Source organism: Capricornis sumatraensis, chromosome 16 (genome assembly GCF_032405125.1).
Source record: "Capricornis sumatraensis isolate serow.1 chromosome 16, serow.2, whole genome shotgun sequence".
In the NCBI taxonomy this organism is placed as follows: Eukaryota; Metazoa; Chordata; class Mammalia; order Artiodactyla; family Bovidae; genus Capricornis; species Capricornis sumatraensis.
The window spans coordinates 58,301,865-58,446,043 of NC_091084.1; the positions used below are offsets into that span (position 1 = coordinate 58,301,865).

General features: G+C 39.5%; 1 protein-coding gene across 1 annotated transcript; it reads left to right on the forward strand.

The window, feature by feature from the left end:
- Positions 1-48,105: 48,105 nt before the first annotated feature.
- On the forward strand, positions 48,106-112,665 carry BBOX1 (gamma-butyrobetaine hydroxylase 1). Its single transcript, XM_068988840.1, has 7 exons — positions 48,106-48,417; positions 49,994-50,108; positions 72,488-72,686; positions 92,574-92,679; positions 99,212-99,408; positions 109,683-109,849; positions 112,138-112,665. Exons 1-7 carry the CDS (start codon positions 48,199-48,201, stop codon positions 112,296-112,298), a joined length of 1,164 nt encoding a protein of 387 aa, XP_068844941.1. The 5' UTR covers positions 48,106-48,198; the 3' UTR covers positions 112,299-112,665.
- Positions 112,666-144,179: the final 31,514 nt, after the last annotated feature.

Here is a 144,179-nt window from a genome sequence, read left to right on the forward strand (position 1 = left end):
GAGCAAGCAGTCTTTGTCCCCTTAACACAACGGGATCGGAATGATGAACACCCACAGTCCACACTCATGCTCCTACCCTTACATGTTTAGCCTCTTCTTTCCTCCTCTCTCCCTCCTGGCTCCTGGTGAAAAGGAAAAAACTGCACTGACGCATGATCCACTCCACTTCCCGACAAAAAGATTATGAAGGAGGAAGAACCACATGTGCTGGGGGATAGAGCCTGACATGAAAGGAAAGGCATAGAGGCCAGGGATGCTGATCAGCATCCTCTAGTGCACAGGATGACCACCACTACAAAGAGTCCTCTGGCGCACAATGCTAGTAGTGCCAAGGTTGAGAAACCATGGTCTACCAATGTAAGACATAAGGGGGCAGGAGGACAAGAGAGACATGGTAGTTAGACTGAGGATCTTGAATATCAAATTAAAATTCTTCCCAGACGTAGCTGATATATTATAGAATTCAAAGCAAGAAGGAAAATACAAGTTTTTTTTTTAATATTTGTATTAGGAAGTTTTTTTTTTTTAATATTTGTATTAGGAAGGTTTGTCTAATGTATTAGAGCACAGTGATACTTAGAGAGTTTCAGGATGCCTGATGTGAATTCACATATTTTATATAGTATCATGGTTACAATGCTCCAGCATCTGGCTGAAGACTGAAAGCATCGATCAACAGGCTAATTTTATCTCCTTGGCTGGACTGGACACAAAGCCTGGACTTCTGGCCTTTCCATGGATGAGGGCTTCCTCTATACTCTGGCAAGACAATTAAAGGGAATGAGGGATGCTGATTTTTCTAAGTAATAGCTTGGTATGGTGTAGATGAAACATCTGGTTGATTGGCACTTTTATTTTTCACTTGGTGGTTTTGACATGGAGGACACATAATCATTGTTGGATGTTTACTAGTTATCATTGTAAACCTAACTGATGGCAGGGTAGAATCAACTTGTCCTAAAATAAAGAATTGTAGGTATAAGTCTTCAACTTGAAAGACCTTTACTTATAAGAAAGAGGAGCTCTAGAGTTGAAAACAGAGAAGGCAATGGCACCCCACTCCAGTGCTCTTGCCTGGAAAATCCCATGGACGGAGGAGTCTGGTAGGCTGCAGTCCATGGGGTCACTTAAGAGTCCGGCACGACTGAGCGACTTCACCTTCACTTTTCACTTTCATGCATTGGAGAAGGAAATGGCAACCCACTCCAGTATTCTTGCCTGGAGAATCCCAGGGTTGGAGGAGCCTAGTGAGCTGCTGTCTATGAATGGGGTTGCACAGAGCTGGATATGACTGAAGCGACTTAGCAGCAGCAGCGGCAGCAGCAGAGTTGAAAATGAAGAACTGATGCAGAATCTTCATTTATGTTGCCCTATGATTGCTCATATCCAAATATCCTCTTGAAGTTACCTTATACCCCTGGGAATTTTGTGTAATCCAACAAATCATTAGATTAAACATTAGATATCTGCCTGGAAAATGGGGCTCTTTTTTCTTCATACGCAAGTTACTGCCTGCTCACAAACTCAAGTGAACGCATCCACTCATGGCAACCCACTCCAGTTTTCTTGCCTGGAGAATCCCATGTACAGGATAGCCTGGTGGGCTACAGTCCATGGGGTCACAAAGAGTCAGACATGAAGGGTGACTCGTCGTGCACACTTTACTTCTTCCTTCATCAAAGGGTGGCATTTTACATTCCTCCCTTTGAATCTGGATGGCTGGGGAGCTTGCTTTGATCAATAGAATGTGGTGCAAGTGACCCTGTGCTAGTTCTGGGTCCACAGTTTAAAAGGCCAAGAGCAGCTTCCATCCTTGCACCCTGGAAGCCAGCAACTAAGGTTGGGTTAGACAGTTGCATGAAGGAGCCCACATGGAGAGAGACCAGGGAAGGTGAGAGACCATAAGGAACATGACAGGGCCATCTGAGCTCCCAGCTGAATACAGTTGTGTGAATTATCTCATCACAGAATGTGGAACAGAAAAATCATTCAGCTTAACCCAGTCAACCCAAAGAATTGTGAAAATTTTAAACTGTCATAATTTTTAAGCCAGTAAGCATGGAGCTCACTTGTTACACAGCAATAGCTAACTTAAACACATCTTATCAAAGATAGGCCTCTACCACATTCTTTTTCTATCACATTCCCCTGTTGTATTTTCTATTTTCTATAAAGCTCTTATCACTAAAATTATTCCTTTTATCTTTTTTGTTGTCTGTCTCCTCCAACAGGAGAAAACTGTGATAGCAGGGACCTTGTCTATGCTGTTTTCTGCTGTGGATTCTGTGCCTAAAACAATGCCTCACAGAGCAGAATGGTCAGTAAACACTGCAGATTAAGTCAATAGATAGACAGTTGCAACTATGATAGATAACAGAAGTAGATGTTGCTATAACAGTTTGTAATAAGACCTGGAGAGGAAAGTCAGGAATGAGAAGACTTATTTTAATAAAATCTTCACGTGGTTTGTCCAAAAGGAGAGTAGGGAGAGGGGCTGTTTTCTTTCTAGTTACTGTTCAATTAATCATTATCTTATAAGTGACATTATCACTTTAAACTTCCCATGGCGGCAGGGCATAAAAACTTTTTCAAAATATTTTTAGAGCAACCTTCTGAGGATCCAGCTATTAAATAAATAAGTAATCTCCTGAATTATAAAAAAAAGTTAATTTTACAAAACTGCTTTTAAAAAATATGTGGAATTTGCTCTACTACTCTGCTAGAATTCTAAATTAAAGGGAAAAATCTGCTTACTCAATTTGAGGAAATAGTTCTTTCTAAAAATGTGAAAGACTTTGAGGAGTGTTTTTTGTTTCCTAAGCACAGAGTCCATTTGGGAATCTTTATGGGAAAAACAAAAGAGATAGAGTTCTTAAGAATAGATTCAGTGGGGGAGAAACATGGAAAGATCCCTTTTCTTCTTCTTCTTGAAAAAAATGTTGCCTTGCTGGGAAAGAAGAAATCAGACGAGCTCTGGAGCTGCATGAACCAAAACTGAGAGTGCAGTAGACACAGTTTCAGGGCTGTGAGTGAGGTGGTGAAGGTAAACAGCTGAACTTTCCTTCAAAGCCAAAACATGAAGATAAGGAAAATCAGAAAGAGAAAAATAAAAAATGAAAACAGGAAACAATGGAGTTGGTGTCAATTTTACTACGCATGTAAAATGTATATAGAATGTGTGATAGAATTAAATAATTCTACTTTCTTCCTTATACACATTTTATAAATGTGAATTTTATACACACACATATATGCATGCCTGTGCTTAGTCACTCAGTTGTGTCCGACTCTGCAAACCCATGGGCTGTAGCCTGCCACGCTCCTCTATCCATGGGGATTCTCCAGGCAAGAATACTGGAAAGAGGTTGCAATGTCCTCCTCCAGGGGATCTTCCCAACCTAGGGATCAAACCCAGGTCTTCCTCTTTGCAAGCAGATTCTTTACCATCTGAGCTACTAGGAAGCTCATGAATACTGGAGTGGGTAGCCTATCCCTTCTCCAGAGGATCTTCCCAACCCTGGAATTGAACCAGGGTCTCCTGCATGGCAGGTGGATTCTTTACCAGCTGAGCCACCAGGAAAGCCCACAGGCATATCTGTATCTATATCTACATTTATATGTATACACCTTGAGTTTCTATTTTTAAATTTTTCTTTAAATCACTGTTTGATCTTTGTTTAAAGGTTGGTTTGGAGGATATCCCTGGTAGTCCAGTGACTAAGAATCCGCCTTGCAATGCAGGAGATGCAAGTTCCATCCCTGGTTGGGAAATTAGGTTCCCACAAATCAGAGGGTAACTAAAGCCCATGCACCACGACTGCTGAGCCCACACATGGTTTGTAGCCCATGTGCCACAGCTAGAGAGAAGCCCAAGCTGCAGCTAAGGCCCAATGCAACCAAACACTCTATTTCTTTTCCTTTCTGTTTTTCTTTTTCTTTCTTTAAAAAGAAAAAAAAAAGAAATAGAAATTTAGGACAATCTCTTCCTATTGCACATTCTTTCCCTGTAGAATTTATCAGGAAGTATCTTTGATCAGCAAAGTACTGGATGTGTTGTAGTCAGCTTTGGTGATTGGAATGTATAATGACACCAGTGTGTCTGCTTCCAGGATAAGAACACATCTGCCTGTGAGAATTGGATGTTTATACCATCTAATCAGAGCACTCCCTCCTCTGGCTTGTGTCTCTCTGCTTCTCTCTGCTGGGCAACATCTCTTGATACGTTCTTTTCTTAGATAAGGTATTGCCTTCAATCAGGTTTCAGTCCTGTCTTACCAGCCTGAAAGGCACTCTTTCTCCTTTATGTAGCTTTGTCTATCCCTGACAGATCAAACCTCAAGTGTTCATGTTATAGTTTAATCCTCATGTGGCCATATTATTTCATTTTCTGTGTGCTTTTTGAGGGCACTTCCTTGTTGCCCCATCTATCAGCAACAATAATGATCTAATCACCTCCAAATTTGATGGTCCCTTCCTGCTCCTCATTCTCTATGCAACATGAAAATGCCCACCTTGCTTGCACTAGGAAGCTCCTAGTCATCCCTTTTCTAACTAGTACCTAGTTTCTTTCAAGGAAATCACTTTCCTCCATTGTTTTTGAAGTTGGTGGAAGGGTAATTCCTGGCTTGCAAGTGCCCACCTCTAATTCTAGACCAGACTCTGGCTCAGTTAGGATTGCACTGTGACCAAATCTCAACAAATCAGATGCTTTGGGGACTTTAAGGAGCAATCATTCTTATCACAGGGGAAGATAGAGTGGCAGTATCTACTGTATCACCAGCACACAGTATGTTATTTCCAGCTGGGGATATTTGCTAAATGGTTCAACCATTCTGTGTTTTTAGACCTCTGGATTGATACATGTATTATATATGCATTTTATACAATATATATACACAGTATATAATGTTTAACATATTGTATTATATTATACTATATTATATAACATATTAGATTATATCTGATCTCTTTGCTACCTTTTTATTGCATTTGAGGATATTTTTAATAAAAATTTTGAGTTTGAGATCTTGGCTAGGTAATCTTTAGCACTAATAGTCAGGTTTCTCTGACATGACTCCATGGCCAGCTATGAGATTTATCAAAATCACAAACTTAAGCACATTGAATATTTCAACATTGTACTCAATTGTTCATATTTAACTACATCATTAGCTATGAGGCTTCCCCCGTGGCTCAGATGGTAAAGCACATGTCGGCAATGCAGGAGACCTGAGTTCGATCCCTGGGTTGGGAAGATCCCCTGGAGAAGGAAATGGCAGCCCACTCTGGTAGTCTTGCCTGGAAAATCCCATGGATGGAAGAGACTGGTAGGTGACAGTCCATGGGGTAGCAAAGAGTTGGACACGACTGAGCAACTCCACTTTCTTTCTTTCTTTAGCTATGAGATAAACCAACATAATGCTTAATACATGGAACAAATCAACAGATTCTTCATAGCAGAAAATAATAAAAGACTAACACTTTACCCATGTTTTCTCAAAATTTTTAATCTAGATTCTAAAATGCATAAACAAGGATCCATATAGTCAGAGCTGCTTTTATAAACTTTTTATATTTTGCTGTATATCATACACAAGTGAATATCTGGAAAAAAGGGCAAATGTTCAATGATAAGTGTACTTTTAAGTTATTCATGGTTGTATGAATTTTGTTTATATGGCTATTTGCTTATGTTGTTGTTGTTTAGTTGCTAAATCATGTCTGACTCTTCACAACCCCATGGACCATAGCCTGCCAGGCTCCTCTGTCCAGGGGATTTCCTAGGCAAGAATACTGGAGTGGGTTGCCATTGCCTTCTCTATATTTGCTTATATGGGTGTTGTAAATGGCAAGATAATACTCTATGTTCTGTGACCCTCTGAACCCTTTCACTAAATCCTTTTGCTTAAAGTAAACAGAGGAATTTTTATTGCTGCTACCAAGGAGCTTTCAGTCTCCTCCTATAAAATGAATACAGCAAAACAGTTTCTCTTCACATTCCCCAGAACACTGAGTTGTACATATTAGGTTCTCAATAAAGTTCGCATAATGGAACTATTGTATGTTCAACTGCAGTTGAATTGAACTGCATTGAATTGAATCAAGTCAAATCAAGTTGAAATGAACTGAATAGACCTTTTCTCTGACCCACAGCAACTATAAAACTAGAATATTTGACTACCATTCAGAAAACTGTGCTCACAAGATTATATTCTGGAATCTTGACAGATAAGATTTCAGCAACTCTTTATTTAAACTCTTCATAGATAAATTACGTGCTACACTGCATTGCTAGGATTTCTGGCAAGGATTTCCAAGTAAAATGTTATTCCAAAGAAACTGCCTGTGTTTGTAGGTGGTGTGTCATAGTGAAGTGGCTGTAACAGACTGCAGTGCAGGTCAGGGTTCTGGTTTTATTACAGACTCTGACTCAATGGCAACACTGATTTGCAGAATAAGATGGAGGAATGTATGCTGAAAACATTCAGTATGCTAAATGTATGCTGAATTACAGATAATAGCACAGATTGGTTTTTGTTGTCCTGAAGCTCAGGAAAAAAAGAAAAAAAAAGGTTTTCTCTCTCTGTTTCTGATTTTCTATAGTACCTCCCTTATTCTAGCATTAGATCAATGCTACTCGGCAGTTGTGCAAAAGTCTGTTAAATAAAAATGAGAGACTGAAGTTATGCTTGTGGAAAACACTTCTTTGTAAGACACTTATTGAATAAGATACTTTTTAAAATAATAAGGATTAGACTTTGTTTTTTTTTTTAAAAAAAAAAGGCAGTCCATATTTATGTGGCTCAAAAGCTTACCAAAATGGAACTACATGCTAACTTCGTCAAGTAGTATTTTTACTTTTTCCTGAGAATGAACCTCAAGAAAGAGAGAACTATCATTGGAAACTACCAGATCTTTCTGACCTCAGACATCTGAATTTCATCAGTGAGTCCACAGAACTCACTAAACACCACCCCACACATGTACTGGATACACATACACCATGCAGACCATACCATCTCAGCAGCTTTTCACTCTCAAACCAGTGTGTCCTTCCCCAACTTTGCAGAACACTCAAATGTATTCTTTCTTCAAAGTGACCCTTGAATATCCTGGATGAAATCTCAATGGAGGGAGATGAGACCCTCAGTGAACACATGATTCATCTTTCTTCACTGATTGTGATCCGGGAGAAAGGATTTGGTGGCAGTAATATATGGCCTGGTGCTGAAATGTCAACCTGAAAGAACTTAAAAAGCTATGATTTAGAGCAAAGCAAATCAAATAATATCGACACTAAGAAAAACTTAAGAAACAAAAAGTTTAGTCAACCTCACTAAAAATAAAATAAAAATTAGCCATGGTGAAGACAGAACCTTTTCCTGCTTAGTTATGATGGGGAGACTTTGTCTACGGGAAGAAATAATGAGGCCCCTTCTAAATCATGCAAGATGTTAACCCAGGTAGAATGTCAAACTCAAATCCCTAAAGTACAAATGATGTAATAGAAAGACCTTTGCAAATTGGTTATCCATATGGCCAAAAATAAAATTGGATTTCTGCCTGCCCCACAAGAATCAATTCCAGATGGATTAGAGAACTAAATGTCAAAAGTAAAGATTTTAGTGGGAAATACAAGTGAATTTCTTTCTGACCTCAAGGAAGAGAGAATTTCTTAAAACATAAAATGTGTTGTTATAACTGAAAAAAATGAATGAATTTTACTATATTAAAATTAAGACCACTTGTTAATCAGGAGACATTAAAGAAAGTGAAAATACATGTTGTGAACTGGAAAAAGATATTTTCAACATGTACAACCAATAAAAAGGAAATAAAAACATATAAAGAACTGTGGGAAATCATAAGGAAAGGGAAAACTGCACACTAATAAGTAGTTTAAGGCATAAGCATACATTTTGAGGCTAAGGAAACACATGTTGCCCTATACATACAGAGAAAGATTCAATATCATCAAATACCTGAAAAATGCAAATTACAATATAAAGATGCCATTTAGATCCATTTAATTGGCAAAATAATAATAAGAGTAATGATCTTTGACTAGTGCCAAATGTTGAGAATAATTTAGATAACAGGTTTGAGAGGTACATATTAACTCTTTAAGACCAATTCACTGCAGGCTTATCTCCCCAAAAAAGAGCTGGCTTCCTGCAAAGCTTCATAGAAACAAGCATTAGTCAGATACTCAAAGTGAAAGTGGAAGTGAAAGTCACTCAGTCATGTCTGACTCTTTGCAATCCCATGGACTATACAGTCCATGGAATTCTCCAGGCCGGAATACTGGAGTGGGTAGCCTTTCCCTTCTCCGGGGGATCTTCCCAACCCAAGGATTGAACCCAGGTCTCCCACATTGCAGGCAGATTATTTACCAGCTGAGCCACAAGGGAAGCCCAGTCAAATTCTTAGGGTGTCATCAATCCCATTTATGCCAGACTTAGAACCCAACACTCTGAAATGCCTGTGATAGACTCGTGCTTCTATAAACATGAATACTCATGCCAAGAGGCAAATTCTATCACACATCATATCATCATACAGCTGCAACTGATAGATTGGGACCCTTACCTCCTGATCCCTACAACGGAAAGGCTAATTGTACCCTCTACTAACTATCAAGATAGGGCTGAACTAAAAGTTTTGCTAAATTACTTTGCCATTTTATTCTGGAATCTGATCACATTGGCAGAGGAGCTGGAACATCCTTAAACATACAGATTAAAAGGCCACAACCTAAGAACCAGAGTCTTCTCCTCTTGCCTGACATTTGGTTATGCCAAATAACTGTAATCTATCCATAACGGGTGAGTAAAAGGTAGTTTTAAGCTATATTCTAGTTCTTATATTAAATAGTGAGTCCTCAAGTGTTTCTGTTATTATTGGAAATAAATGAATAATTATAAACAAATAAACAACAAAACAAATGCAACCATTCATGAGCCAGTGATGAGAGTGCTTCATAGCTAAAGACTATGATTAATCTCATCCTGTGCTCCCAGGTCCAAAGTAGATAGGAAAAATGGTTTTATAGCTTTACCTACCTTTTCTAAATTCTACTAAGAATTTGTAGCGGACCTAGTTTGTATCTATATTTCACACAAAGCAAGAGGATAAGATAGGATAAGTGAAGAGCCCAACACTAAATATCTAATAAAAGGTAAGATTTAAGGCTTAAGGCTACCTGATTATATATTAGTTTGATAAAGCTGCAATGATACTAACCCCCAAACTTTCAGTGGCTTAACACAATAGAAGCCTCCCATTCACACAGGTGTCCTAGGAGCATCATTTGAGTCAGTGGGGCAACTCTCCTTTATATGGTCATCAGTGGTCTAAATTTCTTCTGTCTTGTGGAACTATCATAACCTGTTAAATCTTCATCATCATGTACCAGAAAGAACACTGAAGAACACACTGGAGAAGTCATGTAAGCCAGCTTTAGGAAGATAGTCATTATTCCTAATCAAACTGCATTAGCAAAAATGAAGTCACATGGGCACAGCTAATTGTGAGGGGATGCTAGAAAATGTGGGAAGAGTGAATCTGGAGTGACAGCTGGTGACTTCCACCACAAGCTCCAGATCGCGTGCTCTTTCCAATCTTTCCAATGTAGTGTGTTGCTTCCCTTGAAGACGAATGCCAAGGATCAAAAATCATTTTGGAAAATCACATGATAGCAGGCCGTGAGCCAGAAGTTCTGTGATGCTGGAGCACATGTGCTCCCTGGTATTCATTCTTGTTGTTGCTGTTGTTCAGTCACTAAGCTGTATCTGACTCTTTGCAACTCCTTGGGCTGCAGCACACCAGGCTCCTCTGTCCTCCACTATCTCTTGGAGTTTGCTCACATTCATATCCATTGAGTCAGTGATGCTATGTAACTCTCTCTGCTGCTTCCTTCTTTTTCCTTCAATCCTTGCCAGCAGCAAGATCTTTCCCAACAAATCGGCTCTTCATTTTCCTGGAGTATTAAAGAAACAAGTCCCAAGCAAAGCTGTGTGAGGTTCTTCCTCTTCATGCTTGAATCTGTGGATGCGTATTAAACAACTGCATTATACATAGAGCTGGCCATTCTTCAACTGGTAACTATAGGGAAGAAATGGCCCTGACTATTGTATGGCACTGGGTGTGTGTGCATTGGCATGAATAGAAGGAAATAATGAAAAATGAAAACAATCATAATGCTGTAGACCAGTATATGTTGGTTGTCATCCAAGACCATCTTTCCTGGGCTTTGCTTCATAAAATATAACATATTATTTTTAATTTTGGCTAGCTAGCCCATTTGAGTCTAATATATTAAAGAATAATCAATATTATTTATAGGTCCTTCAAAATTGGGACTTGTAAAAAGAGAGGGTTTTTCAAACAAAATTAAAGGATCACATGTACACCCGTGGTGGATTCATGTCAATGTATGGCAAAACCAATACAGTATTGTAAAGTAAAATAAAGTAAAAATAAAAATTAAAAAAAAAGAAATATAAATATGTACACACACACACACACAAAAAAAAAAAAAAAAGTTTCTGCAGTGTATGACTAATAGCAGATATTAGAAGACCATAGAGGATATTCTCTAAGTTGCATCTATATGTAGTACCAATTCAATTAGCTATCTGCTTTCATGCTTTTATAAATAATAGTAGCCATTTAGTAAGCACATACAGTGTGCTAAGACCTTTATATACTTTATATCATTTAACTGCAATGATGCTATCAGGTTGTTACTATGATTCCCAATTTTCAGATGAAGACACTGAACTTGGCTTAGAATGTAGATTTCTCTGATTTCCAGTACACTTCTTCCCCATCATGATCAGCAGGCAGAAGTCCAGCTCAGAGTCAATAATGTTATTTACAAGGTGTCAAAAAAAATGATGATTCCCTTGTTTTGATTAGAGCATTTCTTCTGGGAAGGCTACCGCTGGTGTTATACTTGGTAAGTTTAAATGATATCCTTTCATCTTGCCTCTCAGAAAGGTTCCAACTAGCCACCCAATTCTGAACCCCCTGGACACAGGGTGCCAGACAACTGAACTGAGAATAGAAGGGATTAAAATATTCTCTTGGTTTAGTCCTTTTGGAAACAATACTTTTCCCTAGGATACCACCAACTTAGAATTTTAAGACTGCACATTTTTATCCAAGACATGATCTTTCCAGGGCACTCAAATTATACCCTGCAGGTGGAACAATTTCCCTAGTAGCAATTCTGCTCTTGACTGGAAATGTCAGTTTCACACATACTAAATAATACGAAATGGAATGGACTTTTCCACCATTTCCTTAGAATTGACTCTCAAGAGCCTATGCAGATGGCAACATGACAAGTACCCCACACTTTATTTTTTTATTTATTTTTTAATTATGGGAAAATTGCTTTATCGTGTTGTGTGAACAACTTCTCACCAGCTATCTATTTTGCACATGATGGTGCATATATGTCGACGCTTTTTTCTCCATTCATCCCACTCTCACATTTCCCCCACTATGTTCACAGGTCTGTTCTCTACACCTGTGTCTCCACTTCTTCCCTGCAAATCGGTCCATCAGTTCCAGTTTTCTGGATTCCATATGCTGTGCTGTGCTTAGTCGCTCAGTCATGTCCGACCCTTTGAGGCCCCCTGGACTGTAGCCTGCCAGGCTCCTCTGCTAAGCGTTAATATATGATATTTATTTTTCTTTCTGACTTACTTCACCTCTGTATAACAGGCTGTATACACCTCACTAGAACTGACTCATATTCATTCCTTTTTATGGCTGAATTGTATATATGTATAAAATTGTATATAGGTACCACATTTTCTTTAAAAAGAACAAAAAACAAAGGTGAGCCAAATTCTCTCCAAGGCTTATTTAGAAGCAGTAGATCTGGCTCTGCCAGATCCAAACCATGTCTCGGCTACCTGAGCCATCTTCCTCTATTCCCCGCCATCTCCATCCTAAATAAACAGACAAAGAGCTACAGGTATATGGGATTAGGGAGTCACTGACTCCCCAGCTCCAGCGTCTCATAAGGAAGAGAATGATGTCTCCTAACTTTACCCTGCAGCAAGTGAGGAGAGCACGTAGAGAACAATCTGAGAGCCTGACGGTTCCGTAGCAACAGAAAACTGTCGTCTCATCCCCTGGTTGGACCTTTGCTTACGCAATGCACATACTAAACTGCAAGGCAAAGGGACTGAGGAGAGATGGCAACCGGAGAAAGAGGTATCAGTGGTGAGATTTGGTAAAGGTGTGTGAAATTTTCCAGCTTAAGTGAACATGTCAAACGGTAATTGAACAGGAAATATCTTGCTGGTAACACACCCAAAAGGGTTGGGCATACAGTGAGATATCAAAAGCATCAAGAAGCTGTGAGATAAACCACCAGGAGCATAGGCTGAATGGGTTCCAAACAGCTAAGCTAGAAAGATTCTCATAATAAAAAGCTGGCAGTAAGGAAATCTCAAAGGAAATCTCTTGTGATCCCACAAGAGTCGGTATATGCATGCTTGCCTTACAAGGGTATCAGCAGCCAGTCAGTCTTAGCCAGTGACTCATTGACTCCCCTGAGATACGGAGAATTGCTGTGACCTGCTAAGGTACAGATGCTTGTACTATTCCATCTTTTTCCATAATAGAGAGAATAAGAAAGGGAAAATAGAGAATGAAGAGATACAACATGTGCTCCTGCTCTAAATCAAGCTGAAATCGGATGCAGAAGAGTAGAACAGAAGCAGTAAGTTGAATATGACATTGAAGTTTTAAATTTAACTAGACCAAACTGGACTTCTTTATACCTAAAATTTACTGGAAGCCTGGACAATTCATTTAAAATAGTTTGTATTATTATATTTCATTAAATTATTTGCAAATGGTCACTCCCTCCCCCTTGTCTGCCTTCATAGACTGGAAAAAAATGGCATGAACCCTGCATTCATGTTGGGCTCAACTATGGGACTTGCTTTGGCATATGGAATGTTGGCAAGAACACAAATAGCATTTAGGTGGATTGGCTGGCTCTCTTGCACTTCTGCTTTTTACCACAAGAAGAACAAGTCTCAGGTCCAAAGAGGATGAAGAACAAGTCACTGGTCCAAAGAGGGTGGGAGACCCATGGAGAAGACGTGAACCAGGCTTATAAACTTCAGCCAAGCCCTGTCTAGAACAGCTGGAGCCCAACCAATTGGCAAAATGTGAGAAATGAAAGGATAGATAGCAATTAATGTAGCCATTCCACCACGTTGTTAGCTATTACATTGTTTACCTTCTTAAAATTTTAAATTCAGAGAGTGCTGCAGTCAATATCTCTTTGCATATATCATCGTGAATAAGAAAATTATTTCTGTATGCTAGAAAATGAAAGGAAAATTTCCAAGCCAAAGGCATTGCACATTAACACTTTGTTATATACTGCCTAAATTCCTGGAAAAACTGTTAAAACTGTTCATATTGTCACTATTTACATTCCCACCCACTGGACCTAAGAGGGTCTGTTTCTCCATTTCTTCCTAAAGACAGGATTTAATCTTGTCCAATTTTATTGAGTTGAGCAGTAAAAAACAGAATCTCATGTTTCAGTATCAGTGGTTGAAAATAGTAAGACATTACTACATGTGCTCATAGGGAATGTTTACTACAATTCAAGTGAAAAAGCAAGTTGTAGAATTATGAACGTAATATAATCTCATTTCTTGTGTACATGTATGAACTTGTACATGCCTCATGTACATATGTGTACATGTATATTAACTGTATGTGCAGGCATACCTTTATGTAAGGCAAATAAACATTAAAAATCTGGAAATATATTATCCAAACTGTTACCATGATTCTCTCTGGCACATTTCTTTGGGGACAAGAGAGTAAAGAGAGAACTTTAGTCATGTACTTTATTTATGTAAGTCCATATTGTATAAAATTTTATGATCATGTAAAATTTTATAAGAAAAGAAAGTGATACAAATAAAAGCACTTCCTTAAATATGAAACAAAGATCTTCATTACCAGAATTATATAGCCATAATCTCTATTAATGATTTCTTTTATTTCCAAACTCACTGAGAAATCCATAAATTGGTATATTCATGTGATATGTCACAATTATTCTGTGGCTGGTATTTATCATTAACGTTAATTTAGTAACATATCAAATATGATAAGTTATAATAAAAAATATTTAAACATCATTTATTGATAAGGCAGACTTCCCTTATGGCTCAGCTGGTAAAGAATCCGCCTGCAATGTGGGAGACATGGGTCAGTGTGGGAGACCTGGGTTCGATTCCTGGGTTGTGAAGATCCCCTGGAGAAGGGAAAGGCAACCCATTTCAGTATTCCGGCCTGGAGAATTCCATGGACTGTATAGGAATTAATAATAATAATCCTTATAATAAGTAAGGAAGTATGAAATATTTTTAAAATCTCATACTATATATATTCATGACTGGGCTCATGAAAATAACCAAGTAACACTAATGTACTATAAAATAAATGAATTCCAGCTTTCCATTTGTATTTCTGTCTCAAAGCTCTGTGTTTATCAATTTTTTTAAAGCCATTAATGGGGCAACCCAACCCTTTTAAGTAATCTGTTAAGAGTAAAACAAAGTTTCCATTAAGATATTTTTATATTGCTAGTTTATCTGTCTAAAAGCATCTCAAAATTAAAATTCACTCCTACATTTGCGAATCAAGTACGCATGTCTGGATGAAGCATTTTTAGTGACTTTTGATACTCAAGATGACTTTCTCAGAAGTAGGAAAAAATGGAGTATTTTGAAAAATTGAAATTTGGCTAGACAAATAGTGAACCCACAAATCATTATTTCCCAAATGTTTTATATAAATGGTGTGTTAACTCTCTTTTCCCACTGCTCAAATCATGCAGTGAGTGAGAAGCCACCCTTTTTCTGCCAAAAAAGCCATCAGAGTCTTGTGAGCTAATTGGAAAAATGATCATGAAAGAAAAACAAAGAATGTTATAGAACCCTATAAAGCTGAGAACAAATAAAAAGTATTGTAAATGTTGTAGCCACGCGTTCTGGGAAACAAACTCACTCAGAAGGACAATGCAGATAGTGGAATGCAGTTTATTACATCGGCGGGCCCAAGGCAAAGTCTCCTCTTAGCCAAGGACCCGGACCAATTTTTGTGAAAACCTTATTATATACCCTAAGTGTACATGCCCAAACCCACCTCCCCAAATTTCCTGAAGCTAGACTGAACAAAGGAAAAGAAAGATACAATCAGAGTTAACCTGTGATTCATATGCCTTAAGCCTAGGTAGTTAACAGTGGACAATTATCAATAAGCCTGTGGTCATACCCCAATAAGCATAATAGAATTTATGATTCTATTCAGTTACACAGATAATTAGGGTATTCTTTTAGGCAACAGAGAGTCTAGGTACAGGCCCTGGGGCTCTTCCATCCAGGGGCCCTGGTTTTCCAGTTGGTATGTCATTTCCATAGATACTGGGCATATAGCTCAAAATCCACAGTCCAGCCCAAGTTGGAGTCCTACTTTCAAGATGGAGCCTGTTCTGTCTGTTTCCTCCTTCATTCCCCCCTCTTGATGCTCTTAACTCATAGTATAAGCGTCATTCATAGGGATATATTGCACCTTGACTCTCCAACTTCCAATTTGGGAGAACGACATCAACCTTTGGGTTACAAAGTTCATAATACATTGTAAAATAAAGGGTCCACAAAGCAGAACTATCAAGGCAACTGTAACAATGGTAAATATTGTTTTCCACCCATCACCCTTCACCCAAGATAGTAGCGAAGTCCAAAAAGAAGATTATCATCAGACATAACTTTTACCTGACCTTTCATGTCATCTAGGATGGCTGATATGTAGCCAGATAAATCAGGAATATATACACAACATTCAACTTTAATTATAGCACAGGTCCTTCTTTGTACCGAAACTATGATTAGTCTCAAGATGATACCAGCAAGTCCTTGTGGCAGCAGTTGATTGTAGAGCTTCATCTCTTTTTCTTCTTTAAGATGATCTGGGTTTTACGGGGATCAGTGGGGTCCTGTTGTGTAGTCCGCTCGGCGTCCTCCGGGTCTGCATGGTATGCTCTCTTCACCCTCATATGGTGAAAAGCTTCTACCCATCCCAAGAACGTACATACTACGATCAGCAGGTTATGGTAGTGTTGGTGAGGTTTCATTTCAGTGAAGTCCACCTCCGGGTGTTCAAAAGGCAGCGTGCCTTTTACCTGACTCCCTGGAGGTTTCTGTGCCAAGAGGCAGCATTGACCTGTGAGCAGGCAGTGCAGTTCTGAGATTTTGTCCTGCGTAGGGAAGAGAGGCAGGGAACCAAGAAATATTTTCAAATTAGCTCTTACAGTTTATCATGGCCTAGATGGGTCGCTTTGTGTGTTTGGCTTACCAGAGTGTGTGCCAGCTCCTCCAGTACCAATAATTTGCCACTTGGCAATTCCCACCATCCCTTTTCATTCTTGAAGGCCTCTTCTGCTTTGGCTAGTTGGTTTTGGGCTTCAGTGTATTCCGGAGAGTCTAGCAATGGCACCCCACTCCAGTACTCTTGCCTGGAAAATCCCATGGACGGAGGAGCCTAGTGGGTCTCTAGGATTCGGACACGACTGAGCGACTTCGCTTTCACTTTTCACTTTCATGCATTGGAGAAGGAAATGGAAACCCACTCCAGTGTTCTTGCCTGAAGAATCCCAGGGATGGAGGAGTCTAGTTGGCTGCCATCTCTGGGGTCGCACAGAGTCGGACACAACTAAAGCAACTTAGCAGCAGTAGCAGCAGCGTTAGCTCAGGTAGCTCCCCCAATATGAGAGATTTAATAGGAGCTTCACTTGTCACTCCCAAGCCCTGGCCTGCTTATTTAGCAGTCTTATCTGCCAGTCTATTCCCTGAGCCCAGGGGGTATCCTCTTTTTGACATCCTCAGCAGTGTATGACTGCAACCCTTTCTGGTTCCCAGGCAGCATCTAATAGGGTCTTAACTTCTTCCTTATTTTTAATATCTTTTTCACTAGCTGTCAAAGGCCTCTCTCCTTATACAGAGCCCTGTAGTGTGGCAAAAGTATACCTGGAGTCTGTGTAAATGTTTGTCTTCTTACCATATAGTTCGGCCTGTTGAGCGGACCAGTATGATGGCAGAGAGCTAGCCTCAACAATGGTTTCTTCCGTGACTACTGCATATCCCCACAAACACTGTCCTTGTTTCACCAGGTTGGTGCCATAGGTGTACAGGACCAAATCTGGGTCCAGGATTGGATGGTCTCTCAAGTCAGGTCTGCTGGCATATTTCCTTGCAATCATGTGAGGGCCCACCTTCTCCCACAAGAAAGAGAGTGGCCAGATTCAGAACCTGACAAGGCTCAGTAGTAACATGGGGGTTCTCACATAACAGTCCCTGGTATTGAGTAATCCGGGATGTTGACAGCCATTTATGGGGGTTCCCTCGAAGGAGAGTGTTGACCTCATGCAGGACTTTTACGAACAAATCTTGGCCCAAAGTCAGCTTGGTTGCCTCCTGGACCAGTAAGGCAACTGCAGCAACTGCCCGTAAGCATCCCAGCCACCCAGCGGCAACATTGCCCAGCTGATTAGAGATAAGTCACTGGTCTATCCCATGTCCCCATAGTCTGGGACTACACTCCCATAGCTACTTTGTCCTTTTCAGTCACATAAAGAGTAAACAGCTAAGCAAGGTCTGACAGGACCAAGGCGGGTGCTGATATAATTGTACCGGGTTTGAGTTCTATTACCAGTGGGACTTGTTTTGCTAACCTGGGGGGGGAGGGTGGGGAGAGTAGGGACGGGGATTGTCTTCGGCCCAGACCTCAGGGAATTGTTGAGTTAACTCTCTCTCTTGACTGTTTAATCCATCTGGTTTCCTTGCCGGGAGATAGTGCAACCTCCATTCATCTTGAGGGGTTACTGAGAGGAAGAGTAAATAGGTGGTTGAGCCCACTTGAACAGTGGGTCTTCCAGGGGGAGGAAACATCACTTGTGCTCCCAATTTAGACAGCAAGTCCTGACAAAGGTACTGGGCATTCAGGGATGTACAAAAATTCATAAATACATCTGGATAAGAAAGGAATGTGGGATTTTAGGAGTTAGTTTCAAGGGAACAAAAGACACTTAATATACTTCTCAAGTGCAAATTTGTCCACAATTGCACACATTGAACCAGGTTCTTTAAGACAGTTCAGTGTAGTATATATTTTCTTCCAGCCACACTCTAAATTCATCTTCCACAGTATATTTTCAGATTCTAGATCTGTTTTCCCACACATATGTTTAAGTCTTTTGTTAAGGTATCCAAAGAGTCTGCAGAGTACTTCATTTGTTAAACAACAAATCAGAAAACAGAACTATCGGTTACTTTGTCGAAGTATGCTGGCTTGCAGGAAAAGGTTTATGCAGGCATGCACTCACAAGACAATTGCTAGGCAAGTCCCCTTGGACCCCCTGGGTCTCCTAGAATTTAGCCAAAAAATAAGAAACATGTTCCATCTTTGAGATCACTTGCCTGGAGACTTCAAGAAACCTCCTAATTTCAAGGTAGATATGTCGTATTCAGATCCACATTACATAGTTAATCTGGGAACCACTGGAAAATCTTAGAGAGGTATATTTATCAGTTTATGTCCTCATATCCACAGGTACCATTTACTTAGTCCCATTTTCAGCTGTGTGTTCACCTGAACCACCATCAGTGTGTTACACATCTTTCGAAATGCAAAACATTTAATTACAAACAGCCATTTGTAATATGCCTGTTTGACCTAATTGCACCCAAGGTTATAGACAGTCTTGTGTCTTGTGTTCAACAGGTGCTTGAAGGAATGCAATGGTTTGCATAGCTAAAACCAAATCTGTAATACATCACTGAATCTTGGGGCCAGGATACAAATTAAGAATCCCAGGAAGTAGGGTTGTCCTTGGAAAGAAATATTTCTGTAAAACTCTGTCTCCCAAGACTCCTCAGTTTTTCCCTCTTGTTTCTGTTACTCTCATCCAAGAGCAGATGCTGCTCCTTGCCTCTCATCTTCTGCCCTAAATGATTCCTGCCCATCTGCTTAACCTCGCTCCTCGCATTCTCTAAATGATCAAGCGCATCTGCAGTGGCCTGTGTTTTCCTCAAGGGCACCACAATGACCCCTCTCTCAAACCATTTTGCTTTGCCCTTCTCCCTGCCTGAAATATTTTTTTATACTTTCTCCCATTCTTCTGTTCTCTCTGCCGGTAATGTTTTTCATCCTCCCCCAAAGGCTGGCTGTCTCATCATTCTTGTCTCAGCTTGAGCATTTCTGCATAATTTTTTTTTTAAATAAAAGCTTTCCCTGACCAGCACAACTGATATGTTTTCACACAAATTTCTCTCCACCCTATTTCCCTCTTTAGTAAATTTTTTACAGCACTTACCACTAACTGAAATCATCTCACTAATTTATTTCCTTCTTGTCTGTGTTCCACAATAATAGCTCCCTGAGGAGCATCTCAAAGTGTTTATAGCGGGCTCTTAAACATGTTTCTTGAATAAGGGAGTAAATGATTATTGCAGTTGCTTTTAGTCTCTTCATTGCTACAAAGTGAGGGAAGGGAGCTCTGATTTTGAAATCAGAACCGCATTTCAATTCCAGCCTTGCTAATTACCTGCTGAATAAACCTGGGCAAGTTACCAACCTTGTTTCTCTGAGCTCCAATTTCCTTACCTATAAAGTAAGAATAATAGTATCTACCTCATTGGGTTTTGTGAAGATGGAACAAAATTGAACAGAAAACAATGATTAAAGTGTCTGCTCCATAAGAAACGCTCAGTAAACATTAGTGACAAAGTAGTGCTTCTCTCAAAGGACATTTGCATTTGCAAAGGTCTCAGAAAGAGGCTAAATCTTAATGAAGAGATGCTTGCCTTGCAATCAATGGGATGCCTGTTACTGGAGTAGATTCTTTTGGCCAAAAAGAGATCATATTAAGAAAGAAAGTTAACTAGCACCCTGAATATCATAGTTTGAAGACAACCTTTCCTTTGGAGAAGGCAAGACCTCTTTTAAAGGATGAGCAAGAAGGGAGCTTAGATATTGGTGAGGAGAAAGTCCTACTCAGCAGCATTTCCTGGGTGGATTTATCTTAAGTATTGGCCCTGGAGACACAGAAAATGTCAGTCTCTCAGAGTTGATAACACCAAGGGATACTGCCTTGCAAGGTCCACACTGATGCGTGTAAACTAGAAGCTGCTGCTGCTGCTAAGTCACTTCAGTCATGTCCAACTCTGTGTGACCCCAGAGATGGCAGCCCACCAGGCCCCCCCATCCCTGGGATTCTCCAGGCAAGAACACTGGAGTGGGTTGCCATTTCCTTCTCCAATGCATGAAAGTGAAAAGGGAAAGTGAAGTTGCTCAGTCATGCCTGACCCTTAGCGACTCCATGGACTGCAGCCCACCAGGCTTCTCCGTCCATGGGATTTTCCAGCCAAGAGTACTGGAATGGGGTGCCATTGCCTTCTCCAAAACTGGAAGCTAATTTGTTGAATTAGAACAAGAACTCTTAAGTTTGAAATGGCAACTATTCATATTAGCCTAAGCTGTCCATTTTCTCTTTCTATGAAAAAAAAATGTGGAAGACAAATTTCAATATAAAAATGGCTTGATGGCCAAGGAGAACTATTTGTGGGTCTCAAATATTTTTGGATATATTCTATCCGACACTAAGGCATCCATCTTCACTGCCAAATCCTTATGTGGTCCTAGAGGGGTGTTGGCAGCTTTCTTCCTCTAATTCCTATGTTTCAATATTTCCTCACCTTCCAACTGACCCTTTCCTTAGATATCTTGATATCATTTATCCTGCAACTAGGGGCTTCCCTGGTAGCTCGGATGGTAAAGAATCTGCCTACAATGCAGGACACCCAGGTTCGATCCCTGGGTCAGAAATAACCCCTGGAGAAGGGAATAGCAACCCAGTGCAATATTCTTGCCTGGAGAATTCCATGGACAGAGCAGCCTGGTGGGTTACAGTCTATGGTGGCCACAAAGAGTCAGACACAACTGAGTGACTAACACACACACACACACACACATCCTACAACTGCTTGGGTCTTACTCATTCAGACAGGAGAGACCTGGAAGAACTGTTTCAGCCACTCAGTTCCATGCCAGTTTCCTAGAATGAATTTCCTATAATTACATTCTCAAAACATTTTATTGTTAAGGACTTATTATGCCTTAGTATATTTTATGTTTACTATCTGTGTCTGTGAGTTCACACATCTGAAAATTGTCAGTGACTGTAGGAGTAATAAGGATTTCCAGACATTCAGACAGTTCAAAAATACCTCCAGTTTCATCCTCCCAGTAACATGAATGGATTGCAGTTATCTGCCTCCTTGAAAGGATGTGTGATGATTGCCTTGCTTAACGAATGAAATGAGTGGGGGTGATTTGTGACACTTACAGATGGGAGTCTTTAACTTCCAGGCATAATTAGCAGTGTTTACTCTGTCACAGCATCTGGTGATGTGCGAGGCAGTAGGGACTTCGTCAGTCTAAATCCCCAAGTTCAGATTTGATTCTCAAGTTCATCGAGCAGATCCCACTGCCCACAAAAAATGGACATGTCATATGTGTAAGAAATGCCCCTCAGTTGCTTTAAGCCATTTAGCTTTAGCAGTTATTTATTTATGCACCATAATTCAACCAATCCTCACTAATACTGAAATGAAAATCTCTACAGTGGACATGTAGATGATATCACCTTAATGATACCTGGTTTTTCTTTCCTTTGAAAATATTCCAGATTCACCATCTATAAAATAAGATTTAAAATCAGAAGATGTCTAAGCTTCTTCCCAATTGCAATTATACTTGTACATTTACTGATGATTTTCCTGAGCCCTGTCTTTAGGTTCATGGGCATATGGATCAATCTGCATTTCTGTTCAGCCATTTGTTCAGAAGAGTTTTCAATACTTTGTGATCTGATCCTAGGTTACCCTTTTTGGAGATCTTTTGGAGAAAGAACTGTGGGTTTTTGATAGTACAAAGGAAGATTCTCAGACAAGAATTTTGCTATTGACAAGTGATTTCTTAGAGGTTTGAATGTATAGAAACAGAGCTCTCTCAACTTTTTCATAGAAATTGAGAGGTAAAACCATAAGTTATTCGTGACATTGTGAAAAGAAAACATGGCTAAAAAAAAGAAAATAAAGAAAAATTACACCTAAAAAAAAAAAGAAATAAAACATAGCTAATGGTGAAAAAAATATTGAAGGGAAAACAAATGGCTCATTGAGCACACCGGAGCAAAACTGAAACATTTGGGGAGGAAGAAAACACATTCATGAAAAGTAAAATATCTGCTAATTGGAATGACTGAGAAAAAGCAACGCTTTAACTAAGTATATCAATAACCAGTCAATGGACTATGCTCACCAGTAACAACTCTCTCAGCAGAAATGATTACTAATCATTAAACTTTATTCAATTAGCCAAGCAAATGAGAGGGAGAATGCCACTGCTGAATCTTTTACACTTTCTTATTTTTTGTGTTCATCTTTAATTCCTCACTGAGGATAACATATACAATGACTAAATCTTAGCTATTAATTCAAAGTCCTTTTTCTTTTCACTACCCCAGTTTACAAAATACAGCTGAGAGCGAAGTAAAAGCATAAAACAAGGACTTTCTTCCCTGAGGCTCAGATAACAGACTTGTAGCCAAATGGAATTTTACCAAACTTTCTAAAATGAGTAACATTGTGTGAGCACTGTTCCCTTGGGAACTGTATGAAAATGAGATGTCTTATCACAAAGGACTCTCCAAGAAAAATCCTCAAAGAAATGGGCAATTGTATTGATCTAGAGACACCTGCAGAAAATTACAAACACCTAAGAACAGCTTAAACTAAAAAGCTTGAATTTTTTGAAATATGATAATAAAAAGATATGAAAATTTATTGAAAGTATATTACTCATTCTTTCAATGCCATTTATTTATTGATTGTATCTAAGGTGCCAAGAACCATGTTCAATGTTTTCACATGAATTGTGTCATTTGGTCAAGAATTCTATAAAGTACAGATGAATTTATAGATAAATGGCTTATCTAAAGTCATGTAACCAAAAAGCCTCTTATCCAGGAGATGTTTATTAAGGTTTTCTGCATGCCAGCACTATTTTATGCACTAGGGTGCATCATAAATGTTTGAGGGGGAGGGTCCAAGAATGGGAGTACAAATTGAGAATCCTATACCATCTGGCTAAATATTTAAAATATAAAAGTTACCAACACAAGTTTGTATGCCCGATGCACAGTGAGGCCAAAAAAGCCCAAAGTCAGAGTCTGGAGCAGAGAAAGTTTTATTGTAGGACCATTCAAGAAGACCAGATGGTTTGTGCCTTATAAAATCCTAAACTTCTCAAAGGGTTTCAGCAAAGTGCTTTTAAAGGCAAAGTGAGAACAGAGGCACAGTTTGTTGTTGCAAACTTCTTGATGTCACAATCCTTTGTTCTTACAGCTGTTCATGTAGGTCAGGTCTGATGTTCCTATACAACTCCAACAAAACAAATGCTGTTTTCTGTTCTGCAACTTTTTTCTCTATATGAATGGACACTTAATTATCATAAACCCAAGAGTAGTCTATTTGGTATATTTCAGGTTATAAGCAACATTCTTTTACAAAAGGTGCAAAACCAGCATGACTAAGCTCAGGCCACAAAGCACAAGGGTTAAAGTCAAAGGAACACATCTAATATGAAATCAGATTTCTTCTTTCCTATTACATAAATAATATTGTGCTCGATCCAGCTGTTAACAGCTCAGGAGAGCCAATTGTATGCATTTCTTTCCAAATTCACTTTCAGTAATGTTGTATTGGCAATTTGAATTTGGCCATGATTGGATCATCTCAGTTCAGTTCAGTTCAGTTGCTCAGTCGTGTCCAACTCTTTGTGACCCCATGAACCACAGCATGCCAGGCCTCCCTGCCCATCAACAAATGCTGGAATACACCCAAACCCATGTCCACTGAGTTAGTGTTGCCATCTAACTATCTCATCCTCTGTCGTCCCCTTCTCCTCCTGCCCTTAATCTTTCCCAGCATATGGGTCTTTTCCAATGAGTCAGTTCTTCACATCAGGTGGCCAAAGTATTGGAGTTTCAGCTTTGGCATCAGTCCTTCCAGTGAATATTCAGGATTGATTTTCTTTTGGATGGACAGGTTGGATCTTCTTGCTGTCCAAGGGATTCTCAAGAGTCTTCTCCAACACCACAGTTCAAAAGCATCAATTCTTCAGCACTCAGCTTTCTTTATAGTCCAACTCTCACATCCATACATGACCACTGGAAAAACCATAGCCTTGACTAGACAGACCTTGGTTGGCAAAGTACTGTCTCTGCTTTTTAATATGCTGTCTAGGTTGATCATAACTTTCTTTCCAAGGAGTAAGCACCTTTTAATTTCATGGCTGCTGTCACCATACGCAGTGATTTTGGAGCCCCCCAAAATAAAGTCTGACACTGTTTCCACTGTTTCCCCATCGATTTCCCATGAAGTGATGGGACCGGATGCCATGATCTTCATTTTCTGAATGTTGAGCTTTAAGCCAACTTTTCCACTCTCCTCTTTTACTTTCATGAAGAGGCTCTTTAGTTCTTCTTCACTTTCTGCCATAAGGGTGGTGTCATCTGCATATCTGAGGTGATTGATATTTCTCCTGGCAATCTTGACTCCATCTTGTGCTTCCTCCAGCCTAGCGTTTCTCATAATGTACTCTATATATAAGTTAAATAAGCAGGGTGACAATATACAGCCTTGATGTACTCTTTTTCCTATTTGGAACCAGTCTGTTGTTCCATGTCTAGTTCTAACTGTTGCTTCCTAACCTGAATACAGGTTTCTTAAGAGGCAGGTCAGGCGGTCTGGTATTCCCATCTCTTTCAGAATTTTCTATAGTTTATTGTGATCCACACAGTCAAAGGCTTTGGCATAGTCAATAAAGCAGAAATAGATGTTTTTCTGGAACACCCTTGTGTTTTCAATGATCCAGCAGATGTTGGCAATTTGATCTCTGGTTCCTCTGCCTTTTCTAAATCCAGCTTGAACATCTGGAAGTTCACGGTTCACATCTTGCTGAAGCCTGGCTTGGAGAATTTTGAACATTACTTTACTAGCATGTGAGACGAGTGCAATTATGCAGTAGTTTGAGCATTCTTTGGCATTGCCTTTCTTTGGGATTGGAATGAAAACTGACCTTTTCTAGTCCTGTGGCCACTGCTGAGTTTTCCAAATTTGCTCACATATTGAGTGCAGCACTTTCACAGCGTCATCTTTCAGGATTTGAAATAGCTCAACTGGAATTCCATCACCTCCACTAGCTTTGTTCGTAGTGATGCTTCCTAAGGCCCACTTGACTTCACATTCCAGGATGTCTGGCTCTAGGTGAGTGATCACACTATCGTGATTATCTGGGTCATGAAGATCTTTTTTGTACAGTTCTTCTGCATATTCTTGCCACCTTTTTTAAATATCTTCTGCTTCTGTTAGTTCCCTACCATTGTAGTCCCTTTTTGAGCCCATCTTTGCATGAAATGTTCCATTAGTATCTCTAATTTTCTTGAAGAGATCTCTAGTCTTTTCCATTCTATTGTTTTCCTCTATTTCTTTGCATTGATCGCTGAGTAAGGCTTTCTTATCTCTCCTTGCTGTTCTTTGGAAATCTGCATTCAAATGCTTATATCTTTCCTTTTCTCCTTTGCTTTTTACTTCCCTTCTTTTCGCAGCTATTTGTAAGGCCTCCTCAGACAGCCATTTTGCTTTTTTGCTTTTCTTTTTCTTGGGGATGGTCTTGATTCCTGTCTCCTGTACAGTGTGACATACCTCCATCCATAGTTCATCAGGCACTCTATCAGATCTAGTCCCTTAAATCTATTTCTCACTCTCACTGTATAGTCACAAGGGATACGATTTAGGTCATACCTGAATGTTCTAGTGGTTTTCTCCACTTTCTTCAATTTCAGTCTGAATTTGGCAATAAGGAGTTCATGATCCAAGCCACAGTCAGCTCCTGGTCTTGTTTTTGCTGACTGTATAGAGCTTCTCTATCTTTGGCTGCAAAGAACATAATCAATCTGATTTCGGTGTTGACCATCTGGTAATGCCCATGTGTAGAGTCTTCTCTTGTGTTGTTGGAAGAGGGTGTTTGCTATGACCAGTACATTCTCTTGGCAGAACTCTATTAGCCTTTGCCCTGCTTCAAACAGTACTCCAAGGCCAAAGTTGCCTGTTACTCCAGGTGTTTGACTTCCTCCTTTTGCATTCCAGTCCCCTATAATGAAAAGGACATCTTTTGGGGGTGTTAGTTCTAGAAGGTCTTGTAGGTCTTCATAGAATTGTTCAACTTCAGCTCCTTCAGCATTATTGGTTGGGGCATAGGCTTGGATTACTGTGATATTGAATGGTTTGCCTTGGAAACAAACAGAGATCATTCTGTTGATTTTGAGATTGCATCCAAGTACTGCATTTCAGACTCTTTTGTTGACTATGATGGCTACTCCATTTCTTCTGAGGGGTTCCTGCCCACAGTAGTAGATATAATGGTCATCTGAGTTGAATTCACCCATTCCAGTCCATTTCAGTTTGCTGATTCCTAGAATGTTGACATTCACTCTTGCCATCCCCTGTTTGACCACTTCCAATTTGCCTTGATTTATGGACCTAACATTCCAGGTTCCTATGCAATATTGCTCTTTACAGCACCGAACCTTGCTTCTATCACCAGTCCCATCCATAACTGGGTGTTGTTTTGCTTTGGCTCCATCTCTTCATTCTTTCTGGAGTTATTTCTCCACTGATCTCCAGTAGCACATTGGGCACCTACCAACCTGGGAAGTTCATCTCTCACTGTCCTATCTTTTTGCCTTTTCATACTGTTCATGGGATTCTCAAGGCAAGAATACTGAAGTGGTTTGCCATTCCCTTCTCCAGTGGACCACATTCTGTCAGACCTCTCCACCATGGCCCATCCGTCTTGGGTGGCCCCACACGGCATGGCTGTTTCATTGAGTTAGACAAGGCTGTGATCCATGTGATCAGATTGGCTAGTTTTCTGTGATTGTGGTTTCAGTCTGTCTGCCCTCTAATGCCCTCTCTCAGTGCCTACCATCTTACATGGGTTCCTCTTACCTTGGACGTGGGGTATCTCTTCACAGTGCTCCAGCCAAGCGCAGCTGCTGCTCTTTACCTTGGATGTGGGGGAGCTCCTTTCGGCATCTGCCCCTGACCTTGGACATAGGGTAGCTCCTCTCGGCCACACTAAGCACAGCTGTCGTGGCCACCACACTTTTGCGAGCATCTACACCACGGTGAATAGAAAACACTATAGATTGGGTCATTGTAATTGTTGTTGTTTCCAGAGAGCCTCTTGTCAAACTTTGTCCAGCTCACCACTGCTTATGACAACCTAACAGCTTAATAAAGTATGTTCTATTCCCCAACCTTGAATAATAACCTTTAAAATAAGCTAGGAGGCCAAGTTTGAATTTAAAATTCCCAAATTCCTTTTCTTCTGCACCATATCTTGACTGGGAATGGAGAGCCAGTCTTGGACTCTAGCCTCCAGTATGCAGCTTGAGCCCATGGCTCCATCCAGTTCTCAATCATCTCAAGTTTTATCCTTCTCTGGGAGGAAGATCATGTGGACACACTCCAGAAAACACATGTAAGCTTCTCTATACACCACACACAGATGTATAGCTGCCTAGGACCAACACTCAGGCCTAGGGTTTTATACCAAGGGAATTGTACAACCTCAGTGGCCTTGGGGTAGAGAAGAGAACAGTTATAGATCCTAGTAGCAGACACAAGTCTTTGCAGATCTTAAATGTCAGGTTCTGGGATCATATGGCATCATTTAGAATGGAGATGGCACAGGCTCTGGGTGGATCTCTTGCTGCTGCTGCTGCTAAGTCGCTTCAGTCATGTCCGACTCTGTGCGACCCCATAGACGGCAGCCCACCAGGCTTCCCCGTCCCTGGGATTCTCCAGGCAAGAACACTGGAGTGGGTTGCCATTTCCTTCTCCAATGCATGAAAGTGAAAAGGGAAAATGAAGTCGCTCAGTCATGTCTGACTCTAGCGACCCCATGGACTGTAGCCTACCAGGCTCCTCCGTCCATGGAATTTTCCAGGCAAAAGTACTGGAGTGGTATACCTAGTTCCATATTAAATCACCTATGGGGAGTGGTACAAATGGAATGGGGCCAGAATTGTTGCTCAGTCAGTCAGTCATGTCTGACTCTTTGCGACAGCATGGACTGCAGCATGCCAGACTTCCCTGTCCTTCACCATCTCCTGGAGCTTGCTCAAACTCATGTCCATTGAGTTGGTGATGCCATCCAGCTATTTCATCCTCTGCTGACCCTATCTCCTCCTGCCTTCTATCTTTTCCAGCATCAGCATCTTTACCAATGAGTTGGCTCTTCACATCAGGTGGCTAAAGTATTGGAACGTCAACTTTAGCATCAGTCCTTCCAATGAATATTCAGGGGTGATTCCCTCAGGATTGACTGATTGATCTCCTTACTGTGTAAGGGACTCTCAAGAGTCATCTCCAACACCACGGTTCAAAAGCATCAGTTCTTTGGTGCTCACCCTTCTTTATGGTCTAACCCTCACTTCCATACATGACTACTGGAAAAACCATAGCTTTGACTAGACAGACATTTGTTGGCAAAGTAATGCCTCTGCTTTTTAGTATGCTACCTAGGTTTGTCATAGCTTCTTTTCCAAGGAGCAAGCATCTTTTAATTTCATGGCTATAGTCTCTGTCCACAGTGATTTTGGAGCCCAAGAAAATAAAGTCTGTTACCGTTTCCATTTTTTCCCCATCTATTTGCCATGAAGTGATGGAACTGGACACCGTGATCTTCATTTTTTTTTAATGTTGAGTTTTAAACCAGGTTTTTCACTCTGCTCTTTCACTTTCATCAAGAGGCTGTTTAGTTACTCTTCACTTTCTGCCATAAGGGTGGTGTCATCTGCATATTTGAGGTTATTGATATTTCTCCTGGCAATCTTAATTCCAGCTTGTGTTTCATCCATCCTGGAATCTCTCATGATGTACTCTGCATATAAGTTAAATAAACAGGGTGACAATATATGGCCTTGATGTACTCCTTTCGCAATTTGGAACCAGTCCATTGTTCCATGTCCAGTTCTAACTGCTGTTTCTTGACCTTAATACAGATTTCTCAGAAGGCAGGTCAGGTGATCTGGTATTCCCATCTCTTTAAGAATTTTCCACTGTTTGTTGTGACCCACACAGTCAAAAGCTTTAGCATAGTCAATGAAACAGAAGTAGATGCTTTTCTGGAATTCTCTTGCTTTTTCTATGATCCAGTGGATGTTGGCAATTTGAGCTCTGGTTCCTCTGCCTTTTCTGAATCCAGCTTGAACATCTGGAATTTGTTGGTTTACATACTGTTGACGCCTAGCTTAGAGGATTTGGGGCATTACCTTGCTAACATGGGAAAGAGCACAGTATAGAAGCCTTTACTGTTTGTTCTAAGACTGATACTAAATATAGAATTCCCAAAGCCCTGGTGGAACTTGTGTTTCACAAGAGAATATATAATAGTTTAAATATCAAATATTTAAAGCAAACTATTTTCAAGATCAAATTGGTTATATTATCACCACTCTCTAAGATTAATAGTGATATTTACCATCATAAGATTAAGAATGACTTATTTATTTGGAAATTACTTAGTTCTTGGAGAATAAGTGATTAAAAATTCAGAGCTGAGTTATTGATTTCAGCTTGCAAAATGATTACCAATATTTATTTTTCATCACAGCATTTGTTACGACGGCTGAGGACAGACTCAGAACAGCTTCCTACTTCATAAGAGTGTTCCTTCTACTTACCTGAGTGATTCCTTTTGTAGATTCTGGCTGGGCTTGCTCCTTGTTCACGGGTGTCTTGATCCTAGATAATGAAAGCACTTTTGTTATTTACCTGAGAATTAGAAACTTGTGGACACACAGAGCTGGTTGTTCAATGTTTACCAGCATACCACTGGGTTATACATATGTGTAGTAAATCATTGTGGACTAAAAATAAAATATTGTTAACAGCAATTACTTTTGGGAGAAAGAATTCAAAAGAAGGAGAAGGAAGGCTTTTTTTTTTATTATATTTCCATATTTTTCTAAGTAATATGAAGGCAATGGGATTATGAGCCATTTTGGTTTTCTCCTTTATAGAGAAGTATGTATATAACCTTTTTAATATCATTATATTTTGTTTTTTAAACCTTTATGAAATGACTAGAATTTAAATAAAAAGAATCAACTGTGTAGGAAGTATCCTGTACAGATCCTGATATTTTTTTCCTTAAACAAAATTGGAAATGATATAAGCAGCAGAATCTTCCCACAGGTACTAGATTTCACTGAAGCTAAATGGTCCTGCCACTTAACAAAATTTTCTTAAGCCCAAGTCACCGCCCCCACCTCCAGCATCACCAGATGCTAAAAATGAGACGAGCGTGTTGCCACAAAAATCTCCAGCCTCCAAAGGCTTCCTCCTTTGGAAACACCACCCATCTTTATATCTTTGAGTTAGATCTTGCTCAATCTCATCAAATCCGACAACATCATAGAAGTCTTTCATGTAACCCAGATCATCCTCCATTAGTGCAAGCTCACTGAAAGGAAAGAATCATTCATTATATTTCTGTTTAGAATAAAAACTGAGTTTCAATGTGTTTTTAATGTCTAACTCATTGACTTAAGTTCAATTATCTATACTTAACAGGGAATTAACCTTTAAAATAAAATAAACTTTTCTTCAGTCTAAAGCTTAAAAAACACATGGGCAAAATGAAAACATTTCTGGCTCTGGTACTGACGTCACCTCTTGCAAGTTTTGTGACCTTCGGTAGTTCATGAACCTCTTCAGCCTCATTTTTTCCATCTGAAACCCATAATACTAGGACTGTTTGCTACTTCCTGGAGAGTACACTGAGAGACGAAATACAAAAGCCAATTAAGGCTATGAAGGGTTAACACTGACAGGAGAGAGCCCTCAGGGAATCACTGGTATTTAGTTCACTCTTAAAGAGGCTTCTCACAGTCCAGAGTAGAATTTGTTACTCTGTTATTTGTTTTCAATGTAGGAATTAATTCTTTATGTGCAGGTTTTTAAACTTTAAGCATTAACATGTTTGTTTACTATTGTTTTCTTTCCTTTTACTCTTCTATTAGAACCCATGTTCATGCAGCGTATTTTTTTAAACTACATTCTGAGAGCTAAAACGGAATTCACGTAATTTATTCCAACAACTGTCAACTAAAGCACAAAATGTGAAATAAAATTTAGTGGAGTGTATTTCTATTATGTCTTCTAAATGTTTATTTTTTATATAAATTTATTTATTTTAATTGGAGGATAATTACAATATTGTATTGGTTTTGCCATACATTGAAATGAATCCACCACGGGTGTACATGTGTTCCGCATCCTAACCCCCCTCCCACCTCCCTCCCCATATCATCCCTCTGTGTCATCCCAGTGCACCAGCCCCGAGCATCCTGTAACATGCATCGAACCTGGACTGGCAATTCATTTCACATATGATAATATACATGTTTCAACACCATTCTCCCAAATCATCCCACCTTCGCCCTCTCCCACAGAGTCTGAAATACTATTCTATACATCTGTGTCTCTTTTGCTGTCTCACATACAGGGTTATTGTTACCATCTTTCTAAATTCTATATATATGCATTAGTATGCTGTATTAGTGTTTTCCTTTCTGGTTTACTTCACTCTGTATAATAGGCTCCAGTTTCATCCACCTCATTAGAACTGATTCAAATGTATTCTTTTTAATGGCTGAATAATACTCCATTATGTATATGTACCACAGCTTTCTTATCCATTCATCTGCTGTTGGACATTTAGGTTGCTTCCGTGTCCTGGCTATTATAAACAGTGCTGCGATGAACATTGGGGTACACGTGTCTCTTTCAATTCTGGTTTCCTCAGTGTGTATGCCCAGCAGTGGGATTGCTGGGTCATATGGCAGTTCTATTTCCAGTTTTTTAAGGAATTTCCACACTATTCTCCATAGCGGCTGTACCAGTTTGCATTCCCACCAACAGTGTAACAGGGTTCCCTTTTCTCCACACCCTCTCCAGCATTTATTGTTTGTAGACTTTTGGATAGCAGCCATTCTGACTGGGATGAAATGGTACCTCATTGTGGTATTGATTTGCATTTCTCTGATAATAAGTGGCATTGAGCATCTTTTTATGTGTTTGTTAGCCATTCATATGTCTTCTTTGGATAAATCTCTGTTTAGTTCTTTGGCTCTTTTTTTGATTGGGTCATTTATTTTTCTGGACTTGAGCTGCAGGAGTTGCTTGTATATTTTTGAGATTAATTCTTTGTCAGTTGCTTCATTTGCTATTATTTTCTCCCATTCTGAAGGCTGTCTTTTCACTGTGCTTATAGTTTCCTTTGCTGTGCAGAAGCTTTTAATTTTAATTAGGTCCCATTTGTTTATTTTGCTTTTATTTCCAATATTCTGGGAGGTGAGTCATAGAGGATCCTGCTGTGATTTATGTCAGAGAGTGTTTTGCCTATGTTTTCCTCTAGGAGTTTTATAGTTTCTGGTCTTACGTTTAGATCTTTAATCCATTTTGAGTTTATTTTTGTGTATGGTGTTAGAAAGTGTTCTAGTTTCATTTTTTACAAGTAGTTGACCAGTTTTCCCAGCACCACTTGTTAAAGAGATTGTCTTTAATCCATTGTTTATTTTTGCCTCCTTTGTCAAAGATAAGGTGTCCATAGGTGTGTGGGCTTTTATCTCTGGGCTTTCTATTTTGTTCCATTGATCTATATTTCTGTCTTTGTTCCAGTACCATACTGTCTTGATGACTGTGGCTTTGTAGTAGAGCCTGAAGTCAGGCAGATTGATTCCTCTAGTTCCATTCCTCTTTCTCAAGATTGCTTTGGCTATTCGAGGTTTTTTGTATTTCCATACAAATTGTGAAATTAATGTTCTAGCTCTCTGAAAAATACCGTTGGTAGCTTGATAGGGATTGCATTGAATCTATAAATTGCTTTGGGTAGTATACTCATTTTCACTATATTGATTCTTCAGATCCATGAGCATGGTATATTTCTCCATCTATTAGTGTCCTCTTTGATTTCTTTCACCAGTGTTTTCTAGTTTTCTGTATATAGGTCTTTTGTTTCTTTAGGTAGATATATTCCTAAGTATTTTATTCTTTTCATTGCAATGGTGAATGGAATTGTTTCCTTAATTTCTCTTTCTATTTTCTCATTATTAGTGTATAGGAATGCAAGGGATTTCTGTGTGTTGATTTTATATCCTGCAACTTTACTATATTCATTGATTAGCTCTAGTAATTTTCTGGTAGAGTCTTTAGGGTTTTCTATGTAGACAATCATGTCATCTGCAAACAGTGAGAGTTTTACTTCTTCTTTTCCTATTTGGATTCCTTTTATTTCTTTTTCTGCTCTGATTGCTGATTGCTGTGGCCAAAATTTCCAAAACTATGTTGAACAATAGTGGTGAGAGTGGGCACCCTTGTCTTGTTCCTGACTTTAGGGGAAATGCTTTCAATTTTTCACCATTGAGGATAATGTTTGCTGTGGGTTTGTCATGAATAGCTTTTATTATGTTGAGGTATGTTCCTTCTATTCCTGCTTTCTGAAGGGTTTTTATCATAAATGGATGTTGAATTTTGTCAAAGACTTTCTCTGCATCTATTGAGATAATCATATGGCTTTTATTTTTCAATTTGTTAATGTGGTGAATTACATTAATTGATTTGTGGATATTGAAGAATCCTTGCATCCCTGGGATAAAGACCACTTGGTCATGATCTTTTTAATGTGTTGTTGGATTCCCTTTGCTAGAATTTTGTTAAGAATTTTTGCATCTATGTTCATCAGTGATATTGGCCTGTAGTTTTCTTTTTTTGTGGCATCTTTGTCAGGTTTTAGTATTAGGGTGATGGTGGCCTCATAGAATGAGTTTGTAAGTTTACCTTCCTCTGCAATTTTCTGAAAGAGTTTGAGTAGAATAGGTGTTAGCTCTTCTCTAAATTTTTGGTAGAATTCAGCTGTGAAGCCATCTGGTGCTGGGATCTTTTTTGCTGGAAGATTTCTGATTACAGTTTCAATTTCCATGCTTGTGATGGGTCTGTTAAGATTTTTCTATTTCATCCTGGTTCAGTTTTGGAAAGTTGTACTTTTCTAAGAATTTGTCCATTTCTTTCAAGTTGTCCATTTTATTGGCATATAATTGCTGATAGTAGTCTCTTATGATCCTTTGTATTTCTGTGTTGTCTGTGGAGATCTCTCTATTTTCATTTCTAATTTTATCGATTTGATTTTTCTCCCTTTGTTTCTTGATGAGTCTGGCTAATAGTTTGTCGATTTTATTTATCCTCTCAAAGAACCAGCTTTTGGCTTTGTTGGTTTTTGCTATGGTCTCTTTTGTTTCTTTTGCATTTATTTCTGCCCTAATTTTTAAGATTTCTTTCCTTCTGCTAGCCCTAGGGTTCTTCATTTCTTCCTTTTCCAGTTGCTTTAGGTGTAGAGTTAGATTATTTATTTGACTTTTTGCTTGTTTCTTGAGGTATGCCTGTATTGCTATGAACCTTCCATTTAGCACTGCTTTTACAGTGTCCCACAGGTTTGGGGTTGTTGTGTGTTAATTTTCATTCATTTATGCATATTTTGATTTCTTTTTATATTTCTTCTGTGATTTGTTGGTTATTCAGCAGCATGTTGTTCAGCCTCCATATGTTGGAATTTTTAATAGTTTTTCTCCTGTAATTGAAATCTAATCTTACTGCATTGTGGTCAGAAAATATGCCTGGAATGATTTCAATTTTTTTTAATTTATCAAGGCTACATTTATGGCCCAGGATATGATCTATCCTGGAGAAGGTTCCATGTGCACTTGAGAAAAAGGTGAAATTCATTTTTTGGAGGTGAAATGTCCTATAGATATCAATTAGGTCTAACTGCTCTATTGTATCATTTAAAGTTTGTGTTTCCTTGTTAATTTTCTGTTTAGTTGATCTGTCCATAGGTGTGAGTGGAGTATTAAAGTCTCCTACTATTACTGTGTTATTGTTAATTTCCCCTTTCATAGTTGTTAGCATTTGTCTTACATATTGCGATGCTCCTATGTTGCATGCATATGTATTTATAATTGTTATATCTTCTTCTTGGATTGATCCTTTGATCATTATGTAGTGTCCTTCTTTGTCTCTTTTTACAGTCTTTGTTTTAAAGTTTATTTTATCTGATATGAGTATTGCTACTCCTGCTTTCTTTTGGTCTCTTTTTGTGTGGAATATCTTTTTCCAGCCCTTCACTTTCAGTCTGTATGTGTCCCTTGTTTTGAGGTGGGTCTCTTGTAGACAACATATATAGGGGTCTTATTTTTGTATCCATTCAGCCAGTCTCTGCCTTTTGGTTGGGGCATTCAACCCATTTACATTTAAGGTAATTATTGATAAGTATGATCCCATTGCCATTTACTTTACTGTTTTGGGTTTGAGTTTATACACCCTTTCTGTGTTTGCTGTCTAGAGAAGATCCTTTAGCATTTGTTGGAGAGCTGGTTTGGTGGTGCTGAATTCTTTCAGCTTTTACTTGTCTGTAAAGCTTTTGATTTCTCCTCATATTTGAATGAGATCCTTGCTGGGTACAGTAATCTGGGCTGTAGGTTTTTTTTTTTTTTTTCATCACTTTAAGTATGTCCTGCCATTCCCTCCTGGCCTTGAACAGTTTCTATTGAAAGATCTGCTCTTATCTTTATGGGAATCCCCTTGGGTGTTATTTGTTGTTTTTCCCTTGCTGCTTTTAATATTTATTCTTTGTCTTTGATCTTTGTTAATTTGATTAATACGTGTTTTGGGGTGTTTTGCCTTGGGTTTATCCTATTTGGGACTCTCTGGGTTTCTTGGACTTGGGTGATTATTTCCTTCCCCATTTTAGAGAAGTTTTCAACTATTATCTCCTCAAGTATTTTCTCATAGTCTTTCTTTTTGACTTCTTCTTCTGGGACTCCTATGATTTGAAGGTTGGGGCGTTTAACATTGTCCCAGAGGTCTCTGAGATTGTCCTCATTTCTTTTAATTTGTTTTCCTTTTTTCCTCTCTGTTTCATTTATTTCAACCATTCTATCTTCTACCTCACTTATCCTATCTTCTGCCTCTGTTATTCTACTGTTGGTTCCCTCCAGAGTGTTTTTTATCTCATTTATTGCATTATTCATTATATATTGACTCTTTTTTATTTCTCCTAGGTCCTTGTTCAACCTTCCTTGGATCTTCTCAATCCTTGTCTCCAGGCTATTTATCTGTAACTCCATTTTATTTTCAAGATTTTGGATCATTTTCACTATCATTATTCAGAATTCTTTATCAGATAGATTCCCTATCTCTTCCTCTTTTGTTTGGTTTGGTGGGCATTTATCCTGTTCCTTTACCTGCTGGGTATTTCTCTGCATCTTTATCTTGTTTAAATTGCTGTGTTTGGGGTGGCCTTTCTGTATTCTGGCAGCTCTCTTTATTTTGGAGGTTCCTCACTGTGTTTGGGGTTGGACAGGTGGCTTGTCAAGGTTTCCTGGTTAGGGAAGCTTGTGTTGGTGTTCTGGTGGGTGGAGCTGGATTTCTTGTCTCTGGAGTGCAATGAACTGTCCAGTAATGAGTTATGAGATGTCAATGGGTTTTGAGTGACTTTGGGCAGCCTGTATATTGAAACTCAGGGCTATGTTCCTGTGTTGCTGGAGAATTTGCATGATATGTCTTGCTCTGGAATTTGTTGGCCCTTGAGTGGTGCTTGGTTTCAGTGTAGGTATGGAGATGTTTGATGAGCTCCTGTTGATTAATGTTCCCTGGAGTCAGGAGTTCTCTGGTGTTCTCAGGATTTGACTTAAGCCTCCTGCCTCTGGTTTTTAGTCTTATTCTTACAGTAGCCTCAAGACTTCTCCATCTGTCACTTCCAAGGTGGTTCCCTCTGTTTTAGCTTCTTCTGTTTGCTGATCTCTTCAGTGTCTAATTTCCGCCCTGACACAAGGGGGCAATGGTGGACACATTTTTAGGCTTACTTGTTCAGTCGTGCTGTGGGGAGGAAGGAACACTGCAAACAAATAACACTGGCATGTGCTCACAGTGTCTCAGCCACATTGGATTTGCCCCCACTCACAGCATGTGTGCTTTCCCTGTCTACACTGCTTAGGCTCTAGGTTGCTCTGCCAGGAACTGTCAGAGGCCAGCCCTGGGTTGTATGCACTTCCCAAGTCTAAGCTGCACAGATTCAGGTACTTGGGTACTCCAAAAAGGCACAGACTTGGTTGGGCCTGCGTTTTGTGCCCTTCCCAAGTCTGAGCAGCTCAGGTGATCAGGTGTTTGGCAAGCACAGTCGCTGTGACTTATCGCCTCCCCTGTCCCTCCCACTCAGTTTTCTGGGTGTACAACTGGTGCACCTTCTCAGGCAGATGTTGACAGTTCCAGAATTCCAAGAAGTCTTGGTTAGCAAGGAAGCCTGCTTGCAGTTTGGTATGTGATGCCTCTCTGGGGCTGCGATTGCCTCCTTCCAGCTCTGGCTGCCCTTGACTGCCTGTCTCCGGCAAGACATGACCCAGTCTGCAGCCGGCTAGCTCTAGTCAGTCCTTTGTTCTATAAGAGGGCCTGGTGGTCTCTTCAGTTCAGTTCAGTTCAGTCGTTCAGTCATGTCCAACTCCTTTAGACCCCATGAATCACAGCACGCAAGGTCTCGCTGTCCATCACCAACTCCCAGAGTTCACTCAAACTCATGTCCATTGAGTTGGTGATGTCATCTAGCCATCTCATCCTCTGCCCTCCCCTTCTCCTCCTGCCCCCAATCCCTCCCAACATCAGGATCTTTTCAAATGAGTCAACTCTTCACAGGAGGTGGCCAAAGTATTGGAGTTTCAGCTTCAGCATCATTCCTTCCAATGAACACACAGGACTGATCTCCTTCAGAATGGACTGGTTGGATCTCCTTGTAGTCCAAGGGACTCTCAAGAGTCTTCTCCAACACCACAGTTCAAAAGCATCAATTCTTTGGCAATCAGCTTTCTTCACAGTCCAACTCTCACATCCATACATGACCACTGAAAAAACCATAGCCTTGACTAGACAGATCTTTGTTGGCAAAGTAATATCTCTGCTTTTCAATATGCTATCTAGGTTGGTCATAACTTTCCTTCCAAGGAGTAAGTGTCTTTTAATTTCATGTCTGAAGTCACTATCTGCAGTGATTTTGGTGCCCCCAGAAATAAAGTCTGACACTGTTTCCACTGTTTCCCCATCTATTTGCCATGAAGTGATAGGACCAGATGCCATGATCTTAGTTTTCTGAATGTTGAGCTTTAAGCCAACCTTTTCACTCTCCTCTTTCACTTTCATCAAGAGGTTTTTTAGTTCCTCTTCACTTTCTGCCATAAAGGTGATCATCTGCACATCTGAGGTAATTGATATTTCTCCCGGCAATCTTGAGTCCAGCTTGTGCTTCTTCCAGCCCAGCATTTCTCATGATGTACTCTGCATAGAAGTTACATAAGCAGGGTGACAATATACAGCCTTGATGTACTCCTTTTCCTATTTGGAACCAGTCTGTTGTTCCATGTCCAGTTCTAACTGTTGCTTCCTTACCTGCATACAGGTTTCTCAAGAGGCAGGTCAGGTGGTCTGGTATTCCCATCTCTTTCAGAATTTTCCACAGTTTATTGTGATCCACACAGTCAAAGGCTTTGGCATAGTCAATAAAGCAGAAATAGATGTTTTTCTGAAACTCTCTTTCTTTCATGTAGCTATAGTCAGTCCTTTGTTCTGTGAGCAAGCCTGGCCATGTCTTAGGTTAGGGCTTTTCGAAGGGTTGCTATCCCACAGCCTGGTTTGCTATCTCAAGTTAGTTCCCTAAGATTACCCTTGAGGCATTCAGGCCTGGTCCTTACTCTAAGCAATGCAGCCCGTGCCTCTCTGCCCAGCCCCTGCTTGCTAGTGGCAGATGCGGGCATCTGTGCTGCTTCTTCGGTGGGGAGTTACCGCTGGGCACGTAATCTGTGGGTTTTAATTATTTATTTATTTTTCCTCCCAATTATGTTGCACTCTGAGGTTCCAAGGCTCACCACAGACTTACCAGTGAGTGTACTTCTTGGTGTTTGGAAACTTCTCTCTTTTTTAAGACTCCCTTCCCAGGATGGATCTCCGTCCCTACCTCTTTTGTCTCTCTTTTTATCTTTTATATTTTTTTCCTACCTCCTTTTGAAGATAATGGGCTGCTTTTCTGGGTGCCTGATGTCCTCTGCCAGCATTCAGAAGTTGTTTTGTAGAATTTACTCAGCGTTCAAATGTTCTTTTGATGAATTTGTGTGGGAGAAAGTGGTCTCCCCGCCCTATTCCTCTGCCATCTTAGGACCGCCTCCTAAATGTTTAAAGTATAATTAACTAATTGCTTCTGGCATGCTTATCACCTCAGTCACCGTGGGTTTAAAGTGCTGGCAACATTGATGAATGCCCCCCATGTCCACACACCCTACTCCCATACATGGGAAACAAAACCTGCCTTATTTTCACTGGATGCTAGATGTCAGTCATTTGATCTGGAGATCTGGGAGAGCAAAGGAAGGGACCACAAATGACATGGTTTAAACTTTACTGTGAAAGAGTCCACAGAGCATCATTAATGGAAGGGACGCTGCAGTTCTGGAAGGAAGAGTTGTCCCGAGCAAAAACCCAATGAGGAGACCACAGACAGTGGCTCTGCATTCTCTCTCCCTCTCTGTGTCTCTAGTTAGCTCTGTATTTCCTGCCTCTCTCTGAGTCTCTCAGGTGTGGATGTCCTTTGGGCAAGAATCAACAAGCTGTGGGCTGAGGCTGTTTGGGTGCCTTCCTGGGAAGGGTGGTGTTTGCTGGGAGGAGGGCAGAGGGCATGTGTCTCTTTCCTGGACTTTACTTGCCACCTGCAGACTTGCTTTTAATGGAATCTGGGCCCCTGTTAAGAACTAGAACTTGAGACTTGCCCACTAGCCCTCCCTTTGCACTGTTCAGACCTATCTGAATGCCCAGCAGCCAGGCTCTGGGTCCCTGGCAGGCTGCCTACCCTGGCCTTTCCTTTTTGTTGCCCTAAGGGCTGTGTGTTGAGAGTCAAGTCACTGGGCAACCAGGTGCCTTCAGAAAAGCCCCACACTCTCTGGCCACTGCAGTTCACATCAGCCAAAGCTGCAGAGGAAGGAGGGCATCAGGCTCAGGGAGACCCATTCCAACCTTCCTACCAGCCCCCCAAAATTAGTCAGGCTCCCTCCAAAGAGACTCATAAGGAAGATTCCTTGGACACAGAGATACCATCTCCTCTGCTCAGGTGAGGAGCTGGTAGCCCCTCCCTATTAAACATACATCTCAAAAATTTTTTCTCTAAGTGAGTGTTGCAACAATAAAGCTGTTGCGTGAACAGGTGGGACAAGAGTAAAGGAGCTCCTGCACTTGCTGCTGTCAGCTCAGGGGCAGAAGATAAAACGGGTGAGAACCTGAGAACTGCCCTCCATGTATCAGAAAGATTCTAACAAAGGCAATGTAAGTTGCACTGAGTCCTGGGGTTTCGTGGCTTCGGGAACTAGTAGGAGTTAAAGGATTTTCTCTTTCTAACTGCTTCTCCTCTAGGCCATAAAACCTCTTTAGTTTTTTTTTTTTTTTTTTCCACCTCCAATCTCCCCTCAGGAGTTGCTACACCTTCAGATTGGGACATCCATCCTTCCTCATTTGCAAGTCTCAGCTATGTTTGGGGGCAGGGCAGCAGTGGGAGCTGCCAGGAGCAGAAAGAAAGGCTTACAAGTCAGAGCACTACAGGGACACTGGAGGCAGATCCAACTGGGTGGTGACAGGCACTGAAGGTTCCCTGTGCAAAGGACATTGAATAGTAAAGCCTATGTTTTCCTGCCTTGGTAAGTTTTGCATGGTTTGGGGCCTAATGCACATCTGAAAACAGGTACGGTTGAGTTCAACTTTTTCTTATTTGGAAGAGCTTGTGGATCCAGGTCTATGGATTAGGGGTCGGGGGAGGGGCTATCCAATTGGAAATCCAGTCACATGAGTCTCACAGCCATGTGGGCTGAGATGAGGATGGTCCATCAGGCATTTGCAATAGGCTTGATTTTGGAATTCAGTGGGTTTGATTGCTTCTTGGCAGCTTCCCTTCCCAATTATGTTTGGCTTAGTCTAGTAGTCAAATTACTTTGCAGTCCCTAAGCAGATCCAGAAAGCATTCAGAGGGGACAGAAGGGATACTGTCTAAAAAGTAGACTGGGTGATGGGGGGAGGGAGGGTTCTGGCTGGAATCTGAAAATGTTCACTGACCAATCCACAGTCCAGCCCAAAGGAAATGACTGCATATTATATGATGGCCCTTTGTTAAGCTCCCAAACTGAATGTAACATGTTTTTTTAGAATACTGGTCAATTAAGGCTATTGTATTCCTCTTCAATTATTTTCTTCCTGAATATAGCTCAAGGGGAAGTATGATGGAAATTTTGAAATGCTTTTCTTTGCAATCAAAGGATTTCTCATAATGAATACATATTCTGATTCAAAGATTTAGAGACTTTCTTAAAATCTAGATCCAGTACTGTATAGACCAGTACTCTGCTTTACCTTGATAAACAAATGCATTGATAATTTGTTTCAATCTGAATGTAATAATGCCACCAGACTGAAGCTAGATTTTTCCTTTTTCTAGTTTAGGAAGAAAGTATTTGCATAAAAGGTGATACTTTAAACAAGTGAGCAGGCAGAAGGGTAAACATACTCAAGAGAACGGACCGGTTTTACTAAGGGTTTCATAGAATTCATTATTCCCCTGAGAGTACACTCATGAATTATTAAGTAACTCAGCCACTTATTAAATCAAGTTAGCAAAAAAAGCAATAACTTCTAAAAGTTCAAACGACTTAGGTAGCAAAAGTAATGAGTAGAGTATGTATATACTCAAACCATATTAAGGTTCATGTACTACAAATGTGGTCTGGTCAACCTCTACCTCACCAAGTGGAAATGAATTGAGTTTTATGACTTAAAGGTTGATATATAAAAGAATAATAATATTTTAAGCCTTTATGGTGTAATGTCTGGAAAACTTCTTCCTGTCCTCTCCTTTCAATGATGAAATGTCGGATGGTGAGGTCAACAAACAACCAACAATCTTGAGAGTTAGCTGCTATTTTAAAAGTACGTTTTTGCTAAATTGAAGTTATTGCCTGGAAAATTATTTGACCATAGATTCTCCATGAGGTAGTCAAGTGTAGTAGCCATGATTTCTGTTTCCTCTGCCTTCAAGTCAGTTTCTTTACCTCTTAAATCTCCAATCATCTGTAAAAGGGAATGATGGCAGGGATCTCACAATGTTTTCCAGAGGATTACATAAGGTTTATTCAATTGAAAGCATCGGTAGAGCAGCTACCACATAAAAAGTGCTGAATACATGGTTTAGTACATACATCTCATATACTTACCTATGCAATTTGCTTGTTTCTTGCATTTTTATTTTATTTTATTTTTTGATCCTAAACCTAAAAACAGGAGGTCAAACACAGAAAATCCTGTTCTATCACAGCAGGCCTGAGGAAGAGGAAAAAGACATTAACAGATTCTGATATTTGATAACATGAGTCCTCTCTATCTAGTCTTCCATTACACAAAAACAGTTGAAAAATGAGTTTTTATTTTGAAGGGTGAGTAATGTAGTAGATCAATCAGCCTTCTCTGGTGAATATTATTAACCTCCATCAATTTTAATTTTATATATAGTAACTATGCAGTGTATTTGTTAATTTCTTGAGAATCCTTTCTAAAACCTATTATTCAAATTAGTTGCAATTAGCATTTGACGAGTTTTTGCTCTCCCTTGGATTAGAACTAGAAGATGTTCACTTTTATATGTGTACAGTAGATTGGCCAATCCAGGTTTGGGGCAACCTCTCCCACCAGGCAGCAGTGCAGGCTTGGACAAATTACACCCAGCATTTCTGAGCTTCCATTTTCCTTGCTATCAGATGAAGACGCTCAACCCGATGATAGCATAGATTTTTCTTTCAGACTTCAGTTCTAAGTTTATTTTATTCCCAAGACCAACACATAAAATAACTTTCAGAGCTATTTTCTTGATTTTCCAAGCAGCTGGGAAATTTTGAGTTTGTAAAACTTTAAAGAAGGTAAAAACTACACCTATGACTAAAGTAAGATAATCTCTAAAACAATTATTGAGCAAAACAGGAGTCCCAAACAAAGGTCCATAACTCTGAAGGGGGAAAATATGGTGAGTTAGCAAGGAAAATGACAATGCATACAGAAACACCAAGTAATGGGATGAAATGAAAAGAAATCTATCCCATTAGATAACAAGCCCCCCTGACATCAATCTGAAGTCTGTTTCTCAGGATGTGAATATGACTTCCTCCCACCAAATTCAAGTGATATTTCATGAATTAAATCATAATTGTGAATAATAAATACCAAAATAGGTATAAAATAAACATTTTCATTTTATAGGACCATTTTAATTCAGCAAAAATGTCTCACTGAGAAATATATACATTTATAAATATATATATATTTATATTTTTATATATTTATATATATTTAGAAATATATATATATATATTTAGAGAGAGAGAGGAGAGCTTGCCATGGCACTGAGCTCTAAGGTCCCTGGAAGGAGAGTGTGAGTTCTTAGGCGTTCAGTCATGTCTGACTCTTTGCAACCTCAGGGACAGTAGCCTGCCTGTATCCTCTGTCCATGGAATTTTCCAGGCAAGAATACTAGAATGGGTTGCCATTTCCTTCTCTAGGTTATCCTCCTGACCCAGGGATCCAACCTGGGTCTCCCTCATTGTGGGCAGATTCTTTACCATCTAAGCCTCCAGAGACACCTATATATATACATATAACTGTGAGCATCAAATGTTTTGGTTTTTATTTTTTCTTCAGAGAAACACAACAGCTTATCAAATAACTAAATGGTCATTATGCTTCAACACAGCTCAGGGTTTTTTTTAAATATTTATTTATTTATTTATTTATTGAAGGATAATTGCTTTACAGAATTGTGTTGGTTTCTGCCAAACATTAACGTGAATCAGCCATAAGAACACAGCTCAGTTTTAACAAGTCAAATTGAAAATAGATTTTAACAAGCCACACACACATACAAGCCTATACATTACAGGAGAAAATTTGTTTTCAAGTAAAATGCCCATTGATTTTTTTTTTTTCTGTTTTCCATTTCATCCCATTTATCCCAATAAAGCTTTAAATAAATCAAGAAAAGTTAAAGAGGGAAACTCTTCTCCCATCCCTTCCCTCCTTTTGTTTGGATTACCATTCACATTTGTCATAAAGTTCGGAAAGGGATTGTGAAGCATAGAAATAACCTGTCAAATTCCTTCATAGATACCCAAACAATTTAATTTTAGCAACACCCAGGTCTTTCCAGTTCTGCCACTCTCTCACAGCTGCCTCAGGCAGCCTCCATCAGCCACCCTCTTGATGTGGCCTCCTCTCTCAGGATAACCTTCCCAGAACATCCATTTGACCAAGAGGAGTGGGGTGGGGAAGAGTCTGCGTACACGTCTGTTTTCAGTTGCTCAGCTGTGTCCAGCTCTTTGCAACATGCTGGACTGTAGGCCACCAGGCTCCTCTGCCCATGGAATTTTACAGGCAAGAATACTGGAGTGGGATGTCATTTCCTACTCCAGGAGATCTTTCCAACCCAGGGGTCGAACCTGAGTCTCTTGTGTCTCCTGCGTTGGCAGGCAGACTCTACCACTAGTGCCGACTGTCAAACCCTGTGTCCCTAATACTTGAAAATGCACTTTCCCTCTCCAGTTCAAACTTGCTAGGTAGAAAAAGGAAAAAAAAAAAGATAAAGAAAAAAAGAGGGAGAGAAAGCAAAACTGTCAGGTTATAATGGAACAAGTGTTTGTTGGTACAGCCATATCTGTAGGTGTGATCACTTCAATAGTTAGTGGGACTTGGCACAGAGCCATGGGTGAGTACAGAACAGTGTTTATTATGGGAGAAGATGCACCCTTCAAACAATGTGTCTATTAAGAATTAATGTGTGAAATTTCAAGTTTGATGAACATCCTTTCAAACAAAACATTTTCAAGCTCATTGGTGGTGGTTTAGTTGCTCAGTCGTGTCCAACTCTTTGCAATCCCATGGATTACAGCCTGCCAGTCTCCTCTGTCCATGAGATTCTCCAGGCAAAAATACTGGAGTGGGTTGCTATTTCCTCCCCCAGGGGATCTTCCCAACTCAGGAATCAAACCCAGGTCTCCTGCATTGCAGGCAGATCTTTACCAAATGAACTACAGGGAAGCCCTTCAAGCTTATTAATCAGCACTTTCTTGACAATGAGTTAAATTTCAAATATATACCACTACACATGAAAGTTTGATGATTAAAAATTACTAAGAAGGATTTTTCCCCTTAACTGTCTTACTTCTTAGGAGATCTCAAGATGACATCACCTGTATTTTGGTATTTCCCAGCCTCTTTCTCCTGCTGCTTACCTGGGTAATTGCTGTAGATATTTCACTGGACAGTGATGATTCCAGTTAATCTGGGATAATATAACCAGATCCTTAAATCATACTGGAAATTTAAGGAGAAAAAGAATAAATGTAGTCAATTTTTCTCTAGCTCAGAGGTTGGCAAATGTATATATATATATATATATTTTTTAAGGGAAAATAGTATATTTTCAGCTTTATATACTTTCCCTGTTTCATGTTTGTGTTTTATTTTTTCATACCTTTAGAGAATATAAAAAGTATTCTTTCCTCATGGACTGTATAAAAACATCTGACCCACAGGCAGCTGCCTGTCCTTGATCAATTTATGTAAGTTATGATTTTACTGCAGTAAGTACAATCTTACTTAAATACAGAAAAAAGTCTTCTTTTTCCTCCTCATGTGTCAAGCTGAAGTTTTCATTCCAATATTAAATGTCTTCTATGAGCCTGTTGCACTAGAGGATACAAAGATCACTTGGAAGTTCCAGACTTAAAAATAAAGAAGATAATTGTGAAAGTAAAAAAAAAAATAATAAGGAAGGCTGGGCATAAGTGACATTGATAGTTATCTGAGAGGCCTCAGGATGGCCTGTTTAAAGAAGATATCTATATGAGCAAGTCTTAAAGGTTGTGAGCAACGCTGCTGAATGCATGTTGATTCCATCTTATTTTCCATCTTCACTAATTAAACATTGATTTCTGCAGAGCAAGCATGTAACTAGTAAACAGTTGTATTTCCCATCTTCCCTTGTAGCTAAAGTTAGATTGTGATATAATTCTGGCCAATGAAATATATCTGGAAGTTGCTAGATGGGGAAGAGTTGAAAATAAGGTAGACTTAAGTGCCACGTGATGTTTTTCCTTTTTCCTCCCTGGAATGTAGACGTGGTATTGGTGATGGAGCAGCCATTTTGAAACGTGATGCAACAAGCAGAAGAATAAAATCTCTGAGAGCCTGGGTTCCCCATGATTCTGTGAAATCACATTTCCAGTAATGGACAGTCATGTAGGGACTTCTTTTTATACAAGAAAAACAAACTCTTTACTTATTTAAGCTTCTATTTGCCAGATCACCAGAATACAGATAGCCTGGCTCATGAAAAGAAAAGTTTGTGAAAAGTCATCTGTTGAGGTCCTTTAATGGACCGGAACCTGGTGGTCCAGAGTCAAAGATAAAACAGTAAAAGAGAGAGAGAAAGAGGCTGATATTCCTTGGTTTACACAGAAAACCAATAAAGCCCTTTGACACAAGCCTTGCATCGCTCACGAAGGCACCTGGCGCCCTTTCGAGGGGGGTGAAGGCACAGTGCGCCTTCTCAGGAGGGTCTTAGAAGCCTGGGCAGGAGAAGGAACATGACGGGTCTCTGTGCTCCAAAGAATTAGCCTGAGAGAGAGAGAGAGAAAGCAAGACACGGGGACCAAAGCTCTAATGGAGCAAAGGTGTTTTAATCAACATGGTGTGGGCATTTATACTGTGTTGCTGCTGCTGCTGCTAAGTCGCATCAGTCGTGTCCGACTCTGTACGACCCCATAGACAGCAGCCCACCAGGCTCCCCTGTCCCTGGGATTCTCCAGGCAAGAACACTGGAGTGGGTTGCCATTTCCTCCTCCAATGCATGAAGGTGAAAAGTGAAAGTGAAGTCGCTCAGTCGTGTCCGACTCTTAGCGACCCCAGGGACTGCAGCCTACCAGGCTCCTCCGTCCTTGGGGGTTCTCCAGGCAAGAGTACTGGAGTGGGTTGCCATTGAGGTAGTTATTCTCAGCAAGGATAAAGATTAAAATTCCAGACGTACAAAACATAGGTGATCCATGTTAAAGAGAGAGAGAGTTGTAAACAATCACTTTTACCATATGGTTCATAAGAAGGAAGAGGGTATTTATCACTGTATTGAAAAACTAAAGAAGGAAATGCCTGGATTCCTCAGCCCCAGGAGAGGCTTGCCTCTCCTTTTAATTCCTCAATATTCAGGAATTAATAAGGAACAGAGGATTCCTGACAGATCCAAAACAGCACACAGGAAGCCTCCTGTTAAATGCTTCCTGACAGTCATCCCTAGCAATGGGGGCAGAATGAGTCTAGGAGCTGAGATTTGAAAGTTCCTGATTTGGCTGGATCCAGCGAATTTGGGCATCAGTTAAAATAACACAGGTGTGACAGTTGCACTTTCAATTTGTGGGGTATTTTTCTCCATTAAAAAAAAATTCCAGAGCTTTTATGCAAGCTTAAAAGTGACTGTGTCGTTGGGTCTGAACTTATTTTTTTTAAGTGCTATAAGAAAACAAGGAATTCTTTCTGTCTGGATCATGACAGAGCATTTATCTTGTTTACTTTTAGTTACTGTGTTTCTGTTTACAGCTCATGAAATACTCTCATCAGAACAAAGGTCCCAGCACTGATAAGTGAAACCACAAACCCAAGCAAATAGCAGAAGCCAGAGTCCATTTGAATTGTTAGAAGTCAAGTTCAGGCCTGACCCTCCCGAGAGTCCTTTTAACACTGATTTGTCATAGCAGGCAGCTGACAAGGTTTACCCCCAAGGACCAGAAACATGGGCTGCGTCATCGAAAAGGCAGAAGTGCTGGATGGAGCTCACTTGATGCGAATCATCTGGCAGGATGGTACAGACTCTGTCTACCCAGCTGTGTGGCTCCGGGACAACTGTCAGTGTCCCGACTGCTACCTTGATTCGGCAAAAGCACGGAAACTTCTTATCGAAGCTCTTGATGTGTACGTTGGGATCAAAGATTTGATGTTTGACAGGAAAAAGGTAACTATCTCCAAATTATCTCTCCCTGCTCTCTCAACTTAAATAAAAGGTCTAGACTCAAATAATTCAAATAATGAATTATATTGTATTTAATGTATGTATATATTAAATATCAGAGTCAGGAATGTGCTCAATTAGTCATGTCTTGGCAACCCCATGGACTATAGCCCACCAGGCTTCTCTGTCCATGGAATTTTCCAGGCAAGAATACTGGAGTAGGTTGCCATTTCCTACCCCAGGGTGGAGAAGGCAATGGCAATCCACTCCAATACTATTGCCTGGAAAATCCCATGGACAGAGGAGCTTGGTAGGCTACAGTCCATGGGGTCGCAAAGGGTCAGACACGACTGAGCGACTTCACTACTACTACTACTCCTCCAGGGTATCTTCCCAACCCAGGGATCAAATCTGCATTCCTTGTGTCTCCTGCATTGGCAGGTATATTCTTTAACACTGAGCCATGTATAAAACAACAAGATTGCATAGTGCTTGGTGCCAAGTCAGCATGCTCACTAAGTGAAAGCTTCTGCTATTATTATTACCATTTTTATTACTACTGCTATTATCTTTAATAAAATATACAAAGTTGCTCGTTATTCCTTCAGTGAGGGGCAGCCTTGAAGGTACAATCAAACTATTTCTCTAATATAAGGAGTGCTCCTTACCTCAGTTTACTCATCTAGAAATGAAGGATACTAACAAGATTTGTTCCTAGAGATGATGTGAAGATTGAATGAGATAATATAGGTAAAATGTTAGCATGTGGCTGGCATACAGTGAGCACTCAAAAACTTGCATTGATTAATATTTTTAGTCAAATTCGTGAGTAGACAGACGTACAAGACTTCGTATGGGATTCTTGACAGCTCAGCTCTCAGAACCACAAAGCAGACATAGCTCTAGCCTGTTTCTCTTCCAAATTTGCTAGGATGGTTATCAGAAAAGGAAGTATGACCAGCAAGGTCATCCACCCCCACCTGTCTTCATCTTGAATCAAGGACTTTACTGCCAGAGTTCACTGCTTGCTAGCTGTGGGATTTTAACCCTGTTATTTCCTCTTACTTGCCTCACCTGAAAATGTGAATATTAGTTATAGCTTCTCCCACAAGTTGTATGAGGACTAAGTGAGTTATGTTTATAGTGCTCCTTGTAGAGTATGCCCTCAAAATGGTGCCATTCCTCCTATTATTATTTACCTCATTATCATCATTACTATCTCTGATATTATTGGCAGGAATCTTAATTGATCTCTGACCTCAAGTCATCACAGAAAGTTCAGGGACCACGGGTTTTAAGACTATAAAGCAAGAACTTCAGATCTAGCCAGGTTTTGTTTCTTGTGTATTTAAGGGGCTTCAGACCTCAGCTGTATCTCCTTGGCGTTCAGTTTCTTCCTTTGCCAAAAGTTTATTCTATGCTTTTGAGTATATCAGTTAAAAAACAGAAGGAGAAAAAGCAAGAGCTAATTTGATTCTCTGATATCCTTAAATAACTTTCAGAAACAGCAATAACAGAGAACCAAAGTACATAGAAGCACAATATATGTTTATGTGATATTTGCTTTCTGTGTTATAAGGTTCATATCATGTGGCCAAATGACCATCACAGTGAATATGGAGCTGATTGGCTGAAGAAAAGATGCTTTTCACAGCAGGCCAGAGAAAGACTCCAGAAAGAATTGTTTTTGCCAGGTAACCTTGCTTCGGTTTTCAGATTTTAACCTTTAAACCTCATATGGTAAAAAATTTGCTCAGAAGCAAATTAAAGCCCTTGTACCCTGGTTAAAATATTATTGTAATTTATGTGGAATGTTTAATGATTTACCACACAGATCATGCAAGTAGAGATGGAAAGAAATATAGAGCAGTTCTAGACATTCTAGAACTTGGAATTTTCCACCTCAAAAGAGAAGAAATTTAGCAAATTTGTATCCTTGTCATCTAACATGAAAACCTTCACTCCACAGACACTCCGTAAGTGTCCCTGCAAAGAAGCAGGATGAATCAAAGGCACACTTGTTCCTTAACAGTTTTATCTGAGGCCAGAAAAACACAAGATCAACAAGGCAGATATTTCTAAACTGGCATCCACACATAAAATTATGTGATCCGTGAACCTCATGAAATAGTATACCCAGCACTGAATGTGCATGTGAGTGTGTGTGTCAGGCTTGTGCACAGCAAATTGTTTGGGGAGAGTTTGTATGCATCTCAAGGGAATCTGTGACCGCAGAAATATTCAGAAAATCTCCACTAGACAGATTCAGTCAAAAAGGAAGACTTCATTAAAAAAAAAAAAAAAAGCCTTCCTTTCAGTCTTTTTTCTTTTTTATTGAAATATAGTTGATTTACAATATGTGTTAATTTCTGCTGTACAGCAAAGTGATTCAGTTATACATATAAATACACTTTTATTATATTCTTTTCCATTATTGTTTATCACAGGATGTTGATATAGTTCCCTGTGCTGTACAGCAGGCCCTTTTGCTTATCCATTCTACATATAATAGTTTGAATTTGTTAACCGCAAACTCCTACTCCATCTTTCCTCCAATCCCCTCTCCCTTTTAGCAACTATGAATCTGTTCTCTATGAAGAAGGTTTTAATCTTGACCTGAAATACAAAATTAGTACTTAATAAGATAGAAAGTTATTTTTTAAATATGACTTTTCAGAGATATACAATAATACAACTCAATCAGAAGTGCTGGGGAGAAGTGGGAAGTAGTAATACTTTGTGTATGCTCAGGCATGCCCATCTCTGCAATCCCATGGGCTGTAGCCCACCAGGCTCCTCTGTCCCTGTGATTATCCCAGCAAGAATACTGGAGTGGGTTGCCATTTCTTGCTCCAGGGGATCTTCTTGAGCCAGGGATTGAACCCTTGTCTCCTGAGGCTCCTGCATTGGCAGGTGGATTCTTTACCACTGAGTCACCTGGGAAGCCATTACAACTTTATTCTCTGTGTATTTTGAAGATTTGTGTCATAAGATGATGTGGTCAAAGGCAATTTTGAGAACATGCTGATTCTTATGTATTTACTAGAATCTTGACTTGCACAAATACACTAACAAGGTAAGCTTCCTTGAACATTCTTTTCCACTGTTAACCAGATATATTGGACCACTGTCCCTTTGAGCAACTGATCGGCCTTATTGGATTTTGCAACACATCTCTTCTTGGGATTCTGTGTCATATACCACGACACAGATTTTTACCTTACTCTTTCAAATCTGAAATTCTCAAACTTGTATGGTGACTCTGCATGGTTTTCAGTGCTAGACTTACAACAGTGTCTTAGGTATGGAGATATTACTAATTTGCCCACTAGAACCCTACAGCTTCACCTTGACCCATGGTTATCGATAGGGTGTGATGTGGTCCCCTTCCTGTTCAAGGATAGGTCTCCATCCCTTAATCTTACCCTTCTGACAACTGACAAAGTTTTGCTCTAGTGCTTTCTGTCTAAACCATCAGAAACCCATTTTCCTCTTTATCTAGTCAAGCTGACTGGTGGAATCCAGATGGATATCCAAGGAAAGATGCTTTTCCTGCCTTCCCCCAGCAAGTTCACGGCTAGATTCTTCAAAGAGTCTCCAATTACATAACTGAATGGAAACTGTCTGGGTCAAATAGTAATATCACAAGTGTATTATTTTTTATTATTTATTTTAGATTTCTTCTGGTACTCAAAATATTTTTCCTTAACTCTGCCTTAATTTTGTAATCCCATTGGATTTTACTTTCATTTCCTTCAAGTTCTTTTGATGATCTCAGGGAATAAAAGCCAACTTTCTATTATTACAGCTTAAGCTTTTAAGCATTGTAAAAGTATACGGCCACCCCTTCCATTAATATTTCTTGACAAGCACAGTTTTATAGCTTGCATTTCTCAGTACTATCAGGCAGTAGCAGGACGGAAATGATACTACTTTTCAGTTCAACAGTGGAAAAAACAGGTCACACGGACAGGCTGCAATCAGAAATAATATAAGGAGAACTGGCTGTTATTTAGACAATGGAAACTATTTTAATGGTTTAAAACAAGATCAGATTTTTAAAATATATTCTCAAGCTGTGTGGTTGGTAGGTAAAAGAAGAAATTAGTGGATCATTTTGGAAATATTAATTCTGTGTCTTTTTGCCTGTAGAAGTTGGCACCTTATTTCCCTGCCATTGCGTATTTTCAAACATTCATACTCAGAACAAGTAAACAGACTCAGTTACATTTGCAAAAGAGCTTTGCTTCCAGTCCTCAGTGGCAGTGTTTCATCTGTTGCTCTTTCCTTAGAGTGAAGAAAGATTTTTAAAATCTGGTGTCAAGATGCAGATTACTTTTCCTTGATTTTCCCTTGGCATTAGATGTTGCACTCAGAAATGGAAAGACCATCCACCAGAAAAAGCTCTTGTCATGGGACAGTCACAGCTGGGAAACATGGATAACAATCATTCTCTCATACATTTCTATTCAATTGCACCTATCTTGTGCTGAAAACTGTAAGGAAATACCAAGTTTTAAAAAGACATATTGCAGGACAGCAATAAAGTCTTTCTTTGGCCACCCGATGTGAAGAGCTGACTCATTAGAACAGACCCTGATGCTGGGAAACACTGAAGGCAGGAAGACAAGGTAATGACAGAGGATGAGACAGTTGGATGGCATCACCAACTCAATGGACATGAGTTTGAGTAATCTCTGGGAAATGGTGAAGGACTGGGAAGCCTGGGGTGCTGCAGTCCATGGGGTCATAAAAGAGTCGAACACAACTGAGAAACTGAACAACAGTAGAGACGCAGACTTAGAGAATGGACTTTTGGACTCAGTGGGGAAGTAGAGAGTGGGATGAACTGCAAGAATAGCATTGACATATATACACTGCTGCTGCTGCTGCTAAGTCGCTTCAGTTGTGACCGACTCTGTGCAACCCCATAGACAGCAGCCCACCAGGCTCCCCCGTCCCTGGGATTCTCCAGGCAAGAACACTGGAGTGGGTTGCCATTTCCTTCTCCAATGCATGAAAGTGAAAAGTGAAAGGGAAGTCGTAAAATAGATAGCTAGTGGGAAGCTGCTGTATAGCCCAGGGAGCTCAACTAGGTGCTCTGTGATGACCTAGAGGGTTGGGAGGGAGGCCCAAGAGGGAGAGGGTATATATATATATATACTTATAGCTGATTCACATTGTTGTACAGGAGAAACTAGTTCAATATTTTAAAGCAATCATATTCCAATTAAAAATTTTTTTAGAAAAACATGGATTCTGCCCTAGAGGATATATCCCACCTAGGAGGGGACATCAGCCATGGAAACAAATAAGCATAGTACATTATTTTTAGTACATGAAGACGTGCATAGAAGATTTATTAGAATGCAGAAGGACTCTGAAGAGATGAGAAAATGTGACTCAAATAAGACCTAATACTTGAACTGGGTTTTGAAGAATCCATTTGTTAGACAAAGATAGAAAGTAAGTAAATTATCAACAGAGAAAAGAGCAAAGAAGTATAATAGAGCAGGGTAGGTTTAGGAAACCACAATTAGTTTAATATGGATAAAGTTACAATTGTTAGGCAACTAAGAAGGAAGTGGCTTAAGTGCCCTAGTAAGAGGCTGAATCCTAAACCCTAAGGCAAGGAAATTTGCTTAGCACCAAGGTCAAGTATTTTTCCTTCTGTTAGTTTTTCAGGCTGATTCTCTTCTTATAAGGCCAGAGAAATGATTGTTTATAAATTTAAGAAGATGGCTTTATCTATTTTTTTAGGATGCATTTTACATTTTCATTTTTTAGGATGCATTTACATTTAGGATGATTTTTACCAAACACATATAATTTCTCAAGTGCCTGTGAGATTGTGAATGTCTCCTTAGCTTCCTTTTGTTCTTAATGCATTTTACCCTTCCCTCTTCCAGTGTACCCCTTTGGTTTTTGGTTTGTATTTATCTTATTAAAGAGGGTGAAGAGATCAGATCTGTGATGTAGAAAAATCTTGGTCATGGTCATCTGGGCTGGATGGATTGGTGTGGGGAATGCTCAGGAGCAGGGTAACCATAGCATGATGTAGAAATCATCCTGTAAGAAATATTAAGAACTTAAACTAGGGAAGTAGCAGAGAACACAGAGGTAGTATTTGTACTCAAGAAAAATAGATATTAACCTGGAAGACAGGAGGTTCTGGCCCTCTAATCTTTACCCATTTAAAACGAAGCCTAGCATGTGTGAATGTTTCCAAATAGATGGATGTAACTGAAGATATTAATAAAACATTGGAAATATGAAGAATTTTTCTGAAATTGCTTTTTAGCTTTCATGAGAAATTGGCATAATTATACAGTCATTTTTGGTGACTAACTTTAAGATGCAAAATTCCCAAAATAAAACTGATAGGACTAAAATAGAAAAGAATCAATGCACAATGTGATCTTTTGTATATGAACCTAAATATCTGTTCTTTTTATTAACATGCGGTGGCAGAATGAATGCTTATTTTCCTAGCTATCTCCTTGAATTGGTGCTGAAATGTTTGTGTATTACTCTCTGACATCAGTAATATTTGTTATCGCAAATTGAGATTTAAAAGGTGTTAATTTGAAGAAAATCTTTATGCCATAGAAGCAATCTGCTCAGTTTTGTCAGCAATCCAGAAACTAAGTACACAGTACAGTCAGAAAAGAATATTTCTCTTCATTTCCATATGCCCCTCTTCTATCAGAGCAAGCCTTCACCTATGTACTTCATCAGATTACAACCCTTCAGTCCATAGCTGTGACTCCCTTCTTTGTTTCAAAAGGAATATGCCACAGAAGGAACTGAAAAACTCTCAAGTAGCTATAAGGGCTCTCTAAGATCTCTGTGGTGATTTTGCATATGGTTAAAAAAATAAAAATACACAGAGCTCCCCTTTCTAATAGAGGGCCATATGTGTCCTTGAAGATGAAGATTTTCATTACAGTGCAAAAAATAGAATTGGTTTGGTACACAGCCTATTTTTATAGAAATTTGCCCAAAAAGCAAAAGTTATTATCTTTTTTAAAAAATGAGCAAGTAATGTACACAACAAATATGCCCAATTCCCACATAATAGTTCACCCATATCCCTAAACGTTGCCCCATCCTTCATCCATTCTTAAACCCTCAGATGTGGGAATTAGCAGGGCAAGTCGGGGATGGAGTGAAGGTATCTGTTTCACTTATTACTTGGTGATTATAAAAAGGACTGGGAGGTTTTTTTTCCCAAGCTATCTTGGAATGTTCCAACTGTATGAACTACCAGTCAGAATGGCTTCAGAAGAGCTCTGTTAAAACAATGCATCAGAGCAATCAAGCCACTATGTCACATTGCCAAATATATTGCCTTCCCAAGAAAGACCTAGGAAAAGTCACTCAGGCCCACACTCTGATGCACAGATGGGAGAATGGCCCAAAGTCTTCGTATGTTTAGAAAGAAACTCTCTATTTTTCCCGTCATATGTGAAATGAACCTATCAAGTTTCAGAGAAATGTGTTTGGGGCTTTGATGAAATGAATACAGGTATCTTAAATCCTTGTAAGTTTACAAATGCATATTTTGCTGCCCTTTTTCTCTGTGCCTTAGTGATTTCTTTCAATATGTCGTGTTCTTTTCTGAATCACATATTATTTATTATCACACTCAGTTTCTGCATTGCACTTGATAAACGAGGGCATAATATCTGAAGGGTTTAACATCCTTGTGGACTGTAAGTCAGTGAGTCCAAGATGGGAGATTCGCAGTCTGAGAAGCATCCTGCAGTGTTGTGTAGCCAACAGAAGCCCCCAGGCTGGAGGTTGTTTCCACAGGCATCTGCCTAGTTTGGGGTTCTACTTGTAAACTCTAGGTCAGATCTTTTTTCTTTTATGTTTTTTTCATCTCCATTCATACTTCCAGCTAGAAAACACATAATCATATACTCAGAGATATGTATTAAAGTATTAAAGATAAAGTCTGTTTTGAAGCTGGACACATTACAGAAATACAGGGTGGGGGAAGTCCTGTGCACTACATCTATTACTTTTTTAAAATTGTTAGGTAAGAAACATTAATTATATATTTTTTAATCATTTTTATTATTTAACAACTTTATAAATTAAACTATCATATCAGCATCCAATGTTAGTGTAAAATAGGACTTTGAAAAGCTCGTGTCTTCAAAAAGTTGATATCTTTAAAAGCCTTGAAAAAGTTTAAGGATATTTTTAAGAATCTAAAGTAAATCTATTTTGAGGAAGAATTATTATAGTCTATTCCCTTTTCATAATTTTTCAGTATACCTACCACATCAAAAGTTAAGGAAAATATACTAATTTCTTTATTCTCGGAAAAGTAATTATCTAGAGTTACACTAAAGTAAATTTATTTCTTTTATTTCCCTTCTCTTTCAAATAAGGAAAAAGTAAAGTGGGCTTTCTCCAATGAGTGAAAAGTTTCCATTTCTCACAAATAAGACTTACTTTTTCTTGCAGCATGGGAATAAGTTTTGTAACATTGGCAATTGGATGGCAAATTTAGAATTTATAAATTAAGAAAATTCCAAAGTGTGGCAATTTCAAGAAGTAAAGTTGGATTGCTTTGTATGCTGGCTTCACTTTTACCAAACCTACCTATAGGCACATAAGTTATAAATTTAATGTCATTTCTGTTAGTGCATACACATTAGGAGATTCACCAACTGAAAAGAAAAAAAAATGGACAACTGATTCTGATTAAAAAACTATCACTTCTCACTTCTGGTTCTACTTTGTTCTTCAAGATGGCAGAACATAGGGCAACAAACCTAGTTTGGAGTAGTAGATATCGTCCTCATACTTAAATTTCTTAGATTCCAGTTCCGAACTTTCAATATGTCCATGGAAAAAAATTAGTTTTAATTTCTTCTTAAATTTTTCTATCCCCATAAGGAAAAAAAAAGATTTTTGTAAAGACTTTTGATGTTGCTGTTTACCCATTCTGTTGATTTGCCTACTTTTTACCTGAGCAAATTAGATAAATAGTTTTTAGTCTCTATTCCATTCAATGATTTCTCTAACTTTAACCTTTTGCTCAGAATTCTGTATTTTTCCCAATCTGTAACTTTGCTTTGAATCAAAAGAACAGTATAACACTGATTTAAAAGTACTCTAGAACCTAAGTCTTGCTAGATCTGTGACCTTGAGCAATTTTCGTAACCTTTCTTGTTCCCAAATCTTTATCTGCACAATGGAGATGGGACCTGCTTACAGCCTTGAATAGCACCACACTGAGTGAAAAACGATGTCTCACTTTATGTATGACCTCACTTCATCTTCAGAAGGTTCCCTTGAAAGCAGTTGTAAATATTGATAACTATAGAGAACAGCCTTGAGAGGCTTCTTGACCTTCTTAAACAGTATATCAGTTTACAGGAAAAGAAAAAAAAAAAAAAAAACAATCCTATTTTTTTTCATCAGCTATCAAGCTTCCATGCTCATTGCCTGTTTGCCCAGAGAAGACTGACAATCAAAAGGCTATAGGTGAAAAAGATTGTATAAGTTGTCCGTCAAAGCCTTTTGTTATCTCATACTTGAGTTACTGGAATAACATGGCCTCTGTCTTCACCCCCAGCTTGCACAACCCTGCAGGGTTATCCTCTGGATGCCCATAATTATCTTCCCTCCCCCAGCCCTGGTGATTCTCTGCAGCACAATACAGTCCAAAGTCTTCCCTGGGACTTTCTAATTCATCCCGCAATCTAGAGCCCCATCCACAAGCATGTGGAGTCTTACTTTTGTCCAAATTCTGCTTGTTTCCCCAATCACTTACTCTATTCTTCTGCCTGGCTGAACTTCACCTCTCCATCCTGCAAGATCCAGCTCACATCCAGTGGACCCTTTTACCAACAGTTCCACCCTAGATTTATAATTATCCCTGGGACAAACTGGCTCAGTGATAACGAACCCACCAGCCAATGCAGAAGATGTGGGTTCATTCCTTGGGTTGGGAAGATCCCCTGAAGAAAGAAATGCCAACCTACTCTACTATTCTTGCCTGGAGAATCCCAAAGACAGAGGAGCCTGGTGGGCTACCATCCTAGGGGTCACAGAAGAGTCAGATAAGACTTAGCCACTAAACAACAACAACAAAGTCAAACTACAAAATATGGACCAGAAAGCAAGCAAGTCCAGAAAATGGACATAAATTCACTGGTAACACTAAAATGCAAGGCTGTGGTATAACAATGGAAGCTATACATTTTTCCAAAAGAATTTTGTTAGAATTTGTTAGGAGAGGAAGTAGAAGAGGGTGGTGTGCCAAGAACATGCTTCCCCTGTAAAACAGCAGTGTTACAAAAGGACAATAGCTTTGGAATCAGCAAAGGGGCTTTGACTTTCTGCTCTGTGAACCTGATGTGTCATAAATTATCTGACTCTCACTTTTTCCAAATGTAAAAGAGGCAATGCCTCTCAGCTGTGGGATGTGAAGAATAAGTGTAAAAAAGTAAGTGCTGTGCTTAGCTCAGTGCCTGGCACACTGTGGCTACTCAAATCCTATTACGTCCTTTCCCTCCCCTTATCCTTCTACATAAAAAGACATGGACATAGCAGAGGTGTAATAAAGAAAATCAGAGCAAGGATAAAAGGAGAGAGAGACAGCATCATGATCATGCCTTATGCATGAGTTCCACTTGCTGCTGCTGCTGCTGCTGATGCTGCTGCTAAGTTGCTTCAGTTGTGTCTGACTCTGTGCGACCCCATAGACAGCAGCCCACCAGGCTCCCCCATCCCTGGGATTCTCCAGGCAAGAACACTGGAGTGGGTTGCCATTTCCTTCTCCAATGCATAAAAGTGAAAAGTGAAAGCGAATTTGCTCAGTCGTGTCTGACTCTTAGAGATCCCATGGACTGCAGCCTACCAGGCTCCTCCATCCATGGGATTTTCCAGGCAAGAGTACTGGAGTGGGGTGCCATTGAGTTCCCCTTACTTGAAGAATAATCATATTATAATCCTGATTAAACCCTTGAGAGTGACTCAGAAGTGAATTATTGCCATGAAAAGGATTTTACTCATTCAGACATTGATTTTAAGTCTGGGCTAATTTTTTTCTACCTGACAGATAGTTTTCTTTAAGTAAAACTAAGAAAGCAGTGAAAGACTGGTCAACTTTGACCCTAATTCCAATCAGGTCTGTAAAAATGTTTGCTGAAGCTAGGATGATCAGCAAACTTGGGGAAAAGTGATGTGTTAACTACTGGTTAGTTAAGTATCATTAGAGATGAAGACACCAACACTCAGCAGATACATTTCATGTACAAACCTCAATACTTGGATGAAAAAAAAATTCCAGACCCAAATTAGATACAGTCTCATGACCATATGAAAACAGATAATAAAGAAGATAGGGGGAAGGTATCTGAAGAGAACCACGTATTCATAAAGGAGGAAGCAGAGTGTTTAAGCTCTAACTTCAAAAGGGCATGTTGGAAGGGTCTGGGCTTCCCTAGTGGCACCAGTGGTAAAGAACCTGCCTGCCAATGAAGAAGACATAAAAGATATGGGTTCAATCCCTGGGTCAAGAAGATGCCCTGGAACAGAAAATGGGAACCCACTCCAGAATTCATGCCTGGAAAATTCCATGGACAGAGAAGCCTGGTGGATTACAGTCTATAGGGTTGCAAAGACTGAGCACACATGCACACAGGAATGGAAGTATCTAGCCCAAAATAAATTGATCAATCATAATCATGATGGACAACCAAAAGGGGGATTCATAAAGTGATTTACTTGGAGAAATAAGAAAAAAGGAGGAAGATCAGAGGAAAGGTGAATTCTCTGATGGGAGTAGATGGTCTTAGATAATCCTGCTTCACAAACAGTCTTTCCTGACAGATGGCAACTCCATCTGTCAGGCAGTGGGGTCAACCACTACTATTTGATATAGTTTTGTAAGTCCTAGGCACAGTGTCAGAGAAGAAAAAGAAATAAAAGAAACCCAGATTGGAAAAGAAGAAGAAAAATTCTCACTGTTTGCAGATGACATGATCCTCTACCTAGAAAACCCTAAAGACACCACCAGAAATTTACTAGAGCTAATCAATGAACATAGTAAAGTTGTAGGATATAAAATTAATGCACAGAAACCTCTTGCATTCCTATATGCTAACAGTGAGAAAACAGAAAGATAAATTAAGGAAAAATCTCATTCACCATTGCAATGAAAAGAATAAAATACTCAGGAATAAATTTACTTAAAGAAACAAAAGACCTATATATATAAAACTATAAAACACCGATGAAAGAAAGATGACACAAACAGATGGAGAAATATACCATGTTTGTGGATTGGAAGAATCAATATAGTGAAAATGAGTATACTACCCAATGTAATCTGTAGTGAAAGTGAAGTTGCTCAGTCGTGTCCAACCCTTAGAGACCCCATGGACTGCAGCCTACCAGGCTCCTGTGTCCATGGGATTCTCCAGGCAAGAGTACTGGAGTGGGTTGCCATTGCCTTCTACATAATTCAGTGCAATTCCTATCAAGCTACCAGTGGTATTTTTCACAGAACTAGAACTAATAATTTCATAATTTGTATGGAAACACACAAAAAAAGAAACCTCAAATAGCTAAAGAAATCTTCAGAAAGAAGAATGGAACTGGAGGAATCAATCTGCCTGACTTCAGAATATACTACAAAGCTACAATCATCAAGACAGTATGGTACCAGCACAAGGACAAAAATATAGATCAATGGAACAAAATAGAAAGCCCAGAGATAAATACACACACCTATGGACATCTTATCTTTGACATTTGAGGCAAAAATATACAATGGAGAAAACACAATTTCTTTAACAAGTGGTGCTGGGAAAACTGGTCAACCACCTGTAAAAGAATGAAACAAGAACACTTTATAACACCATACACAAAAATAAACTCAAAATGGATTAAAGATCTAAATGTAAGACCAGAAACTATAAAACTCTTAGAGGAAAACAGAGGCAGAACACTCTCTGATGTAAATCACAGCAAGATCCTCTATGACCCACCTTTTATTTAATGGAAATAAAACCAAAAATAAACAAATGGGACCCAATTAAACTTAAAAGCTTTTGCACAAGGAAGAAACCTATAAGCCAGTTGAAAAGGCAGCCTTCAAAATGGGAGAAAATAATGGCAAATGAAACAACTGACAAAGAATCAATCTCCAAAATATACAAGCAGCTCCTGTAGCTTAATACCAGAAAAATAAATAACCCAATCAAAAAGTGAGTCAAAGAACTAAACAGACATTTCTCCAAAGAAGAGATACAAATGGCTAAAAAACACCTGAAAAGATGCTCAACATCACTCATTATCAGAGAAATGCAAATTAAAACCACAATGAGGTACCATCTTACATCAGTCAGAATGGCAGCCATCAAAAAGTCTACAAATGATAAATGCTGGAGAGGGTGTGGAGAAAAGGGAACCCTCTTACGCTATTGGTGGAAATGTAAACTAGCACACTGTTCTATGGAGAACAGTGTGGAGACTCCTTAAAAACTGTAAATAGAACTGCCATATGATGTAGCAATCCCACTGCTGGGCATACACACTGAGGAAACCAGAATTAAAAGAGTCACACGTACCCCAGTGTTCATTGCAGCACTGTTTACAATAGCCAGGGCATGGAAGCAACCTGGATGTCCATCAGCTGATGAATGGATAAGAACGTTGTGGTACATATACACAATGCAGTATTACCAGCTGTAAAACAGAATGCATTTGAGTCAGTTCTAATGAGGTGGATAAAACTGGAGCCTATTATACAGAGTGAAGTAACTCCTTGAAAGAGAAACACCAATACAGTATATCAATGCAAATATGTGGAATTTAGAAAGATGGTAATGACAACCCTATATGCAAGAAAGCAAAAGAGACACAGATGTAAAGAACAGACTTTTGGACTATGTGGGAGAAGGTCGGGGTGGGATGATTTGAGAGAATAGCATTGAAATATGTATATTACCGTATGTAAAACAGATGACCAGTGCAAGTTCAATGAACAAAGCAGTGCACTCAAAGTCAGTGCTCTGCTCTGGGGCAGCCCAGAGGGATGGGGGAGGGAGGGAGGCGGAAGGGGCATTCAGAACGGGGGGATCCATGTACACCCATGGCTGATTCATGTTGATGTATGGCAAAAATCACCACAATATTGTAAAGTAATTAGCTTCCAATTAAAATAAATTAATAAAAATCTAGACTTTTCATTATCTCTTATACCATGCACCCAAGGTGCCAAGAAAATCTCCTAGCTCTATTGCCAAAACAAACCAGAATCCATCAACATCTCACTATCTCCTACACCAACGCTCTGTCTGAATTACCAACATATATACGCTCTTTCTCCCTTCTTTCCCCCTACTCCTTTGCCAACCTTCCTTCTTCATATTTTTAAGCATTGCTAGGCACTAAGCTCAGTGCTTAATATGTATTGCTGTGTTTATCCTAGTAACAACTTTACAAAGGCAACATTATTATAACCTTTTTACACATGAGGAAAATGAGGTTGATAAAACTAAGTAGTCCAAAACAAAAGAACTGAAGAAGTGATGGAGCCAAGATTTTACTGAAGAGCATCTGCTTTATTAAATTCCTTTGTCATCCTCCTCCTCTTCTATGTGCTTCTAGCAATTTGTGCCAGCTTCTCTTTCCATGCTGGGCTTCCCTGGTGGCTCAATGGTAAAGAATCCACCTACAATGCAGAGACGCGATTTCAATCCCTGGGTGAGAAAGATCCCCTGGAAGAGAGCATGGCAACCCACTCCAGTATTCTTGACTGGAGAATCCCACGGACAGAGGAGCCTGATGGGCTACAGTCCATAAGGTCGCAAAGAGTCAGACACGACTAAAGCAACTAAGCACTCACACGTGCTCTTTCTGTGCCATTGCCATTATTGCACCCAAGGGTCAATGTCTGTGTATTTGACTGTCTACCCCACTAGGAAATTGCAATCAAGAGAAAAAACTAATATTAATAACAGGTACCATTTTTCAAATATCTTCCATGCATTATAAAATTGTACCAGGAACTGTTCTCCATGCTGGGGATACAGTGATGAACAAAACAGAAAAAGATTCTGTCCTTAAGGAATTTGCATTTTGGTAGAGAATGAGATCACAAAATTTACAAACTTATTTATACTACATCAAGAGACAATAAGGACACAGATACAGGCAGGGTGTTCGATGTGGTGATGGGGGTGAATGGAAGTCTCTTCTGAGTCCTTCTAATTTTTACTGAAACAGGAAGCAAAGCTGTCAGCTAAGCTTGAGTAGAAGGAGGAAGTGTGGGAAGACTGAGGATAGAGAACAGGATAAACAGTCAGCTAGGGGAGTATGGGATAGAGTTAACTATAGATTAAGAAGTATGCAATAAAGTCCGTCATCACGGCATGTTTTCGTCCAGCCACATTCCGCTGCTCTGGTTCAAGTGCAGTTAGGTGCACGATGTCAAGTTCTTTCAAGACACCATCTCATTTAAATTTCCCCACAATTCAGCAGATTATTTCCACCCTGTATTTTCAGTAAAGAAATTAAACTGAGAGAATATATCACTTTCTGAAGGTCACGCAGACAGAAAGTGTCAGAATTCCGACTCGAATCCAGATCTGTCGCCCTCAAACCTTTGACACAAAGTCCCTATCAAACTGGACCTGCATCTCATTTCTACTTAAGTAACTTAGTACATTCTCAGTGAACTAGCTTCGGAAATGAGGACTTGGCTGAGGGGCAATTCTTAGATGTTTTGGCTGACTGAAAAGTTTTAAGCTGAGTCAACAGACTTGAGACTGCCAAAACAAGGTTAATTAGATTTAGGCTGTATGAATAAAAATGTAGTAGCGATCCCACTGTGTAGGTATAGCCAGAGGACACCTGTAGTAGTGTATCTGATCTGAGACACCCAGGCTGTTATAGAGCATCAGCAAACTTGAAACCATCAACAAGAGGAGAGCAGAGAGGATGGTAGGGAGCCATATGGGGCTTGGGAGCCATAAAACGTGAAAAATATGGGTGAGAAAGGGGCTATTTATTTAGGCTTGGAAAGAAAAACTCCGTTCAGTAACTGTCTTTATACCTTCTCCAAGACTGCCATATTCTGTGTGATTCTGGAGCACTGAGTTAGCGCCTCAAAGAAGGTGACAGAGGTAGACGTGACTCTGTGTAAGGAAGAAGACTGTGTCATTTGGAGCCGACTAGAACCAGAGTAGGTTGCTCCATAGGGAGATGTGTGCTGTGCAATGAAAAGCCGTCAAGAGGGTGTTCTACAACCTTTTCAAGGACGTCAAAGGGGATACTTCAAATAATGACAGAGGGTAAAATTGAATTTTCGGTTTGCACTGCCAACTCAAAGGAAGTCTGAGATAATAATCTTCCTTCTTGACATCCTTCAGTGCTTGTTATCCTTCAACAAGTTTTTTCTGAATGTCTGGAGTTCAGTTCTTCTTGTAGTATCCCAGCTCTGACTTAACATCAGCTGTGTGATGTTGCTTCACTTACCTAAGATACTGATGCCTGTCTCATCTATAAAATGGGAACCGTACTAGAACCTCTATTATGGGGTTGTTTAAGGACTACATGCGTCACTCCAGGTAAAGTGCTTAGAAAGTGCCTAGTAAGTGCGTTAGCTTCTGTTTTTGTAAATGTTTTTTACACTGTCCTTTAGTGCTTTTTCATAATTTCCTGTGTTTTTGTTTTCTCCAACTGTATGGTCACTCTTGTCATAGGGTTGATGCTGCTGCTGCTGCTAAGTCACTTCAGTCGTGTCTCACTCTGTTCAACCCCATAGACGGCAGCCCACCAGGCTCCCCCGTCCCTGGGATTCTCTAGGCAAGAACACTGGAGTGGGTTGCCATTTCCTTCTCCAATGCATGAAAGTGAAAAGTGAAAATGAAGTCGCTCAGTAGTGTTCAACTCCTAGCAACCCCATGGACTGCAGCCTATAAGGCCCTTCTGTCCATGGGATTTTCCAGGCAAGAGTACTGCAGTGGGGTGCCATTGCCTTCTCCGGTCATAGGGCTAAACATATATAATATATCAGGTACCTAATAGTCCAAAACAAAAATGAATTTCCCTTCTTTCAAGCAACTTATAAACTTATTTATACATTCTTAAGGAGACTTTTCAAGTTTGGTGAGATTATCACCTACAGGAAAGGTTTTATGGATTTCTCTATCTTTTAAAATGCTAAAGGGTGCTCAGATACTGTCTTCTTTTGGGTTGCTTCCAATTTCCATTCATCATTAGGAAATAAGCAAATATTTTATTTAGGATACAGAACATAGTAGTTTTCTGAAAATCTATTGAATGCCAGCCCTGCGCTGTATACCAGGAGGAGAAAGAGTTAGGGGCAACAGCTAGGAGGAAATAAAGATAAATGACAGGATCCCTATCGTTTGCAAGGACCTTGCACTCTAGTGAGAGACATAGAGATGAGGACCCACCTAACCCACCCTCGCTTACTTTTATACTTCATCTGCGACACCCACATCTGTCTAGTGCATCCTAGCCTCAGTGACTTTGAGTTCCTCCAATAAGCTAAGAGATCACCCCTCTTCCTATTGTCTTTCCTATTTGGACACTTTCTCTGCCCTTTGCATGACTGACTTCTCTCACCCCTCAGGATGCAGCTTAAATAGCATCTTTTCAGTTAGACCTTTCTTATCTGCCATGTCTAAATAGGGTCTCCATCCCACTTCCAATGATTTTTTGTCAATATACCCTATTTGTTATGCTCATAGCACTTGCTACAATGTTTAGTTTTATGTATTTATTTCTTTGCTTCCTTATTTATTCACCTTTTCCCTCCCAAGGGCAGCTATCACATCTATTTTTATTCACTAACACGTTCTCTTTCACATAGCCAAGGCTTTCAACAAACACGTACAGAGTAAATGAAAGATCCTTTCAGCACAGTGTAGTGAGCACTGGGACTGAGGTGTGTATGGTGCTAGGCACCACAGAAGACAGCCATCCTAGCCCAGTCTTGCAGATCCCAAAGGAGGGCATCGCAGAGGCTGTCACAGCCGCGTCAGTGCTCCTCAGCGCTCTTCTCATACATGCCAACAGCTTCCTATCCCAAGCCTGCCATGCTCCTGGAGGGTCCTCTCACCTAAGGGAGCCTGCTTGGCCAACACACAGGGAAGGCCAGGAGACCCAGGAATGAATCCCCAGGAACAGCTCTCAACCAGTAAGTGGTGGGTGTTGGTAGCCTGTGCATCTCAGCTTCCTTGGCTCTGGGTAGGATAACTCTGAATCTGAAGTATAGTCTACAGCATTGCCATGAGGCCCAGCAGTGCTGAGTCCCGGCTGCAAAACCTTAACTTGTTCACCTGAAACTATCACAACACTGTTATTTGGCTATACTCCAATATAAAATAAAAAGTTTTTTAAAAAACCCATCCAGAGGTCTGCTTCTGTTTACTTCCCCACCTCCTATTGGTGCCTCCTTAGTAAATTGTTGTTTATTTGCTCAGCCATGTCTGGCTGTTTGCAACCCCAGGGATTGAAGAACGCCAGGCTTCTCTATCCTTCACCATCTCCCAGAGGTTGCTTAAACTCATGTCCATTGAGTTCATGATGCCATCCAACCATCTCATCCTCTGTTGCCCCTTTTCCTCTAGCCCTCAATTTTTCCCAGCATCAGGGTCTTTTCTAATGAGTCAGCTCTTTGCATCAAGTGGCCAAAGTATGGGAGCTTCAGCATCAGTCCTTCCAATGAATATTCAAGACTGATTTCCTTTAGGATTGACTGGTTTGATCTCCTTGCTGCCCAAGAGACTCTCAAGAATCTTCTCCAACACCACAGTTCAAAAGCATCAGTTCTTTGGCACTTCATGGTCCAACTCTCACCTTAGTAAGTTGCTTGCATTCAAATCTTCATCCTAGGGTCAGCTTCTGGAAGATTTCAATCTAAAAGGTGACAAATGACCAAGATCTTGAAAGGCAGGTTGAGTCACTAGACAAGAGACAAGGATGCCCTTTCCAACAAGGGCAGCAAGTCCTTGGTGCAGAAAAGAGAATTAAAGCCCTATTTCCACTCAGGGCCCTTTCCCCTCCTGGGGGTCAGATTTGGTTTATGGTTGAAGCCCTGCAAGATATCTACAGGAAAAGATAGTAAGCCATCAGCTGATCCTTAGCACATGAGATGAGCTGTTTCAGACAGTTGTTTCAGACACAGTTCTGTACAGGTCAACAGAAGGTCCTAAATTCATAAAATAACACACTGTAACCCTGCACACTGCATTCATGAATCTTCAACTGAAGAGCTTCTTTGTGTCTTTTTCTTTTTTGAAAAACAAGTCAGGATTCAGGAATGTGAGGTTTAACACTGAAAAGCAAGCCTTATACAAATGGTTCCTTGAAAGCCAGCATGTAGCCTATGCATAAATTTTATGATGTGTGAAGCACATGTTCAAGGAAGTATTTATTAGTAAGGCCATAATTTAAATTAGAAAGGGTGGTTCATGCCTTAAATATTCCGTCATTTTCCACACTGTTTATGTATCCAGACCCAAGTGTGAAATTTAAGTTTGCTTTCCATGTATTCACCTGACAAATGATTTCTTCTAGGCCAATGTGTTTTCATATGGTCCCCGGTGGTGAGGTTTTGTGGTTGGGGGAGATTGGGAAAATGCTTCTAAATTACCTTTTCAGCATCAGAGTTTCTGTTCAGATATCATCGGACCTACACATAGATCATAGAATGATCTTATTGGTTGGATTTATTAAGATGAAGTTTATTTCTCCTGGAAAACTATTTTATATTGAGGATGTTATATGAATTTGGAAACTGGTTAGTCACAATGCTGTCCCTGAAAATTACACTTGCCATTACCGAGTCTATCATTGGCTCATATCAGGACACAGATTCTATGATGGGCTGTGGCCCTTGGTCACTGATTTTTGCAAAGTGGCTGCCTAGGCCCACCAAAATAGAAGCTATAGTTGGAAACTATAAACTTTGTAGAACTTGAAAAGTACTGTGACCAACCACTGAGAGTAAAATCCTATGAATGTGAAATTATTTATAGTACAGATTGATGCTTATATTAACAGCCTTGCTTTATCTTTAGTCTTTATGTGAACATGGTTAACTTTCCACATGTAAAGAGTAACATATTTATTGAAAGAATATAATTCATTTTCTATGAGTTAGATAAGAATATTGTATATTGTGTGTGTATGTCCATGTGTGTTTGACAGCATGTGTGTGTTACTCTATAACAGGAAAATGACTCATGTAGAAACAAAAATTCATTATAATAGGCTATAAGTATATTTCAATGTATATAGTGTGTACCCCAAGCAGTCCTTCTTGAATTCACAAAGTTTTCAAAATACAAAAGTTTTTTAAACATTTACATCTTGTGAAAGTGTTTTTTCCATCTCTATTTATTACATTTCTTTGCTACACAGTCACCAAAACTCTCTGGAAAGTGATAATGGCCTTAAGTAAAACCACTGGCATGGATCACTGACTTATATTGGCATAAATTTTTTAAAAAGAAGCTAGCTGATTTTTAAGCCTTGGTTCATTTCAGAAAAGCAGTGAATAGCAATGCTGTTGTAGAGTTGTGCCATGAAACCTAGTTGTAAAGTTTTTTCTGCATTGAAAGTCCTGACTGGGAGCCAAGGTTTATCTTTAAACACTCATGCTTGAACATGTCCAGACGAAGTGTTTCTAATTGTAACTTGCCCTGCTTTACTTTTCATCCAAAAAGTAGATTTTCCGTGTAAAGGATAGAGTAAGCTGTGAACATTCAGACATAGGACTTAAAAATACATGTGACAACAGTATTTCAAGGCATCAAATGTTTATTTTCTGTGTAGTTGCTAAAATTACAGACTTTGGAATTAGTCACCTGAATTTGCTTAACTAGTCTGCAAATCGTTAGTTGCGAGACTCAGCTCTCTGTTCCCTTCTCTGTAGGATGGGAACACTAAAACCATCATAGCATTCTTATAAACCTTATGATGTATATTTATTATGGATTTTCAAAAAATAATGCATGGAGAGCACCTTGGACTGCAGCTAACTCTAGAAAGTATTCAGCAAATATCAATTGTTATATTATGTATTTTCTTAGTTTGCAATGCACTATTGACTATCCCAGACTCCTTGCATAAACTCATTGCATAGTTAACATATGACCTTGAAGGCAAATATTAGTATGGTTATTTTATAAATTAAGAGATGGAAGATCAGAGAAAAGACAAAGAAACAAGCTGGTAAGAGGCAATATGATGACTCAAGCTCAAGTCTCTTTCGCTCCATGTCCTTTATTCTATTCATGTGCTATTTCATATAGTATCAGTTACATGTGGCTATTTAAATTAAAGTTTGTGTGTGTGTGCTCAGTTGTGTCTGACTCTTTGCTAGTCCATGGACTGTAGCCCACCAGTCTCCTCTGTCCATAGAATTTTCCAGGCAAGAATACTGGAGTGAGTTGAGATTTCCTACTCTAGGAGATCTTCCCAACCCAGGCACCAGACCCGTGTCCTTTGTGCCTCCTGCATTGGCAGGCGGATACTTTACCACTGTGCCACCTAGGAAGCCCAAATCAAAGTTTAAGTCAGTTTAAATTAAATAAAGATAAAATCTCAGTCCCTCAGTTCCACTATCCATATGCCAGGTCTCAATATCCACATATTGTTAGCAGCTACAGTACTGGATGGTACAGATAGAAAATAGTCCCAGCATCTCAGAAAGTTCTGCTTGACAATGCTGCAGTCTGGACCTTACTATCTCTCCAGGCTGGTTTTCTCTCAATAGGACATGAGATTTTTCTTTTAAATATTATAACAAGGCTCATCAATAAATTACTTAACCCTTTGTAATAAAGACATCACACACTGCTGTAGATGACCATGTAGACCACAGCTAATCCATCTAGCAGTCTATACAGGAATAAAAATTTTGCTCTTAGCCAGATTATTACAGTGCCCAAGATCTGAGAACCCCTCAGCCATAGTTTAGATGATCTTTCTATCCAATAATAAGGACCCATAGTGATGGGATACCCTAAAGCCAATATGAAAATCTCATCTACCTCTAATACTCTATGGACTTACAGTTTTCATTTGGAGCTCAATAAGCTTAAAGTTGTTTTCAATATTTTTTAAGATTCTAGATGTAGTACACTTAGGTGTAAGGTTTGGAAAGAGGAGATAGTGATTTATCATTTTTGTCTTTAACACTGATATTTTGCCCAGGAAATTTTTCCCTTTATGGGAAGCCAAATGACTTTTCTATCTAGGTAGCCAATAAGCAGTACTTATGACATGTATCACCTTCTTTTCACAGACCTTTATGATGGGTATCAAATATTACAATCTGGAGACTGTAAATGCAAAGGGCAAATAGGAGTGGCAAAGCAAAAAACCATAAAATCCAATATTCAAAAGTCAAGCAGATCTCCTCTTTGAATAGAAGCTCTTTCATATAAATCCAACTCTTGTTAGAGAGCAGAGTGGTACAGCTCAAGCATGCTGGGCCCATAAAAACCAGCTCTGTTTGATTTTAGTAGAAATACCTGAGACATAAGGGAGAGACATGGGGAACTTCACGTGTTTAAAAGAATCACTGGCATCATAGAGGAACATTAATAAGGGATCAGAAGATCTGTTATCTCCACAGTATTTTGAATGTACTTCAACTATAAGTTCAGTCGCTCAGTCGTGTCCAACTCTTTGAGACCCTATGAATTGCAGCATGGCAGGCCTCCCTGTCCATCACCAACTCCCGGAGTTCACTCAGACTCACGTCTATTGAGTCAGTGATGCCATCCAGCCATCTCATCCTCTGTCGTCCCCTTCTCCTCCTGCCCCCAATCCCTCCCAGCATCAGAGTCTTCAAATATAGCATCCAACAAATTGTGTTATTTTGTTTGGTTTGTCACCTATGAGTCTGTCTAATCCATACTGTTGCAGGTGGCTTATCTTCACTATTTTACTGCTTTTATGTATTTTTTAATCAATTTTTATTATATTTGCTTTACAACATATTGTGTTTTAATGGTCAGCGTCCACGTCCAAGTCTTCCATAAGCCACAAGTTCCTAAAGACTTCCTGCCTATCACAATGTCTCTCAATATAGTACAATATTAGGCTTATTGAGGGCTTCCCCGGTGGCTAAGTCGGTAAAGAATCCGCCCGCAATGCAGGAGACCCAGGTTCAATCCCTGGGTCAGGAAGATCCCTTTGAGAAGGAAATGGCAACCTACTCTAGTATTCTTGCCATAAGAAATCCCATGGACAGAAGAGCTTGGGGTAGCAGAGTCAAATACAACTTAGCAGCTAAACCACTACCACCAAACACCACCATCAGGCTTATTGAGAAAACAAACCAACAAAAAATTATTGGGTAGCTAATCGAATCAAGAAAGACCAATAATGTGTTTTACACCCTCCACCACCAAAAAAATTATGATTATATTCCGAGTCATTCTAATCTCATTATTACCACTTTAGCCAGCCTGCTCTGGAAAAACAACATGGCCCATCTTTTCCTTCCCATGGACAGCTTTTGCTGACTCCCATGAACAAGTTGGCCACAGAGAAAGCTTCTTATCAGTTGAAATAAGAGAAAGGAAGGGCAGTTCCTACCATGGCAAACACCGCCCCCCTTTTCCCAACCCCCAGGGATAGGCATGGGCTGTTCTAACACGTCATTCTCATTTTCTATCTATTTGGAATTGAGTAATTTAACTTGGCTGTTAAAAATGCACAGTATTTCAAGGCTATTTCTAAGCAATGTCCAGACAGAGAAGCCCTAAGGACATATGTATCAAGAACATCCACAGGCTAAACATTCTCTTGACAAAGTGCTATGATGAATACCAGTCATGGGTCTTGCACAGTGGCAGGCAGAAAGCCTGAGTACACTGGCCTGGCTCCAAGGAATAAGAGCTGGTAATTTGGGTATTTCTAATATGATTGAACTTTAGTCTGTTCCATGATAGCTCAAAGGTCAGCTTCAATGAACTAGTTCCTTCTCTGAAGTTCTCATTGTATGTTAAAAACAGTGTTTTTAACACTGTTTCTCCCTTTTCATAATTCACAGAGTGTCAATACTGGGGCTCAGAGTTCCAGCTGCCTACTCTGGATTTTGAAGATGTTTTAAAAGATGATGAGCACGCATACAGGTGGCTCTCCAGCCTCAAGAAGGTCGGCATCGTGCGACTCACAGGAGCAGCTGACAAACGAGGAGAAGTTTTAAAACTCGGGAAAAGGATTGGTTTCCTTTATCTCACATTTTATGGGTGAGTTACCAAATAGTTGGTATTCTGCCATGACAGAGAGAGTTGGATATATTTCTCAGGCAGGGGACTCTTTTGATTGATGATATAAAAATGTCTACACTGTTTTGAACAGGAAGTAAAATGAGAATCTAAAAAGTGGGATTTCTCTGAGCATGACTGGAATGACATCAGACACCAAAGATAGGGTAGTTAAAGGGGGAGGATTCTTTTGCTAAGGCCACCACAACAGAATATCACAAATTGGGTGGCTTAAACAGCTGAAGTTTATTTCCTCCCAGTTCTGAAAGCTGAAGTCCAAGATCAAGGTCTTGGCAGCTATGGGCTTCCCAGGTGATGCAATGGTAAAAAGGCTACCTCCAGTGTAGGAGATGCAGGAGATCTGGGTTTGATCCTTGGGTTGGGAAGATCCCCTGGAGGAGGAAATGGCAACCCACTCCAGTATTCTTGCCTGGGAAATCCCATGGACAGAGGAGCCTGGTGGGCTACACTCCACAGGGTCACGAAGAGTCAGACACAACTGAGTGGCTGAGCACGCACGTGCACTGGCAGGTGTGGTTCTTGGTGAACGCTCTCCTCCTGACTTGCGGTTGGCCGCTTTCTCACTGTAGCTTCATATGGCCTTTCCTCTGGGTATCTGTTCTCTTGTTATCTCTTCCTTTATAAGAACATTAGTCCTATTGGACTAGGGCTCCACCTTTGAGATTTCATTTAACCTGGAGTTCCCTGTCAGTCCAGTGATTAGGACTCCATGCTCTCACTTTAGAGGGCCTGACTCAATCCCTGGTCAAAAAAAAATTATATATATATATATTTCTTTTCACCTTAATCACCTCCTTAAAGGCTCTTACTCCAAATATAGTCACATTGAAGGTTAGCATTTCATCATATGAATTTGAGGAGGACACTATTCAGTCCATAACACGTGAGCTAAAAGACTATTTCTACAACGTTTTAAAAATATTTAGCTTTACAAAAGTGAAAGTTGATTAAGTTTTACCTCACGAAAGTTGGTGCAAAATTAAGCTGGGCCCTGAGGACGTGAAACCAGCCAGCAGATGTGTTAGATAAAACTAAGGAGCAGAAAATTAAGTCTATACACTTTAGCAAGTAACAGGAAATATTATAATTGATTTTAACTTTGGAACAAAAGGCCGTTTGCATAAGAATTGCCTGGAAGGTAACATTAATTATGGATGATAAAACACTAACAACGGGAAACGCTTATCTGGAAATGGGGGCATTCATTAGGGTAAGCCTGTCATTTGAGATGAATACATTATTCCTGGGCTCAGAGTAGAGGGCACTAAAAGCGAAAAGGACCTTCAAAAGGCAAAGGTCACAGGCTGGTAGCACACAGGCAGTATTCAGACGTGTTTTGTTTGGCCCACATAACGTTGAAAGAAAATGAAGTTAGTCATCTCCCATCAAAAACTGGGAGAGTTTACATTAAATATGGGTCTGACTTTTCTTGAAAAATCAAATATAGCAACAACTGAGCTTAACCCCCTGCTTGCCAACAACCTGCAGGATATATATATATATATATATATATATATATATATATATATATATATATATATATATATACACACAAGGCTGAATCCTGAAGCGAGCACATTCTCACACTCCAGTTTTACACATTCTGTCCCCACTCCTGCCTCAGACCTGCAAGGCCCTGCCAGTCTTTGACTTTGCCCTAAGTCGGCTAATTGAGAGCAAGACCTCATCTGCAGGTAATCAGAAGTTCAAAAATCTCCAATCAGACTTCTCTGGTGGTACAGGGATGAGAATCTGCCTGCCAATGCAGGGGACACATTTTTTGATCCCTGGCCCGGGAAGATCCCACACACCATGGAGTAACTTAGCCCACGTGCCACAACTACTGAGCCTGCACTCTAGAACCCGGGAACTGAAACTGTGGAGCCATGTGCCTCATCTGCTGAAGTCTGTGTGTCCTAGGGCCTGTGCTCCACAACAGGAGAAGAAACTGCTGTGAGAAACTCACGCATCACAACAAAGAGTAGCCCCCGCTCACTGTAACTACAGAAAAACACGTGAACAGCAGTGAAAACCCAGAGCAGCCAAAAATAAAGCAAATGTAAAAGTTTAAAAAACATTCAGTCCCCCGTGATTTGAACATGTTTATTCATGTCAGAGGACTATCACGTTTAAGCTTGAATTACCTAGCCTCCATTCCCACCCCAGGAAGTTACTTTTACTATCAGCAAATTTGTTGTACAAAATTTTTATCTGCTCTACATCTGCAAGAATTGAAGCTGCCTTTAGAGATAACTAACCAGGCATTGGGAAAGACTCTGATGCTGGGAGGGATTTGGGGCAGGAGGAGAAGGGGAAGACAGAGGATGAGATGGCTGGATGGCATCACCGACTCGATGGACATGAGTTTGGGTGAACTCTGGGAGTTGGTGATGGACAGGGAGGCCTGGTGTGCTGCGATTCATGGGGTCACAAACAGTCGGACATGACTGAGTGACTGAACTGAACTGAACCAGGCCTGACCCTGCTTCGCTTCTGAGATCAGATGAGATCGGGTGCATTCAGATGGTAAAGAGTCTGCCTGCAGTGTGAAAGACCTAAGTTCTATCCCTGGGTTGGGAAGATCCCCTAGAGAAGGAAATATTCTTGCCTGGAATTGCACTCCAGTATTCTTACCTGGAAAATCCCATGGATGGCAGAGCCTGGCAGGCTACAGTCCATTGGGTCGCAAAGAGTCAGACACAACAGAGTGATTTCACTTTAGAGATAACAGCAGTTAAAACAGACAAAGGAGAAAGAGTCTTGAAATTATTAACAGCTTCGACTGTATTATTTGTTCTTTATTTTTCACAACTTTTTGAAATAGATGTTATCTCTGAGTTCCTTTTGGAAGCTGGGGCCCAGAGAATTAAACTATACCCCCAAGGTCCTACAGATAGTAAGTAAGGAGCCAAAGCTAGAATCTGGGTCTGTTCAAGCCCTGGGCTTCCTAATCTACCTCACTAGCAATAACAATACGAAGGAAGAACATGGAATAGATGCTTTCAGGCACTGGAGGTAAACAGACCACTTCAAAACCCATCTTTTCTATGTTGTTTTACTTCATTTTTACTGGCTGACACCAGACTTTTGCATTGATGCCAACACATTTCATAATTTCATTACTGTGGCCAAATTTGGGGGCTCTGTTACGCTTGTCTAACTCCCTCCGCCATCCATCACACTAAGGGTCAGATTCTTGGTCCTGATTTACGGCTTGGGTTTTGTTTTGTTTGTCAAAGTCTTAATAACTCAGCCACTGATCTCATATTGAGCAATTTACTGGAATAAATACTAAAGGTTTGTTGTCCAAACAAATCAGACTTCCTACTACTATTCCACTTCCTTTGTCCAGGATCTTTGCATCTGACCAAATTGTGTGTGTGCAAGGTCATGTCCAACTCCACGCGAGTCCCCTGTGGACTGTAGACTGCCAGGCTTCTCTGTCCATGGAATTCTCCAGGCAAGAATATTGGAGTGGGTTGCTGTGCCCTCCTCCAGGGGATATTCCCAACCTAGGGATCGAACCTGCATCTATTATATCCCCTGCATTGGCAGGCAGGTTTTTTACCAGTAGTGCCACCTGGGATGCCCTGACCAAATAGGTTGCCTACTAAATGTCACCTTCAGCAGATTTCTTCCCTAAGTCTCTCCAACTATACCATGCTCCAGGACATGCCTTTCTTTCTACTTTACTTCTTCTTCCACTAATGATAACCAAAATCTCTATTTTGGTTTTTTTTTTTTTTTTTGGTAATTTCTAATCCCCAACTTCAAGAACTTACAGAAAACAGTTTTGCTGTTGCTGCTATTGTTGTCGTAGCTTAGATTTTGTTTGCTTATTTGCTTTGGGAGGGGGGTTGTCAACAGAATGAGAAAACTAATGTTTTCCCCAAAGTTATTTGCCTTTTCTATATTGAAGTTAGGGTAACATGAGATTTTTAAAAAGAAGAGATATTTAGGACAATGTTTCTCAACCTAGGCTGCACAGTGGAATAGCCAATTTAAAAAAAAAAAAAAATCTGAGTCCCATCTCCAGAGGATTTTTTTTTTTTTAAACAAGACTTGATTTGGCCTGGGTAGCAGGAATTTTAAAACTCAGCAGGTGATACTCATTTGCATCAAAGGTCTTAAGCCTCTGGTTGAAAGGAAGGGTAGTTCAAGAGAAGGCAGGTCTCAGTTGATATAGAGCTTGGGTTCTTTACAACCTCTGAATTCTCACAATTATGTAACTAAACAGAGCTTGTCATGTTCCTCTTGGTACTGTGCTAATGCCTGGACATGACTTAACTTTATAACATAATCAGTAGCTGCCTCATACAGGGTCTCTCCCTTTCATATCTTTATTTCTCTACTGGCCTTACTCTTGTTTGAAAAATAACTGGTTGGTGAGCGAATGGAAAGAATGAATGAAGGCAATAAATAATGGAGACGAGGCACTGCCGAGAGTATGAGAGGGACAGAGAAAGGAAAACGGGGAAAGTTAAAGGGAAACTTTGCTTTCCGGGTAGATTTTTCAAGGAGCCTCGTTTCTACTCTTACTCACATGCCAAAAATAATAATAGCTTGCTACTTCACACTTGCTTGCCTTGGGAAACTAATACCCACCTAGTACTTTTCCTTTCAAATAGGGTTACTAGTTCAGAAAATTTGAATTGTATGGGTCTAAACTGAGAATTATAGTATCTGATTTGGGGTTCTGACTGTCATCTCTATTCTTATATGATTGGCTGGATAAATAAAAACAGTAGATTCCAGAACTTTGTGTAGTCTTAGTATATAGCAGAAAGGAATAAATATTTAATGAATAAATTCTCACTAGGTTTAAAAGGACTGTAAAGCAGTAGATGAATGCAATAATTATTAGAGGATTTCATAATTATAAAATCATGTTCACCTGAATCAAAATGGCACCAGCTTTGAGGGTAAAGCTTACATCATGTTCCACGTGTGTATTTTCTCAGATACTTGTCATTTTTTTTAACTGTGCATCACCTAGACAATATTTTTTCATGCAACCGTGTGAAATGTTCAGTAACCTTACTTCCTTAATGATGAAATCTTTCCTGGGAGAAACGAATAAGATTTGGTAAAGATATGTCAGTTTTGTCAGATATATATACAAGTGGAACAGTATGTAAAAAGATAACATTTTCAGGAGGATTTAAACCTTTGACTTGGGGCAACATAGTTTTTACAAAGTTAAGGTCAGAAACCTCATCCCATGTCCCTGACCCCCACCCCAAAGGAATAAAAATAGCTTTCTGGATCTTTTCTGTATTGAAGAAATTACATGAATTTTATGATATAATTTAACCCAATGGGAAATAGTCATGGTAAATTACATTCCACTGCCACTGTCAAGTTAGAATAAAGCATTCAAGGAAGCATCCCATAGAGTAAATCTGAAAATAAGTATAATCAATGAATGTCTTGGTTGGTGGTATTGTCCTACACATCCATGAGGCAATTGAATATTTTGCCACGTGCAAAACACCACACCAGCATTTTGTTCTGAGCCAGATTTGGGTTTCTACTTATGCAAAATTATCTTTGATGATTCTTGTATGTGGTGCTGGTGGTTTAGTCTCTCAGTCGTGCCCGACTCTTGCAATCTCACGGACTGACTGTAGCCTTGCCAGCCTCCTCTGTCCATGGGATCCCCAGGCAAGAATACTGGAGTGGGTTGACATTTCCTCCAGTTCTTGTATGTGGATGAATGTAAATAGTTGAGTTGACTTCATCTAGATAATGCAGAACAATAAGTGAAAGTCGCTCAGTCGTGTCTGACTCTTTGTGACCCCATGGCCTATAGAGTCCATAAAATTCTCCAGGCCAGAGTACCGGAGTGGTAGCCTTTCCCTTCTCCAGGGGATCTTCCCAACCCAGGGACTGAACCCAGGTCTCCCACATTGCAGGCGAATTCTTTACCAGCTGTGCCACAAGGGAAGCGCATAGAACAATACATATCCCATAAAACCAAGGAACTATCAAGGAGTCCTCGACTTTTGGCATTACAAATGAGGGAACAAGACAGGCAATATATGCCAACAGTAGTTAAAAGGTAGCACAGAACTAACGGATGGTGCTCTCCTGGTCTTCTGAAAGCATGGTAATGATGGGGTGATATTCAGCTATTAATACACCAACTGGAGAGAAGGAAGCCAGGGCTCCTCAAAGTTGCACAGGCTACCAGTGTATAAATAAGTATGATATTAATACATACGTATTTAATTACAACTGTATAATTCCGTACAGCTCCTTCTCCCCACCACAAGCTAACTCAACATATATGCAAACCATTTTATCCACCAAAGAAGCTGGCAAGGGAACAGCTACAGCCATAGTTCTTTTCTCACTTTGCTAGGATTGCTTTCTCCCCTTCATGCTTCACCTTCTTTCTGGCATGCACCTCCCTCACTTTTCTATCTCCCTGTCTTAATCCTGTCTACAAACAACCTGTTCCAAGTCCTCCTCCATTTGGGGCTCCTTTTCGGTCTTCCGTGCCCTTCTTGCTTGGCCTGCTCATCTTTCTCTTCCTCTATTATAACCACCACTCACACTGCATCTCCCCTTCCTCTAGCAGCCTCTGCGACTCCAGGGGAGAGAACCCTTTTCCCAGCCTCAGCTCTACCAGCCCCTCACTCTCGATCCGGGGCATTAGAAGAAAACAAAATACTAATAAGTACTTTACTCCACTTGCTAGGAGCCAATTTTGCATTCTGAATGGCTTCTCCAGAAAATAAAGTTGAAAAGTCTCCTCTCTCCCATATATTCATAGCATCTAGTTAGGCATTTTTCTGTTTCCTGTAAGAGATTCCATTTTTATGGATAATGCATATAGTGTGGAAAAAAGTGAACTATTCTATTGTAAGATATCACTACTGTTTGTTGGACTGTGGTAATATTTGCTGGTCATTGTCTTTTAAAACTGTAAAATATATGACAGCACTGAGAAGTTCAGATGGTCTTCCCTAAAAAGGCAAAAACATAACCTGAGAGTTCCTTCTCTAATTAGTTGGACAACTAATGTGTGTGTGTGTGACAGAGATGGAATAGGGGAGGAGGATTCAACATCGTATTTTTTAAAGTGTTTACTATTAGCCTCATGTATTAACTAGTTATCTTGCTGTTACTACTAACCAGGACAACCTTTGACAATAAGTTTATCTCATTGCCATTGCTACTGTCATATTGTACTTCTTGCAAGTAGGAATGGTGGCCTTTCTTTAGAACTAGCTTGGTGCCTCACACACATTTATCTCTCAGGAAATGTTAATGAAAGGGAATATAAGCTATGATGTTAAGGAATTCCATTTTATTGAGACACCAAAAATTCTTTTTAGCCTTATCGACATTTATCACTCCTCAGTTAGAAAATTAGCCTCATGAACAACTCACTAGAAAGTCAAGCAGAAGAGAACACAAATTTCAACCTTAGCTAGCAAGATTCCTTTCTAGATCAGAGCCCAAAAGTTCAGTTCTTTCTTCTTTCCAAGAATGTTTTATTTTCTAGCACAAACAAGATGCAATAACACATGCAACAAGGATTAGACTAATAAGAATAATAATACATTTTTCTGGAACAGTAACATCAGGAGTAAAATAAAGATGGTAAGAAAGAAATTTAAAAAAAAAAGAAATTGATGGATTATGGTGGTAGCCAAATTTTATCTTGTGGAGACAAGCATGAAAGTGATATAAATATTGAATAAAACTTATAAGGTCACAAACTGTAGTGGAAAAATATGAATATTTTGAAACACTTCATCTCAAAAAGTTCAGGAAAGAATTAAGGACTAAACACCCCAGACCATCTGCATTGCTTTACTGCCCCGAGAGCTGCCCACAGGACCAATAAGGAAACAGAGCTGAATCATGGCTTCACCACTGCCTATTTGTAGGTGAGAAGTTGGTCTAAACTTCTCATGTAATTTCCCAGAGTTCTATCATTCTCTTCTAGTGAGGACTTGTTTCTCTTTTCTAAGGGAGTGTTTTAATACCTATCAGGCTCTTTGAGGCCTTTGGATGAAAAGTTGCTAGAAAAAATATAAAATGCTACTATTACTGCTGATATTTGCATCTGCATGAGTGTGTTGCATGCAGGCTTCATCAGATGAATCAAAAAATATCAAACAGCAAATGTTTCTGTTGGGCTGTTTGTCAAATACACCAGCCAGGCCAGTTAAGAATTAGCAATACTGAAACGGCCTCTGGGGAAAACAAGTATATCTCCCATCCAGCATCCACTGGATTTCTGCTACCATTTCTGTAAGCCAGCCCAGCAGCATTTCACACATTAACTTGTTTTAGAGATTGAGGATGTATGAGTGAAAATATGATTATTCTTTGGCATTTGGCCCCTTAGAAATTACTCCTACCATTAGTACTCCCTCCAAATCTGACTTTGAAACAGCTACTTGCTTGATGTACATGTTACTAGAAAACATTTCTAAAGTGTGGGGCCTGAGCAGGGAAAGGAAAAACAAGTTTACCCATTCTGCTGAAGTTTCTAGCCAAGCAATTGCTTCAGAAAACCACACAGCCCTTCTTGAATAAAAACGGCTTCTGAGTTAGAAAAGACCAACCTAGAAGCAATTCAGACTTGAGAAGAAAACAAAGAAAACTTGTCTGAGTTCTGAATTGAGTTGTAACTTCATCTTACTTTGTGAAAAATTTGCACTGAGATTTCTTAGTGAGTTGTTTTAAATTTAGCACAGTATTTGAGGATGGGAGGGAGGGTATTTAAAATGTGTACTCTTCTGAGTATTAGGGTTTCCTAAGCAGGATAGTATGCTAAGTTGTTTCAGCCATTGTGAATCCCAGTTTACGTTATCAGCCAAAGGCCAGTCCCTGGAGTTCCTTCTGTAATATTAGGTTTTGCAGTATGCCAACAAAACCACTTGAGTATGAGGTCATCTCATGAATGAAAGGAAAAATAATTTCTCTGTCTCATGCTCCTTTAGAAATCACTTGAGGAAATTTATAAGCTACCCTAATAAAGCAGTTGCTTCTCCACAAGCCCTCTGATCCCCGTTACCTCCTTGGTAATACCCTATGATGTCAAGAACGGCGGCTGCTGTTACTGGGATGTGAGAAAATAATTTTCCATTAAGCACTTTTTATGTGCTAAATATTGAACTCCATGCTTTATATCATAATCTTGAATCTTGACAATTCTGATAAGTATCATTATCCCCATTTTAAAGGTAAAGAAACTGAAGCAGAACAATCAGTTGCTAACTCAGGTTTACTTGACTCAGCAGTCTGCAATCTTGCCTGTACACCGTGTTGCTATGGGTGGTTTGTTGTTATTAACATTTTCTCATAGTTCCTAGTGCCATAATAATCATTGACTATCAAATGTGGCTTCTACTCATATTGCAGAGGCAGGAAAGTAATTTGACAGGCCTGTGTGGAAAGTCCTCAAACTAAACCATAATGACAGCATCAGAATATTCATTCCTTCCCTTCTTCTCTATTAAGCTCAAATTATAGCCAACTGTTTATGCAAAGGGAAAATGACAATTGACAAAGAATCAGATAACTTGTTACAAGAAAAGATGTTGTTTATATTTTAATCTTTCATATTATTAATTAAACTATCATCCAGTTCTTGCTCTGGTGAAATAAATTAAGCAGTTTTCCATCCCCCCAACACCCCAAAAAAACATGAAATATGCTTAATGTGGAATTCTCATAGATTTTTTTTTTTTGCAATGGATTGCATTCTAGGTTTTTCATAATGAAGGCCTTTTGAACTTTGAAGCAAGTTGCTGTAAATGTTTATGTTTTTAAAGGTAGTTGTCGTCTTCCTATCATTTATGTGTGTTCAGTCCTCAGTCATGTCCGATTCTTCATGACCCCATGGACTGCAGCCTGCCAGGCTCCTCTGTCCATGGGCTTTTTTTCAGGCAAGAATACGGGAGTGGGTTGCCATTTCCTCCTCCAGAGGATCTTCCCGACCCAGGAATCAAACCCTCATCTCATTCATTGGCAGGCAGATTCTTTACCAGTAAGCCACCTGGGAAGCCCATCTTCAACTTGATTGTTGAGAGTATTATTAATCTTTAAAAATAGATTATAAAAAAATACTTCTCATGGTAGAATATAATATGGATAGAGAAAAATCACATAAAACAAATGTATAGTTTAAGGAATTACTAAGGCTGCTGCCGCTGCTGCTGCTAAGTCGCTTCAGTCGTGTCCGACTCTGTGCAACCCCATAGACGGCAGCCCGCCAGGCTCCCCCATCCCTGGGATTCTCCAGGCGAGAATACTGGAGTGGGTTGCCATTTCCTTCTCCAATGCATGAAAGTAAAAAGTGAAAGTGAAGTCGCTCAGTCATGTCCGACTCTTAGCGACCCCATGGACTGCAGCCTACCAGGCTCCTCTGTCCATGGGATTTTCCAGGCAAGAATACTGGAGTGGGGTGCCATTGCCTTCTCCGCTTAAATACCCTCCAGGTCGAGACAGCCACTCTACAACCCACCCACAAGTCCTAACCAATCACAAACCTTCCTTTTCTCCCCCCATGTAATAGCTCCCTTGAATTTTAAGGTATTCACTACCATATTCACTCACATATTTTTCTGGTTTAAAGTATGATCACCCCAGTGTGACTCTCTTATCACTAAAGTTTGGTTTCCCAACTTTTTAGTTTTCTGATACTTTTTTCCTTACCTAACAATTGATTCCTTTTGTAAATATAAGTTTGTTCATCAGCACCAGTGCTACATCAATGTATTTCTATTCACTTTAGTTGCCTGAAACCCATTCTCTTGTAAATTTCTCTGGAAGAACTCATGGGAACAATATTCTCTGAATTCTTGCATGTTGAAAGCAGCTTAAGAACTTTATACTTGAAAATCAGCTTGGCTAAATATAAAATTCTTGGCTTATAGCATCTCTAATATGTCAATATGATTTTATCAGTAATTTCTTTTCCTTATAAGTAATTTGTTATTTCTACCTAGATCCCCTCAGAAGATTTTTTTTTTTCAAGATTACTGATTTTACAGACTATGTCTTGGTGTGGGTCGCTCTGAGGCAACTTTTTCAGTGTTTGACGATCTTTCAATGCAAAGTGTCAAATATAACTTTTTTAATTTTAAGAATTTTTTAAATTGTAGTTTTTAGAACTTGCTGTTTTGGGTTTCTTCTTTTGAGGACATCTATTATGTATATATTAAATCTTCTTTGTCTATCCTCTTAATTTGTTACTTTCTCTCCAGTACTTCTTATCTCTTCCCTCTTTTTGACATTTAAATTCTTCTCCTCTAGCTATCTAAAGGCATTATTTGTTGTGCTTATTTGATCTTGCATTTCTTCTAATTTAACCTTCCTTTTTAAAATTTTTTTAAATTTTTTTTTCTTTTCTGTGTATATCACCCCATTTTTAGTTTCTAATTCTTATGTAAGTTATTCTTTCATGTAGTGTATCAGAGTTTTCTGGATTCATTAGAAGTAACTATATATAGAAAACAAATTTAGAAATAGGGATAATTATAATATTTTATGCTCATTGTTTGGGGTCGTATCCTTCTGGTGCATATTGTCTGTGGGTGTGCTATTTTGATTTATTCTTGCCCTTTAAAAAATAAATATGAAACTAAAACTTAATCATTTCTATGTTGCTCATTTTTATAAAAAATTTGTTTTCTTAACTGTTAAAAGGGTATATGATTCAGAAACATTTTGTAATTTATGGTTTTATGTCAGATATCACAGTGATGTCTGATAATATTCTTTTTCTCCTTCTCCCAGTCCTTCTCCTTTGCTTTCATCCAGATCTTTTTCCTTTGTCCCTGTAATATTTAGTTTAGGATCTTTTTCTAGGAAGGGAGCTTTATCATTGAAGAGAGTTTGGTAAGTTTTTAGAGTTTATGGGGCCCACACTATTCCAACTCCTTACCATAGACCTCTTGTATTCAACCATACTGAAATGTGAAAAACCTCTGCCAGATTTAATTGTCATTCTCAAATTGCCCCACTGCACTTGCCAGCGAATATGTTTGTGATTTGGGAATTTTCCAGATCCATCAGATATCTAGAACCTTCTTTCTGCTTCCTCCTACACAATTGCTGATACCATGTATTATGGCTTTGGAGGGTCCATCTCTATACCCTAATAGAATGAGATTTTTTTTTTTGTAAGACTTTGCAGGGCTATAAGAGAATCAGAAATGTGAAGGGAAGCCAAGAACAGCCATGGAGCAAATCCTCTTGGTCCAGCCCATTTGACATCCTCTCTCTCATCCTCTGATAGATCGTATTCTCTCCCTCCACTGGGCCTTCTCATAAGCTATTTTTTTCTGGCTGTGATGACCCTTATCAGTTCAGTTCAGTTCAGTTGCTCAGTCATGTCCGACTCTGCAACCCCATAGACTGCAGCACGCCAGGCCTCCCTGTCCACCACCAACTCTCAGAGTTTACTCAAACTCATCTCCATTGAGTCAGTGATGCATCCAACCATCTCATCCTCTGTCATCCCCTTCTCCTCTTGCCTTCAGTCTTTCCCAGCATCAGGGTCTTTTCAAATGAGTCAGCTCTTCACATCAGGTGGCCAAAGTATTGGAGTTTCAGCTTCAACATCAGTCCTTCCCATGAACATTCAGGACTGATTTACTTTAGGATGGACTGGTTGGATCTCCTTGCAGTCCAAGGGACTCTCAAGAGTCTTCTCCAACACCACAGTTCAAAAGCATCAATTCTTTGGTGCTCAGATTTCTTTAGAGTCCAACTCTCACATCCATACATGACTACTGGAAAAACCATAGCCTTGATGAGATGGGCTTTTGTTGGCAAAGTAATGTCTCTGCTTTTTACTATGCTGTCTAGGTTGGTCATAACTTTCCTTCCAAGGAGTATACATCTTTCAATTTCATGGCTGCAATCACCATCTGCAGTGATTTTGGAGCTCCAAAAAATAAAGTCTAACACTGTTTCCACTGTTTATCCATCTATTTGCTATGAAGTAGTGGGGCTGGATGCCATGATCTTTGTTTTTTGAATGTTGAGCTTTAAGCCAACTTTTTCACTCTCCTCTTTCACTTTCATCAAGAGGCTCTTTAGTTCCTCTTCACTTTCTGCCATAAAGGTGGTATCATCTGCATATCTGAGGTTATTGATATTTCTCCTGGCAGTGTTGATTCCAGCTTGTGCTTCTTCCAGCTCAGCATTTCTCATGATGTACTCTGCATATAAGTTAAATAAGCAGGGTGACAATATACAGCCTTGACATACTCCTTTTCCTATTTGGAACCAGTCTGTTGTTCCATGTCCAGTTCGAAATGTTGCTCCCTGACCTGCATACAGGTTTCTCAAGAGGCGGGTCAGGTGGTCTGGTATGCTCATCTCTTTCTTATTTTCCACAGTTTATTGTGATCCACACAGTCAAAGGCTTTGGCATAGCCAATAAAGCAGAAATAGATGTTTTCCTGGAACTCTCTTGCTTTTTTGATGATCCAGTGGATGTTGGCAATTTGATCTCTGGTTCCTCTGCCTTTTCTAAAACCAGCTTGAACATCAGGGAGTTCACGGTTCACATATTGCTGAAGCCTGGCTTGGAGAAATTTGAGCATTACTTTACTAGCGTATGAGATGAGTGCAATTGTGCGGTAGTTTGAGCATTCCTTTGCATTGCCTTTCTTTGGGATTGGAATGAAAACTGACCTTTTCCAGTCCTGTGGCCACTGATGAGTTTTCCAGATTTGCTGGCATATTGAGTGCAGCACTTTCACAGCATCATCTTTCAGGATTTGAAATAGCTCAACTGGAATTCCATCACCTCCACTAGCTTTGTTCATAGATGACCCTTATGCTTCTAGGTAAATCCTACCCAATCTTCATGTCTCTACTTGATGGTCATTTCTTTACTTTCATAACATCTTGTAAGTTAACTTTGGAAGATAAATCACACTAACTTGTCTTCCCCATAGACTATCAGTTTCATGAGGTGCAAGTACCATGTCTATTCAATTCTACATCCTCAGTTCCTGGCCACTAGTATGTGCCTAATAAATAGTACTGGAAACATAAGTAACTAGAGGTCTAAAGAGTGACTGCATCCAGGAAGTCACATGTGGAAATTTCACAAATATAGTTAGAAATAATAGGCAGTAGGATATTCCTTTGGATGGTTAACTATACAACATTTTAGTTTATTTTAGTTAGAAGAGCATTTTCCATGTTAAAATTTAAAAGCAAAAATAATACATGACCATTATATTTTTGACTCAATGGGATATATAATGATGTTTCAAAAAGGGCATTCTTTCGTAACCTGACCAGAAGAACTTGCAGTATCAGAGGTTGTGGCTGCTAGGGACAATAAATCTAGGTGGCAGGTTTAGAACATCCTTTCATATAAGTACTACTTCAAAAAAGAAAAAGATTACAAATGAATTCAGCTAGATTTTCCAAGTATGAGCCACTAACCAAAAGAGTATAAATTCATCACCAAGAGTATAAAGAAAAAAAAATCTATCAAAAGCAAAATGTCAGCATTCCATACACATTGAAGGATTCAAATTCATCACAAAACACTATTAATATTATTAAATACCACAGTATCTATGAATGGTCATTTAAATTAGGGTAACTCTAGTAAATTAGCACTCAAACCAATTCCATGAAATACTGTCTTAAAATCATGATTTTAGTGTACAAAAGCTTTTAACAAACTCTTGAATAGATGAAAAATATAAGGGAAAGTTCTAATTATTAATAAGTGTTTAGATGACATGAACAACTCAGTGAAAATACATAGGTTTATTTAATGTAGCCTTTGGCAAAAACTTACCCAGTGGCTCAGATGGTAAAGTGTCTGTCTACAATGCGGGAGACCTGGGTTCCATCCCTGGTTCGGGAAGATCCCCTGGAGAAGGAAATGGCAATCCACTCTAGTACTACTGCCTGGAAAATCCCATGGACAGAGGAGCTTGGTAGGCTACAGTCCATGGGGTCGCAAAGAGTCAGACAAGACTGAGTGACTTCACTTTCACTTTGGCAAAAACAGTATTATTCGTTCAGTGACAATTACCTGCCCCAGGGCAATGCCAAGCAAGTCTGTACCACTGGAGCTAGATGCTACACTGAGCCTGCTTCCCCAGCTTTAGAACAGTCTGGTCCTCCACTTCTGTTACATCATACCTTCTGGTAATCTCCTTTAGTTGTTGCCTTGCTTAGATCCAAAGAATATGTCACTAATGAGAGGTGCATTTGTAAGTACACCCTAATCTCACTAAGGCCCGCGAGTGGGCTTTTAAAAAATGCTTTTTACATAGGCCAATGGATCATGTTTGCATTTATTTCTGCTGTGTTTTATTGGAGATTTGGATTTGAAAAGGATAAGTGAAAGCTTAGAGTCATAGACAATCAGCAGCAGCCTTCCTGGCATGATTCATTTCTATAAGGAGGTTGAAAGGTAGATCAAATGACATTTCTAAGATTTTTCCAGACTTATGCTATAACTATTAAGAGAATGTTTTATGCTTGGAACTGGCAAACTCCTTTCCTGGGATTTATCATTATGTGTGAGTGTAGACTTTTAGGCTATGCATCCCATACCGTGCCTAAGACACTTAAGGGCTAAAAAATGTTTATTATCCCCTGCCAGTTAGCTCAGAGGGCTGGAGAAGTGCTCTGAAGAGGCCAAGTCACAAGCCTCATCTCTGTGGAAGCCAGTTAGTGTCAAAGAAAAGATCTGTTCCCTGGCTGAAGTTCACACCTTGAATCTCAGCCAGCTCTGGCCACAGAAAAACTCGGTTCCTCTACCCTTGATCATAGGAGCAATCAAGAAAGAGAAGTGGAGAAAATCTGAATAAAGTCATTTCCTCCTGTCAGTGTCAACAGCATCATCTTCTTAGATGACCTTATGTCTTCTCAAACTTGACACAATTACTTTTTTTGTATCCTTAAATCCCTTACTACATGTTGGTTATTCTTGGAGTGCTCATGTTGACAATAGCCTGAATCTGTATTATATATAGGCCATGGAATGACATAAACTTCATAGAGAACATGTATTTCTTGGCTATAGTCATGACGATATGATGGATTGCCTGACTCATACTTGAAATGAGCAGCAGCAGGCTATATATACCCTTTTCTCCTTTCACTAGGTCTCTTTCCAGTTCATGGCCACATGTAGATGGCTCTTTAATCTTTAATGAAAGATACACCAGGCTTTCCGCCCTAAATTTAAATGAGAAGAAAAAAAAAAAAAAGACCAAAATAGCTAATTTCATCCTCAATCTCAGAGAATGGGGAAGAAGCCCAACCTTTTCATTTCACATTTCTTTGCCTCAAATACCTCTCTCAGAAATTCACATTCTCCTTCCTTTATTTAATTCAGGCCTCTGTGAAAAATTTCAGCTCTTTCTAGAGTACTTCCCAAAGCATCATTTCTACCATGACGTTCTTCTGGCCCCATTCTTTGTCTCCTTAACTTGCTTTATTTTCTTTATAGCACTTATCTCTACCTGATATTAGATTTGGTAATTACTTGTTTGTCCTTTTTGTTCCCAACTATATTTCTAATGCTAAAACAATACCTGGAATCGAAAAGATTTGCTCAATAAATAGTTATTGAAAATGATTTGATGACTATAAACATAATGGCTTCCCTGGAAGCTCGGCTGGTAAAGAACCCACCTGCAATGCAGGAGACCTGGGTTCAGTCCCTGGGTTGGGAATATCCCCTGGAAAAGGGAACAGTTACTCACTCCAGTATTCTGGCCTGGAGAATTCCATGGACAGTATAGTCCATGGGGTAGCAAAGAGTCGGACAAGATTAATCAACTTCACTCACTCACTCATGAACATAATATAATAGGTGGACATTGTAACAACAATAAAATGGCATGTGTATATAGTGACCAACTTTGGTTTATTTTGAGACACAGCTTCCTTCAAATTACCCATTGTTTCCATCTTCCAAGGAAAAGTTGCTCAACATCATTAGCCATAAGGATATTACAAAGCAAAACCATGAGCTACCACTTCACACCCTAAGATAGTTATAATAATTTAACAAAAAAAAAAAAAACAGAAAACAAGTACAGTGAGGATGTGGAGACACTGGAACCATCACGCATTGCTGGTGACAATGTAAAATGGTTCAGCTGCTGTGGAAAACAATTTGGTGGTAGAACTGTACAAAAAAGATCTTCACCACCCAGATAATCACAATAGTGTGATCACTCACCTAGAGCCAGACATCCTGGAATGTGAAGTCAAGTGGGCCTTAGAAACCATCACCACAAACAAAGCTAGAGGAGATGATGGAATTCCAGTTGAGCTATTTCAAATCCTGAAAGATGATGCTGTGAAAGTGCTGCACTCAATATGCCAGCAAATTTGGAAAACTCAACAGTGGCCACAGAACTGGAAAAGGTCAGTTTTCATTTCAATCCAAAAGAAAGGCAATGCCAAAGAATGCTCAAACTACTGCACAATTGCACTCATATTACATGCCAGTAAAGCAATGCTTAAAATTCTCCAAGACAGGCTTCAGAAGTAAATAAACCATTAACTTGCAGATGTTCAAGCTGGTTTTAGAAAAGGCAGAGGAACCACAGATTAAATTGCCAACATCTGATGGATCATGGAAAAAGCAAGAAAGTTCCAGGAAAATATCTATTTCTGCTTTATTGACTATGCCAAAGCCTTTGACTGTGTGGATCACAATAAACTGTGGAAAATTCTGAAAGAGATGAGCATACCAGACCATCTGACCTGCCTCTTGAGAAACCTGTATGCAGGTCAGGAAGCAACAGTTAGAACTGGACATGGAACAACAGGCTGATTCCAAATAGGAAAAGGAGTATGTCAAGGCTGTGTATTGTCACCCTGCTGATTTAATTTATATGCAGAGTACATCATGAGAAACGTCAGGTGTAGGAAGCACAAGCTGGAATCAAGATTGCCAGGAAATATATCAATAACCTCAGATATGCAGATGACACTACCCTTATGGCAGAGTGAAGAGGAACTAAAAAGCCTCTTGATGAGAGTGAAAGAAGAGAGTGAAAAAGTTGGCTTAAAGCTCAATATTCAGAAAACTAAGATCATGGCATCTGGTCCCATCACTTCATGGAAAATAGGTGGGGAAACATTGGAAAATAGTGTTAGACTTTATTTTTGGGCTCCAAAATCACTGCAGATGGTGATTGCAGCCATGAAATTGAAAGACGTTTACTCCTTGGAAGGAAAGTTATGACCAACCTAGATAGCATAGTAAAAAGCAGAGACATTACTTTGCCAACAAAAGCCCATCTCATCAAGGCTATGGTTTTTCCAGTGGTCATGTATGGATGTGAGAGTTGGACTGTAAAGAAAGCTGAGCGCCGAAAAATTGATGCTTTTGAACTGTGGTGTTGGAGAAGACTCTTGAGAGTCCCTTGGACTGCAAGGAGATCCAACCAGTCCATCCTAAAGTAAATCAGTCCTGAATGTTCATGGGAAGGACTGATGTTGAAGCTGAAACCAATGCTTTGGCCACCTGATGCGAAGAGTTGACTCATTTGAAAAGACCCTGATTCTGAGAAGGATTGGGGACAGGAGGAGAAGGGGATGACAGAGGATGAGATGGCTGGATGGCATCACCAACTCGATGGACATGAGTTTGGGTAAATTCCGGGAGCTGGTGATGGAAAGGGAGGCCTGGCGCGCTGTGGTTCATGGGGTGGCAAAGGGTTGAACATGACTGAGCGACTGAACTGAACTAAACAGAAACTTAAAGATAGAAGTATGATATAACCCCATAATTCTACTCCTTCATATCACCCCTCCACAAATTGAGAATAGTTATTCAAATAAACACATGTACATGAAAATCCACATATTCATACCAGGACTATTCACAGTAACCAAAGAGTAGAAACACCACAAATGTCAATCAAATAATGAATGAATAAACACATTGTGATATAACCGTTCAACAGAACATTATTCAAGCATAAAAAAGAATGAAGTGCTGTTACCTGCTACAACATAGATGAATCTCAAAAATATTATGTTAAGTGAAAGAAGCCAGGCGGATGAGTCACATGTATGATTCTATTTCTATTAAATATACAAAAGTACTTAAATCCATAGAGATAGAAAGCAGGTGGGCATTTCCCAGAGACTAAGAGGACAAAGTGGAAAGAAACTGCCTAATGGGTGGTAGGTTTTAGTTTGGAGTGATGGAATTGTTTTGAAACTATATAAACAGAGGCATTTGTTACCAGCATTGTCAATGTTCTAATGCCACTGAATGTCAATGAAGTTTTCATTTTAAAATGGCCATTTCATATTCTGTAAGTTTTGCCTCAATAATTCATTTTTTAAAAGCATTAAGCTATTAAAAAATGTAACCTACAATCCCATATGCGTGTGTGCATGCCCAGTCACTCAGTCATGTCCAGCTCTTTGTGACCCCATGGACTGTAGCCCGCCAGGCTCCTCTGTCCTTGGAATTTTCCAGACAAGAATACTGGAGAAGGTTGTCATTTCCTCCTCCAGGGGCTCTTCCTGGCCCAAGGATCAAACCTGTGTCTCCTGTGTCTCCTGCATTTGGCAGGAGGATTCTTTACCACTGAGCCACGTGGGAAGCCCACAATCTCATATAGACCTCTTTATAAACTCTGTACTCTTTTTTTGGAGAGGAGAGGTGAAGTGAGAAGCTGATTCTGAGAAGGCTACTTTGGACAAAGAAAGGTCAGACTCTTTTCCTGGCTCATAGTCATTATGGTAATTATTTCATAAGATGAAGTTTCCATTTCTCCCAGGTCTCAAGTTCATTCTAACACATTTCCTCTGGCTTAGTGACAGACTGTTTAAACATATGTTTCTTGTATTTTACAGACATACTTGGCAAGTGCAAGACAAAATCGATGCAAACAATGTGGCTTACACAACTGGGAAGCTAAGCTTTCACACTGATTATCCAGCCCTCCATCATCCACCTGGGGTAAGGTGAGCCTCAACATGTTTTCCACAAGGCAGGCCAAGGACCAGTATTCTCCTGTATTTTGAGCCTAAAAAATTGTATGTTTCACTAGCTAATTTGTCTTAATGTAGATTTCTCCAAACACAATCCAAACTCACAAAAATCTCTGTACCTAAATCTTGAACAGCCTCACATTCACAAGGGATAGAAGATTTCCATGTATATATATATATTTTTTAACACTTCATTTCTCCCTGGAAATAACTACTGGCACTTACTGCTTTGCCAAGACATTTTACCAAAGCAGTATATCTTGAGGTCTTTTTGAACGTTTAACATTCCTTGGAGCGTTGAAAGAGAAAATAAAACCAGGAAACACAATGTGGAGTTTTTCCCACAAAGTCACATGGCCACCATTCCTATCAGTTACCTATTGCAGTAAACAACAATAACAACAACAAATGAACAAACAAAACCACTCCATAACTTCCCAGCTTAAAAGCACAGCCACTGACTTATGGTTTTACAATTTCGGCTATATTCAGCTATGTAGTTCTGCTGCTGCTGAGTCTGCAAGGGACTGGATGACCCAGGTGGTGGCTGAGATGACTTGTCCCTGCCCCATCTGATCTATCATCTCCCCACACACCAACACCCCCACCCGAGCCCCACCTGGCCCAGGCTTATGCCTGCTACATAGCAGGTAGCAGGGTCTCCAGAGAGCATGCTGAAACATACAAGGTCTCTTGAGACCCAGGCTAGCAATCAGCACAGTGTTATCTCTGCCATGTTTTCATACTTTTTTGGTCAAAGGTTTTAGCCCAGACTCAAGGGGTGAGGAAGTAGAGGCCACCTTTTGTGGGAGAAGCTGCAAATACTTACCACAAAGAGGTGTGAATGCAAGAAGCAGAATAACTTTGGTTGTTTCGGGAAACCGTCTACTCTCCCATCTATCCGATTCTTCATCAAGGACGGAGATGTTCACCACGGAGCACAAATCCTCCAGATTTTCTGGAAGCCTCCCCATCTACTACCTTGTTACAACATTACCATTTTACTAAACAGCTGCATTTTCACAAAAGCATCATTTTGCTAAACCAAGAAATAAATGGTCAGAAAACTATCTTTGAAAAGAGATTTTGTTCCTATTTTTAGAGCTAAATGCAACTAAATGAAATAACCCCACAGAAATTTGTATCTTCAAACATAAATGAAAGTGGAAATTTGGGGTAATTCTCTAGCTAACAAAGGTGAAATGGGGGAAAATCAAAATCCATCTGTGTTTTTCATCATATTAACTGGACACACTTCTCCATGCCTTTGTTACCCATTGTCATCATCAGTATTAACTAAGCTAGTCTAGTATTTTAGTTCACCTGTTTCAAATTACTTTGTTGATTGTAAAATACCACATGATTTCTTTGAACTAAATGCAACAGTGAAATGACCCTCAATAGTCACCTTTTCAGGAAGGGGTTGAGAGGAAGACACACAATGTGATTTGTTTTAAATGTGGCCCAGAAATTTTCTAAAACCCTGGGGGTTAAAAGCCAAACTAATCATCTCAGTTCATTTGCCAAAGACAAGTTGGAGAAGTCAAAGGGAATAAAGTTCTTAAAATAACTAGACTAGAAAACTAGATTCTATTTGAAATTTTAAATTACCTGATTTTTTATGAATTTATGTTTTGTTTCAGGGTTAAAATTGAAAGCCTACAGAAAAGTGATCAAATGACTTCATAAACATTCCTGAAGTATGAAGTTTGACATTTTCATAGTATTTTATATTACACTTTCTATATTTTATATTCTTTCAAAGCATTTTTACTTATATTGCTTTATTTGATGCCTCTTAGCATTCCTTCAAGGTAAATAGAAGCAATCATGTCTTTTTATGTTAAATGAAGGTGCCCAGCATGGTTAAATACTTTTCAAGTTAATAGGGAACTTGAACTTGAAACAGGGCCTCCATCAAAATTTTTTAACACATCATTGGGATCATGAGTTGGACTTTCTAATTACCATAATTTCTGTAACATGCTGACTATTTATAGACATTGTCATACATTACAAGCACATGAAATACAGGAATTGAACCTTTTACTTCCATGTTATTTCAAAACTTAGCCCAGTACCTTAGATGTAATAGAGACTTATTAAATATGCTAAAAAGAAGTTTAAAATGCTACAAAGTTGTATCAGTCTCTACCAGCAAGTGAAAGGTCCAAATCTAAATAAATTGATAAATTTTTAAATAAAAAAATGATTCCTGAAATGTCTGCTGCTGCTGCTGCTAAGTCACTTCAGTCGTGTCCGACTCTGTGCGACCCCATAGACAGTAGCCAACCAGGCTCCCCCGTCCCTGGGATTCTCCAGGCAAGAACACTGGAGTGGGTTGCCATTTCCTTCTCCAATGCATGAAAGTGAAAAGTGAAAGTGAAGTCACTCACTTGGGTCCTGAAATGTCTAGATTCTAGTAAAATAATAATTGAAATTCAGGTACCTGCTTGTGCTATTAAGTTTCCACTTTGGAATTATTCAAAGGTTTTTGAACCTAAGTTTGGGTTCTTTTATAGCAAATAAAATAAACCAATATTCTTTTCAGTACAGATGAAATGATCTGGATAATGAGTTACCTGTTGAGAGTTCAGTTTGATCAATTTCAATCACATGGGGCAGGATAAGGAGACATATCTTTAATGAAACACAGATGTTGTTTCATTCACTGTCTCTGGGCCAAAAGTCATGTGCTGTCATAAAGCAACATTTAAAAAGAAAATATTTTTGGTTCTGAATGACTTACATGACATCAAATTGGGTTTTATACACGTTAGGCATATCTTTACCTTTTGAATGTGCAAGGAAAGTATTTTCTGGGTCCATCATCTTTTTTCTTTCATAGGATTGCATTAAAATGTACATATACAAAAGAAGATTATTAGTTGGCCTAGCCATATGTAAAAGACATCAGCTGACCTTTGTTTTAAAGGTTTATATTTGAAATATTCTGTGACTTCATTATGGCAGAGTCTAAAAAGGATTTGAAGAACACAGATTCTACCACAGACCAAGTTATGTTATTGTTTCGTCTTCTTGGAGTTTGAGAGGCTTGAGGTTGATATTTCCATTTCATCTTCTTTTTAATCATGCTGCTTCACCCCTCATTGCCTTGGCAATGAGTCGATTTTCTATAAGAACTTGGCCAGTTTATGCACATATTTTCAAGCTCAAAAAGAAGACATCAATTTAAGGATGAGCAATTATTCATTTAGGTCAGTTCTCTCATAATAGCAGAAAATGAGGTGTCATCAACCTAAAAAGGGAAGTTTAAGTTTACAAAACACAACGCACACACCACACAATACTGAATTAGCAACAGTGCTATAAAGGGACTTCTCCCTTCACAGGAAAGGAACTTGCTGTCTGAGGATTTAAAGCACAAAGGCCAAGATTTGAACACTAGTTTTGCCATATATTAGCAGAGTTCTTACCAGCTGGCCAGTTTTTACACCTGAGTCCTAGTTTCTTCCTCTACAGAATGGAGATGAAATTATCAAATTCTAAGGACTGTTGTTTAAAAGACGCTTACTCCTTGGAAGAAAAGTTATGACCAACCTAGATAGCATATTCAAAAGCAGAGACATTACTTTCCCAACTAAGGTCCGTCTAGTCAAGTCTCTGGTTTTTCCTGTGGTCATGTATGGATGTGAGAGTTGGACTGTGAAGAAGGCTGAGCACCAAAGAATTGATGGTTTTGAACTGTGGTGTTGGAGAAGACTCTTGAGAGTCTCTTGGACTGCAAGGAGATCCAACCAGTCCATTCTGAAGGAGATCAGCCCTGGGATTTCTTCAGAAGGAATGATGCTAAAGCTGAAACTCCAGTACTTTGGCCACCTCATGCGAAGAGTTGACTCATTGGAAAAGAGTCTGATGCTGGGAGGGATTGGGGGCAGGAGGAGAAGGGGATGATAAAGGATGAGATGGCTGGATGGCATCACTGACTCGATGGACGTGAGTCTTAGTGAAATCCAGGAGTTGGTGATGGACAGGGAGGCCTGGCGTGCCGCGATTCATGGGATCTCAAAGAGTCAGACACGACTGAGCGACTGAACTGAACTGAAGGACTGTTGTAGGGAACAAATGAATATGCACTTCGTTGTTCAGTCACTCCACTGTGTGACTCTTTGGGACCCCAGGGACTGCAACACGCCAGGCTTCCCTGGCTTTCACTGTCTCCCAGAGTTTGCTCAAACTCATGTCCATTGAGTCAATGTTGCCATCCAACCATCTCATCCTCTGTCTCCTCCTTTTCCCCCAGCCCAACACCATAATTTAAGACCACATGTATATTATATTTTAAATAGAACTTTTGTATGGGTTTGGAAGGAGGCAGGATTTCTCACAGCCACACATTGGCTGACACATTTCTCACTGACACATTTGGTTTGTCTGAACACACATTCATTATATATCTGTTACAGATGAGGCACTCTGCAGGAGTCAAAGAAGAGTGGGGAATATTGTTTCTGCCCTCCAGGAGCTCACAGTTTACAAAGAGATGAACCAGAGGAGATTCTGTTCCAAAACAGCAGAATCAGCACCAGGGCAAGAGCTTCCTAAACAAACACAGATACCAAATGCTGCCCGATCATGCAGAATGGGGGCTGTTCAGAGAAGAAGTGAACTAGTTTCTGAAGTTCTGAGATCAGTCAGGCACAGATTAGGGGCAGGCATTCCAGGCAGAGGGAGTGGCTTGCTGGCAGAGGGAGAGTAAAAAAGATAGAATATTCTTTTTTGGGGAAAAAAAACCTGTAAACATTCATCATGTTCTATAATAATCTACATGCGGAAAGAATCTGAAAAAGAACGTATATATGTATATGTGTAACTGAGTCAGTTAGCTGTACACCTGAAATTAACACAACATTGTAAAATCAACTATACTCCAATATAAAATAAAAATTTAATTTAAAAAGTTAAAATTTTAGAAAAGGGTTTTTATTTTAGGTCTGCACTATCCAATACAGTAGACACTAGTTATCCAGGATTAAGTTGTAATTTAAACAAATTAAGATTAAATAAAGTTTAAAGTTAAGTTTCTCAGACAAACTAACCACATTTCATGTGCACAACACACATACAGGACTAGGGATGACTACATTGGGCTCGTGGAAGAACATTTCCATCATCACAGAAAGTTCTAATGGGCAGCACTTGCCCTCGCAATCTTCAGAGTTAGCCAAGCTAAATGATATTTTCCCACTTATACTGGTATCTCCCTAGTCTGTGTATTTAATCATATTTGACTCTTCCTTTGTATAAAAATTGTCAGACATTGGTTTTTATTTTTATTTCATGAAGAAGGAAGCTTTCACAGCTGAAGAGTGTTAGTTTCTTTATGCATAAAATCACAGCCTAAATTTAGGTATTCAGAATCACCCACCCATGCTGACTTACTAAAAGGAATCACATAACCAAGGAAAATAACTCCATTCAAAAGAATATTGTTTAAAATATTTAAACATTTAGCTTTCCAAAATGAAATCATGCATTTTTCTCTAAATCTTAGTAAAAGTAACTAACACTTACATCCTTTTGGTTTCTCATTCCCACTATTTTTGGGGCTTATTCATCCTCATAGCCTCATCCTACCTCATTCCTTTATCATTATACTTGAACTACCTCCCTTGAGACTTGGGCTTCCCTTGTGGCTCAACTGGAAAAGTATCCGCCTGCAATGCAGGAGACCTGGGTTTGATCCCTGGGTTGGGAAGATCCCCTGGAGAAGGGAAAGGCTGCCCACTCTAGTATTCTGGCCTGGGAGAATTCCATGGACTATAGTCCATGGAGTTGCAAATAGTTGGACACGACTGAGTGACTTTCACTTTCACTGCATTAGATTCTCAAGTAATTACCCTCTCACAAGTTTCTCCCTTAAAAAATTGTATCCCTTATTAACACCACTGGACTAATAATTTTCAACTCAGTCTTGACTACACTATTTCCATATTCAAAAGCCTTTAACAATTCCTCTCTGTGCATAAGAAAGTCCAATCTTTCATCTGACATTCAAGACTTCCCCTGATTAGATCCCAAATTACCTTTCCAAGTGGATTACTATTTCCAATTGTAACCCTCTGCTGAAGCCAGACATTTTGAGACCCAGTGAAGTGTGTGGTTTTGCACACCCATCAACACTGCCAAGTGATTTGCTCTCGCTGTTCTAGTCTATGTATCCAAAATCTCATCCCTTCGACTTTACCCAAATTAAATTCCACTTCTTCTGTAAAGCCAACAGGAAGTGCTCACTCCCTACTGCTCTTATGATCTGTGCCTTTTGTTTACAAACAGTATTTGATTGCATCCTTGTCTTAAACTGTAACACTATTTGAACAGTAAACTTTTGATTTCAAGCAACTTTTTCCCCAACCTCTTTCTCTGTTGACACAAGTGATAGATATGAAAGTATATTACCTTTATGAATCTTTCTTTAAAGCTGTCAAAAATGTAGGTGCATACCACTTTAAAACATGGTTCTCTGTTTCTGTTTCTAGGTTCAGCTTCTGCACTGCATAAAGCAAACCGTCACTGGGGGTGAGTCAGAAATTGTAGATGGATTCAATGTATGCCAAAAGCTCAAGGAAAAAAATCCTCGAGCATTCCAGATTCTGTCCTCCACCTTCGTGGACTTCACAGACATTGGAGTGGATTACTGTGATTTCTCTGTACAATCCAAACACAAAATTATAGAGTAAGTACTCTTTCTAAGTTTCTCATCTCAATGAAACAGTTGACAGCAAAAGCTTCATTAGCCTAAAGCTTAAACAGAAAAATCCAATACACTTCTGAGCTTTACTTTATATTAACTGTTTAGCCCAGTTCTCGAATGAAAGAGGAAAAAAAGAACCCTGTCACCATTAAAAAAAATATATATATATGAAACTCCATGAAATCTCTGTTCTTAATCAATATAAGTAACTAAGACTTCATGTATCTTCATTTTTAAACTATAAATTCCGCATAGTTATAATCAGTGTGATTGTGATTGTACTAATCAGGACCCTTTCAGAAGTGAAAGACTATAACTCAAACTTTGATAGTCTAGCAGTTGAAAAGTATCTTCTGATATTGACCTTTTATTTTTTCCTTCACCTCTTAGCTAACACATCCAAAAATGAAGTGTTGGCTTCATTTTTAAAAACAATTAGTAGAAATTCCAAATTTTCATTGTCCTTAGAGCTGGTAATGACAGCACACAGAAAATACTTATTTTCCAATAGCTACAGCAAAGATGTAGACTCGCTGCCCAGAATGTGTTTAAATATATCCTGGAAGAATCACCATGGCTAGGAAGTCAGAGAATTCTGATTGGCTGTCCCTGGATCGCACGTTCATCTCCAAAGAAAGGTCAGCCTCAACTGAACCACAAGGGTGGAGAAAGAAACAATAACATCTCCCCAGATTGATGCCAAAAAATCATAAGTTCCCTACACAGAACTTTTTATGTTCTTTTTTTGTTTAGCATTATTTCATAAGAGAATATCTACAAAGGCCACGCATGTATCCTTTTAATTGAGAATTATCCTACATTGTTTTTCTAGGACATATTTGATTTAATCTGACCTTAATGAATTTTGAGGTGTTTCAATTTTACAGTTAAGTTTGTATTTTTCTTTTAGGAGAAATAACCAAATAATAGGAAATAAACTCATTTAATAAATAATCAAATCCCCAATATACTAGCTCAGCTTTCTTAAATACACACATGATCATCATTTATTCATTCAACAAATATTTACTGAGGCCATTCACTCTTGTTGGTGCATGGGATACATTGGTAAACAAAACACTTTCCTGTCCTCATGAAGCTTACTTACTAATGGGGGAGTGGAGAATTAGAAATTTTTAAAATAAATGAGGAAATTGAAACGAATGTTAAGATATTTTAAGTGCTTAAGAAACAAGGAAAAGTCAGGCAGATTAGGGGAGGCTAAGAGCCAAAGGCTTAGGGAGGATGAAATCTGCATCATTAAACAGTGTTTCAGTTGAACTCCAATACTTTGGCCACCTGCTGCGAAGAGCTGACTCATTTGAAAAGACCCTGATGCTGGGAAAGATTGAGGGCAGGAGGAGAAGAGGATGACAGAGGATGAGATGGTTGGATGGCATCACCGACTCAATGGACATGAGTTTGGGTAAACTCAGGGAGTTGGTGATGGACAGGGAAGCCTGGTGTGCTGTGGTCCATGGGGTCACAAAGAGTTGGACATGACTGAGCAATTGAACTGAACTGAACTGAAATAGTGTTTCAAGGACAAGCTTTACTGAGGAGGTGATATTTAAGCAAAACTTAAGAGTAAGGGAGTTTGTCCAGAAGATAAGCAGTTTCCAGAAACAACTAGAGCAAAGATCCTAGGATGACCCTAAGAAGATGCTTGGTGTGGTCAAGGAACCACAAGAAGCCACTCTGTGGGGCAGAGTGTTAAGAGAGGAGGCCAGACAGTTTTCAGTTTATATAAAACTGTGTTAACCATCATAAGGACACTGGCTTTCACTCTTAGTGAAAGATGTTGACCAAAAGAGAGACATCTATATTGATATAAAGTTATTTACATTTTTAGTGGATCACCCTGGCTGCTGTGCTCAATACAGTGTAGGAGAACAAGGGCAGGAATAAGAAGTCCGGCTAAGGAGCTCCTATGGGACTGCAGGTCAGGGCCGAGGGCACCTCGAACAAAAGTGGTCCTGGGAGTGACAGCAGCAGTGTGAAGAAGAGTCCTCTTTGGGATATATTTTTGCATATTTAATCAGCATATTTCCCTGAAATATTGGATGAAAGATCTGAGAGGAAGACAGACTTAAAAAAATAAATCCCAGTCCAAAGTAACATTATCTAAGAGGTCAGTCATCAAGAATGGAAAAGGAAGGAATAACTCTCAAGATTCCTAGGTTTAACATGATAGTTTTAAATATTTAAAAGACCATTACAAATTATCATTTTGTTGTGACACAATATGATTACAGAGTCTGCAAGGCTAGTGAATAGAGGTAAAAAAAAAAAAAAAAACTTGGCTATTGAGTGAGGTTAACCAAATAGCCATCATCTGACTCATAATTTGGCTGTGTTATTTTTTTTGTAGTGAAATTCCAGAATTTGGTCATTATCAAGGTCTCAGAAATATCCCTAGAGAATATCAAGTTTTAACGTTAATTCACTTAAAATGTGTTTTTAACAACAGGAGATGAAACAGAGTTTTCAGTTAATCAAGGGTTTCAGTACCCTGATTGTTCAGGTTAATTTTCCTAGTGGTTAAATCTTTTCACTCTTTTGAGTTGCTTATTTCCTATTTAATACAAAAAGATCTTGGAGGCTGCTGAGAAAGTTAAGTATCATGCAGTACAATAAAAAATAAAGAAAGAAACTAGGACAAAAATAATAATGGTGATTAAAAAAATAATAATATTGGTCGATTAAGCTATGGCAGTGCAACCTAGTGGTTACAAATCCAGTCACATGAACACAACTCCTTCTCTTGTTATCTGTGTGCTGTTGGTCAAATGACTTATGCTTGCTAAGCCACAAAAAGGAATAACTGTCAGTAAAAAGAAAAAGAAGGAGTAATATGAATACCTGTGCTGGGCTGTGCTTAGTCACTCAGTGGTGTCTGACTCTTTGAGACAGACAATGAACTGTAGCCTGCTAGGCTCCTCTGTCTATTGGGATTCTCCAGGCAAGATACTGGAGTGGGTTGCCATGCCCTCCTCCAGGGGATTTTCCCAACCCAGGGATTGAACCCAGGTCTCCCACATTGCAGGTGGATTCTTTACCACCTGAGCCACCAGGGAAGCCCAAGAATACTGGAATGGGTAGTCTATCCTTCTTCAGGGAAACTTCCTGACCCAGGAATCAAACCAGGGTCTCCTGCACTGCAGGTGGATTCTTTTCCAGCTAAGCTACTTGGGAAGCCAGAGGTAATACCTACCACATAACAATTGCAGTGGGAATTATAGGGGAAAATATACAGACAGTGCTGTCACAATGCCTGACTCAGAAAGAGCAGAATAAATTTTAGCTAGCTATCATTTTCATAATCCAATCTATTTACTGGTGATAGATTTTAATTTCAGCTCTGAGTTTCTAATGACCAAAGCAAGACAAGAAAATAATGAATTTGCAAGATGCTCTTAAGATATAAAATTTTCTTGCATAAAACGTGATGTGGTAGGCAAGACCATAGTAATAGTCTCACAACACATTCACATCATATCTCTCTCAATGAGAAATAATATTTTAACTAATGAAAAGAATCTATAGCACCACACTTGAATCATAGAAGATGATTCCCCAGTCTTCACTGGGATCTTTTATGGGCATCACTGATGAGGTTTTGCATTTGCTAGTTTGCAGTCAAGATGTTGCTGATTTATGTTTAAATGCTTGTCCTGCATGCATAGCTAGTATATAGATGGTTAGTCCCCATCTTTGGGGTTTTCACCCTTTCTCAGCATATAAAAAGATGTCCTCTTCATTAAAGGGGACTGAAATGCAAAAGTAGGAAGTCAAGAGCTACCTGGACTAACAGGCAAATTTGGCCTTGGAGTACAAACGAAGTAGGTCAAAGGCTAAGAGAGTTTTGCCAAGAGAACGCACTGGTCATAGCAAACACCTTCTTCCAACAACACAAGAGAAGACTCTACACATGGACATAACCAGATGGTCAATACCAAAATCAGATTGATCATATTCTTTGCAGCCAAAGATGGAGAAGCTCTATATAGTCAGCAAAAACAAGACCAGGAGCTGACTGTGGCTCAGATCGTGAACTTATTGCCAAATTCAGACTTAAATTGAAGAAAGCAGGGAAAACCACTAGACCATTCAGGTATGACCTAAATCAAATCCCTTACAATTATACAGTGGAAGTGAGAAATGGATTCAAGGGATTAGATCTGATAGACAGAGTGCCTGACGAACTATGGAATGGATGGAGATTCAGGACATTGTACGGGGGCAAGGATCAAGACGATTCCCAAGAAAAAGAAATGCACAAAGGCAAAATAGTCGTCTGAGGAGGCCTTACAAATAGCTGAGATAAGAAGAGAAGCTAAAGGCAAAGGAGAAAAGGAAAGATATACCCATTTGAATGCAGAGTTCCAAAGAATAGCAAGGAGAGATAAGAAAGCCTTCCTCAGTGATCAATGCAAAGAAATAGAGGCAAACAACAGAATGGGAAAGACTAGAGATCTCTTCAAGAAAATTAGAGATACCAAGGGAACATTTCATGCAAAGAAGGGCACAATAAAGGGCAGAAATGGATGGACCTAACAGAAGCAGAAGATATTAAAAAGAAGTGGCAAGAATACCCAGAACTATACAAAAAAGATCTTCATGATCCAGATAACCACAAAGATGTGATCACTCACCTAGACCCAGACATCCTGGAACAAAAGGAAAGTGCAACTTAGGAAGCATCATTATGAACAAAGCTAGTGGAGATGATGGAATTTCAGTTGAGCTATATCAAATCCTAAAAGATGATGCTATGAAAGTGCTGCACTCAATATGCCAGCAGATTTGGAAAACTCAGCAGTGGCCACAGAACCAGAAAAGGTCAGTCCTCATCCCAGTCCCAAAGATAGGTAATGCCAAAGAATGTTCAAACTACCACACAATTGCACTCATCTCACACGTTAGCAAAGTAATGCTCAAAATTCTCCAAGCCAGGCTTCAACAGTATGTGAACCATAAACTTCCAGATGTTCAAGCTAGATTTAGAAAAGGCAGAGGATCCAGAGATCAAATTTCCAACATCTGCTGGATCATCAAAAAAGCAAGAGTTCCAGAAACACATCTACTTTTGCTTTATTGACTATGCCAAAACCTTTGACTGTGTGGATCACAACCAACTGTGGAAAATAAGAAAGAGATGGGCATACCAGACCACCTGACCTGCCTTTTGAGAAACCTGTATGCAGGTCAAAAAAAACAATTGGAAGTGGACATTGAACAACAGACTGGTTTCAATCAGGAAAGGAGTATGTCAAGGCTGTATATTGTCACCCTGCTTATTTAACTTATATGCAGAGTACATCATGAGAAACACTGGGCGGAAGGAAGCACAAGCTGGAATCAAGATTGCCGGGAGAAATATCAATAACCTCAGATATGCAGATGACACCAACCTTATGGCAGAAAGTGAAGAGGAACTCAAAAGCCTCTTGATAAAAGTGAAAGTGGAGAGTGAAAAAGTTGGCTTAAAACTCAACATTCAGAAAACTAAGATCATGGCATCCAGTCTCATCACTTTATGGCAAATAGGCGGGGAAACAATGGAAACAGTGAGAGACTTTACTTCTGGGGCTCCAAAATCACTGTAGATGGTGACTGCAGCCATGAAATTAAAAGACGCCTGCTCCTTGGAAGAAAAGCTATGACCAACCTAGACAGTATGTTAAAAAGCAGAGACATTACTTTACCAGCAAAGGTCCGTCTAGTCATGGCTCTGGTTTTTCCAGTAGTCACACATGGATATGAGAATTGGACTATAAACAAAGCTGAGCACCAAAGAATTGATGGTTTTGAACTGTGGTGTTGCAGAAGGCTCTTGAGAGTCCCTTGGACTGCAAGGAGATCCAACCAGTCCATCCTAAAGGAAATCAGTCCTGAATATTCACTGGAAGGACTGATGTTGAAGCTGAAACTCCAATATTTTGCCACTTGATGCAAAGAACTGACTCATTGGAAAAGCCCTGATGCTGGGAAAGATTGAAGGCAGGAGGAGAAGGGGATGACAGAGGATGAGATGGTTGGATGGCATCACCGATGCAATGGACATGAGTTTGGGTAGGCTCTGGGAGTTGGTGATGGACAGGGAGGCCTGGCGTGCTGCAGTCCATGGGGTCGCAAAGAGCTGGACATGAATGAGTGACTGAACTGAACTGAACAGCATATAATCCTGCATCAAGACTTTCTTTCCATCCTCTTTTTATGTACAGTGTATCCTGCTTGCTAAGGTCCAATTTTGCATTTTATGTTGATCCTCATGATGCCAAGCACACATCTCCTCTAACATTCTTCCATCCTCAGAATAACATCTTCTCTGCATCTCACAACTAAATTTACTTTCTATTTCCCCTCAGGTCATTTCTTAGAATGTTAAAAACAAATTTGTGACTTATTTTCTCATATAGAAAGTCAACACCAGGTTAAAAGAAACAGAGACTGTACTACACAGGGAGAGAGAGAGGAATTATTTTTGCCCACATGCATGAACTCTTAGGGGCTTACTCAGGTGGCGCTGCTAGTAAAGAATCCACCTGCCAATGCAGGCAACACAGGAGATGTGAGTTCGATCCCTGTGTCGCCAAGATCCCCTGAAGGAGGAAATGGTGACCCACTCCAGCACTTTTGGAGGAAGAATCCCAGGGACAGAGGAGCCTGGCAAGCTATAATCCATGGGGTCGCAAAGAGTCAGACACAACTGAGCGTGTGAGCAAAAGAAAGATGAACTCTTAGAAATGAAAGCTTAATACAATGTACCATGAAATACACAATTCTCATTTCATTGAGTATCCCATGGTACATTGTGTTGTTAGGGGAAAAAGAAACAAATCAGCAGAGTGGCTGGGATGGAAGAGTCCCAAGGGAAGTTTCAAAGATGTAACATCCTAGTCAGTGACACGAAGGATGACGCAAAGGCTGTCAGTGTTGTGTGCTTAGCTGCTCAGTCATGTCCGATTCTTTGCGACCTCAGGGACTGTAGCCTGCCAGGCTCCTCTGTCCATGAGGATTCTCCAGGCAAGAACACTGGAGTGGGTTGCCATGCCCTCCTCCAGGGGATCTTCCCAACCCAGGGATCAAACCCGGGTCTCCCATATTGCAGGCAGATTCTTTGCCATCTCAGCCACCAGGGAATTGTTATATGCACAGAAAATAATGCAAGGAGAGAGGAAGGGACGTGTGTCAGGAGGAGTTAGGCTAGTATCTTAAAGATAAAGTGAAACGGCAAAATGTCCTCAGAAACTGTGAAAGGAGTCTGAAACCAGCAGTATGAACACATCAATCAAAATGTCTCAAGCTCTATGCTTTGTATCACTCAAACCTGAAGATCCACCGTCTCTTCCGCTGACTGACCTCTTCCTTCATTCTTTGTTCATGAAGCTACAAACTGCAGGCTATAGAGCATCCTTTATCTATGTGGTAAATTTGGGGCAGCAGGGAAGAGCACTTCACTGCCTATTCAGTCATATTTGTATTTTTATCAGTTCAGTTCAGTTCAATTCAGTTCAGTCACTCAGTCATGTCCGACTCTTTGCAACCCCATGAACCGCAGCACGCCAGGCCTCCCCATCCATCACCATCTCCCGGAGTTCTCTCAGACTCACGTCCATTGAGTCAGTGATGCCATCCAGCCATCTCATCCTCTGTCATCCCCTTCTCTTCCTGCCCCCAATCCCTCTCAGCATCAGACTCTTTTCCAATGAGTCAACTCTTCACATGAGGTGGCCAGAGTACTGGAGCTTCAGCTTTAGCATCATTCCTTCCAAAGAAATCCCAGGGCTGATCTCCTTCAGAATGGACTGGTTGGATCTCCTTGCAGTCCATGAGACTCTCAAGAGTCTTCTCCAACACCACAGTTCAAAAGCATCAATTCTTCGGCACTCAGCCGTCTTCACAGTCCAACTCTCACATCCATACATGACCACTGGAAAAACCATAGCCTTGACTAGATGGACCTTAGTCGGCAGAGACATTAGTTTATGTCTCTGCTTTTGAATATGCTATCTAGGTTGGTCATAACTTTTCTTCCAAGGAGTAAGCATCTTTTAATTTCATGGCTGCAGTCACCATCTGCAGTGATTTTGGAGCCCAAAAAAATAAAGTCTGACACTGTCTCTACTGTTTCCCCATCTATTTCCCATGAAGTGATGGGACCGGATGCCATGATCGTTTTCTGAATGTTGAGCTTTAAGCCAACTTTTTCACTCTCCTCTTTCACTTTCATCAAGAGGCTTTTTAGTTCCTCTTCACTTCCTGCCATAAGGGTGGTGTCATCTGCTAATCTGAGGTTATTGATATTTCTCCCAGCAATCTTGATTCCAGCTTGTGTTTCTTCCAGTCCAGTATTTTTATCAATATATATAAATTCAAGTTCTAAGAGCCTTTTTTGAAAACCTGTTTCTTTCTTACACTTTCTTTCCTTATATGGGTTCAACAGGTAGTTTTCAGTCACTACTCAATTGGAAAAGAGTTGCTGTTAATGACTATTTCTAAGAGTTTATCATTCAGTTCAGTTCAATTGCTCAGTCGTGTCCGATTCTTTGTGACCCGATGGACTGCAGCACACCAGTCTTCCCTGTCCCTCACCAACTCCTGAAGCTTGCTCATACTCATGTCCATTGAATCGGTGGTGCCATCCAACCATCTCATCCTCTGTCATCCCCTTCTCCTCCTGCCTTCAATCTTTCCCAGCATCAGGGTCTTTTCAAATGAGTCATTTCTTCGCATCAGGTGACCAAAGTACTGGAGCTTCAGCTTCAACATCAGTCCTCCCAATGAATATTCAGGACTAATTTCCTTTAGGATTGACTAGTTTGATCTCCTTGCTGTCCAAGGGACTCTCAAGAGTCTTCTCCAACACCACAGTTCAAAAGCATCAATTCTTTGGCACTCAGCTTTCTTTATGGTCCAACTCTCACATCCATACATGACTACTGGAAAGACTACATAGCTACTACGTAAGTATACATATTATACTTGCCATTGGCTCACAGGATTGACTATTAATCTGAGATACAAAGTGTGGGGACCAGGTAGCCATACTTTGTATACCACTGGTTCTCTCTGTGTGAGGAGCCAGCCAAGTGTAATCTAGACCCCAAATCAGTGTCACTAAGCCCTGGAACATGTACCAGAATCTGTTCCATTTGACCCATCAGTCAGCTATTGGCTCACATTATCACCTCCTAAGCTGACCAAGGAGTAATTCTTGACACTTCATCACCATCCTTGACCACTTTCACTTTTTCTCTATCTGTTCTCTTTCTACCTAAAGAAAAGATAAAGTTGGTTGCTATTTTAGAACTGGCTAAAAGTCCATCTTCCTAATAAGCTAAAAAAGTTTTTTCTTCCTTTGTCTCTGTGTCTAAACAATGCTCATACCTTGCTAATTATAACCAACATACTTAAATTTGGAAATGTTATTTCTTACATTAAAAACAGTATTATGTTATATTGTCATGATCATGATTTACATTCTAAGAAATACTATAGAGATCACAATATTAGAATTTCTCAAGGTACTCAAAAGACCTTGGTACTCTCCAAAGGTACTAAAAAATATACAAAGTTACATATGCAACAAATATTTATTAACTGCCTATTATGTCCAGGCTCTATGTAAGTGCTGGGAATGCAACATTAAGTGAAATACAGTATCAGTCTTCTCAAAGCCTATACACTAAGATAGTTAACATAGATGGAAAGATCCAAAGAATGTACATCCAGCTAGACTCTACTTTCTCTGTGCCTTGGTTTCCCCATCTATAAATTAGGTATTGAATTAAAACAGATTATTTCAAGCTTTTAAAAAAACACAAGTCTTTCTTCCCAATAATGCTCCAATAAAATAATACTTAAAACCCCAATAGATAAAACATGAAAGTTGACTGATCTATGAATTATAACATAGAAATATTTTAATATGTAAAAGCTACTCTTTTTCAAAGAATGAATTAATTTTCCTAACAAAAATTTTAACTTAAATTTCTCAGAAACATTTATTTTGAAGTAATTTGAATCATTCTGGCACTTTGGTGGTAAGATTTCCAAAAACACTTGCCAAATGAATAAATGAAAAACCAATGAATACTTTGTATCACAGATAACCTTAATATTTTCTGTACATATGTTTGGATTCTTTAATACTGTATTTCAGAAACATCATTCAAGATGAAATGACCCTTACAAATGTAAATAGATACTTCATGACTTCTATATTTTAACTTCTTCTCTTTGAAAAACAGATTAGACGATAAAGATCAAGTGGTTCGTATCAACTTCAATAATGCAACTAGAGACACAATATTTGATGTACCTGTCGAGAGAGTTCAGCCTTTCTATGTTGCTCTGAAGGAGTTTGTTGACCTCATGAACTGTAAAGATTTCAAGTTCACTTTCAAGATGAATCCAGGTCAGTGAACACACCTCCTCAAACAACTGCAAGAATGGGTTTTCTTCAATCTTAAGCATTGAGCACAGTATCTAGAGCAGTTTTTCTCAGACGAGGCATGTGGAACAATTTACAACAGAGTCTTGGTGTATAGCCAGCTTGCTTAAATAGCAGACTTCTGGCTCCTACCCTGGCTCTAAATTGACTTTAAAATACTCATTCTAAAATAAGCTCCTAGATAATCCTTAAACACATCAAAATTTAATAACCTTTAACCTAAAGAATAAATATTGAAAGACAGGCTACAGGCCAAATAAAATCTCATATCTGATATGAAGACTGATGACATATTTTCTATTCTGATAGCCAATCAATACAAACTGAAGCTTATACTTAATTCTTCTAACTTGGTAAACAGATAAAATTATCCCCATGACTCTCACTCTAAAGTTCATGAGTCATATTTACTCACTGCACTTATCTGATCTGGCAGGCATATTGCTACCTGAAACAAAGTCGTACTGAAATATTGCAGCCACTTGGATAAAGAAGCAGAAAGCATTGTGGGTTCTCTGGATCATCTCTACTTAATAAAGTGACATGAAACTCAAGGATTTTGATATCTAAAATAAAAGGCCTAATTTCTCCCTCCTGTTGACTGGGCCAAGTAGAAGATACTTTTCTCTTGTGCTTTTTTTTTTTTTAATTGATCTTTGGATCTAGTAAAGTACTACTAGAATCTTCATAAATTCACTGTTATGCAGTCAACACCACACGGATTTTTTTTTTAATTTTTATTTTTACTTTATTTTACTTTACAATACTGTATTGGTTTTGCCATACATTGACATGTATCCACCACGGGTGTACATGCGATCCCAAACATGAACCCCCCTCCCACCTCCTTCCCCACAACATCCCTCTGGGTCATCCCCGTGCACCAGCCCCAAGCATGCTGTATCCTGCATCGGACATAGACTGGTGATTCGATTCTTACATGATAGTATACAAGTTTCAATGCCATTCTCCCAAATCATCCCACCCTCTCCCTCTCCCTCTGAGTCCAAAAGCCTGCTATACACATCTGCGTCTTTTTTGCTGTCTTGCATACAGGGTCATCATTGCCATCTTTCTAAATTCCATATATATGTGTTAGTATACTGTATTGGTGTTTTTCTTTCTGGCTTACTTCACTCTGTATAATCGGCTCCAGTTTCATCCATCTCATCAGAACTGATTCAAAAGTATTCTTTTTAACGGCTGAGTAATACTCCATTGTGTATATGTACCACAGCTTTCTTATCCATTCATCTGCTGACCACATGGATTTTTAAGAGCAATAACATGTCAAATGGAAATGCAATGGGAGAAAAATACCCAAAAAACAGGAGTTAGAATTCAAACTTCACCATTTCATGGCAGAAACCTTCTGACAAGTGCTTCAACTTCTCAGAGCTTCAGTTTTCTATGTATGAAAAGATGAGATAATACTCTTTCTTCAAGATTTTTATGAGGCTTAGAAATAACATACACAAATACTAAGAACATAAAAGACAAACCAAGAATGTTACTATCCTTATAATTATCTGAGGCTGTTAAACTCGAAATAAGCATTTCTTAAGTCAGAAAGAGAAAGACAAATGTCATATGATATCACTTGCCTGCAGAATCCAAAATATGGCACAAATGAACCTGTGTATGAAACAGAAAGAGACTCTCTGACAGAGAGAACAACCTGTGGTTGACAAGGTCGGGGGAGATGGGGTGGGATTTGGAGGTTAGCAGACGCAAACTATTATACATAGAATATATAAAGAAAAAGGTCCTACTCTATAGCACAGGGAATTTTTCTATATCCTGTGAGAAACCATAATGGAAAAAAATATAAAGATGAATGTATGTATATGTATAGGTATTACTGAATCACTTTTCTGTATAGCAGAAATTAACATAACATTGTAAATCAACTATATTTCAATTTAAAGAAAATACTTCTGAGCAGGAGGTAACAATCAGGAAGAACAATTCAGAAGTTTTGCATGGAGATAATAGTTTGAGTAAGAATTATAAAAGTGTCTACAGGGGCCTGACAGTCTATGTATTTGAGATGTCAAAAGGCTTAAAGCAATCAGCAACTAGTGATCTGATTTGTATGAAAAAGTGAATATGTAATTTTATGTAAAGAAGTAAACATATTGTTTCTTGATGTGAACCACATGGCAGGGCTATTTTTGCATTTCACATTTTCTAGTTCAGCAAATCATTTACACATAAGATTGTATTCAGACTGTAAAAAATCTTTTGTCTAGGTGATGTGATTACCTTTGATAACTGGCGCTTACTTCATGGCCGACGAAGCTACGAAGCCGGAACTGAGATAACCCGCCATCTAGAAGGCGCTTATGCTGATTGGGATGTGGTCATGTCAAGGCTACGTATCTTAAGGCAGAGTGTCCAGAGTAGAGACTGACTCTCCTGTTGCTAACTTCAGTAAGATTCCAATGAGTGTATTTTATAAGATATGACAAGGTTATTTGTCTTCACAGACCATGAGCCATATCAGTTATGTATTAATCTCTTTAACACTGAACATGTCATCTTTCTCACAAGAGTTCTCTTTTCTTTCTAATCATATACAATGCCAGCTTTTTAGATGTTGTAGCCATGTTCCCTCTTTTTCAAATAAAGCATCTCTTCTGTTCAGATGCATGTATAATCTAATTTCTTTTGCCCATCTGTGAGAGTCTCCAGAATGCCTTCAAATCATTTTGCGCTAAACCAAATTCTCTCTTCAAATAAGGCTTCTTTTGAATAAAGCTTTGTTTCAAATAAAGTTTGTGTTTCAAATAAAACTTGTCTCAAAACATGTTTCTACTCTGTTGCCTATAGGGTTTTGTTTTTCATGACTGCATATAACTGTCTTTAGCATGCTCGGGAATGCTAGTTTCCCAAGCATAGCATATTGGGATCATGTTTTCAAAGATCTCTTTATTTACTTTTATTACCGAATTCTGTGACCCAAATTTCCAGCCTCACCAACCTGGTGAGCTAAGCTTTTCTTATAATACCTAAATTATGACATCAAACCCAAGAATATGTCAAATTAAAAGAAAATATAGTCCCCTGCCCTTACAAAGTTTCTCTTGCCCCAAATAAATACTCCTAAGGATTGCCAGGATAGCATACCCCTCTCTGTTATCTGTTCCCTTCACTTCTTGCCTTCAGCTAAGAACTAGTAAAAGTAGAACCAAGATGCAACACTCATAAATGAGCATGACATCTGCTCACCTGTGGACAGCTTTACCTGCTGGTCTTGGCTTCCTCTATGGCCACTGCCTTGTCCCCAGTGGTGGGACACAGGTGTCACCACCAGCCATGAAAGCTGTTGTGCCTGTTGAGTATGCCTACTGTGCCCAGTCCTTATCCATATCTCCTGAAAAACGGAGTCTTGGCATTTCCATTTGCTAAAATCCTGGTAGTATATAGATTTCTAGTCTATACGCTTGGGGCCCTAATCAGGCCTCTTACTCTGAAAGTCTTAATCATTGCCACTGCTGCAGAGCTCTACCTGTTGGTTTATAACTGAATGAAAATATTACTTCCATCCATGAGTTTCATACTCACACTGTGCCGATGGCACTGAGAATCTGGATGAAAAGTGCCTGAGGCCCATGTCACCAAACCCCTCTGTTTTCTGAACTCTGGTATTAAGTTCACGTCACCAGCCCAGTCTCCTCTTTCCTTTGTAATGCTGGCCCTTTCTGGGGTGTTCATTGCCCTTTCCCAATCATCTGGTCTTAATGGGGCTACTATTGTACCACATATGTTTGATTTTTCCAAACTCCAAATGGAGTGGGCCAGGTTCTTAATGCCATCTCTTCTAAGAAGCTCCTAAAATGAAAATAGGTAAGTTCAATAGGGGCATGGCTCAAACTGAAGGGGCAGCTAATACCTAAAAACAAATGCTTAATCAATACCTAAAAACAAATACATTTCTTGAGTAACCCTAGGTCCACCCACTTACCTAAACGCCAGGCACGGGCAACATTAAGGTGACTTGTCATGCTTTTATTCATTTGATAGATACTTAATCACATACCAGGTATATGTCAGGCACACTGCTAGACTAAAGACATAGAAGGACTTGCGATGTACCTACTTATGGTCTGGTAGGGGAACAGATAAGGATGTAGATGATGATGTGTTATATTAACAGAATGGTTCACAGGAAGGCATCCCAAGATTGGAGAGGTTAATGAAAGCTTCAGTCTGAGTTTAATGAGGGTTAGCAGTAGTTTTCCTGGCAAAGACAGGAATATTACTTTCCAGCTCAAAAGGTAGAAGAGACACAGAGAACTGTGAGTGATCACAGTGCGTGTGCTGATTTACAAGGAAAAAAGAGCAGAGCATAGGGATGGTGTAAATCCTGGGTTTGGATGCCTAGGTTCAAAGAGTAATAATAATCAGTTAACTAGGTGTCTTTGAACAAACAACTTCTTCCCTTAAGCCTCAGATTTCTATATATAAATGAGACTAAGAATAGTTATCTCGTTAAATTTATATGTGGATTAAGAAAAAGTTCACGGAGAGCAGAATTTTCTCAAAATTCTCAGATGATTAGAGTCATGTTTGTGTGTGTGCCTGTAATACTACTTCCCAGTCTCATTCTGTGAAGGCTACGATTCGATGGATCTGGGCTAAGAACCAAGAACTGTATCTTTAGCAAAGATCCCAGGTATAGGCATCATCAGAGAAGTTTAGAAAATATAAGTGTAAAGCATTCAGCATGGTTCCTAAGGGAGGGTAAGTACTCAGTAAACGGTAACTGTTGTTAGTTATAACAGAGGTTGTAGAGGGAGAGAATAGACAAGGGTGAGACAACATATGTGATGCCAGAGACAGAGATAAGGACCAGGTCATGAAACATCAGAATGAATGTTGCAACAAAGAGTTGACGTTTTATCTTGAAAGCAGTGAGGAGCCACTTAAAGTGTGTGTGTGTGTGTGTGTGTGTTTTTTTTAACAATAGAGTTCCTTGGTCAGATATTCATTTTTAAAGATCCATCTGGCTACACTATAGAGGAAATTGTAAATGAGCAAGGCTAGAAGTTATAAATCTACTTATGAGGTTATAAATCTGCTTACTGTAGGAAGCTGGATGAGAGATTAAGAAGGACTGAATTAGAATGCTGGGAGAGGAAATGGAGAGATACTTAGGAGGCTAAATCTAGAGAACTTGATGCTTCTCTGCAAGTAAAGAATGAAGGAGATGTTCATTCTCCCTTCCGGGTTTCTAGTTAAGAAAAATGAGTTAACTGTGATTCCATGCTTAAGGAGAGAAGCCACAAAAGCAGAAGCAAGTTTGTGGGCAAGACAATGAACACAGTTTTGAACAGACTGAACTTGGATTGCCCTTGAGATGATCTACTTGGCCATTGGCTCTATGGATACATACAGCTCAGGACAGAGACCTGGATTGGAGATCTGCATTTGGAAAGTATCTGAAAGTGGATGAAATTATTACTTGCTTTCCTGGAGACCTTTAGTGATTGTGACCAAAATTACAAGCTTCATGGTATGATGATAAACAAATGATATTGGCCTAGTTTGTGGAATTAGTTACACCTTGAACATAAAGAATCAGTAGTGGCTTATATTCAAAATCAGCTAGACCATGTACATATTGTATTTTATCACTAGAAGATGGCATTCCAAACCAGCATCCTACAGACTGGCTGTTTCCTTCTCTGTTGAAAAATTATTTCTGCCCTGGAAACAAGGGACAGAGGATTGGATGCTGTTGCAACAATTTCTGAAGTGTTATATAGGACATGACATATTATGGGCTATAGCAGCTGGTGCCGACGCAAGATGACTAGATTTCCTGGATATAATGGTCTAAAGATTTGACTTTCCTCCAAACTCATAATAGATCTGATGTAACTTGGATTAGGATTTACCCCCATTTGGCAGTGCGGACTCTTACAGTCTGTTCTATTTCTCTGATTTGACTTGTAGAATATTAGTGTCTTGGCTGGTTAATCGGAATAGCTCCACAGGTTACCAGAATGACATGTCACAAGATATCTTCGTAGGTCTTTATTTCTCCCCCTAACGGACCATTAAAAGGTGAATAAATGAGTTTCGTTAGTGGGAACTTACGCAAAAACGGGAAATCCATGGAAAAGCTGATGGACACTGAGGGTAATTTCTCTGTCCAGGAATTTAAATTAAGGAAGAGGAGAGACTTTATGAATAAAAATACCCTTTTGTGTTGTTAAATATAATTTTGAGAATAGATTTGAACCAAAAGTTCTTGCAACGAAAGTTTGATTCATTTGGATGTAATGGCTTATAACATACCTCTGTGTCTCTGCATGTATTTACTCACTGTTTGGACCACTCTTCCCTACCAACTTCTATGCTTGCAAAATTTATCTTCTTCCTTCAAAATTTAGTATAAGTTTTATCTCTCTTGTGACTCCTTCCCTGACTCTCCCAGTCAGGCTTAAAAACTCTTTCCCCTGGATCCCATTGAGTTTTGCATAAATGTTTGTTTTGTTGTTCCTCAGTCACTAAGTCATATCCAACTCTTTGCAGCTCCATGGACTGCAGAACGCCAGGCTTCCCTGTCCTTCACTGTCTCCCAGAGTTTGCTCAAACTCATGTCCATTGAGTTGGTGATGCCACCCAACCATCTCATCTTCTGTCATCCCCTTCTCCTCCTGCCTTCAGTCTTTCCAATGAGTTGGCTCTTCCCATCAGATGGCCAAAGTATTGGAGCTTCAGCATCAGTCCTTACAATGAATATTCAGGGTTTATTTCCTTTAGAATGGACTGGTTTGATTTCCTTGCAGTCCAAGAGATTCTCAAGAGTCTTCTTCAACACCACAGTTCAAAAGCATCAATTCTTTGGCACTAAGCCTTCTTTATGGTTCAACTCTCACATCCGTACATGACTACTGAAAAACCCACAGCTCTGACTATACAGAACTTGTCAGCAAAGTGAAATGAAAACTGACCTTTTCCAGTCCTGTGGCCACTGCTCAGTTTTCCAGATTTGCTGGCATATTGAGCACAGCACTTTCACAGCATCATCTTTCAGGATTTGAAAGAGCTCAACTGGAATTCCATCACCTCTACTAGCTTTGTTGGTAGTCATGTTTTCTAAGGCCCACTTAACTTCACATTCCAGGATGTCTGGCTGTAGGTGAGTGATCACACCATCGTGATTATCTGGGTCATGAAGATCTTTTTTGTACAGTTCTTCTATGTATTCTTGCCACCTCTTCTTAATATCTTCTGCTTCTGTTAGGTTGTACACCTTAAACTTACACAATGTTACATGTCACTTACATCTTAATAAAGTTGAAAAAATGATACACAAAGCATTCTGTGAATAGATTTGGAAGTTTATACCTGCTAAAACTACTATTTTTTATAATTCCAATCTAGTTTTAATGAGTTGAAAAAAGAAACAGATGGAGCTAGCAAATGCTATTAAGGAAAATATTTCTTGCTTAAATGCTGTATACTTAATATAAACATTTAATTAAATATTTGAGTAGCATTAAATGCCATATTTTGTCTTATAATCACTCAAGAATGATTTTTCAGAACTGTCTTCTCAAGTGTAAACATTTTTTTTCCTCCCAGAAATAATGAAATAACCATTTGCTGATACTCCAATAAGTACTTAGATTTATAAAGCAAAAAAATGCTCTTAAATAGCATTTAATTAACTGCTTCCCCAAGTATGGTAATAATAATATTAAAGTAGATTTGATTATTTTAGAGCTTCTGGGATAGACTTTTTAATTTTTGTTATATATTTTATACTTATGACTTTCTAATTATAGTGATAACTGGGCTTCTGTTTATGATAATGATGTAAAGTTTCCTTTTCCTAATTAAACTTAATAACCATTAGAAGAAAGCTATTTCTAATAGCATATGTGACACTCTTTTCAAGGTGATACTTCACTGACTGAAGTCAGGAAAATTCTGATCATCTTATTAACAAGCAAATAGAATGCAAGAGGAGAAATCACTTTCCATGATCATACAAAGTGAGTGACAGACCCAGAGTTCAAACATGAATTTTGGTTTCCCATTCAGGTCTCTTAAGATTTTAATTTCATATAGAATTGGGTTGGCTCCTTGCTGCTTCTGGTTATCCTACCAATGGCTTTACTCTCCTTTTTCTGTGAAGTTATCCCAGAATTGATTTAGAGACAAAAGTGAAAGAATGCAAAGGTCATTTGAGGGTCTAATAGACATGAGTGCTAAAGTTCTCAAATCATGGAGCATGTAAAGATCACTGGGAAGCTTGTTTAGAATGCTGACTCCCAATACACGCCCATTTGGATTCAGTGGGCCCAGGTCTTGGAGGGTTGATATTTGACAAACATCCCAGGGAACTGGTGGTAGGCGGTCCATGGATCCTAGTTTAAGCAACAGTGTTTGGATCATGTGGTCCAGAAGAAGTGTTGCAATCTTACTAAAGAGGCATCTGGGACTTTTGATAGTCAGACAGCATCTGCACTTGTTTCACTCTCCTCACTCAATGATTTCCTTTATTTTTCCTCTGGTACACCAGAAGCAAAAAAGTATCACAGAGAGAGTCTCCTCGCCCTATCTGTATTAGCAGAGGTCAGCAACTACTACTGTCTGTCAGTCCCAAGAAGCCTCAGCCTCTTGTCTACCATACATTGTCCTTATACGCTGAACATTTCCTTGGAAACATTTACCACAGCTGTAATACAAGGGTTTTCTCCATAACTAATTATTCAGTATTTTTCCCTGGAAATTGTTACACTCATAAAACACAGTATACAGGGAACCCAGGTGACACAAGCAAAGTATCACTTTGGGATACAAACTTTTTTCTTTTAAAAATAATCCAAATTTCACACTCAGTAGATAGAAGAGAGGAAAATTTTCCTTTCCTTTTATTTTTTGGAGAAAGTGGCATTTCCAAAAGTCATCCTGTGATGTGCCTGAAGGATATTGGCTATAAAAGTCAAATTGCTGAAATCAATATAATGAGAAAACATTTACAACGAGTGCAAAAGGGGTGTTTTTGGCTTATTTATATATGATGTAAGTAGTGGCACTGAGCTAAGCTTTGCATTTCCTGGAAAGCATACAGAAAATATCACTGTCAATGATGCTTGATGAGCTCAAATATTGCTATGGTTTTTCTCCAAGAAATACTAATGTGCTGACCCAGCTGCTTAGTGTTCACTGTATATTTTAAAAATATAAATCACAAGATATCTCTTTGAATACATTTATGCAAAATTACACATCTTACCACCCGAGTTTTTCTAGGTTAAGTCAATATAGAGAAACTTCTTTCTTGAAAAGGAATTAGATGTGAGGAAGTAGGTTACAGAAGATGAAATTCATATAGATATGTGGTTTTATTTTAAGACATAAATCAAGCATTTCATTTTTAATATGCTTGGGCAAATTTGCAGTCCTAGTTGTTTACAGAGTTAAGACATACATAGAGACTTAATTCTTGGACTAGTGATGGGTCAAGGCCAGATGGGAAACAGGAGGCAATGAATATAAATATGCACATGCAAAGAAACCTTATTTAGTGGTTTCTGTTTATCTCCCATACAATTTGCTTTCAAATTTTAGGGAGTGTCTTTGAAATGTGGGGTTCAATCAGCATTAAAATGAAACCTTGTGAAAGTTGGCATTTAATGTTTCTTGGAAAGTTCTGCACTCTTTCTTGGATACAACTAAAGCATTGGTGATGTATCCTCTTTAACAGAAGTAGGGGAATAACTGATCTCAAGTTTGAAGAAGCCTTCCTGTGACATCATCACCAAGGTGATCCCCACTGGGATTATCTGCTGAAGAAACTGAACCAGAGTCCAACTGGCAAACCTCTTAAATAAGACAATCTAAGATACCACCTTCTTTTCCTTAGCAGCAACCATTAATAATGTAGCCTTTTAAATTAACTTTGAAAAACAATGTAGTATTTAAAAAGAAAGACAGAAAAAGGTACAATTTGCCTATCAATGAGTCAACCAAACCAGATGACCCGGGATCATCAAAAGCTAATTATTATTGGTGAATTTTATTTTTTTGTTTGTTTGTTTAATATAAATTTATTTATTTTAATTGGAGGTTAATTACAATATTATATTGGTTTTGTCATAAATCAACATGAATTTTATTTTTAATATTTTGGCATATAAAAACATGATTCAGCAAGTATTTCTAAATTAAAATAGGGAGCCACAGTCAATATTAGTGACTCTGGATATGAGACTCATCTTTGATGATAAGACTGTCTGGAGAATAAATTCAGCTAAGTCACAAATAAGAAAAGAGCTTAACAACAAAGCTACTTTATTTATCACATCATTGGTACTGAAATAGCGAAACAGACCAGTGAAATGGAATAGAGAATCCAAAAATAAAACCTACTATGTGAAAGAATTTATTGTATGATAAAATGACAGCTCAATTCTGAAATAAAAGGATTAATATCTTAAGTGATGATTAAAACAACTGACTATTTTTCTGGAAAAATAAAAATAGAGACCTCCCTATCCTAATCTTACACCATCCACAAACATAAATTACAGGTGGACAGATGGATACACGACCTTCATTTTTTAAAAAGAATAAAATATTGAAAATAAACCTAAGAAATGGCACGTACAATCTGCATTGAAAACCCAGATGGTATAAAGCAAAACTGATAGCCACTTGACTACATTGAAAAGTTTTTGCAAGTTTTTTGTCTGAATAGAAAACCAGCAAGGGTTGGTGCTGCCTCCCTGCCAAGTGTTAAACCTGATAAAACCATAGTCATAAAAAGGAAATATGGATTCCCAGACTCATCAAGAAAATGTGAGAAACCCTGCAGAGCATGATGACTGTCTTGGCTGGGTTGTAGAAGATGCAGATCAGAGCAGCCTGGGGCCAAAGATGGTCTGAAAAGCAGTGAGAAGAAAAACTGGAGAAAATCTTTCAAGTTCTCTTCTTGTTCTCAGGCTTGTTACTTTGAGAAAATCATGGCCTGTCCCTTCAACACCCAAATCTACAGCAATAACAGAGCCACAGGCAAACTTTAAATGGGGTCTGGGTTTCAATAGTAATATTAGATCAATGTTATTTGATTCTAATAGATGCCTCATAGTTCTATGGGAGAGGATTCTTGAAGCATTTAAGAGTAAGAAGGCATTTTATCTTCAAATTATCCTCCAATGTTTGAGAAATGATAATACAATATTAAAAATTAAATACATATAGGAAAATTAAAAGGTAAATATAGTGAAATGTTAACTTTTGGAGTATCTGAGTTAAGATGACATAGGTATTCTTTTTACTATACTTGTGACTGTTCAGTAAGTTTGAAAGAAAGGAAAGGAAGGAATCTTTTGAAATGAAGATTATCTACTGATAATCTTTTACATTCATATAATTCATATTCCCAAATAATATCTCACTGGATACTCATAATGACTCTATGTGTAGCTAAAGGAAAGGAGGAAGGAATCTTTGAAACGTAGATAATACTTGCCTTGCAGATTTAAACAACATATATAAAATGCTGGGCTTTTCTGAGAGCTCAGTTGATAAAGAATCCACAAGCAATGTGGGAGACCTGGGTTCAATCCCTGGGTCAGGAAGGTCCCTGGAGAAGGGAAAGGCTACCCACTCCACTATTCTGGCCTGGAGAATCCCACGGGCTCGCAAAGAGTCAGACTCGACTGAGTGACTTTCACTTTCACATAAAGTGCTTAGTGGTTTGACTAGAATCTAGAAGATTATCATTGCTGTTATACAGCCTGAAGCTCTCATAATGTACCTATGCAGTGGTTCTAATGAACTTTTGAATAAGTTTCAGACATATTTTTACTTTTCCTTAACTTACAAGGAGATTGTAACATGCAAGTATATTTGAGTTCCAGAGTTTAAGACCATAAAATTGTGTACTCACCTTTCCCCCAAGTGTTTTAATGAAAAGATGTGAAGCTAAAATTAATGCTCCCACTTTACAAATAGGATTTAACAACAGGAACCAAAAAACCCTTAAATGATTATATATAATAAATGGTGGGAGCAATCCTGTGTTTCGTGACTTTAGCATGTTTTCTTCTACCATGTGGACCAAAGCCTTTGTTTGTGTTTTTCCATAACATCTGAAGGAAAAACCTGAACGAATTCACTGGCCAACCCAATACTTAGAATCAATGTTACCACATTGCTCAGAATGACAGAATCTTATGTAACACAAACAAATTAGTTCCTCTCAGATGAGTAAAATATTGCCAAAACAAGACTGGCAGTACCAACTAGAGAAGACAATTTAAAAGGAAACTAGAATATATGGGTATAAATAAATCTAGAAATAAACATGAAAGATTTAGACAGCTTTAAAAGACCTGAACACTGTAGACATGCCATGGTGCTAGATGCAAAAGTTTAATATTATAAAAATGTCAGTTTTGTTCCAATCAATAAATTCATAATAAAATGAAATTAGAGCCATAATTCCAACTGGATCATTTATAAATTGTGACAAGTTAATTCTAAAATTCATGTACAGATAAAACGTTAAAGAATAGCCAAGAACACTGAAAACAGACTAAGGGAAGGAAAGGGGGCTTCTTTCCTATCAGATGTCAAAGTAAACTGCGTCGCAGTAACGAAAACCACAGTACCGGCACAAGAATAGAAGACGCTTTCACGGTGTTAAGAGACCAGAAACATACCCATAATTTCACTTTTGATAAAAGAGGCATTTCAGATCAATGGGGAAAAGATGGTCTTTCAGTAAACAGCATTTAAAAACTACTGGCCATCCATTCTGAAAGAATTAAATTTAGATATCTTCACCCTCTCCATCTCATTTTATATACAAAATCAATTCCGGGTAGATTATAGAGTTAAGATAAATATACAAAATATGAACATATAATAAGAACTACAGGAGAATATTTCATAACCATGGAGGGGTAAAGACCTTCCCGGACAAGACACAAAAACCTGGAAGATAAAGGAAAGATTCAGTTCAGTTCAGTCACTCATTCGTATCCAACTCTTTGTGAACCCATGGACTGCAGCATGCCCAGCTTCCCTGTCCATCACCAACTCCCGGAGCTTACTCAGACTCATGTCCTTCGAGGCAATGATGCCATCAAACAATCTCATCCTCTCTCATCCCCTTCTCCTCCCACCTTCAATCTTTCCCAGCTTCAGAGTCTTTTCCAATGAGTCGGTTCTTCATATCAGGTGGCCAAAATATTAAGAGTTTCAGCTTCAGCATCAGTCCTTTCAGTGAATATACAGGACTGATTTCCTTTAGCATGTACTGGTTGGATCTCCTTGCAGTCCAAGGAACTCTCAAGAATCTTCAACATTACAGTTCATAAGCATCAAATAAATCTTCGGTGCTCAGCTTTCTTTATAGTTCAACTCTCACATCCATACATGACTAGTGGAAAAACAATAGCTTTGACTAGACGAACTTTTGTTGGCAAAGTAATGTCTCTGCTTTTTAATATGCTGTCTAGGTTGGTCATAGGTTTTTTTTAAGGAGCAAGTGTCTTTTAATTCCATTGCTGCAGTCACCATCAGCAGTGATTTTGGAACCCCCAAAATAGTCTCTCATTGTTTCCATTCTTTCCCCATCTATCTGCCATGAAGTGATGGGACAAAATGGCATGATCTTAGTTTTCTGAATATTGAGCTTTAAGCCAACTTTTTCACTGTTCTCTTTCACTTTCATTAAGAGGTTCTTTAGTTCCTCTTCACTTTCTGCCATAAGGATGGTATCATCTGCATATCTGAGGTTATTGACATTTCTGCAGGCAATCTTGATTCCAGTTTGTGCTTCATTTAGCCTGGCATCTCGCATAATGTACTTTGTGTATTAGTTAAATAACCAGGGTGACAATATTCAGCCTTGACATACTCCTTTCCCAATTTGGAACCAGTCTGTTGTTCCATGTCCTGTTTTAACTGTTCTTTCTTGACCTACATACAGATTTCTCAAGAGTCAGTTCAGGTGGTCTGGTATTCCCACCTCTTGAAGAATTTTCCACAGTTGGTTGTGATCCACAGTCAAAGGCTTTGGCATAGTCAATAAAACAGCTGTCTTTCTGGAACTCTCTTGCTTTTTCCATGATCCAGCAGATGTTGGCAATTTGATCTCTGGATCCTCTGCCTTTTCTAAGTCCAGCTTAAACATCTGAACTTCATGGTTCACGTACTGTTGAAGCCTGGCTTGGAGAATTTTGAGAATTACTTTACTAGTGTGTGAGATGAGTGCAACTGTGCAGTAGTTTGAACATTCTTTGGCATTGCCTTTCTTTGGGATTGAAATGAAAACTGACCTTTTCCAGTCCTGTGGCCACTGCTGAGTTTTCCAGATTTGCTGGCATATTGAGTGCAGCACTTTCACAGCATCATCTTTTAGAATTTGAAATAGCTCAAGTGGAATTCCATCACCTCCACTAGCTTTGTTCATAGTGATGCTTCCTAAGGCCCACTTGACTTCACAGTCCAGGAGGTCTGCCTCTAAGTGAGTGATCACACCATCATGATTCTCTGGGTCATGAAAATCTTTTTTATATAGTTATTGGACCTCTGAAAAATTTTAAAATTCTATATAATAAACACTGTCATACACAAAGACATGGCAGACTGATAGAAAATATTTACAAAATATTTAACAAATGATATAGGGAAAGTGTAACAAAGTTCAAATCATTTTTTAAAAACAATAAATAAATTGTAAAAAAGAGACACAAACAAGCAGCTCAGAGAAGAAAAAATGTGATTAGCATATGCATACAAAGATGCTCTATCTCGCTAGTAGTTGGGAAACCGGAAATTAGAAAAAAAATGAGATATTGTGTCTGTCAGACTGGCAGAATTCTTTTGTGAATAGTGACATCAAATGATGAGTCAGAAGTGAGGAAATGGATATTCTTACCCAGAGGAGTCAGGAAAACAAGGCTGTTGAGATGGGAGAGGACAAGCAGAAGTTCTAGATGAGGAAAGATGGATAAAAACTACCACGCTTCCTTTCCTGAAGCAAGGCCAAAATGAAATAGGGAGGAAGCCTCAACTCTAAATCAAAGCCAGATTTTTATTATTACTTGCAATTTAGCATGGTAATTAGTGCACTATTATATTTTGTGATTTGAAGTGACTAGAGAAGGGACAAGACCTAAATGTGTTCTCCTCCAGTACAGGGGAAGAACTATCTCCTCAGATAAGGCTCAGAAGGGCCACTGGGAATAAAATAACATTGCTCTATAATCAGATCTATGAGCTCTGCTTAGCAACGATTGTATGCATATACATAAACAATATATGTATTACGTGTGTATATGTGTGTGAATATATACACAGACTAAAAAGATACATATAAATTGTTGCCAGACGTTTCCTCTGGAGAAGGAAGTGGAAAAGTGAGAATTCTCATAATTGGCATCTTTTTCAATGGTGGTTCTTAAGCAATTATTCCTAAATAGCAGTAGCTTAATTCTGTGGCATTATGAATTGAAGGAAGAATGGAAGAATGATTTTGAGACTAAAAAAACCAAACCTTATTCAGAAAACAAAGATTTTGTCCTTCAGTTCAGTTCAGTTCAGTCACTCAGTCGTGTCTGACTCTTTGCGACCCCATGAATCACAGCATGCCAGGCCTCCCTGTCCAGCACCAACTCCCAGAGTTCACTCAGACTCACATCCATCAAGTCAGTGATGCCATCCAACCATCTCCTCCTCTGTCGTCCCCTTCTCCTCCTGCCCCCAATCCCTCCCAGCATCAGAGTCTTTTCCAAGGAGTCAACTCTTTGCATGAGGTGGCCAAAGTACTGGAGTTTCAGCTTTAGCATCATTCCTTCAAAAGAAATCCCAGGGCTGATCTCCTTCAGAATGGACTGGTTGGATCTCCTTGCAGTCCAAGGGACTCTCAAGAGTCTTCGCCAACACCACAGTTCAAAAGCATCAATTCTTCGGCACTCAGCATTCTTCACAGTCCAACTCTCACATCCACACATGACTACTGGAAAAACCATAGCCTTGACTAGACGGACCTTAGTTGGCAAAGTAACGTCTCTGCTTTTGAATATGCTATCTAGGTTGGTCATAACTTTTCTTCCAAGGAGTAAGTGTCTTTTAATTTCATGGCTGCAGTCACCATCTGCAGTGATTTTGGAGCCCCCAAAAATAAAGTCTGACATTGTTTCCACTGTTTCCCCATCTATTTCCCATGAAGTGATGGGACCAGATGCCATGATCTTCGTTTTCTGAATGTTGAGCTTTAAGCCAACTTTTTTACTCTCTTCTTTCACTTTGATCAAGCTCCTCTTCACTTTCTGCCATAAGGGTGGTATCATCTGCATATCTGAGGTTATTGATATTTCTCCCGGCAATCTTGATTCCAGCTTGTGTTTCTTCCAGTCCAGCGTTTCTCATGATGTTCTCTGCATGTAAGTTAAATAAGCAGGGTGACAATATACAGCCTTGACGTACTCCTTTTCCTATTTGGAACCAGTCTGATGTTCCATGTCCAGTTCTAACTGTTGCTTCCTGACCTGCATACAGATTCCTCAAGAGGCAGGTCAGGTGGTCTGGTATTCCCATCCCTTTCAGAATTTTCCACAGTTTATTGTGATTCAGTCAGTCCTAATTCATGCCCTTGTCATTTCTCACCTGAACTACTGGTTTCAGTCAGAACTTGACTCAGTTCTCTACACAGCTTTCTTATTGGCTGTGTGATCTTGGGCAAGTTACTCAGGTTTTCTGAACCTAAATTTCCTCACTTATGAAACAAGGTTAAGATTGTAACATTTAACTCTAGAGGTTATTGTGAAGATTAGACATTATGCAAAAAACAAGTGAAATTATGTTTGAAAACTAGCCCAGCATTTCAATCTTTATGACTGATACAACTACTTAAGAAACTGAATACTTATAATAGTACAAATACATAATACTTATATTAATATACTATACTTAATGCTTAGTATATGGTAGCTATTGATACTATATGAAATTCCTAACTAATAGCCTTTTCTCTAACCTTATCACTCACTAGTTCCATTGTTACAAAATCACCTTCCCAAAATAACAGTTAAGTCCCAACTCCATATTTTTAAATAATCTGATGGTTTTTTATTACATCTAAATGAAGCCCCAAATCTTGAATGAACAACCAAGCCACATTTTTAACTTCTTAGCCTACCACTTATGAATACTATACTCTCCCTGTAACAATTTCATCTCCCAAATATGTGCTTGAGTCTGTCCTTTCTACTTATCCTCTAAGGCTCAGCTTGGACATATCTTCTCCAGTAAGTTCTCCCAATTCTTTACCTTTTGTGGGAGACGGTCTTCTCCATTGCTCTTTTGTATAACCTTGTGTTAAAAATCTATTTCTTTGCATTATATTTACCTCATATATGTAATCTTCCTTACTTGGTGGGGCTACACAAAGTGAGAGAAACTACCATAACCTGAGTACCTCTAATGTGAAAAGCACTGCCTAGCATTCCACATTATATTTTTTTGATTATTCCTTGACAGGCAAAGAAATAAATGCTAAATATCTTGCCCAACTGCATGACTAAGGTGGAGAACCACTATAGAAACTCAGTCTTTCTACTCTAAAGTCCATATTTCAATGCCTAAACTTTGTACCTCTTGGTGTTCCCAGAACCTGCTATGTGATTTAATATATAAAGGTCCATCTAGTCAAGGCTATGGCTTTTCCAGTGGTCATGTATGGATGTGAGAGTTGGACTGTGAAGAAAGCTGAGCACCAAAGAGTTGATGCTTTTGAACTGCAGTGTTGGAGAAGACTCTTGAGAGTCCCTTGGACTGCAAGGAGATCCAATCAGTCCTTTCTAAAGGAGATCAGCTTTGGGATTTCTTTGGAGGGAATGATGCTGAAGCTGAACCTCCAGTACTTTGGCCACCTCATGAGAAGAGTTGATTCATTGGAAAAGACTCTGATGCTGGGAGGGATTGGGGGCAGGAGGAGAAGGGGACGACAGAGGATGAGATGGTTGAATGGCATCACTGACTCGATCGAGGCAAGTCCGAGTGAACTCGGCGAGTTGGTGCTGGACAGGGAGGCCTGGCGTGCTGCAATTCATGGGGTCACAAAGAGTCGGACACGACTGAGTGACTGAACTGAACTGAACTGAACTGAACTGAGGGGGAAAAAAAATGTTAATGTAGTCAAAATGGAGGGAAGAGCCAGTTTTTTGTGATGGAAAAAGTCCCTAACAAAATAATTCTCCAACAGATGACCATAAGCACTGGGGAAAAGATAGGAGGAAAACAGAAAAGCTACCTGAGGTGTCTGCAGCATAAACAAATAGAAAAATTGGGAAGGGATATCAAAATTTGGGATAAGGGACCAGAGTAGGATGAGTTTTTCCATTTTTACTCCTTTGGGCTGTCACAAGCTACAGCCATAACATGATGCAGAATGACTAACCCCCTGATAGGAAGCCCTCCCGCCTGCTCATCTGAGGACCTGAGAAAGTTAGGAGCAACTTCAGATGGGAGAAATCTAAAGAGTGTGTGAGTTTCGTCCTGCCCAACTCTTTGTGACCCTTTGGACGGTAGCCTTCCAGGCTTCTCTGTCCATGGGACTTTTCAGGCAAGAATATTCGAGTAGATTACCATTTTCCTCCTCCAGGGGATCTTCCTAGACAAGTCACAGTCATCAGAAAGTGAGGAGCAACTTCAGATGGGAGAAATCTAAAGAAGAGCATGTGAGCTTCTTACTGCCCAATTCTTCGTGATCCTTTGGACTGCAGCCTGCCAGGCTCCTCTGTCCATGGAATTGTTCAGAAAAGAGTATTGAGTAGGTTGCCATTTTCCTCCTCCAGGGGATCTTCCTGACTCAGGGATCAAACCCACATCTCGTGTGTCTCCTGTGTCTCCTGCATTGCAGGCTGATTCTTTACTCATGAATTATGGGTAAGAACTCCAAATCATATATGCTGCTGCTGCTGCTGGATACACTCAAATAACTCATCTGAAACTAACAGAACTAATTTGAGATTTTAACTTCCACCAGTTACACAGACTTTTCAGCCTGAGTTTAACTAAATTAGTTGCATACTACAACAAAAATTATCAACTCTTTGGAGGTCTAAAACAGTGTGCTGAGTCCTGACATGTGAATCCATAATGTGCAGATACAACCCAAAGTTACTCAAAATATGAGGAATCAGGAAATTATGAGCCATTCTGAAAGCAAAAGATAAACACCAAAGTCAACCCAGGTTGGAGTGAAGGGCAATCAGATGAAGCCACCAAAAAGTTACAAACTTCCAATTATAAGATAAATAAATACTAGGGACCTAATGTACAACAAAATATATACAATTAACACTGCCATACATTATATATGAAAGTTGTTAAGAAAGTAAATCCTAAGAGTTCTCATCACAAGAAAATTTTTTTCTATTTTTTTAACACCTACACAAGATGATGAGTGTTCACTAAATTTATTGCAGTAATCATTTAAGAGAAAAATATAATACACAAAGAGAAATAAAAATGCAAATAACCATGAATGTCTTATCAAAAATTATGGGGACCAAAAAGCAGTAGAACAATATTTTTAAATTGCTGAAATAAAACTGACAATCTAGAATTCTATGTCCAATGAATATATTCAAGGATGAAAGCAAAAACAACCACTTTTTTTATAAAATTAACTAAGAGAATTGATTGCTGGCAAATCTACACTAAAAGAAGTACTATCAAAACAATAACTTCTTCAGACTAAACAGATTTGATTGCACAGGAATACACGGTTCTTTTAGAATGAACAAAAAAAACATCCAATAGCAAAAATAAAATGAGTAAATTAAAATCCAAGTTTTCTTTCTTAAAGTTTTTAAAATACAAATAAATATTTAAAGCAAATATTGTCATGGTACTTAATTTCACATGTCAACTTAATGGAGCTATAAGACATGAGGTAACTGGTAAGAGTATTTCTGGGTGAGTCTATGAAGGTATTTCTGAAAGAAGACTTTTAGAGTAGTGGAAGTTTTCTGAACGATACTATAGTGGGTGATACATATTATGTTTGTCAAACCACACAGAATGTACAACACCAAGTTCAGTTCAGTGGTTCAGTTATGTCCAACACTTTAGAACCCCACGGACTACAGCACACCAGGCTCCCCTGTCTATCACCAATTCCCAGAACTTGCTCACACTCATGTCCATCAAGTCAGTGATGCCATCCAACCATTTCATCCTCTGCCATCCCCTTCACCTCCTGCCTTCAATCTTTCCCAGCATCAGGGGCTTTTTCAATGAGTCAGTTCTTCACATCAGGTGACCAAAGTATTCAGCTTCAGCATCAGTCCTTCCAGTGAATACTCAGGACTGATTTCCTTTAGGATTGACTGGTTTGATCTCCTTGCAGTCCAAGAGACTCTCATGAGTCTTCTCAAAACCACAGTCAAAAGCATCAATTCTTCAGCACTCAGCTTTCTTTATGGTCCAACTCTCATATCCATACATGACTACTGGAAAACCATATCTTTGAGTAGACAGACCTTTATCGGCAAATAATGTTTCTGCTTTTTAATATGCTGTCTAGGTTGGTCATAGCTTTTCTTCCAAGGAGAAAGCAACTTTTAATTTCATGGCTGCAGTCACCATCTGCAGTGATTTTTGAGCCCAAGAAAATAAAGTCTGACACTCTTTATATTGTTTCCCCATCTATTCGCCATGACATGATGGGACCAGATGCCATGATAGAGTGAACTGTAATGTAAACTACAGACTTTGGGTGACAATAATGAGTCTATGTTGGTTCATCAGTGATCACAGATGCACGCTTTGGCTGTTCGTGTGTAAGCACATAGAGTGTACAGAAATGAGCTGTCCTTTCCACTCCATTGTGCTGTGAACTTAGAACTCTATAAAATGTCTACTAATTTAAAAAACAATAAATAGGCATAAACTCTCTCTCAAAGCACATTTACATGTTCTATACATCTGTCTTCTTTTAGCTGTGGGACTAATGGAAAGACAAAAAACAGCAGGTTCTAGCATTGTTAAATTCTCAGGATTTTGCTTTTTAATATTTCATTTAAAGAGGCCCTAACTTTGATCCAACCACTTAAATGAAAAAGAATCTGGACTGAATCAGAGGCTAAATTTTATTTGGAAAAGTTTTGAACAGTTTCCGTCGTCAGATTCTTTATAAATGCATCCCTTAAGTACTCCCTGATTTTTTATTTTGGAAATTCTAAGCAGAGAAGTGTGTGTAGGCTACTGTATGGTTATCAGTACTCATCAGGGAAGAATGAAGATGAGGATGAAGAGGACGACAGAATGGGGAAGGAAGGGCAGGAGAAAAAGGAGGAAAATGTAGTTTTAAGTATTCTTTTTGCAAGTTTACCTTTTGCTTCTATAACTAGTTATAATTTGATAGCCTAAAAATAATCATTTTACCATTGTCACATCCTATCTTTATGGAAGAGTACTTTTTCATGATATTTGGGTTTAGAAAAAAACATAGGCCAAATTTCAATTTTGCCAATACCTTTTCTGTGTTGTCTTGTCAGGAAATCTCTGTAGAATCACAGCAAATGAAACCAGCATATGTTATATTTAATAGGGCTTATAAAACTTATTTTGAAGGAAAAAAATTAAGAAAACATAACTCTTAACAGAATCAGAATGGAAAGGTTTTTTTTTTCTTTTTTATTTTATCTTAAATGCTACCTAAGAACTATCTGGACTTAATACAGAGGAGAAAGAGATTAGAGTAGAGGGCTCCAAATTTAATAAAATCTACCAAAAAAAGTGAGAAGTGCTGGCAGGCTAGCAAAAAGAGACTTAGTCAATAGTTATGTACCCATGGAGTGCAAGAAGATCCAACCAGTCAATCCTAAAGGAAATCAGTCCTGAGTATTTATTGGAAGGACTGATGTTGAAGCTGAAACTCCCAATACTTTGGCCACCTGACGCAAAGAACTGGCTCATTGGAAAAGACCCTGATGCTGGGAAAGATTGAAGGCAGGAGGTTTGACCAATGAAGTTCAGCTGCCCAGTCTAGCATCCAGTACCCCTAAGGACTGAAAATGCTTTTATTTTCAATAAATTTGTTTGGTACTAAGAAGTTTACACCCACCCCTCAGTGCCCTTCTTACTAAGCAGCCAGAGGCCTAAGCTTCTGAGAATTCATAGAAAATGGAGCCACAAGTTGGCTCTAAGGCAGCTAGCTCCATCACTCATCATTTAATGAAGATACCAGGCAGCGTCTGCCTTCAGCTCCCACCAAACTAATGGTGAGGACCAGGAGTTGGAAAACACACAACTTCAGTATCAGTGGTTCTCCAGGACACTGTGCCACCTGCTGAAATGACATGGGATGAACACTTTGATGGTAAGGTAAATAAAAGCCCCTCAAAGGTGCCATGTGTTAATCCCCTGAGTCTGTGAATGTGTTACCTTGCTTGGCAAAGAGGACTTTGCAGATGTGATTAAATGAAAGATTTTGAGATGGGGAGATTATCCTGGATGATCCAAGTGGGCCCTATCTAATCATTAAAGGTCTTTGTAAGAAAGGACGGAGGGTTAAAGTAGAGAGCAGAGGTAGGAGAGAGAAAAGGGAAGGGGATGAAAGGTCTGGAGGGAGGTTTGAAGATGGAGAATGGAGCCAGGCACCAAGAAATACAGGAAGTCCCTAGAAGCTAGAAAAAGCAAGGAAGTTATTCTCTCCCAGTACCTCCAGAAGAAACTCACCGCCGCCCGCCCAACACCTTGACTTTAGCCCATGACTCATTTCAGACTTCTGACCTCTAGACCTGTAAAAGTCCACGGAATTCTCCAGGCCAGAATATTGGAGTAGGTAGCCATTCCCTTCTCCAGGGAATCCTCCCTACCCAGGAATCGAACTGGGATCTCCTTCATTTTAGGCACATTCTTTACCAGCTGAGCTACCAGGGAAGCCCCGTAAAGTAACAAATTTGTTTTGGTTTAAACCACCAAGCCTATGGTAATGTGTGACAGCAGTAATAGGGAGGAATTCAGTTCCTCACTCCAGAGTTGGTACAACTCTGAAGAAGCCTGCAGGCCCTTTGGGTCTTACCGTTGATGCCCAGACCCACCCCGCCAGCTCTGTGCTTGTGGCCTCCTCTGCAGAGGTAGCCATGCAGGCATCCAAGCACCAGCAAGAGAGGCTGAGTGGAGCTGGGCCCTGCCCATGATCTTGCTTGGCTCTGCATCTTTCTTCCCCCACTGGAAGTGTCTCCATCTGCTCCAGCAAACCCAGCCCAGCCCTAGCTCTGCAGGACTGACCTCGCCTCTGTATCAGCCTTGACTCATCCCAAGCCAGCAGGGCTTTCTGTGTCCTTAATGGGAAACCCCTGTTCTGGGACCCATCTCAACTGTGCAGCTCAGCAAACCCACTTGTGTCAATTTCTAAATTTCAGGTACAAGGAAGAGGGTAATTTAGGAAGGTGCTGAGAGTAGGATCTTTAATTGGATAGGCCTAGTAACCTAATGGTGTGGCTGGGAAAGGTTCCCTATGCCTCCACCTCTCCACTCTCATCATTGGAATTACACCTCTTTCTTTGCCGTAGGCCTTAGTTCACACATTTGTAGAAAGGTGATTGGACTAGAAGGTTTTTCTTAGGAACCACACGTATGTGCTCAGTCACTCAGTCGAGTCCGACTCTGCAACCCCATGAACTGTAGGAAACATCTACCAACCACATCCTAATCTGTGACCTATATGGTTAATTAAGAACCCTAAGGAAAGGGTTTGCTTTATAGATTTAAGCTGCATTCCTGCATTCAGCTTGCAGCCCTGGGGGCCCTCTGCCCAAGAGTTCTTTCCATGGAGTTCTCGAGGCCCCTGGAATTTACTGGTCTGACTTAGCCAGTAAGGCCAAGATTATTTTCACATGGCAGGGTTAGACAAAGAACTCTGTCCTGCCAAGCCCACATCCAGTCTTAAATCGATTTCATTTTTATCAACCTAAATCTATCCTTACTTCCATCTCTGCTCAGCTTGATTTATTCTTTGAATCTTTTATTCCTTTCATTTTAACTCTTTTCTGTACTTTCACTGTCCTTGATCAATTTTTTTTTAGTTATTACTTATTACTGCTTTGTCTTGGTTCTTTTTAGGACCTTATCATTATTCAATTTTGTTTTATCCTATCTGTTTTCATTGTAAATTGCATTCTTTTTTATTTCCTAGTCAATTTATTTTGTGTTTTACCCTTTCTGGTTAGCTAAGTGATATAACTGGGGCTTCCCTGGTGGCTCAGGTGGTGAAGAACCCACTCCAGTATTCAGGCCTGGAAAATGCTACAGACAGAGGAGCCTGGCTGGCTATAGCCTATGGGGTCTCAAAGAGCTGAACATGACTTAGCGACTAAGGGCACACACAAAAGTGGTATACTTGAAAAACATAAAACTAACATCTGCAGTAATAGCCCAGAGTACAGGCAAGAAAAGTGGAATATCTTTTCTCCTCCGGGAGAAATCTGTTGGTGGGTGATTTCTGAGATATTAGTAAAAATTACTAGCTTCCTGCTCTCAAAGTGAAAAATTAAAATAAAGTAAAATACAGAGTCTCTCTAAGAACAAGGAACTTAAATCCCCTTCCTATGGAGATTCAATGTCCACAAGTGTTTAGAAATAAGGGGACTGTGAGATGAGAAGCTTCGGCCTTCCCCTGTGGATAATGTTAGGGAGCTCAGAGTCAGCCAAGGACACTTCTGAGCCTAATGACCACAGATGCCTTCCTGGAGAAAGTGAGTCTGATTACTTTTTAATACTTATTGATTATTCAACAAATTGGTATCATCACATTATTGGATCTATAAAATAGATTAATTTTTAAACTATATTTAAGTTCATTTCAAAAACAGCATTCACCTGTGTACATTAAACAATTGTTTGCTTCCTTAAACTGATAATATGAACCTTAAAAAACTGAACAGGATATTCTTGGAATATGCATGTGGGCCTAATCCTGGTGACATGAAATATGCTACTGAACATTTTGTTTTACATGATTTTACTTTGAATTTTTTCAGAAAATTGTCTGAAAACTTCAAAGTAGTATTTTAAGGTTAATAAATTAATAATGGCTTTAACTGACTCTTCCAGTAGGTCATTATATACTTAATTTAAAAATACTTTTCTACAGGTTCTGAGGTTCCTTGAAAACTCAGAGCAAAATCTGCCAAATAGAGGACATTACACTTTATTTGTTATTAAATTTATAAAAATTCATCTCAGATGTGCCCCAGGATACTTCATTTTTGCTTCTGTATTTGATAAATATTTTATTATAAGGCTGCTGCTGCTGCTAAGTTGCTTCAGTCATGTCCAACTCTGTGTAACCCCATAGATGGCAGCCCACCAGTCTCCCCCGTCCCTGGGATTCTCCAGGCAAGAACACTGGAGTGGGTTGCCATTTCCTTCTCCAATGTATGAAAGTGAAAAGGGAAAGTGAAGTTGCTCAGTCATGTCCGACCCTCAGCAACCCCATGGACTGCAGCCTTCCAGGCTCCTCCATCCATGGGATTTTCCAGGCAAGAGTACCAGAGTGAGGTGCCATTGCCTTCTCCATATTATAAGGCAACAGTTATCAAAAAACTTGTCTGATTCTTTTGACTGTATCTGGAGAAGGAAATGGCAACCCACTCCAGTACTCTTGCCTGGAGAATCCCATGGAGAGAGGAGCCTGGTAGAGCCTGGTTTGAATGTATCACCAAATTTATATCCTACAGAATTATAGGTCTTCTTGTTTTAAGTCCATTCTGGAACAGAATATAAATATACCCAATTAAATTTAGAAGCTCCGTCAAAGATTCCTCCCAAAGTCAAGATATTCCCAAGCACCATTCAGTTTCTCCTGTGGTTTTGGCTTTTATTTGGACAGTTAGTCCTTGACAGACTCTGATTTCTCATTTCTGTCTTCCCAGCACCAGGGCTGTAAGATTGCCAGCATCTGTGCTTCTTCCCTCATGTATGTGCATGCTAAGTCGCTTTAGTCGTGTCCGACTCTTTGCAATGCTATGGACTGTAGCCTGTCAGGCTGCTCTATCCATGGGATTCTCCAGGCAAGAATATTGGAGTGGGTTACCATGCCCTCCTCCAAGGGATCTTCCCCACCCAGGGACTGAACCCAAGTCTCTTAATGTCTCCTGTGTTGGCAAGCGGGTACTTTACCATTAGCACCACCTGGGAAGACCCTCTCACCTCACACCCACCCCCTTAGGTGCACATTTCTCTCACCTTCTCTACCTCTCTACCTGGCCACTTAGAAATCAGGGAAGACCTCCAGGGGCAAGACAATTTAGAATGCTAAATTAGGGGAATCCTTAACCATGGGATTCCCTGCTCTCTATCATCTTGACTCCTTGAGTCCTAACTGCCTTAGTAACAATCTGATCCCTTGCAACAGAATTTTAAAACATTTTCCATGCTTTCTAATATTTTTCTGTAGGAAGTTTGGTTTGTTGTAAGTGAACCCAACATTGTCTCGGAGAAACATACCTAGACCTAGGATGAACACGTGAATTTTTTATAGTGTATTTTTTTTTTCAAATTGGAATTTTTATTTGGATGGTTTCTAGCTTGTTTAAGACAATTTCATGTATTTATTTATGACCGTGCCATATAAGCACCTCAGTTTCCTGACCAGGGATCAAACCTGCACTCCCTGCATTGGAATCTTAACCACTGGACCACCAGGGAAGTTCCCAAAGCATGCATTTTTGATCAACAGAGATTGAAGATAAGGGAAGTGCTGAAACACCGATGTGGAGACAGGAAAGCACATGGTACTCAGCCTTATGCCTAGAGGAAAACAGGTTCTACTCCTGCTTAGGTATATGGGTCTGAGCACGAAGATGTCTAGAGCCCCAGGACAGCACAAGGCTTGTCCAAGAAACAGTGAGAATTTTTTAAACAGAAAAGCAAGATTCTTGAAAAAGAGAAGAATCTTTTCAATGCCAGCCAGCACTTTGCTAGGAGCAGTCCCTCAACTAGTTCTCACAACAACTCCAATTATCATTCTCCTACACAACGAGAAACATGAAATCTAAAATGATAAAACCACTTGCCTAGATCACCCAGCTAGGAAGCAGTATAATGGGAGTGAGGTCTAACACTCTCTCCATGACCTCATAACTGCTCATCTTTAGGAAGGCAACAAGAATTCCATGTTCTAAAAACAAGAAGGTCTGATTGTGCCCTCTTTATCCTATAAGTATAACCGAATACCAAACATGGGTCAGGGGTTGAGGAAGAGAAAAAGAAGGTGATCTGGTACAGAACTCATGGAAACTCCAACATGTTGGGGCATGCAGGGAGCCACAAGCATTTCTAGAACACCAAGTCCTCAGCGAGACTAAATTCAGAGGCACACTCAGCAGACAGATGGAAAAGCCAGAAAACGAACGCTGTCACAGGTTCTTTGTCCTCCAGAAGTTCGCAACTCCTACATAGCAGAGCAATCATTTGTTTCCTTATCACACAGTGGGGGTAGAGGAGGAGGGAAGGTATCTAAAGAAGAAAAAAAAACAAATCAACCCTAAGAGTTTACAGAGATAGACCTCTGTACAGAGACATAGGACCCACAGAGCCAAAAATGTTTACTATCAGATCTTTACCAAAGCTTTGGGTGGCAGCTCAGGTAGGGTATGCATCTTCCCCATGGCTCCAGGTCCTCTTGTCAGCCTTCTCTGGCTCCAGATTCTGACTGGTGATTCTAGCCCCTGGGCTCAGGTATCACCTTCTCTCTTTGGCCCTCCCAGCCTGGGGACAGTAATGGCTTCTTGCTATTGCTCATCTCTGGGGTGCCTTACTGTCCTCTTAGGCTTCGTAGCTCTTTCATCACTTGTGTAACCAAGGAGTCCTATCTGGCTCTTCTGTGATCCCATGGGCTGTAACCTGCCAGGATCCTCTCTCCATGGGATTTCCCAGGCAAGAATACTGGAGTGGGTTGCCATTTCCATCTCCAGGGGATCTTCTAGACCCAGAGATTGAAGCTGCATCTCCTGCATTGCAAGAAGATTCTTATACCTCTGAGCCACAAGGAAAGTCCATATAACCAATTACCTGCGTTGAGTTTCCTATGTTTTAAATACTCAGAGTGGCTTAAGTTATTCTGGTAGATCCTGCTGGAATTATCTCTCTTCTAGTTGGCTGGGATGTAGGACACTGTTACCCTCTTCCCAGTCTTGGACAGCTGGTGAGGCAAGCATACAACTGACAACCTTGTCCCTTGCTGCTGACTTGCAGGAAGTGATGAAATAAAGGGAAACTTGGGTCCTCCCTGGTGGTCCAGTGGCTAAGGGCTCATACTCCCAATGCAGCAGGCCTGGGCTGGATCCCTGGTCAGGGAACTAGATCGCACATGCTGGAACTAAGACCCAGTACAGCCAAATAGGTAAATAAATAATTTTTTTTTAAAAAATGGGGGAGACTAAACAGTAGCATGGACCTTACCTGAGTATTGAGGACATTGTAAAGAAATGTCTTCAGCCCTCAGTAGTCTTTCAGCCATTGTGACAGTGGTCAGCCCAGCAAGGAGGAATTCAGAAGCCACTCAGTATAATATTTCCCAAGACTAATATTAGTGTAACCAAATTCTCCATCAGGCTAAGCGAGAAAACAAATCATTCTTTGTCAAGGGCAAAGTTGTCACTTTCTAACACACAAAAGGGAAATAGACAGACCCTGTAAACTGTCAGTTCACTCATAAATATCAAGTGTGAAGCTTTTCGTTGGCAAAAAAGTCAAATATTTGTGAATTTATAGTTCATTAAATCGATCTGTAGTATGTTTAAATTCATGGAGTTTTATTTGCCGAATGAATGCACACTTGCTTCTAGTAACCTTGCAATAAAAATTAAGTCTGTCCTGAGTTCCTTAGCTATGGTGTAATTGGTATCAGTCAAAAAAACTCAACTACCTACCTTCAGATTTATTTGAGTTTATTCACTGCCTTGCTTGCACTCAAAAATCCCATATTGAGAGAATTACTTGTGTTTGCAAGATTTCCTTTCAAAGAACAAAAGCACTTCAAAGGCAGCACTTACAGCTAATAAAATGGAGAATAAAAGACAAAACTGGCCATTTTGACATTCAAAGGAAAGAAACACAGAAAAAAGTAAACATCTCTATGGTTGTCTAAGAGTGATGAACCTTGTGGCACCAAGCAACCCATATTGGGAGCAATTTCTGAGTAAGAAAAGAGAGATGTACTAAAACAGATTGAGAGGAAGTGTGTTCCACAACAAAACAAGATCACAGGGCCCTTTGGATAGACGGGGGCTTCACAGGATGCCCTCAACTCAAGTTTTCATCTAAAAGAGGAAGCTTGCAGACTGCAGTGCCTGGGCCTTACAGTGTGTTCTTTAGGCAGGACCTCCATCTAGTGGTTTGACCTGAAAATTATTCCCCAGCCTTAATCACACACACACAAACACACAAATTCTCTTGTACAAACTTTGAAAATAGAAAAATAGATTTTCCTCTTGTTGCCTGGCAGGGTTCCCCATGAACCCACCAAACCCTGTCCCTCAGTCTCTAAGGACTGAACTTTTCTTAACCTCTGGATTTTGTCATACACTATCCGTTTGTGGCAATTTCATCCAGTTTACCTCTGGGCACACACAAGGAAAGTGATTTCTAATGCCCAAGAGGAACAAAGCTGTGTGAGTGTGTATTGCGTGTGTAGTCTACAGAGTGTGTATACGCGCTGGGTTGGGGTGTTCTGAGGAAGAGCTTGGTTGTGGAAGAGTGGCCCATGGTAACTGATGAAGGTGGAGATGTAGGATACAGATCAGTGAGAACAACGAATGGATAATGACGTACGAGCAGATGCACAAGTGTGCAGAGGTGGGACAGCATGGATCCTCACCGCATGGGGAAGCAGAGTGTGGCCGAAATGAGACCAAAATCAGCTGGGACATCAGTGGCTCATAGTCCTGAGCAAGTGACCTCAAGTTGCCAGATCTCCCTGCTCCTGCCAGTATTCTTGCCTGGAGAATCCTATGGACAGAGGGGCCTGCCAGGCTACAGTCCATGGAGTCAAAAGAGTCAGACACAGCATAGCAACTAAACCACCACCATTGTTATCTTTTGGAGATTTCCCCCTGGTGGCTCAGATGATAAAGAATCTACCTGCAATGTGGAAGACCCGGGTTTGATCCCCGGGTTGGGAAGATCCCCTGGAGAAGGGAATGGCAACCCACTCCAGTAGAATTCCATGGAGAGGAGCCTGGCGAGCTACAATCCATGAGGCTGCAAACAGTTGGACACGACTGAACGACTAAGACACTATATACACTGTCAACGGTCCTTACACACCTGCTCCTACCTGTGTGCCTGTGATCATGTCCTCTGCTGAGCTTCTGACAGTCTCTATCAGTACATTTTGGAGATGTTTTGGCCACCAAACTCTTGCAGTTCTAAGTGCTATGAATCTTCTTCTCCCATGTGTATATAATTTGTACACAATTTGATGGTTTAAGGATGCCCCCCCCCAAAATACATCCCAGATCTCTAGGTTCACTATTCTGTAAATAATAGGTCTGTGACAGTTCTTAGCACTGGTGTAGTTTTCCCTGTTCTTCAGTATTTCCTTACTTTCTTTCATCCTTCAATGTTTTTTCAGCATCTCCTTCATGTATTCTCACATAACATTCAACACCACTGAGTCTGTTTTCTCCATCACTGAATCTACCTGTGTTTTCCATTATTCATTTGTGTTTTTTCTTTCTATATATGTGCTTCTTTCGTCTGACATTCCTCCTTTCAGCCACACTAAGAGCAGTGTTTTTAAAGAAAATCTACATGCTCATCAAGGGAGAATCAGGAAACATGACATGAGAAAGTAGATGAATGATAGTGGGTGGGAAGAAGTCATGAAGGTGTGAAAACAGGGAAAGAGATGCGAAGATACCAGAGTTTAAACACCCATCAGCTTTAGGGAAGTGGCTTTCAGCTTTTGTGAGTTTATTGCACATTTTTAAATGTTAGAAATGTTGGCAGCTTAGCTGAGGTGAATATGTGACATATTTTTTTTTCAAAAGTATGACCAAAACAATGTCGCTCCACAGACTCTGAAAATTTGATTTTAGCACTCCACCCAAAGAAAGGTGGGTCTATGTCCTCTGCCCTTGAATTTGAGTGGTGTGTGACTCAGAGCCAACTGGATGCCGTGATGGTAAAACCAAAGCTAGTTCAGAAAAGGTGAGCATCCTTCTGCCTCATCCACTGAAATGCCTGCAACAGGGACCTTCATCATTGTGTAAGCAGCCCAACTATTCTAAGGCCACCATTTCATGAGGAAGTCAAACTAGTTCTTATGAAGAGACCACCTGCAAAAGCCCCAGAACTTACAGAGAAGGAAAGATACAAGGGAGAGAGCCGCCCGAGAGGTTCAGACCCCAGCTCTCAGACCCCTAATGTTTCAGCTGCAGTTGCCAAATGACTGAAACCAAAGAAAAGACTTCAGAACCATCCAGAAATATCCAGTGTAGCCTTTCTGCCAAGTCATTAGCCTACAGAAACCAAGAGAGGTAGTGAGCGTCATTTTAAGCCACTAAGCTCTGGAGTGATTTACTACCCAGCAGCAGGAGTTGGAACAGAAGGAAAGACTTAGTACCGAACAAGTCAGGAAGCATTAGAATGTAGTCTCTACTACACAACCACCCTGTCTCATGTCTACAAAAACATGCTCAATGTCTTCCACAGATTCCCCTCAGCATGTTCCCTTTTGGAGATGCTTAAGCTCCAGTAAAAACTCTTTCTTGGACACTGGCCTGATATTATTATCTTATACCCTTCCCTACAGGGCGTCCCTGACCAACTAAGTTAGTGTTTCATTTAACAGTCATTAACGTAGCCAGCAGAAGTATTTGGATCAACATGTAGTGGTTCACCAAGCCCCCCTTGGTTTCTAATACCATTATTCAATTAAAGAAGCAGGGCTTCTTGGTGGAATAGCCAATTCCAGAGCTGGGGCAGGGGAAATATAAAGTGAGTCTGGAGGAACATGCAGTGCCAGATAATAAACAAGAGCTCAAAATAAAAACAAAACAAACAACAACAACAACAACAAAAGGGTGGTGGGGGGAAGAGGCATGTCAAAATTTACAAGTTCGGGATTATCAGATACACACTACCATACACACTACTATCAGATATATTTAGCAAAGATCTCCTGTATAGCACAGGGAACTATACTCTATATATTATAATAACCTATAAGGGCAAGAGAGTTCCAGAAAAGGCAAGAGAGGTCCAGAAAAACATCTATTTCTGCTTTATTGACTACGCCAAAGCCTTTGACTCTGTGGATCACAATAAACTGTGGAAAATTCTGAGAGAGATGGGAATACTAGACCACCTGACCTGCCTCTTGAGAAATCTGTATGCAGGTCAGGAAGCAATAGTTAGAACTGGACATGGAACAACAGACTGGTTTCAAATAGGAAAAGGAGTGCATCAAGGCTGTATATTGTCACCCTGCTTATTTAACTTATATGCAGAGAATATCATGAGAAACACTGGACTGGAAGAAACACAAGCTGGAATCAAGATTGCCAGGAAAAATATCAATAACCTCAGATATCCAGATGACACCACCCTTATGGCAGAAAGTGAAGAGGAACTAAAAAGCCTCTTGATGAAGGTGAAAGAGGAGAGTGAAAAAGTTGGCTTAAAGCTCAACATTCAGAAAACGAAGATCACGGCATTGGTCCCATCACTTCATAGCAAATAGATGGGGAAACAGTGGAAACAGTATCAGACTTTATTTTGGGGGGCTCCAAAATCACTGCAGATGGTGACTGCAGCCATGAAATTAAAAGACACTTACTCCATGGAAGAAAAGTTATGACCAACCTAGATAGCATATTCAAAAGCAGAGACGTTACTTTGCCAACTAAGGTCCGTCTAGTAAAGGCTATGGTTTTTCCTGTGGTCATGAATGGATGTGAGAGTTGGACTGTGAAGAAGGCTGAGCGCCGAAGAATTGATGCGTTTGAACTGTGGTGTTGGCGAAGACTCTTGAGAGTCCCATGGACTGCAAGGAGATCCAATCAGTCCATTCTGAAGGAGATCAGCCCTGGAATTTCTTTGGAAGGAATGATGCTAAAGCTGAAACTCCAGTACTTTGGCCACCTCATGCAAAGAGTTGACTCATTGGAAAAGACTCTGATGCTAGGAGGGATTGAGGGCAGGAGGGGAAGGGGATGACAGAGGATGAGATGGTTGGATGGCATCACTGACTCGATGGACGTGAGTCTGAGTGAACCCCTGGAGTTGGTGATGGACAGGGAGGCCTGGCGTGCTGCAATTCATGGGGTCACAAAGAGTCGGACACGACTGAGCGACTGAACTGAACTGAACTAATAAGGGAAAAGAATCTGAAATATGTGTGTGTGTGTGTGTGTGTAACTGAATCACTCTACTGTACACTTGAAACTAACACAACATTGTAAATTAAAATACTTCCATTTAAAATATTTTTTTTTAAAAAAGGAGTCAAACTGAAAGAGCTTCTAATGACCAAAGCTAGAATAATTTCAGCAGAATAACACAGTATTAGATTATGACCCAAAGTATAAACCGTGTTCATGAATCCCCCTCACATAAATTCGTGTCTCAAACGCATGCATGCTCAGTCGTGTCTGACTCTGTGACCCCATGGACTGTAGCCTGCTAGGCTCCTCTGTACTTGGGATTTTCTTGGCAAGAAAACTAGAGTGGGTTGCCATTTCCTCCTCCAGGGGATCTTCCTGACCCAGGGAACAAACTGGTGTCTCTTGTGTCTTCTGATTTGAGAGGCAGATTCTTTACTAACTGTGCCCCTTGGGAAGCCACTGCTCAGTGTACCTATGTGTATACATCGTTATGTATATCTGTATGCAATCATACAGATTACAGTTACATCAAAAATTTTAATGACAGTAATTGCTTGCACATATTACTATGTGGCAGGTCCTGTTCTTAAACACTGTGCAAATATGGATCACTTAATCCCTAGAGCACCCTATTGGGGTAGATATTATTGTTACCATTTAACAGATGAGGAACCCAAGGTCTGTCACCTCAATGCACAAATTGAAAAGGATACAATGAGTACAGCACATTGTAGGTACTGGCAGCCATAAGACATCGGTGGGGCACTGGCACCTCAGGCCTGTCCAGCCACTGACGAGCCAGGGGCATTGGTGTACCCTTTCAAGTCTCACCAAAAGACTCTGATATAATTTTCTCAATGTCAGCCTAAGACTTAAACCTAACACCAAAATGCAATCTCTCAAGATCT

Excerpts from the sequence above, each read along its gene's own strand:
- BBOX1 (XM_068988840.1), top strand. The coding sequence starts at position 48,199 with ATGGGCTGCGTCATCGAAAAGGCAGAAGTGCTGGATGGAGCTCACTTG. Across the intron at positions 48,418-49,993 it reads TGATGTTTGACAGGAAAAAG|GTTCATATCATGTGGCCAAA; the intron begins GTAACTATCTCC and ends CTGTGTTATAAG. Across the intron at positions 92,680-99,211 it reads CCCTCCATCATCCACCTGGG|GTTCAGCTTCTGCACTGCAT; the intron begins GTAAGGTGAGCC and ends TTCTGTTTCTAG.